The sequence below is a fragment of the Eretmochelys imbricata genome, chromosome 26 (genome assembly GCF_965152235.1).
Source record: "Eretmochelys imbricata isolate rEreImb1 chromosome 26, rEreImb1.hap1, whole genome shotgun sequence".
In the NCBI taxonomy this organism is placed as follows: Eukaryota; Metazoa; Chordata; order Testudines; family Cheloniidae; genus Eretmochelys; species Eretmochelys imbricata.
In genome coordinates, this window is record NC_135597.1 from 12,994,861 (window position 1) to 13,124,354 (window position 129,494).

Sequence of the window (129,494 nt, forward strand, 5' to 3'; positions counted from 1 at the left end):
GCACCAAGGCTGGAATTTTCAGAGGCGCCTCAAGGAGTTAGGACCATAAACATCACCATTACAAAACCCACTCACAAGTGGTACCTTTAGTGGGCAGTCCCAACAACAGACACTAATGAAAGAATGGGCCACTGAGGTTCCACTGAATTATGGTCCGTCCAGGTCAGAGGTTACAAAACAGTGGCTGAGATTTTCAAAAGTGACTAATGATTTTGGATGCCCAGCTTGAAAGGCCTCCAAGGTGCCTGATTTTCAGAAAGTGCTCAGCATCCAGGCCCCATTATGGTGGTTGCAACTGGGTACCCAAAATTACCAGTCACTCTTTGAAAATCTTGGCCAGTGGCTTCGTCTGCATTACATTTGCTAGTCCTGTTTTAACACGTATTATCTAAACCTGATTTCCCAATTGTACTGTAGCCACAGGGCCCACGTTTGTCTCCCCAGCCCCATGTTTAACCCTAGGGTAAGACATGATTAGCAATAGCAGTGTAAACATGCCAAGTGGTGGGGGCAGTGTGGGGTACGTGAGCTTGCACCGATGTGCTTGGATCAACAGGTTATTTTAGTCCTGAATTCCCAATTACACTAGGTCCCTTTATACCATCCTGGATCTATAAAGGGGCTTTAAAGTAGAGGGTAGCTATCTCACCATTTCACATGGCTAGAGCAGGATAAAAAGGCCTTAGTGTCAATGAGAATTAGGTCAGTTTTCCAGCTGGGCTCTCAAGACAGCACCTTTCAGCAACACCAAATTCATTCACTTATTTATTTTTAAATAAGCCAAATGGAGTCAACTTTAAAAAGAATCTCGACTCCTTTAATAAACCAAACCCCAGATACCTTGTCCTTTATCTCTCTGCTATGTCTAGCAAGAGTCCACTCCAGCACTGATAAGGGCCCAAACCCAGCCCTCCCTGCCCGTCTGGTATTTTCGTGTGTTCATAGTCTGGATATTCCACATAGTTCTCTAGCAGATGTGTTTGTGTAAATTCACTCAGAAGGGGAAGGAGGCATTTACCTCTGAATGTATTTGGGGATAGGTTTGTAAAGCTGAGGTGATGAAGAGATTCCTGAGCACTCAGAAGGCAGAGAATTAACAACCCCATAACCCTATTCTGCATCTTCCTTCTCTCCAACCTCTCTGGTGAATTGGAATATCCCTCCTCTCCAGCAGCTTGTCACAATCAATTTAGATTGCAAACCTTTTGGGCACAGGGCCCATGGCCTTGATTCTGATCTTGCTGGCACCAGCGTAAATCAGCAGTAACTCTGTTGAAATCAATCAACGTGGAGACATGTAAAACCAGCGTGAAGGGGAATACAGCCCTATAACTTTAGTCACTATGTAAAGCACAATGCATTCCTGCGTTGCTATGTACAAATGAGAACAAACAATGCATCCGCTGTAGAGACTTTTAAAAAAAAAAAAAAAGGTGTACTGTCTCTTACTACTTACACATAAGCTGATCAAGATAGGGTCATTTAGGATTCTGTCCTTCACCTAACCACAGCACTTGATAATTGGGTTAGGTGCATTAGGTGGGAGTGGAGTGGGGGTGGAGTTTCAAATAATTGCTGGGCCAGTGGTATCGCAAACCCTAGCCTTCCACTCTGAAGAACAGCATAATTTTGTTTGTTTAAACAACGCAGACAGATGCACAATGTAAAACTAATCCAAATATGTATAACTCCCTGTAAAACGGGATACACCCAGTACCTATAAACAGAAGTAGGAAAAAAGAAAGGGGGAAAAAAAAAAAAGCTTATTTCTGTGGGTCAAATTCTGTCTTCATTTACCCAAGGGAAGTCACTGGATCTGTACCAGAATACATGGAGACAGAATTTGGACGTGTGTAACCTATGTCTCAAAATAAGATCACCTCATTTGAGAATTGTTACAGAAGTAAGAAAATTCTGCTCTCTTCCAATGTAAATCCAAAGTGACACCATGGAGTTAGTTGCATGGGTGACACTAGTTGCCACTCCTGACTAAGAAGAGAAGAGAACCCTTAGTAAGAAACCCAGGAGTACCAGGACTGTAAAAATCACTGGGTCTACTTCTCCTCTTACACTGGTGTACCTGATTCAAATGGATTTACATTGGGGTAAGGGAGAGGAGAATCAGGCCTTTTGTTTTATAAAAGTGCCCAACCGTGAGAATTTTACACAGCTTGTGGAGATTTATGATGCAGAAAATCAAATTACCTTAACTCCTATGTCTTTGCACTTGCCAGCTTTTTTCCATCAGAGTGTAAATAATGTCTGACAAGTGATCATTAAAGAGAAAGTCACCTCACATCAGATACCAAACAGTACTCACAAGGCAACAGTCACTACTGACCAGGGCTGGATTCACACTACTACACAGCAGCAAAAACAAAACAAAAAAAAACTTCTCTCACCCATTGCTTCAAGGAATTTGGAACAAACAACCCAGTGAAAACATAACATGGCAAGAAAGAGTATTTATGCACTGGGGCAACTCACAGGTCACGGGATTTTCAAAAGGAGACTAATGGAGTTTGGCTTCCAACTCAACCCAGTTAATCCAATGTAATGGAGTGGACAATCAGGCTCAGAGAGTAGCTAGCAGGAATCAGACCTAGCTAATAGCTCCTCCATGACTTGAATTACGCTGATATAACCACTGGAATCAACCAGTATGGAAAGCCTGGCTCAACATAGCCAGCATACCAAGTTCTGAGCACTGTTTGACCAGACACCAGCTGCGACTGGGCTCCCATAAAAGTTCTGTTTACAGGCCCCACTACTTCAGCCCCATGCATGACAGACCTTAGGATACCACCTGTCCTTCATTATTGATGTATGAACTAAAGCATAAAAGTGTTTGGCATAATTTGAAGCTTCACCCCTCCAGTTCCCTAAAAGTGGTTTGGGTTAGGGGAAAAAAAACAAAAACAAACAAAAAACCAGGCCAGGCTTTGTGAATACAGGATTAAGGGGATTAGACATTCACCTACTGCACATTTACAATGCAACTTTCCAAGTGTTGCCTGATAAAGCAAACTCAATGGTGATGTTCCACCAACACAACAGTCAGGGCTTCCGAATGTGGTGAGACTAAAGGTCTTTCTACATCATCTGTATCACTTGAGGTCATCCCAGTGCAAACACATTGCTGAAGGATTATTCTGTGCTGTTCACAAGTCAGCAAGGGTTGGTCTATTTTCCAAATGATAAATCTATCTCACCATTGCAAGTGGCCACAACAAGGAATGAGTGACCCATGGAGGCTAAAGACCCCACCTCTAGGCAGTGCTAAAGAGGCACTCTGGTGGGCAATGGTGTAGAAGCAGCTTGGCCCACTACAGCAAAACAAGTAGTGAGATGTGCATCTTAGTCAACCTGGTGGCTTTGCAGAGACAATGTGTCTCTGGAAAAACTCTCCTCCTACTCAGAAGAGAATTTCACTTCCTGTTCCTTGCATGATTTGTTTCATCCATTTGGTGTAGAAGCAGCAAATTTCAGTGCAGACCAGGACAATGGAGGTTCTTACATCTTCCTCTGAAGCATCTGGTATCGGCAGCTAGCAGAGACAGGATTCGGGATTGGCTGGACCTTGGATCTGATCCAATCCGGCAATCCTTATGCTCCAAACAATACGCAGATAACAGGCCGAAATTCTCTGCTAGTATAAATTGGCACAGTTTTACTGAAGTCAGTGGAGATGCACTAGTTTACACCAATAAAAAATTGACCCAACATCCTTTATATTTATGTAGCACCTTTTATTCTGAAGGATCCTAAAGTGGTTTAGATCTACAGCTACACAACCATTGAAATGCAATCAACGCTCGGGAGGAGGTGGTAGCTGGTGCACACAGCATGCAGTACAAATGTTGGGGGTAGGACATGTGTTAGTGACAGGGCAATACCTAACTCGTATGAAAAGTGTAATGGGCTCTGTCAGAGCAGAACCCCAGTTTTCAAAGGTTTCCTTTAAACACAGCAAGTTGCACAGATCTCAGTTTATCTTCCTCGGAAAGGTTGAGTTGATTCTGTTTAGATTCCGACCTGCAGTTCCAGGGAGTGAGTATCTGATAGCTGTAATGTCCCCTGACAAAGTGATCACCAGAATTAGCCTGATCAGTACCACAGAGGGTGCAGTAAGTTAGATATAAATACCAAGCAGTCTGTTCACAAAATGGTTAGAGGATGGAGTCAGGATTCCTAGATTCCTATATGCCACTCTGCCACTGACTTGCTGGGGTACCTTCAGCTAGTCATTTCACCTCCCCATGCCTCAGTTTCCTCATCTGTAATACAGGGATGATGATGATGATGATGATGATACCAACTCACAATTGTAGACCACTTTGAGATCCAGGGTTGAAGAGTGCTATGAAAATGCTAAGTATGATAAGAAAGGTTGCTTTCAGAGATTAAGAAATACAGCAAAATGTATGCCCATCTATCCCTAGGAAAGTGCATTTAATCATATTCTATAGAAAGAAGATGACTATGTAACTAGGGAAGAGAAGCAAATCTGTTAGAACAAAAGAACTATTTTGTGTTGAAATTACAAAATGCAAACCTATGTTCTGCTTTCTGATAATAGAAGCGGCACAGCTGAGATCTAAAACCACATGGGAGACGAAAGACAGCTTTCTTGGCAGGTGATTTTTGATCCAGAATTCCTATTACTAAGTAACTGATTAAGAATACACATTAGGAGTAATACTCAGCTATGGTTATTTAAAAGCAAGTCTTGAAAATTGCCCACCCTGGGAACACTGGCTTCTTTGTTTCCCTATTTGCTGCGACCTCCCCATGCATAAAAAAAAACCTTATTTGTTTTACAGCCCTTGCAACTACCTCTGTGCATCCACGCTTTTTATTATTCCTAGCAAATAACCCATTTAGAGCATTTTAAAATAAATCAATCGAATCAGGAGCTTGGAGGTCAGGCGCCATCTAGTGTCCCACTTGAGACCATAACGGGCACTGATGGCCTGATGAGAAGCCAACTGGGAGTCGCAGAGGCCAGCGCTCACTACAGAGGCAAAGGGAAAGAAGATGGATGACTTGTTTAATGAGCTGAGCACCCAGTGTGCTGGGCCCTTCTGAAAATCTAACTCTAAGTGACTGGAGCAAAAATAAATAAATAAAATAAATAAATAAATAAAAAATTTAAAAAAAAAATAATCACACACGTGGCACAGCCAGGAATTGAACCCAGGTCTCCCAGTCTACTTCTTTAGCCACAAGATGATCCTGCCAACAGTCACTAGTCATCCCCAACACCGATTTGCATGACTGATGCAATTCACCACCACACAGCTCCTTTCACTGGAGGACAGCCAAAACATGGACAAGACAGCTGAAAAGTGATATATTTTTAATTTAACACAAGCTAAAAAAATACACAGAATTGTCCTTCAGAATTTAACCTGTCCACCAAATTTACATTATGAAGTGGTTGTTCCTCACCCTGCAGACATCTATAGATATGCATTTATGTTCCCCTTGGAGCACAAAGTGATATCTGGAAAAGTTTGTACAGTTTACTATTTACCTTTAGACTAAACAGGTCTAAAACTAAACTACGTATACAGATTTGCTCGATTTTAGTCCTCCTTAGTCATAGGTTACATTGCAACACTCAGCAGTTCCTAACAGTAACATGTAGGTCTAGAACTTAAAAGTGACCAGACAATCATTTCACAAAATTCCCTCTGATTCACCAATAGGTAAACTCCTGATCCTACCGAAGTCAGCAGAAGTTTTAACACTGACTTCAGCTGGGCCAGGATTTCATGCAATACACAATGGCCCCACAAGAGCTGGATTACAAAGGGCATCTCAGCACACACACAGTTGGAAAGGTCTTTGCTACTGTCTTAACAGTGACATATTTCTCTCTGATATTTCTAAACGGCCTGTCTTAAAACCATTCCTGCTTCTCCTTTGTCTCTTCATGTTTATTGAAGACTTATTGGTCTTATGAGGCTTTATGGTCTTAGAGGGACATGCTGCACCTTCTAACAAATCCATTCAGGTATGTTTCAGCAATGAAAGGTTCTGCTCAGAGGAAAGTGGGAGCTAGATGGACAAAGCCAAATTTGTAAATTGCTGAACTCGTTGCATTTCAGATCAGATTTTCAAAAGGAACTTAAGGGAGGCAGGCAGCCAACTTCCACTGAAATTCATTTTTTTCTTCTCCCCTTCTTAGCTTCTGCAATGTCCAGATAACATCCCAGGGTGGACTGCACTAGTGTCGGCCCATCCAAGGTGCAAGGTTGAGAGGTAAGGTAAGAGCAGTTTGTCAATCAACTATCATTTTGCAAGGTATTTTAAAAACAGGATCAGTTTTGCATATTATATGTATAAATGCCTTTCAGCTGAGGATTTCATAAATGTTGAAGAGGCTAAATGACTTGCATGAAGTAACAGAGCAGGTCAGTGGTATGAGTGGTAACAGAACCCAAGTGGTCCTGACTTCCAGTCCCCTATTCTAAATCATTAGACTTACTTTAAAATGTAAAATATTAAAAACTTTTCAGACAATATATGGTACGCCATTTCTCTTTTCCTTCCGCCCGGGCTCCAGCAGCTATCTGGCTGATGAGATGATACTAGGGTAATTCATCATCATTAGGCCCAAGATGTGGAAAATACACCAAGTAAGTTGCAAACTTAATAAGAAAAACTGGCTTAATATTAAATAAGACTTTGCCTTCTACTGCAATGAGTTGATTAGAAGTGCCGCTAGGTTGGGTCTTATTCTCCACTGACTTGAACATACCACTTGCACTTGTGCTAAATGAATGTGAAATGCTGACACTGATTTGGCAGCATATTACATTCAGTTTGCACAGGTGCAGAGCAGTGGTGAATCAGGACCATTGGTTCCTATAATTCTTTACAACACCCTCATTGTGTGTATTCAGCATGTAATGGAATAGAAGGTTTCTGCAGATCACCTTCATCAATGAAAGGAAAGCAAGTTTGAAATACTTAAGCTGTTGCATAAGTAGAAGGGATTCTTCATAACGTCTAAAATCACTTATTTCCCCCACTGATCATAACACCCTTTGGAATATCAGAAAATTAATTTTCTGAGGTTCTTAATCTTCTTCTTTCCATTGGACCCACATGGGTTTGTTACTATAGGGTTGCTCATGGGTGACTGTACAACTTTTCTCCCTCCCTGGAAAAGTAACATTTGGTTTGGAAGAAAAACACAGAATTCAAGTGTAATTCACTAAAATACCTCAGTTACATTTTTGGCCTTCCAGGTTTGACACACAGGTTTGCTGATTGTTTTGTTTGTTCTTTTAATGGCAAGCAGCATAATCAGGCCCAAGCTGGTCGCAAATAAATAAGAAATCCTGGATTGGTAGTGGAGGGAGATGGCAAAGCTTCAGATCACAGAATCTTTATAAAAGCCTTTACCTGTGCAGGAGAGAGAGCACCTTTTATAAAAGTGAAATTTATCAGACTCCACAAAAAGCATGCAACAAAAACCTAAGTAGTTCTACATTTCATTCAAAACAATCTATTTGCTAAGGAGTTATCACAAGGACTTCAAAGTTAGACTATTTTCTTAGGAATACTGATAGAGCAAAAAGCTTTAGCAGGTCTTAAAATTTATGACCTGGAGGGGGTCAATGAAGAAGATATCACTATTTTCATTGCAGTACTGCTCAAAGTTCACGATCAAGCTCAAGGCCCCGCATTGTGGCAGGCGTTGTACAAACACACATGAAGATTACAAACAAGCATACAATTTTTCATATACATTTTAGAGGACAGGCAGTAACATTGCAGTGTACTCATATTTAATATGTCTGTGAAATGTAACTCGTTTAATAGACTCATACCTACATGAATGCGTTACACACAAAATATTGGTAGAATACAATCCCACCAATGTATTCCCTGGGAAAATACCAGTATTTCCCCTCTAGCAAGCCAGCCACCACATCAATACAACCCTATAAAAGGAAGAATAATACTATCTGCTGTGTTTGCACAGTGCCTCGTGCAATGGATTCCTGGTCCATGACTGTGGCTCCTAGGTACCTATCACAATACAAGTAGTAATAATAAAAATTGACAAACATTATCCTACTTTTAAACAAACAAGCCTCCACTATGGACTTCCTGGCAGAATTCATGGTGTATTTTCACTGATCAGAGAAGTAATATTGTCATCTTCTATTTATTCAGGCTCCTCAAAGATGAGAGGAGCTATAGTTTCAAAATCTATTCAGTGGGATCATTTTTCTCCAGTACTGAAATGCAGTGCCTCTGGGGTGAAACCCGTCAGCTGTTTAACAGCTTACAAAAATGCTATGGTTTAGGGTAGGAAATTGGAAAATCATATCCAATAGCAACTTCAGTGGGGATTTCCACAGATAGCATGTTATTACCTGATACGGCATGTAGCCAAGAGGTGAGAACTATGCCTTTCACGAAGTGTGACATTGAAGATCTCACAGCAATCAGGCCTTTCGTTTTATGTCTTATCTAGAAGTCATCACCTCTAGCAGCACAGCATCTCTTAATACCAAGCCTGGATGCTGGAGATAGCAGCTAACATACACATACAGCACCTGCAGATCTCTTGCCCAATTGCTGACCCCGCCTGACCGATTAGCTTGTGGGATGAAATGGGATCAGAGTATAAGGTGATATTGCGGCAGGGACAGTCCCAGCTGATAGGACAGTACGTAACAGATGGCTATTAGAAGGAGAAAGACTTGCAAAGGAAAAAGAAAATATTCCTCATTCTCACACAACACGTCTAATTCTGCATTTTACATGAATAGCAAAAATGAGCTGGTGTCATCTCTGCTTACTTTCCTCATGAGCTCCTCTTGTTCAGCTGGGTCATCCTCAAAATCATTATTGACATCAAGCACAAGGACTGGAGCATTCCTTAAGTTTTCAAAGTGAACCCTGAAGACAACAACAAGAACTGAACAAAAGGCTTATTAGTGTACCTCTGGGGATAGGTAAGAGACAATATGCCCAGACACAGGACAGATGTGTCACACCACTGCTTCAGCGTAAGTTTATTTTATCATAAGAAGGATGCCTGCTGCATATAGACTTTCACCATCATTAAAAGAAAAACAAAGAAACAAAAACACAAGACTCCTCCAGCTGCAGAGAACAAGTCCCTTCCCCCCTGCCGCATCAAAAGAGATGATTTCCAAGCAAAGGGCTTGATGCTGAGAGATACCTGGAAGCTTCCACTTCCATTGGCATCAGCACCTAAGACGGTAGAGTCCTCTCCTTGCTTCCAAGCAAGATTCCTACACCCTGTTTGGACTCCAAGATTCAATAAATTACCAGCACATTATACAAGCAATACCTAGGGTACGAGTATGGAAAGGAAGGGGTCACCTTAGATTTTCATGAGGTAGATGAGCTTCCTCCCTCTTCTGAGGCCCATCGTGAATTTTGTTATACCCTATTGGTATCTGGGAAGGGAACATGCCTAATAAAGCAGAGGACTGGAAACTCAAACCCTTGGGTTCTATCACTGTTTGGTTGTGATACCTTGGGCAAGTCGCTTCATTTCTGTGAGCTGGATCTTGCTGTGTGGTAGGAAATGTGATGAAATGAGTAGTCAGTAGAGAAGCCCCAGAGGCAGCAGCCCCTTGGCTATCTGACTGTAGTTGAGTTAGAGTGGTCTCTGGAAGGAACTACAGGATTTGGTGTGACAGAGAGAAGCACAAGCAACAAAGAGGAGCCTACTGCTGAAAGAGACGAGCCTGCTGAAATGTCCTTAGAAGATTGTGTTTGGTGTCATTAAGATTGATGGCAGAAAGCTGGCTGGGTAACCTAGGGAGGGTTACCCATAACAGAGGGAACTGACTAAGCAAGGAATGAAGAAGGGTGGTGGACAGCTGGAGGCATCAGGGAGGGGATCTCTAGGGTTGGGAATGGGTACCAGATTATACGGGCAGGAGGGTGGTAGGGAGCTAGGCCGCAAATTAAAACAGGCACCTCTGCACAGCAGAAGATATATTAGTCACCCATTTAAAGAGCCAGGCTTGCATGGCCGAGACTCTGTAAGCCATTGCTATTGTCACTTACTCGGTGGTTTTCTTTACTAGCCAGTTTTCATGCTGAGTGTGAAGCTGCTCCAGATACTTCAGCTGGATCGCCTTCTCCTCAGGCCTCCCCCTTTGGTGCAATCGCTCCAGACATTTCTGAAGGGAGGAAATGACAGCTCCTCCATTAGCATGACCCACTCGTTTACTCCACAAGACTCAATGAGGTCTGCTTTGCAAACTCAACCACATTTGGATGGGGCCAATGGGTATGGGGCACTTCAGATAACAGCAGCAGTTCAAATTCAGCATTAGGCAGCTGGAAAGAGAGATGCAGCCACACAAAGTAGGGATGGCTTCACATGACAGACTAGTTAGAAGTCACAATAACTGTCTAGGGCCAGATGTTTAGTGGGCATGTAAGGACTTGACATTTCATCCACTGGAGTCAGGGGCAAAATTCCATTAACATCATTACGAGCACAACTGAGCCCCATACTTGGAATGTTAACACACACACACACACACACACACACAGTGCTAGAAGGGTAGCAACTTGTGTCAGCGTTGACAGATACAGCTCTGGAAGAAGCTGAATCCAGCCATCCTCAGCTAGAGAAAGAGCCAACACGATGCACCAGGAGGAAGCCCTGAGAGAAGCCATCCATCCATAAAAACAGTCTATATTCTCCCAATCCTCAAAGTACTTTCCCATATACTGAGGCTAAGCCTTTAAAAAACAAGTGCAAGGAATAGCTGTTTGGAACTAAGGCTGCATAGTCAGCACTACATAACAGAAGGAATGGATTTTCCCTCTGGGTTACAGAATAAGTTCTTAGAAGAAAATGACCCTCGCTGGAGAGGCAATGTGATCATAGAATCACAGAAGATTAGGGTTGGAAGAGACCTCAGGAGGTCATCTAGTCCAACCCCCTGCTCAAAGCAGGACCAACACCCACTAAATCATCCCAGCCAAAGCTCTGTCAAGACGGGCCTTAAAAACCTCTAAGGATGGAGATTCCACCACCTCCCTAGGGAACCCATTCCAGTGCTTCACCACCCTCTTAGTGAAATAGTGTTTCCTAATATCCAACCTAGACTTCCCCCACTGCAACTTGAGAACATTGCTTCTTGTTCTGTTGTCTGCCACCACTGAGAACAGCCGAGCTCCATCCTTCTCTGGAACCCCCCTTCAGGTAGTTGAAGGCTGCTATCAAATCCTCCCTCACTCTTTTCTTCTGCAGACTAAATAACCCCAGGTCCCTCAGCCTCTCTTTATAAGTCATGTGCCCCGGCCCCCTAATAATTTTCGTTGTCCAACGCTGGACTTTCTCCAATTTGTCCACATCCCTTCTGTAGTGGGGGGACCAAAACTGGACGCAATACTCCAGGTGTGGCCTCACCAGTGCCAAATAGAGGGGAATAATCACTTCCCTCAATCTGCTGACAATGCTCCTGCTAATACAGTCCAATATGCCATTGGGCTTCTTGGCAACAAGGGCACACCGCTGACTCATATCCAGCTTCTCATCCACTGTAATCCCCAGCTCCTTTTCTGCAGAACTACTGTTTAGCCAGTCGGTCCCCAGCCTGTAACGGTGCATGGGATTCTTCCTTCCTAAGTGCAGAACTCTGCTCTTGTCCTTGTTGAATCTCAGATTTCTTTTGGCCTAATCCTCCAATTTGTCTAGATCACTCTGGACCCTATCCCTACCTTCCAGCGTATCTACCCCTCTCCCCCCAGCTTAGTGTCATCTGCGAATTTGCTGAGAGTGCAATTAATCCCATCATTCAGATCACTAATAAAGATGTTGAACAAAACTGGCCCCAGGACCGACCCCTGGGGCACTCCTCTTGATACCGGCTGCCAACTAGACATCGAGCAGTTGATCATTACCCATTGAGCCTGACAATCAAGCCAGCTTTCTATCCACTTTATAGTCCATTCATCCAATCCATACTTTTTAAACTTGCTGGCAAGAATACTGTGGGAGACCATACCAAAAGCTTTGCTAAAGTCAAGATATATCACGTCCACCACTTTCCCCATATCCACGCAGCCAGCTATCTCATCATAGAAGGCAATCAGATTGGTCAAGCATGACTTGCCCTTGGTGAATCCATGTTGACTGTTCCTGATCACCTTCCTCTCCTCCAAGTGCTTCAAAATGGTTTCCTTGAGGACCTGCTCCGTGATCATGCCTGCTCCATGATTTTGTGAATCCAGTTCACAGACCCCTAGATTAGCACTTAAGAGATTTGGGTTCTATTCCTGATTCTGCTACTGATCTGCTGTGTAAACTCAGCCAAGTAACTGGATTCTTTGTGCCTCAGTTTCCCTCCCACCCTTTGTCTTGTCTGCTTAGTGCAAGTTCTTCAGAAAAGGTACTGTCTCTCACTATGTATACATATAGTGCCTTGCACACTGGGGCCTCAATCTTGGTCTTCCAGGAGCTACCATAATACAACTAGTGACTGACCTCAACTACTCACTGCTTTCCTGCCTTGAGCAGTTGCAAACTGTGTCAAGAACCCTACAGTGAGAACTCAGAGCAGTTAAGGAGGTTCTTTACAGAAGGATGTGCCAGAATTATACTAGGACAGGTAAATAAGTTGGCAATCACAGGAATCCCTAGTGTAGACAAGTCCTTAGGTGTATTGATTTTTACCCTCTTACATTTCTGGAGCCTTTCAGAGACACCCTCCCCCCATTAATTGCTGGGCTATTATCACCATTTTATACATTGGGAACTGAGGCACAGGGATTAATTGATTTGACCCAAATTACACAGTAAGGCTGGGAGTTGAATCCAGACTTCTTGAGTCCCAGTTTGAAAGCAAGGCCAGCCTTCAATGCAGCCACTAGAGATGATTTTAGTTAGTTCCCAGTCATGCTCTCAGTTACCTTTGGAGTTGCCTGGAGATACAGAAAGCCATGCAGAGCAATTCGATCCCCGAACTCTTGTAGGAGGAAGGTGTGCAAGTCCTGGTAAATGGTCCATTCGATCTCAGCGAGGTGGCCAAGCTCAAAGAGATTTTTAGCAAAGATGTACCTAGGGAAAGAAGGACAAAAGAGAACAGCAAGTAAATTAAACCTGCCTAAACAAACTCCCTGCAGTTCTAGAATGACAACGTGCACTTTAAGTGTGGTAGGATCCATAATGCACCAGGCGCTGCACTGAAACGTAGGACAACATGGCCCCTGCTCCAAGAGGTCATCTCGACAGCATAGATTTAACACAGACATTTCAGTACCCAGAGAAGAGAACTGAGCTGGGCTTTTTCAGACAGTGTCACACTAGATAGCAGAACAGTTACTCGAGGGTTTTTCTATTGTTAATTATCTTAGTTCTGGACTAGGTAGTGCAGTTGTAGCTGTGTTGATCCCAGGATATTGGCTGTCAGACCCTGGAGGATGAAGGCATGTTTATCTACAGAACAGGGATGGAGTGGACAGTGGCAGGGGGAGCTTCCCCCTTACTCCACCCTGCCAATGCACCTCAAACTTGACTTGTAGGGACCCATTGTGATAATAGGGCCTATAAATATACCCCTAGTCCTGAGTTTAATTGTAAGAAGAGAGTGAAAGTTCATGTGATGTCCCAATAACCTATAATAACAAATATTGATGGGAAAAGGTACAAAAAGGAGACAGAAAAACTGACACAGTCTAAACAAAAATGGCCTACTGATACAGTTCTCAAGGATTGTTGAAATCATGCTTGTGGGGGAAAAAAAATGGGTGAAGAGTATGTGGAGCTGGACTCGAGTGAACCAAAATTGGTATGTCAGCTATTAGGCCTAATTGGTGGAGAAAATAATGAGGAAATGGGCTATTCCACAAATTACTCCCTTGTTGGGTCCTTACAAATAGAGAATTTTGAGGGTGGGGTGGGGACACTCAAAGAGCCAATGGAGGCTACTGAAGCAAGACTCGCCGTCAGGACTGCCACCACTACCACTTCCTGCGACCTTGGGCCTTTGTGTTTCGAATTCAGCTGGAGCTGACAGAAGTGGTGATGTCATTTGGGTTCCTCCCTCTGGCCTGGTTTGGTCAGAACATCTCTCACCATCACAACCTGGGATGAATTATTACCACCTAAGAGCCTGTAAAGCAAGATTGCTTTTTCTTCTCAACTGATTTTAAAAAAGAGCAGCTTTGGCCTATATCAACCAGCTTTTCTTTCCTCCCAAAAAGAAGAGTTATTGCCGTTTTGGATACCATCTAAGGCTTTGTCTACACTAGCACTTTTGTCAGCAAAACTTTTGTCGGTCTGGAGTGTGTGTGTAACATAAGTTACACGACAAAAGTGCCGGTGTGGACAGCGCTATATGACAGAAAGATGCTCTCCTGCCAACATAGCTACTGCCGCTCATTCAGGGTATGTCTACACTACGGAATAAGGTCGAATTTATAGAAGTTGTTTTTTTAGAAATCGGTTTTATATATTCGAGTGTGTGTGTCCCCACAGAAAATGCTCTAAGTGCATTAAGTGCATTAACTCGGCGGAGCGCTTCCACAGTACCGAGGCTAGAGTCGACTTCCGGAGCGTTGCACTGTGGGTAGCTATCCCACAGTTCCCGCAGTCTCCACTGCCCATTGGAATTCTGGGTTGAGATCCCAATGCCTGATAGGGCTAAAACATTGTCGCGGGTGGTTCTGGGTACATATCGTCAGGCCCCCGTTCCCTCCCTCCCTCCGTGAAAGCAAGGGCAGACAATCGTTTCGCGCCTTTTTTCCTGAGTTACCTGTGCAGACGCCATACCACGGTAAGCATGGAGCCCGCTCAGGTAACCGTCACCCTATGACTCCTGGGTGCTGGCAGACGCGGTACGGCATTGCTACACAGTAGCAGCAACCCCTTGCCTTGTGGTACCAGACGGTACAGTACGACTGGTAGCCGTCATCGTCATGTCCGAGGCGCTCCTGGCCACGTCGGCTGGGAGCGCCTGGGCAGACATGGGCGCAGGGACTAAATTTGGAGTGACCTGACCAGGTCATTCTCTTTAGTCCTGCAGTCAGTCCTATTGAACCGTCTTATGGTGAGCGGGCAGGCGATACGGACTGCTAGCAGTCGTACTGTACCATCTTCTGCCAGGCAGGCAGGAGATGAGGATTGCTAGCAGTCGTATTGTACCATCTTCTGCCAGGCAGGCAGGAGATGAGAATTGCTAGCAGTCGTATTGTACCATCTTCTGCCAGGCAGGCAAGAGATGAGGATGGCTAGCACTCGTACTGTACCATCTTCTGCCGAGCAGCCATGAGATGTGGATGGCATGCAGTCCTTCTGCACCGTCTGCTGCCAGCCAAAGATGTAAAAGATAGATGGAGTGGATCAAAACAAGAAATAGACCAGATTTGTTCTGTATTCATTTGCTTCCCCCCCTCCCCCGTCTAGGGGACTCATTCTTCTAGGTCACACTGCAGTCACTCACAGAGAAGGTGAAGCGAGATAAATCTAGCCATGTATCAATCAGAGGCCAGGCTAACCTCCTTGTTCCAATAAGAACGATAACTTAGGTGCACCATTTCTTATTGGAACCCTCTGTGAAGTCCTGCCTGAAATACTCCTTGATGTAAAGACACCCCCTTTGTTGATTTTAGCTCCCTGAAGCCAACCCTGTAAGCCGTGTCCTCAGTCGCCCCCCGCTGCATCAGAGCAACGGCAAACAATCGGGCATCTGAGAGTGCTGTCCAGAGCAGTCATAATGGAGCACTCTGATGGGGCTAAAACATTGTCGCGGATGGTTCTGGGTACGTATCGTCAGGCCCCCGTTCCCTCCCTCCCTCTGTGAAAGCAAGGTCAGACAATCGTTTCGCGCCTTTTCTCCTGAGTTACCTGTGCAGACGCCATACCACGGTAAGCATGGAGCCCGCTCAGGTAACCGTCACCCTATGTCTCCTGGGTGCTGGCAGACGCGGTACAGCTTTGCTACACAGTAGCAGCAACCCATTGCCTTCTGGCAGCAGACGGTGCAGTATGACTAGTAGTCGTCCTCGTCATGTCCGAGGTGCTCCTGGCCACTTCGGCTGGGAGCGCCTGGGCAGACATGGGCGCAGGGACTAAATTTGGAGTGACTTGACCAGGTCATTCTCTTTAGTCCTGCAGTCAGTCCTATTGAACCGTCTTATGGTGAGCGGGCAGGCAATACGGACTGCTAGCAGTCGTACTGTACCATCTTCTGCCAGGCAGGCAAGAGATGAGGATTGCTAGTAGTCGTATTGTACCATCTTCTGCCAGGCAGGCAAGAGATGAGGATGGCTAGCACTCGTACTGTACCATCTTCTGCCGAGCAGCCATGAGATGTGGATGGCATGCAGTCCTTCTGCACCGTCTGCTGCCAGCCAAAGATGTAAAAGATAGATGGAGTGGGTCAAAACAAGAAATAGACCAGATTTGTTTTGTACTCATTTGCCTCCTCCCCTGTCTAGGGGACTCATTTCTCTAGGTCACACTGCAGTCACTCACAGAGAAGGTGAAGCGAGATAAATCTAGCCATGTATCAATCAGAGGCCAGGCTAACCTCCTTGTTCCAATAAGAACGATAACTTAGGTGCACCATTTCTTACTGGAACCCTCTGTGAAGTCCTGCCTGAAATACTCCTTGATGTAAAGACACCCCCTTTGTTGATTTTAGCTCCCTGAAGCCAACCCAGTAAGCCGTGTCGTCAGTCACCCCTCCCTCTGTCAGAGAAACGGCAGACAATCGTTCCGCGCCTTTTTTCTGTGCGGACGCCATACCAAGGCAAGCATGGAGGCCGCTCAGCTCACTTTGGCAATTAGGAGCACATTAAACACCACACGCATTATCCAGCAGTATATGCAGCACCGGAACCTGGCAAAGCGGTACCGGGCGAGGAGGCGACGTCAGCGCGGTCACGTGAGTGATCAGGACATGGACACAGATTTCTCTGAAAACATGGGCCCTGCCAATGCATGCATCATGGTGCTAATGGGGCAGGTTCATGCTGTGGAATGCCGATTCTGGGCTTGGGAAACAAGCAGACTGGTAGGACCGCATAGTGTTGCGGGTCTGGGACGATTCCCAGTGGCTGCGAAACTTTCGCATGCGTAAGGGCACTTTCATGGAACTTTGTGACTTGCTTTCCCCTGCCCTGAGGCGCACGAATACCAAGATGAGAGCAGCCCTCACAGCTGAGAAGCGAGTGGCGATAGCCCTGTGGAAGCTTGCAACGCCAGACAGCTACCGGTCAGTTGGGAATCAATTTGGAGTGGGCAAATCTACTGTTGGGGCTGCTGTGATGCAAGTAGCCCACGCAATCAAAGATCTGCTGATATCAAGGGTAGTGACCCTGGGAAATGTGCAGGTCATAGTGGATGGCTTTGCTGCAATGGGATTCCCTAACTGTGGTGGGGCTATAGACGGAACCCATATCCCTATCTTGACACCAGAGCACCAAGCCGCCGAGTACATAAACCACAAGGGGTACTTTTCGATAGTGCTGCAAGCTCTGGTGGATCACAAGGGACGTTTCACCAACATCAACGTGGGATGGCCGGGAAAGGTGCATGATGCTCGCATCTTCAGGAACTCTGGTCTGTTTCAAAAGCTGCAGGAAGGGACTTTATTCCCAGACCAGAAAATAACTGTTGGGGATGTTGAAATGCCTATATGTATCCTTGGGGACCCAGCCTACCCCTTAATGCCATGGCTCATGAAGCCGTACACAGGCAGCCTGGACAGTAGTCAGGAGCTGTTCAACTACAGCTGAGCAAGTGCAGAATGGTCGTAGAATGTGCATTTGGACGTTTAAAGGCACGCTGGCGCAGTTTACTGACTCGCTTAGACCTCAGCGAAACCAATATTCCCACTGTTATTACTGCTTGCTGTGTGCTCCACAATATCTGTGAGAGTAAGAGGGAGACTTTTATGGCGGGGTGGGAGGTTGAGGCAAATCGCCTGGCTGCTGGTTACGCGCAGCCAGACACCAGGGCGGTTAGAAGAGCACAGGAGGGCGCGGTACGCATCAGAGAAGCTTTGAAAATCAGTTTCATGACTGGCCAGGCTACGGTGTGAAAGTTCTGTTTGTTTCTCCTTGATGAAACCCCCCGCTCCTTGGTTCACTCTACTTCCCTGTAAGCTAACCACCCGCCCCTCCTCCCTTCAATCACCGCTTGCAGAGGCAATAAAGTCATTGTTGCTTCACATTCATGCATTCTTTATTCATTCATCACACAAATAGGGGGATGACTACCAAGGTAGCCCAGGAGGGGTGGTGGAGGAGGGAAGGAAAATGCCACACAGCACTTTAAGCACAGCACTTTAAAAGTTTACAACTTTAAAATTTATTGAATGACAGCCTTCTTTTTTTTGGGCAATCCTCTGTGGTGGAGTGGCTGGTTGGCCGGAGGCCCCCCCACCGCATTCTTGGGCGTCTGGGTGTGGAGGCTATGGAACTTGGGGAGGAGGGCAGTTGGTTACAGAGGGGCTGCAGTGGCAGTCTGTGCTCCAGCTGCCTTTGCTGCAGCTCAACCATACACTGGAGCATACTGGTTTGGTCCTGCAGCAGCGTCAGCATTGAATCCTGCCTCCTCTCATCACGCTGCCGCCACATTTGAGCTTCAGCCCTGTCTTCAGCCCGCCACTTACTCTCTTCAGCCTGCCACCTCTCCTCCCGGTCATTTTGTGCTTTCCTGCACTCTGACATTATTTGCCTCCACGCATTCGTCTGTGCTCTGTCAGTGTGGGAGGACAGCATGAACTCGGAGAACATTTCATCGCGAGTGCATTTTTTTTTCTTTCTAAGCTTCACTAGCCTCTGGGAAGGAGAAGATCCTGTGATCATTGAAACACATGCAGCTGGTGGAGAAAAAAAAAGGGACAGCGGTATTTAAAAAGACACATTTTATAAAACAGTGGCTACACTCTTTCAGGGTAAACCTTGCTGTTAACATTACATACATAGCACATGTGCTTTCGTTACAAAGTCGCATTTTGCCTCCTCCCACCGCGTGACTACCCCCTCAACCTTCCCCCCTCCCTGTGGCTAACAGCGGGGAACATTTCTGTTTAGCCACAGGCAAACAGCCCAGCAGGAATGGGCTCCTCTGAGTGTCCCCTGAAGAAAAGCACTCTATTTCAACCAGGTGACCATGAATTATATCTCACTCTCCTGAGGATAACACAGAGAGATAAAGAACGGATGTTGTTTGAATGCCAGCAAACATACACTGCAATGCTTTGTTCTACAATGATTCCCGAGTACGTGTTACTGGCCTGGAGTGGTAAAGTGTCCTACCGTGAAGGACGCAATAAGGCTGCCCTCCCCAGAAACCTTTTGCAAAGGCTTTAGGACTACATCTAGGAGAACCGCAAATGCCAGGGCAAAGTAATCCTTTCACATGCTTGCTTTTAAACCATGTATAGTATTTTAAAAGGTACACTCACCAGAGGTCCCTTCTCCGCCTGGTGGGTCCAGGAGGCAGCCTTGGGTGGGTTCGGGGGGTACTGGCTCCAGGTCCAGGGTGAGAAACAGTTCCTGGCTGTCGGGAAAACCGGTTTCTCTGCTTGCTTGCTGTGAGCTATCTACAACCTCCTCCTCATCATCATCTTCTTCGTCCCCAAAACCTGCTTCCGTATTGCCTCCATCTCCATTGAAGGAGTCAAACAACACGGCTGGGGTAGTGGTGGCTGAACCCCCTAAAATGGCATGCAGCTCATCTTAGAAGCGGCATGTTTGGGGCTCTGACCCGGAGCGGCTGTTCGCCTCTCTGGTTTTCTGGTAGGCTTACCTCAGCTCCTTAAGTTTCACGCGGCACTGCTTCGGGTCCCTGTTATGGCCTCTGTCCTTCATGCCCTGGGAGGTTTTGACAAATGCTTTGGCATTTCGAAAACTGGAACGTAGTTCTGATAGCACGGATTCCTCTCCCCATACAGAGATCAGATCCCGTACCTCCCGTTCGGTCCATGCTGGAGCTCTTTTGCGATTCTGGGACTCCATCATGGTCAGCTCTGCTGATGAGCTCTGCATGGTCACCTGCAGCTTGCCACGCTGGCCAAACAGGAAATTGAAATTCAAAAGTTTGCGGCCTTTTCCTGTCTACCTGGCCAGTGCATCTGAGTTGAGAGTGCTGTCCAGAGTGGTCACAATGGAACACTCTGGGATAGCTCCCGGAGGCCAATACCGTCTAATTGCGTCCACAGTACCTCAAATTCAACCCAGCAAGGCCGATTTCAGTGCTAATCCCCTTTTTGGGGATGGAGTAAGGAAATTGATTTTAAGAGCCCTTTAAGTCAAAATAAAGGGCTTCATTGTGTGGACCGGTGCAGGTTTACATTGATTTAACGCTGCTAAATTCGACCTAAAGTCCTAGTGTAGACCAGGGCCAAGAGTGGTTTAATTATGCCGGCAGGAGAGCTCTCTCCTCCCGGCACAGAGCAGTTACACGGAAGACCTTAGAGTGGCGCAGCTGGAGTGATACAGCTGTGCCACTGTAAGGTCTGCAGTGTAGACACAGCCTAAGAGGCTATCAAACAAAGGGCTCTTCCTTTTACACCTCTCTCTAGCAAAGGGAAAGGAAACAAGAAATGTTGTTAAATTAAAGCCTTATTTAATACTTTACATTTCAAATACTTTAACTGTTTTTCCTTCTTTTCTGGATTTTTAATGGTGTTTGCGCCATGGGGCTAAGCAGGCTGAGGTCTCTGTATACCAAACCCCGAACCTTGTTTAAGACTGTTTAGTGTTGGATGGTGACTGGGTTATGTTAATACCTTTGGCCCATATGTTCTCCACTTAAATTAATAGAACAGGCCTTCTCTAGGGTTGGGAAGGGAGTTGTCTCTCATTGGACCATTCAGTCTTTTTACCTGTCTGCTGAGACTGCCAGCGATGAGGAGTTCAGATAGTACCAACCCTGTTGGCTGTGTGGTGTGACGTAAGGCCCTCCGTCCCCACCCCAGCTGCAGCAACTCGTTTCACACAGACCACCAACTGGCATGACATAAGATAGTAACAATTTTTGGTCACTAGTGACCTAAGCGTGATTTGAAACAGTGCCCTAAAGTTGTAAGGCTCAATTAACTCATTACCAATCCCCTCAGACATTTAATTCCAACACATTTAAGTGAAAATAGGTTTCCCAGACTGCGATACGTGATTGGTATCATACATTAACTTTCCCCTTCTAGAAGAGCTTAATCCCCAGAACTGAAAAGGTGTTAACCCCCTCCCTCACTGTCTGCAGGCAAAAGCTGTGGAAATGGGTCTTGGAGCATGGCCTCAAGATTAACAAATTTTGGTTAAAAGAATGAGGAGTTTTGGTTGAGTCTTTGGAGTGGTCCCACTTTAAACCCTCTACTGCAGGACCCTTCGCTGCAATGCTGGCCTCGAATTACAGAGATGCTACTAAAACAGCCAGCTACTTTTTTTTTTTTTTTTAAATAGTGAATTATAATTAGGGGTTATATTTTTCCACACACCATGAATTCCTTCCCTATTTCACAAGTCTCAGCTCAAAGCGTTTGCTTCAAACACAGTTTGTGCTTCTCTTATGTAATGTTCACACTTCCCTCACTTTCAGCAAATGCATAAACATAGTTTATCATCTCACCTCCAATCCACTTCATCAAGGCATCTGGAATAAGTGACCCTTTAGCCAGATTTATTGCCAACATATTCCGAATAGCCTAGAAGGCATTACATCATAGGAGACACCTCTTTGGAAAACAAACACTTCTAGTATACCTCATGCTCCACTTCATACAACTGGGCAGACAGAAAATCTTGTAATTCCCATTTTTCAAGTTAACATCTGTTTAAACACTGCAAGTCCCATTATCTGACAGGAGCTACAAAAATATATCATCAAGCTCCTTCCAAGTACACACATGAAACTTTAATTAAATGAGTGAGGATGGTTCTTTTTGGTCTGCAACATGAATGGCAATTAGCAACTCAAAATACATGTTCAACTAGGTTCTAAAGATTGTTTCTTTGAAATCATATGAATGGAAACGTTTAAATGAATTTTATATAAACCTTTAAATTAACCACTTTAATTAACATTCTTCTGCTGTGCTGGAAAACCAACCACAACAGCATCAAGTTAATGCAAGAGAATCAGGAAATGAAACTGACTACAGCACATCAAACACCACAGATCGGCTTTAACTAGTCCTTGGAACTCAAGAATATTTAGTTTACTGGCCAAGCTTTTCGTTTATCCTTTAGAAATGAACTGCTGAGAATGGTGGCAGTCAGTGAGCTTGCTTCATGTGGAACAAAGTCTGCTTAGCCCTGGTCTACACTAGGAGTTGAGGTCGAATTTAGCAGCATTAAATCGATTTAACCATGGACCCGTCCACACGACGAAGCCCTTTTTTTCGACTTAAAGGGCTCTTAAAATCGATTTCCTTACTCCACCCCCAAAAAGGGGATTAGCACTGAAATCGGCCTTGCTGGGTTGAATTTGAGGTACTGTGGACGCAATTAGACGGTATTGGCCTCCGGGAGCTATCCCAGAGTGTTCCATTGTGACCACTCTGGACAGCACTCTCAACTCAGATGCACTGGCCAGGTAGACAGGAAAAGGCCGCAAACTTTTGAATTTCAATTTCCTGTTTGGCCAGCGTGGCAAGCTGCAGGTGACCATGCAGAGCTCATCAGCAGAGCTGACCATGATGGAGTCCCAGAATCGCAAAAGAGCTCCAGCATGGACCGAACGGGAGGTACGGGATCTGATCTCTGTATGGGGAGAGGAATCCGTGCTATCAGAACTACGTTCCAGTTTTCGAAATGCCAAAGCATTTGTCAAAACCTCCCAGGGCATGAAGGACAGAGGCCATAACAGGGACCCGAAGCAGTGCCGCGTGAAACTTAAGGAGCTGAGGTAAGCCTACCAGAAAACCAGAGAAGCAAACGACCACTTCGGGTCAGAGCCCCAAACATGCCGCTTCTAAGATGAGCTGCATGCCATTTTAGGGGGTTCAGCCACCACTACCCCAGCCGTGTTGTTTGACTCCTTCAATGGAGATGGAGGCAACAAGGAAGCAGGTTTTGGGGATGAGGAAGATGATGATGATGAGGTTGTAGATAGCTCACAGCAAGCAAGCAGAGAAACCGATTTTCCCGACAGCCAGGAACTGTTTCTCACCCTGGACCTGGAGCCAGTACCCCCCGAACCCACCCAAGGCTGCCTCCCGGACCCACCAGGCGGAGAAGGGACCTCTGGTGAGTGTAGCTTTTAAAATACTATACATGGTTTAAAAGCAAGCATGTTTAATGATTAATTTGCCCTGGCATTCGTGGCTCTCCTGGATATACTCCCAAAGCCTTTGAAAAAGGTTTCTGGGGTGGGCAGCCTTATTCCATCCACCATGGTAGGACACTTTACCACTCCAGGCCAGTAGCACATACTCGGGAATCATTGTAGAACAAAGCATTGCAGTGTATGTTTGCTGGCGTTCAAACAACATCCGTCCTTTATCTCTCTGTGTTATCCTCAGGACAGTGATATCATTCATGGGCACCTGGTTGACATAGGGTGCTTTTCTTAAGGGGACATTCAGAGGTGCCCATTCCTGCTGGGCTGTTTGCCTGTGGCTGAACAGAAACGTTCCCTGCTGTTAGCCACAGGGAGGGGGAGGCAAAATGTGACCTTGGAGCGAAAGCACATGTGCTATGTATGTAATGTTAACAGCAAGGTTTTCTGTGAAAGAGCGTACCCATTGTTCTATAAAATTTGTCTTTTTAAATACCACTGTCCCTTTTTTTTCCCTCCACCAGCTGCATGTGTTTCAAGGATCACAGGATCTTTTCCTTCCCAGAGACTAGCGAAGATTAGAAGGCCAAAAAAAACGCACTCGCGCTGAAATGTTCTCTGAGCTCATGCTGTCCTCCCACACTGACAGAGCACAGACGAATGCATGGAGGTAGACAATGTCAGAGTGCAGGAAAGCACAAAATGACCAGGTGGAGAAGTGGCGGGCTGAAGAGAGTAAGTGGCGGGCTGAAGCTGAAAGGTGATGGCAGCGTGATGAGAGGAGGCAGGATTCAATGCTGAGGCTGCTGGAGGATCAAACTAATATGCTCCAGCGTATGGTTGAGCTGCAGAAAAGGCAACAGGAGCACAGATCGCCGCTACAGCCCCTGTGTAACCAACCGCCCTCCTCCCCAAGTTCCATAGCCTCCTCACCCAGATGCCCAAGAACGCGGTGGGGGGGCCTCCGGCCAACCAGCCACTCCACCCCAGAGGACTGCCCAAGCAACAGAAAGCTGGCATTCAATAAGTTTTAAACTTTTAAAGTGCTGTGTGGCCTTGTCCTTCCCTCCTCCACCTCCTCTCCTGGTGCTTCTCTCCTCCACCACCTCTCCTGGGCTACCTTGGTAGTTATCCCCCTATTTGTGTGATGAATGAATAAAGAATGCATGAATGTGAAGCAACAATGACTTTATTGCCTCTGCAAGTGGTGATCAAAGGGAGGAGGGAAGGGTGGTTAGCTTACAGGGAAGTAGAGTGAACCAAGGGGCAGGGGGTTTCATCAAGGAGAAACAAACAGAACTTTCACACCGTAGCCTGGCCAGTCATGAAACTGGTTTTCAAAGCTTCTCTGATGTGCACCGCGCCCTCCTGTGCTCTTCTAACCGCCCTGGTGTCTGGCTATGCGTAACCAGCAGCCAGGCGATTTGCCTCAACCTCCCACCTGGACATAAACGTCTCCCCCTTACTCTCACAGATATTGTGGAGCTCACAGCAAGCAGTAATAACAGTGGGAATATTGGTTTCGCTGAGGTCTAACCGAGTCAGTAAACTGCGCCAGTGCGCTTTTAAACGTCCAAATGCACATTCTACCACCATTCTGCACTTGCTCAGCCTGTAGTTGAACAGCTCCTGACTACTGTCCAGGCTGCCTGTGTACGGCTTCATGAGCCATGGCATTAAGGGGTAGGCTGGGTCCCCAAGGATACATATAGGCATTTCAACATCCCCAACAGTTATTTTCTGGTCTGGGAAGAAAGTCCCTTCCTGCAGCTTTTGAAACAGACCAGAGTTCCTGAAGATGCGAGCGTCATGTACCCTTCCCGGCCATCCCACGTTGATGTTGGTGAAACGGCCCTTGTGATCCACCAATGCTTGCAGCACTATTGAAAAGTACCTCTTGCAGTTTACGTACTCGCCGGCTTGGTGCTCCGGTGCCAAGATAGGGATATGGGTTCCGTCTATCGCCCCACCACAGTTAGGAAATCCCATTACAGCAAAGCCATCCACTACGACCTGCACATTTCTCAGGGTCACTACCCTTGATATCAGCAGATCTTTGACTGTGTTGGCTACTTGCATCACAGCAGCCCCAACAGTAGATTTACCAACTCCAAATTGATTCCCAACTGACCAGTAGCTGTCTGGTGTTGCAAGCTTCCACAGGGCTATCGCCACTCCCTTCTCAACTGTGAGGGCTGCTCTCATCTTGGTATTCTTGTGCCTCAGGCAGGGGAAAGCAAGTCACAAAGTTCCATGAAAGTGCCCTTACGCATGTGAAAGTTTCGCAGCCACTGGGAATTGTCCCAGACCTGCAACACTATGTGGTCCCACCAGTCTGTGCTTGTTTCCCGGGCCCAGAATCGGCGTTCCACCGCACGACTTGCCCCATTAGCACCATGATGCCCACACTGCAAGGGCCCGTGGTTTGAGAGAAGTCTGTGTCCATGTCCTCATCACTCCCGTCACCGCGCTGATGTCGCCTACTCACCTGGTTTCGCTTTGCCAGGTTCTGGTGCTGCATATACTGCTGGATAATGCGTGTGGTGTTTAATGTGCTCCTAATTGCCAAAGTGATCTGAGCGGGCTCCATGCTTGCCGTGGTATGGCGTCTACACAGAAAAAAGGCGTGGAATGATTGTAGGCCGTTGCCCTGAGGGAGGGAGGGGCGACTGACGCCATGGCTTACAGGGTAGGCTTACAGGGAATTAAAATCAACAAAGGGGGTGGCTTTGCGAGAAACTGAATGGCCCCCTCAAGGATAGAACTCAAAACTGGGTTTAGCAGGCCATTGATTTCACAGAGGGAGGGAGGAGAAAATGAATACAAAACAAATCTGGTCTATTTCTTGTTTTGAGCCACTTCATCTATCTTTATACATCTTGCTGGCACCAGACTTTGCAGTACGACCGTTAGCCATCGTCATCTTCTGGGTGCTCGGCAGAAGACAGTGCAGTATGACTACTGGCTATCGTCTTCTGCTAGCTGCAGATTAAAAGACAGCGCACTGCCGGCGGGACTCAAATCGCCATGAGACGAAACAAGGGAAATGACCTGGCTGAGTCACTCCCATGTTTGCCCAGGTGCCCAGTTAAAAGAGCACCCAGGACTACGTCGACGACGGCTACCACTCATACTGCACTGTCTGCTGCCAAAAGGCAATAAACTGCTGCTGTGTAGCAATGCAGTACCACGTCGGCCAGCACCCAGGAGACATAGGGTGACAGTTAGCTGAGCGGGCTCCATGCTTGCTGTGGTATGGGGTCTGCACAGGTAACTCAAGAAAAAAGTCGCAAAACGATTGTCTGCCCTTGCTTTCATGGAGGGAGGGAGGGAACGGGGGCCTGACGATACATACCCAGAACCACCCGCAACAATGTTTTAGCCCCATCAGGCACTGGGATTTCTACCCAGAATTCAAATGGGTGGTAGAGACTGCGGGATAGCTACCCACAGTGCAATGCTCCAGAAGTCGACAGTTGCCTCGGTACTGTGGACACACTCTGCTGACTACATGCACTTAGTGCATTTGTGTGGGGACACACACTACGAGCGTATAAAAATGCTTTCTACAAAACCGACTTCTATAAATTCGACCTAATTTCGTAGTGTAGACATACCCATAGTCACACTGGTAACTACAATGGAGTTACTTCCAATTTACACCAGAGTAAATGAAAGCAGTGTGAACACGTATGAACTGCTCCAATGAAAATCATGTCAAACATTCATAAATATCATGTGCATATTACATAAACCCATGACGTTTGAGGCATCAGCAAGATAATTTTGTTTGACCTTTTCAACCTAAATGAATCAGGCCACCATTTTATTGTTCACCTGAATGATCCTTTAAGGCAGAGTTCCATGTACACCTAAGAGTGAAACTGACCAGGCTACTTTCATTCCCTGAGCTGAGGGAATTGTAAATTGGAAGCAAGAAAAATAATGAAAAACAAATTTGAATCTGAAAATCCAACCACTTCTTGTGTTCCCTCTCTTAGGTATTTATAGGACACCAATTACCACTGAATCGGTTATTAATAACATATGTGATTTTCTTTTTTAAATATCAGTTTCAAGTTTATGTTGACAGTAGGATTTTAGCCCATTCAAGTGCCAGACGGACTGCATTATCATCTCATCACTAGTCCAGAATACACCCTGAATGTGTGTTTGATTTCTGAGAGCCTTGAACACATGCAGATTTGTGCATCAGAGATCTAGAATTCAATCATTAATCCAATGTTTTCTGCTGCTCCCGTAGGTGCCAAGACACATAATCTGGGGCAGTTTATGGAAGGATGATCTTGTTAAGGCACTTGACTAGGACTCAGGAGACCTGAATTCAAGTCCCACCTCTACCGCAATCTTGGGTTCAGTAAAACCGTGGGTTCAGTTCACCAATACCCTGCACTTTGTGCAGTCATTTACACTAGGGCACGGCCAGCATGAAATTCTACCCCTCTGTTCTGATGGCATTTTACATTTATTTTATATTAGTGTAAGTGACAACACAAGGTGCAGAAGAGCAATGAATCTGGCTCTTAGGCTCTGTGCCTCAGTTTCCCCATATGTAAAACAGAGGTAATACTCTCTACATCGCAGAGGTACTATAACGATAAGAAATGTTTGTGATATGCTCCGATACTATAGTGAAAGGGGTCAGAAAAGTGCCTATTTACATAGTTGTAAGATTTCCTGATCAGTTTGTTGATGTTAAATGGGTGTGTGTCAGAAACCCACCTCTAGAAAACAAACAGTATTTATTGTGTAGGCACCAAATATGGACTATTTTTTATTAAAGAGGCATGGTATCTTAAATGGCATTGCCATGTTTCTCTGCACATACTGACTAACAGAAAGCACTGTAGTTTAGCTGGAGCAGTCAGGGGTTTGGAGATTTTTAGCACTGTACCTATCACTGTATACAGATCTCTCAAAAATCTGCACTGGCTCCTGGGTCTTCAACAGCTTCTCTGAAAGGGGCTCCAGCTGGGCCTTAAGTCGACTCATGAAGGAGTATATCTGGAACGTATAGGACCACCGAGAAGGCTCCTGATAGACCATTTGAAGCAGATTACCAAAGTTCTGAGAAGACGAGGCCTGCTAGGGAATGGCAAAAAGGCACATTTAAGAAGAAAGTCTCACTGAAAGAGTTTCTCAGGGTCCCTATGACTAGAGACAGGGTATTCTCAGCATAGAACTGGTGCAAGACTCAGATCTGAACATCAGAAGGGAGAACTATGATCATCTAGTCTGATTTCCTGCATTACATAGGCCAGGGATTCCTGCAGCGGAGAGTATCTTTCTTGGCTAGGTATGTGACGCTATTTGAGCCCAATAACTTGCAGTTGAACTAGAACAATGGTTCTCAACCAGGAGTACACGTACCCCTGGGGGTATGCAGAGGTCTTTCAGGGGGTACATCAACACATCAACTCAGTCTAGTTTTATAACAGGCTACATAGCAAAGACAGTACAAACTAAAATTTCATACAATGACTTGTTTATACTGCTCTATATGCTATACAGTGGAATGTAATACAATAGTTATAAAATGAATCAATTGGAGTATAACTATATGGTAAAAATGAGAAGGTAAGCAATTTTTCAGTAAGAGTGTGCTGTGACACTTTTGTATTTTTAGGTCTGATTTCATAAGCAAGTAGTTTTTAAGTGTGGTAAAACTTGGGGATACACAAGACAAATCAGACTCCTGCCAGGGGTACAGTAGTTTGGAAAAGTTGAGAGCCACTGAACTAGAGCATTTTAGAGATATCCAACCTCAAATTAAAGACGCCAAGTTATGAGGAATTTACCTTGTTAAGCTGTTCCAATGGTTAGCTACCCTCACTGTTAAGGTACAACTTTTTATTTCTAGTTCTAAGTTTTCTACCTTCAACTACAAGCCACTGGATTTTATTCTGCCTTTGATAGCTATACTCACTGAAAAGGGATTTCTAGACCATGATCAAGTCACCTCTTAACCTCCTCCTTGATGAGTTAAATAGATTAAGCTCCTTAAGTCTCTTACTGCATGTTTTCCAGACCTCAGATTATTCCTGTAGCTCTTCTCTGAATCCTCTCATTTTTCCAATATCCTTTTAAAAGTGTTGACACTAGAACTGGACACAGTAGTATGGCAGAGAACTCAGCAATAATCTTTTTTCTCTAACGCACATAGAATCATAGAAGATTAGGGTTGGAAGAGACCTCAGGAGGTCATCTAGTCCAACCCCCTGCTCAAAGTAGGACCAACCCCAAATAAATCATCCCAGCCAGGGCTTTGTCAAGCCAGGCCTTAAAAACCTCTAAGGATGGAGATTCCACCACCTCCCTACGGAACCCATTCCAGTGCTTCACCACCCTCCTAGTGAAATAGTGTTTCCTAATATCCTCTCCCACTGCAACTTAAGACTATTGCTTCTTGTTCTGTCATCTGCCACCACTTTGAACAGTCGAGCTCCATCCTCTTTGGAACCTCGCTTCAGGTAGTTGAAGGCTGCTATCAATCCCCCCTCACTCTTCTCTTCTGCAGACTAAATAGGTCCAGTTCCCTCAGCCTCTCCTCATAAGTCATGGGCCCCAGCCCCCTAATAATTTTCGTTGCCCTCCGCTGAACTCTCTCCAATTTGTCCACATCCTTCCTGTAGTGAGGGGCCCAAAACTGGACACAATACTCCAGATATGACATCACCAGTGTCGAATAGAGGGGAATAATCACTTCCCTCGATCTGCTGGCAATGCTCCTACTAACGTAGCCCAATATGCTGTTAGCCTGCTTGGCAACAAGGGCACATGCTTGACCTTGATCCCAGACAGATGTTTGTCAACCATTTGGGGACAAAAATTATGCTTGCCTTACCCGCCTACCCCAGGGAGTTTATCATTACTCCATGGAGTTTATCATGAAGGAGGAGAGCAGGTCTTGTCCCCTGCTGGGTTGTGGTACTTCATAGAAAATTGCTACTATAGGTTGATTAGACCTATAATGCACATCATTTAAAAAAAAAAACAAAAAAAAAACACATGACAATGAGCTCATGATAAATTAAAGATGTAAGTCCTGTACAAGAAAGCTGATGCAGTCGTAGTCTAGATCATAGGAGTTGGCGTGTTAAACATTTATCTCCCCTTTAAAAACCATGTATCTATTCAAGTATCAAATCATGGAAGAGATTTATGGATGAGGAAAACTATCTTGAATAGAAAAGGAGTACTTGTGGCACCTTAGAGACTAACCAATTTATTTGAGCATGAGCTTTCGTGAGCTACAGCTCACTTCATCGGATGCATACCGTGGAAACTGCAGCAGACTTTATATATACACACAGAGAATATGAAACAATACCTCCTCCCACCCCACTGTCCTGCTGGTAATAGCTTATCTAAAGTGATCATCAGGTTGGGCCATTTCCAGCACAAATCCAGGTTTTCTCACCCTCCACCCCCCCACACAAATTCACTCTCCTGCTGGTGATAGCCCATCCAAAGTGACAACTCTTTACACAATGTGCATGATAATGAAGTTAGGCCATTTCCTGCACAAATCCAGGTTCAGGTGCACAAATCCAGGTGCAGGAAATGGCCCAACTTGATTATCATGCACATTGTGTAAAGGGTTGTCACTTTGGATGGGCTATCACCAGCAGGAGAGTGAATTTGTGTGGGGGGGTGGAGGGTGAGAAAACCTGGATTTGTGCTGGAAATGGCCCAACCTGATGATCACTTTAGATAAGCTATTACCAGCAGGACAGTGGGGTGGGAGAAGGTATTGTTTCATATTCTCTGTGTATATATAAAGTCTGCTGCAGTTTCCACGGTATGCATCCGATGAAGTGAGCTGTAGCTCACGAAAGCTCATGCTCAAATAAATTGGTTAGTCTCTAAGGTGCCACAAGTACTCCTTTTCTTTTTGCGAATACAGACTAACACGGCTGTTACTCTGAAACCTGTCATCTTGAATAGAGACCAGTTAAACCTGATGATGTCACTGAACTCCCTTCTTAACCTTGTCTTACAGGGAAGGGTTGAGGTACAATAGTAGAACAATGAGTGAAGCCTGTCCTGACGCTGCTTGTGATGTACCTACACTGTGGATAAAGAGAGAATTTAGGTCCCCAGGGTTCATAGGCACCACTAAAAATCACACAACAAATTCTGAAAAGCCTAAAGCCAGGTGATGGAAACTCTTGTTACAGCGCCCCCAAACCCCCATTCCATTTATTCATTTTCACACTTACCTCTCTGCTACTGGAAGCTTGAACCTTTTGCCATTTTGCCACAGGTTCTGTAGCCATTTGCCATTCTGGAAAGGTTTTTCCTAGCAGCCTTACTAAAGTAGACTTGCCCACAGCTGCAAATTAAAATACAAGAGCAGTTGTCAAAATCTGGTTAGGAAACCATTATCAGATCCTGCAGGTAAGCTCAATTTAAAAAAAAAAAAGGTTGACTTTCCTAAGCAAAAATAGAGGCAATGAATGATACATGCAGCATTTGCCATGGCTGACCAGACCTATAGTCATCTAGCTCAGTATCCTGCCTCCAATAGTAGCTAAGTTGCCATTGTTTTGACATTTATGAAGTACATATTTTGTTTTAAAAAATACATTAAAAATACCATTTGGTAATCCCCCTCTCCATACCGAAGAAAATCTCTCAAATCAGCACAAAATTAACAGCTTCTCCCACTTCTCCAAGACTGGAGACTCAGTACGAGACCCTATCTTTTTTTTTTTTTTTTAAAACCAAATATATAACAATACATTTACTAGACAAAGATAACATATAAAAGGCACCTAAAGCTTACTAGGACTTTATGAAGTACTAATACTAACAAAAATACACTGGTGGTCTATTCCTATTTGTCTGCCTTAACTTTTAAGGCCACAGTTCTAAAAACACTCATCTCTATGTGTAATGAGTATTTGAAGATTGGGGCCTTAGATCATAAACTCCGAGTCTGGGACTATATTGTATTCTATGTTTGTACTGTGTCTAGCCCAGTATATCCCTGATCTCAGCTGGGGCATCAGGGTATTACCACGATAGAAATTTTAATACACTCTACTGTATGCACTAAAATGTATTACCCTTGCTTTTTAGTGGTTCCACACTAGTTTCCAAAGTTTGGTCACTTGCAATGAATCTTCCATCCAGCAGTGTGAATTGGCAAAGTGCTAGAGTGTTAAATTTAACACTATGAAGCAAAATCATAATCTCATTATTTAAGGAGAGCACCATTAGATTCTGAAAAAAAAGATCACAACTATGGGCTCTTGCTTTCTGTTCTGTACAGTACTGAGCATGCTGTCCAAGCTTCCAAGATAATATTTTGGATCTCAATCCTGCAAACCCCTTCTACAGATCCTTAACTTTAAATCCCACTGAAGTCAATGTGACTACTTACGTGTTTAAAAGTTTGCAATATAAGGGGCACAGAGGGATCTTATGTTACTAACAAGATAGATCCAACACAGAGCTTTAAAGCAAATCTTTTTAGATTTCTAATCTGTTTGCACTCCTCACCGACACCACCATAGCCAGGGACGCAGGCCTAGGGCACTGTCACTGCCCGTTCGCCTTTCTCTCTCTCACACTCCAGCTCAAAGCTCTGATGTTCCTTCAGCGCGTCCTCTCATCACAGCCCCCCCCAGCTCCTCCCTCTCCTCACAGGCCCCCCATCCAGCCCCCCCTCTCCTCACCACACCTGCCAGCCCCATGCCCCCCCCCTCCTCACAGCCCCCCCCCAGCTCCTCCCCACACCCCTCAGCCCCCCACCCAGTTCCCCCCTCTCCTCACCACATCTGCCAACCCCATGCCCCTCTCTCCTCACAGGTCCCCCCCCCCCCAACTCCTCCCTCTCCTCACAGCCACCCCCTCTCCTCACCACACCCCCCAGCCCCACACCCCCCCAGCACCCCCCTCCTCCCCACACCCCTCTCTCCTCACAGCCCCTGCCTCAGCTCCCCTCTCCTCACACCCCCCCACAGCCCCCGCCCCAGCTTCCCCCTCTCCTCATGCCCCCCACAGCCCCACACCCCCCTCTCCTCACACCCCAGCTCCCCCTCACACCCCCCCAGTCCCACAACCCCTCTCCTCACACACACCCCCACCCCAGCTCCCCCCCTGGCCTCACAGCCCACCACTCCTCACAGGCCCCCCCACCCAGCTCCTCCCTCTCCTCACCACACCCCTCAGCCCCCCACCCCTTCTCCTCACCGGCCCCCACCCAGCTCCCCCCTCTCCTCACCACAACCCCCAGCCCCACACCCCCCTCTCACAGCCCCCCCCAGTACCTCCCTCCTCCCATCCCCTGCCTCAGCTCCCCCTCTCCTCACGCCCCCCCAGCCCCACGCCCCCCACTCCTCACAGCCCCCTGCCCAGCTCCCCCCTCTCCTCACCACACCCCTCAGCCCCCCACCCCTTCTCCTCACCGGCCCTCCCATCCAGCTCCCCCCTCTCCTCACCACAACCCCCAGCCCCACACCCCCCTCTCACAGCCCCCCCCAGTACCTCCCTCCTCCCATCCCCTGCCTCAGCTCCCCCTCTCCTCACGCCCCCCCAGCCCCACGCCCCCCACTCCTCACAGCCCCCTGCCCAGCTCCCCCCTCTCCTCACCACACCCCTCAGCCCCCCACCCCTTCTCCTCACCGGCCCTCCCATCCAGCTCCCCCCTCTCCTCACCACAACCCCCAGCCCCACACCCCCCTCTCACAGCCCCCCCCAGTACCTCCCTCCTCCCATCCCCTGCCTCAGCTCCCCCTCTCCTCACGCCCCCCCAGCCCCACGCCCCCCACTCCTCACAGCCCCCTGCCCAGCTCCCCCCTCTCCTCACCACACCCCTCAGCCCCCCACCCCTTCTCCTCACCGGCCCTCCCATCCAGCTCCCCCCTCTCCTCACCACAACCCCCAGCCCCACACCCCCCTCCTCACAGCCCCCCCAGCACCCCGCTCCTCACAGCCCCTGCCTCAGCTCCCCCTCTCCTCACGCCCCCCCAGCCCCACGCCCCCCACTCCTCACAGCCCCCTGCCCAGCTCCCCCCTCTCCTCACCACACCCCTCAGCCCCCACCCCTTCTCCTCACCGGCCCTCCCATCCAGCCCCACGCCCCCCTCACAGGCCCCCCGCCCAGCTCCTCACAGCCCCCCAGTCTCGCGCCCCCTCCCGTACCGATGTTGCCCTCGATGGAGAGCCGCCAGGCGGGCCCCCCGCGCCGGGCCATGCCGAAGCAGCGCGGGAGCCCCGCGGCCGCCACCCGCCGGAGCCGCCGGGGCAACAGCGGCCGCATCGCGCGCGCCCGGCCCAGGCCCGCAACGAGATGCAAATGAGATGCTAATTTATGCGCCTCTCCGGCGGCGCCGCGCGGGGTGGACGTGCGCAGATCGCCGCGTCCACGCGCTGACGCAGGTCGCGTGCTTTAGGGCCTGCCGATGACTGTGGTAATGTGCTGACGTATGCAGCTTGCTGTCGTAGTCACCTGCTGACGTAGCTCAGTGTATGATAATGATGTGCCGAGTGCCAGTATAATGATATGCTGATGTATGCAGATTTTCATAGCAATGATAGGCTGGCATCGATTTGATTATGGTATGCATATCGGTGCCGGTTGCTATGATAATGAGAGGCTGATTTGCGCACATCTGTGAGGAGAGGGCTGGCCCTGTGGATGGGGGGAACGCGGTGGACGCGTTGTTCCTCGACTTCAGCAAACCTTTTGACCCGGTCTCCCACAGTGTTCTTGCCAGCGAGTGAAAGAAGTCTGGGCTGGATGAATGGACTATAAGGTGGGTAGAAAGCTGGCTAGATTGTCGGGCTCAACGGGTAGTGATCAATGGCTCCATGTCTAGTTGGCAGCCGGTGTCAAGCGGAGTGCCCCAAGGGTCGGTCCTGGGGCCGGTTTTGTTCAATATCTTCATAAATGATCTGGAGGATGGTGTGCATTGCACCCTCAGCAAGTTTGCAGATGACACTAAACTGGGAGGAGAGGTAAATACGCTGGAGGGTAGGGATAGGATACAGAGGGCCCTAGACAAATTGGAGGATTGGGCCAAAAAAAATCTGATGAGGTTCAACAAGGACAAGTGCAGAGTCCTGCACTTAGGATGGAAGAATCCAATGCACCGCTACAGACTAGGGACCGAATGGCTAGGCAGCAGTTCTGCAGAAAAGGACCTAGGGGTGACAGTGGACGAGAAGCTGGATATGCGTCAACAGTGTGCCCTTGTTGCCAAGAAGGCCAATGGCATTTTGGGATGTATAAGTAGGGGCATGGCCAGCAGATCGAGGGACGTGATCTTTCCCCTCTATTCGACATTGGTGAGGCCTCATCTGGAGTATTGTGTCCAGTTTTGGGCCCCACACTACAAGAAGGATGTGGAAAAATTGGAAAGCGTCCAGCAGAGGGCAACAAAAATGGTTAGGGGCTGGAGCACATGACTTATGAGGAGAGGCTGAGGGAACTGGGTTTGTTTCGTCTGCAGAAGAGAAGAGTGAGGGGGGATTTGATAGCGGCTTTCAACTACCTGAAAAGGGGTTTCAAAGAGGATGGATCTAGACTGTTCTCTAGCAGACGACAGAACAAGGAGTAATGGTCTCAAGTTGCAGTGGGGGAGGTTTAGGTTGGATATTAGGAAACACTATTTCACTAGGAGGGTGGTGAAGCACTGGAATGTGATTTCCTCAGTAGACAAACCCTTGACACCTTTTCTTAGTTCAGATCTAGACAAATTTACCTAGGCGAGGTGTGTGGATTTTTGACGGCCCAGTCGGCACAGCCGCCAGGGTTCCTTTTTGACCAGGCGTTCTGGTCAAAAACCGAAAACCTGGCAACCAGACCTGAAGAGCTTGTGCACTCTGTTTGGTCAGTGTAATGGAGCAGTTCCCATTTACACGTGCCCAAGAGCTGGCCTAGGAAGTTCAGACAGACCCTGCTTCAATGTTGCTCCCTAGAGCAGAGATTCCCAGCTCTTCCTTTGGTTGGACCACCTCTAGGTTCCAGAGCTGATTGGAACATGGGGGTGGGGGGGACAGAAGGTGTTTCAGTGGAAAATTTCAACAAACATTTTTTGTTGAAATCTTCAGCTGAAAACTGATTTTTTTTGACCAAAAAAAAAAAAAAAAAAAAAATCGCTGAAATCCAAAATGTTTTTAGCTGAAGATTTTCAGGTATTTGGTTTCTCCGAAGAAAAATAAGGACCACAGACACCTTCCACAAAGAGTTTGTTTTGCCAAAAACTCAATTTCCCCATCAGAAAGTTCTGGGGGAAGATTTCCTACCAGCCCTGTTAGGCGTCTCTTCCGTGCTCCAGGCTGTGGACCCTCGACATCAGAGCATGGCACATAGGTAGGGCTCTTCCTTTTCAGTTTTTATTTTATTTAATTTTCCCCAGGAATTTATCAGGGTTTATTACTACAACAAAACAGGTGAAAATTGGTGGAAAAAAAACTATTAATTTTTCTGGGTAAATATTGGGGTTTATTTTGGTGGACGAAAGGACGGCGGGGAAGTATTCAGTGGATGAATGCTTTGATGAATGGAATTTAATGTGGTTTGCTGCAGAACTAAACCAGAACTCAGAATACAAGGCTACCTCTGAATTTAAGAAAACAATCTCTCTCTAATCCCCAAATAAACCTTTTCATTTGAACAAACAGTTTACTGCTGTAGACTGAGCCTATAAATATTTACATTTAATAACTGGGCCACACCATTTGCCACGCATACAGTCAACTTCATCCTTTTCTCCTGGTTTTGTTTTTTAAAAACTTTTGAATCCTTCCTTGTGTTCCGAAACGCACTCCGATACAGATTTTCGTTTTCTTCCCATTTTAGTGGGTCAGATATTTAAACCGTTCCCTGCTAACAGCTTGAAATGTGTCTGGGGTGGGCGTCAGGGTCGTCAGTACGTTCAGATGTGCAGGCATTTCAGGGCTTGCGTGCGTGCCTGTTTGTTTATTGTGTGTATCTTCTAGCCTCGCTTCCACAGGCAGCTTTGCATAGACACACACAGACGAGTGTATTCTCGTAATACATATGGCGCATGCATTGTGTGGTATTTTCCTAATAAAACAAGTTATTTTGTATATATTTGAATGATACAAAAGTAGGATGAAAATTGGGGGGGGGGGGGAGGGGGAAGAATAATCCTTTTTGTAAAACCCGGGCTTGCACAGAGAACTCTCTTGCCTTCCTGTCCTTTTCTCGCTCTCCCCATCACCTCCTTTTGTCCCTGTTTTTTCTGCTCTGCAGGGGGGCAGGAACAGTTTGTATAGTGGGGGTGCTAAGAGCCATTGAACCAAACTGTAAACAGTGTATAAAATGGAAACCACTTCAAGCCAGGGGGTGGGGCAGCACCCCCAACGCCCCCAGTTCCAGCACCTATGCTGCTGTGTATCATGAATATATTTTAAATTCCCTTTTATTTTCATTTCTTTTTTGTTCCCCTTCCCTGGGTCCCTCCGTCCCACCCCCACAGTCCCATCCACTTTTCCTGGTGTCAAACCCTGTTCTCCTCCCCAATCTTCCCGCCATCCCCTTCCCTGGTAGCCCTCCTACATCCTCCTAAGGAAGTTTGTTTCACCTGCTGCTGGTAAGTTTGCTGAGGGAGGGAAAGTTAGGGGTACAATCACTCAGTTTTCCCTCCTCCCACTTTCTTTGGCCCATGACGTCTCCCCCACTCCCAAATTGGGCTCTGTCCTCCTTCCTAGGTGGGCCTACCTCCCAGTTGAGGAATACTGCCCTAGAAGGACCCTTACGAATCCCCGCCACCACCCATGCAAACTTTGATATGGAAATTACACCCTCATCAGAAAGAGGCTGAATGGGAGACATGGGCCGATTCTGAAAGGAGTATTATCATGATAAACAGGTAATTCTTCAAAGGGCTGCACAAACAATGCTACAAGGCAATTGTGCGCAGCTGAACTGGGGCTCTGGCCTGCGCCAAGGATGCTAGATCCTGCAGCTGTTCGCTCATTCTTATTCTCCAATCGCAGCTTTAAAACCCCCCCACCCCCATCATACAAAGAAGATCACCCATTGAACTGCAGGCCCACAGCCTACCGGGAAGGCAGGGAACAAAGCACCACATGCAGGGAAGGCGTGAAAAAAAGTTTTAATGCTTTTTAAAGGGTTAGAAATAATTGCAAAGGGAGAGAAGGAACCAGGAAGCACCCGAGGTCCTGAAGAATGGGTGCTCTGTTCTTAGAAGCACTTCCTGTGGACAATGGAAGGGCCGGCCTCGTCGTATTCTGGTTTGCTGATCCACATCTGCTGGAAGGTGGAGAGAGAGGCCAGGATGGAGCCTCCGATCCAGACGGAGTATTTACGTTCAGGGGGGGCGATGATCTGTCGAAACAATTGCAGACAGGATCCGGTGAAACAAGGTTGCGCACTTCCACAAGCCAGTTATGGTACGGACCCCTAGGCACACAGACTAAGAGCTGGTCTACTCTTAAAAATTAGATTGACCTAGCTACGTCGCTTGGGGCTGTGAAAAATTTCACACCCTGAGCACCATAGTTAGGTTGAACTAACCCACAGTGGAGACGCGGCTAGGTTGCTGGAAGAATTTTTCCGTCAACCTACCCACAGCCTCTCGGAGAGATGGATTAACTACAGTAACAGAAAAACCCCTTCTGTCGGTGTGGGAAGCATCCACACTACCGCAGCACACCTACAACCGGAGCTGTAGTGTAGACATGGCCTTCGACAGACAGGTCTGACCCTGCAAAGTGCCGAGCGCCCTGCATTCCCTTTGAGCTGAGTGCAAGGGGAGGGTCTGACTCAAAGGCCATTGAAATCCATGGGAGTCTTCCCAGTGACTCCACCTGGCTTTGGATCAGGCCCTAACGGCATGCTCCACCTCACAGGATTGAACCCATAAAAACCAAACCAGTTTCGGTTACTGCACGTGCTGACTTGGAATCAGTGGTAGGGAATTTCTTCTCCTTATAAGCTATAGGAGACATTTTTTAAAGTTCCTAAGGGATTTAGGAGCACAGGCTCTTTGGGACAGGGAGTTTTTGTCTATATTTGTACTGCCCCTAGCAAAGTGGGTCTGGTCCATAGAGTTGAAGGCCAGAAGGGACCACCAGGTCATCTAGTCTGACCCTCTGTATATTACAGGCTACCAACACCACCCAGCACCCACACACCAAACCCAATAACCAAGATTAGGCCAAATGACTGGGGCTTCTAGGTGCACTGGTAAGACCATTCATAAATAATAATAAATCCCATTCAAAGTCCCTTCTTTGCTTTATATTAAATCTTCCCCTTTAGTATTAACAAGCAGCTTTCTGGAGTTAGAAACTTTTCGGCCAAACTATGCACTGCTTGGCTCTGCAATACTGAGCACAGTGGAAAGTTTGTGTGAAAAAGAGTCGCAGAACAGTCCTACTTTGTTATTAAAAGGTGACTTCTGCCTAGGTAGTGGAGGGTCATGCTCAGTTGCGTGAGTTAATGGAACAAAGGGGATCAAACTATGGATGTGAAATGCTGGTCATTCGGACGACCTTCTAAATGTGGGAAAACAAAGGCTCTACATGGATATTTTGATTCACTCTCACTGGGAAAAGTTTTACAGCCAAACGTTTTCTGAAGTAACTCTGCGTGATCAGGTTATAGATGGTGCGTGTAGGGCAGGGGTTCTCAAACTTCATTGCACCGCGACCCCCTTCTGACAACAAAAATTACTACACGACCCCAGAAGTGGGGACCGAAGCCTGAGCCTGCCCGAGCCCTACCGCCTTGGGTGGGGCCGGGGGGGACAAAGCCAAAGCACCACGGCCCCATGCGGGGAGCCTGTATCCTGAGCCCGACCATCCAGGGCTGAAACCCTCAGGCTTCGGCTTTGGCGCCAGGCAGCAGGGCCCAGCAAGTTTAATGCCAGCCCTGGCTACCCCATTAAAACGGAGTTGCAACTCACTTTGGGGTCCTGACCCTCAGTTTGAGAACTGCTGGTGTAGGGAGAGAAAAGCATAGCAGCCAAGAACTAAGACGTACTTTAATCTTCATTGTGCTGGGAGCCAAGGCTGTGATTTCCTTTTGCATCCTGTCCGCGATCCCAGGGTACATGGTGGTGCCCCCGGAAAGGACGTTGTTGGCATACAGATCCTTACGAATGTCGATGTCGCACTTCATGATGGAGTTGTAGGTGGTCTCGTGAATTCCAGCAGACTCCATGCCTGTGGGGAAGCAGCATAGGATCAGTGTTGTATTACTACTCACCAGCACCTTTCCTCCTTCCAAGCCTGGTCCGTCTCCCTCTGGAGTCTGTGGGGGTTGCTCCATTGATTGCAATGGGAAGTGCATCAGGCCATACATAACCTTCTTCCCTTATAACCTGAATCTTCATGTGCACCTAGCTAGTGGGGTGGTTGCTTCACACAGGCCTATGAATAGTTACTACCGTGATCAGTACTTTATATAAGTGACAGACTGCCCTAGGGTCAAGCAGCAAATCCAGCCCCTGTACTTAGACTGAGAATTCTTTAGGCACTGTTTTTTGGTTTGGCATTTGTACAGCACCTAGCACCTGGGCACCACAGCAATACAAATAATATATATGCACTGTCTATTGTGGAGCCATGGCTGCATCTTCTATCCCCAGGCTGAGAGGTTCTAATTAAATCCAAAGGCCTCTGCTCTCATGTACACCAGGGAAGCTTTCAGTGACAGCTGCCTTGAACCCACATAACCAAGCAGAGTCTGGCTCTCCTCCTTTTCTCCTATTCATGGCAATTAGAAGAGAAAACAAACCATGATCACCTGAGGAATTGCACCCTCTTAAATTTGCCTCAAGCATTAACAAGAGAGAGTCCCACTGTGGAAAATATGGAATGTAGAAGGGTGGGGGAAGATGTTACTAGTATATCCCCATCCCATCTGTCCCAGTATTTAAACAGACGGAAAAAATAAATAACCCAACCAACCACTAGGAGGGTGGTGAAGCACTGCAATGGGTTACCTAGGGAGATGGTGGAATCTCCTTCCTTAGAGGTTTTTAAGGTCAGGCTTGACAAAGCCCTGGCTGGGATGATTTAGTTGGTGTCGGTCCTGCTTTGAGCAGGGGGTTGGACTAGATGACCTCCTGAGGTCTCTTCCAACCCTGATATTCTATGATTCTATGAACCTACCCTCCCTTTTCCCCTCTCCTGCCATATCAGTTAATATATTTAGAAATGGGCTCTACCCAACCCATCAGATCCAAACAGCCTTACGCTCTGGATCCAGATCTGAAAGTTTCAGAATCTTTACATGAAAAGGGGCTGGAATTGAATGGACCCTCACCAATGAAGGACGGTTGGAAGAGGGTTTCCGGGCAACGGAAACGCTCATTGCCGATGGTGATGACCTGACCGTCAGGCAGCTCGTAGCTCTTCTCTAGGGAGGAGGAAGAGGCAGCTGTGGCCATCTCGTTTTCGAAGTCCAGGGCCACATAGCACAGCTTCTCCTTGATGTCGCGCACGATTTCTCGTTCGGCTGTGGAAGGCAGGAGCAAGCACTGTTAGCCTCACAGCTCAGACACAGTCTCTGTTCCGCTGGGCCGAAGGTGGGGAGCACCAAGCAGCGATGGAGCAGAGCTGTCAGAACTACGGGGCCCATTTTCATTTAACCGTGAGAGCTGATTAACAAGGGGAAACAAGTTACCCAGGGAAGTGGTGGATTCTCTGTCCCTTGGGGTCTGCAAATCAAGCCTAGATGCCTTTCTGGAAGATGCTTTAACCAAACACAAGATACTGGGCTCAATTCAGGGGTAACTGGAGACGACTGAATGGTCTGTGATATACAGAAGGTCAGACTAGATGATCCCTTCTAGCCTTAAACTTTATGAATTTAGTCTGGCCACATCATGAGATGTGACCTCTGCCAGCAGAGAACTGTGTCATCATTAAATATTGTCCCCCATCTATGACCTCCTTTTGCCCCCCCAATCACAAGCCTCACATCACCCTCTAGCGCCTCATTAAATGCCACCCGTGTTGCCTCATGTTGCCTCGTGATCAGAATTTTCCCCACTCCCTCTAGATACCGAGGGCACCTTCTCTCCACAGTGCTCCAAGGGATCCATTGGCTCAAAAAGCTGAGTTTACCCACTTGGTACTCATTAGCCTGTCTCCACACCCCCAGGTCACTGTGCTGAACCCACAGAGACCAGACCAAAAGCTCCCCTTCGTACCAGTGGTGACAAAAGAGTAGCCTCTCTCCGTGAGGATCTTCATGAGGTAGTCAGTAAGATCGCGACCAGCCAGATCAAGACGCATGATCGCATGGGGCAGAGCGTATCCTTCATAGATGGGGACATTGTGAGTGACACCATCCCCGGAGTCCAGAACGATACCTGGAGACAATGGAAAGAGCGGAGTTAAGAGAGGTCTGTGGATCTGCTGGCCCTGCGTCTCTCTTACGTGCAGCAAGCAAAGAGAAACACATGCATCAGTTATTAACATAATAATTCCACTCCTCACAACAAGCTGAGCTCTTCGGGGAGGAAATATGGTCCAGTGGTTGGAGCGCTAGCATAGGACATGGGAAACCCACGTTCAAATCCCTGTTCCACCACAGCCTTCCTGTGTGACCTTGAACAAATCATTCTGTGCCTCAGTTCCCCATCTGTACCATGGGAATAACAGCACTGCCCTGCCTCACAGGGGCATATGAGTATAAATATGTTAAAGTGTGTGAGGCCCCGAGATCTCTACCTCTCTAAATAACTTAGATTGGCAAAGAGAGGGTCATTTGATTTAAAATATTTTTGCCCCCAGCAGGGCTAAATCCTCTGCTCCGGTATGTAAAAGAGGGAGATGGTAGCAGGAAGTTAGAATAACTTTGTGATGCATGGATAGATATCCCTGGCAAGCGTGCCAGCCTGCACACCCAGGGGACGTGTTCAAATGGAAGGGTTTGCCTGCCTCTGCCCTCCCAGCTGGCTAGCACAGACCCTACCGTCACTAAGAAGTTCCAGCCAGGGGCAGCTTAGGCCATACTGTGCTCTTGCCGGGAGGAGCAGCAATGTATGCTGCACTGAGGCCCCCTGGCCTCCTATGAGAACGCTTACTCTGTGCCATCAGGAGATCCGTTGTAGGGGACACAGCTGCCAGCGTCCCTGCTCCATCTCAGAGCTGCTCCCCAAAAGAGCAGGATTTAGGCGGACCAATAGTTTGGGTGTCTACCCAGTAGTGGATTTAAACTGTCCTGAGAAAATGCAGCTCCCATTGAATTCGGGGAGAATTGTGGGTGCCCAGCACTTCTGCAAAATCAAGCCGACAGCACCTACGCGTCATCCGTGGCAGAGGAGGGAAGAGAACTACTCACCAGTAGTACGGCCAGACGCATAGAGGGACAACACAGCTTGGATTGCAACGTACATGGCGGGGACATTAAAGGTTTCAAACATGATCTGAAAAGAATACCCATTCAAATGTTAAGAAACACCTGGGGCGGTTGGGTCCCACAATGCACCCAAAAGCCCAGTGAAAGTAGGTTGAGTTTTCGGTATCCTAACTCTTCAACCGCTATCTGGGCTGGGGCTCGGCTGGGTAAATAGAGAATTACATCATCCACTGCAACAGCAGAACCTCTGGGTTCCTGATCTGCTAGTTATGGATAGTCTCTGCGAGGTGTGGACAGGGGACATCACCCATAGCTAAGAGCAAGATCTAAGGGCATCCCATTCTACAGATGGACCAGCACCTCCCACAGCTCAGCTGTATTTCTCCAGACAACTTCCGAGAGGGGATCGAGTTGGCGTTTGCCATCTAACCAGTTGCGGACCATTTTTATCCACCAATGATATCAGCAAAGGCTGGACATCAGGCAGCTAAAGCAAAGCTCTTCAACTATGTATCTAGCTTCTCAGATCCCAACACACTAAAGATGTTTCGGGGACTCCAGAAGAGCAAGAGTCCCCCCCACCAGTATACAGTCTGGTTAGATTTCCCTCCGGATGGGACAGTACCTACCATGAGACTAATGGAGGGAACGTTCCAGGAAGTTGATGTTTTACCTGGGTCATCTTCTCACGGTTCGCCTTGGGGTTCAGGGGCGCTTCTGTGAGAAGGGTGGGGTGTTCTTCCGGAGCCACTCGTAATTCATTGTAGAAAGAGTGGTGCCAGATCTAGGCCGGAGGACACAAAACGATAATGGTAGCTCAGACTCCGTGCTGAAGGATCAGTTCTTCTGACTGGTTACATGGAGGGAACGGATATGCCCTGTCCACACCAGGGGTTGGCAGCAGTGTAGCTATGCTGTTGACTGGAATCGGGGTAAAGCCACAGCATGGACCAGACTTCAGTCTAGAAACAGGCCTGAGCTGGAAAATCCAGACTCATCCACATTAACCCCTTCAGCCCAGAATTAAACTGCAGCTAGAATGCAGCCACAAGACAGCTGCACGGGAGTGAAGCAAAGAGTCAGATTTTGGGGCCCAGTCCTACCTCCATCCACCCACCCAGATCTGAGATTAAAACTGAGGGCTTGATTTATGATAAAAGGGAACTGAATTTGTACAGCTGGGCTAAAATACAAGCTGGGGTCTGCAGTGGGAAGGAGGGGAAGTGACCATCCATCGGGTGTGTAAGCCACATGGAATGAGAGGGATTGATTAGGATGGTTCAAGGGGGAATAGCTAAGAGAGATAAGAGGACGTTAAGCAAAGGGGAATACTGGCTGTATCTCAGGAAACACTTCCTGAGGCTGTAAAGTCATCTCCCCAATGAATGGGGCAGAAGACTGGACAAAGCCCTGAAAATTAGAGGGGTTTCTGTAGCTGCCATTGTTATATCATCTGTGTAATACACCTGTTAAGTGTGCCATGTCCCCCTCTAATGGCTGGCCCCATGGCGCATAACAGCCTATTACCATCAGCAACTGATGGAGTCATTCCTTTAGCTCAAGCGGGAGAGGCCTGTGGTTTGGAGATAAAGGGTAAAGGATCCAACCCTTGCTGATGACCCATAGTGGAGGCTGTTATGTAAATGCTGTAAAAACAGTCCTGCATTGGCCACAGCTGATGTACAATGTAAAGACTTTGGCGTTGGACCCAACAATAAAAAATTCACCCAGCTGTCACCGCCACAGTCATTGGCAAACACGCTGGGAACCACCAGAGCCAAAAGCGTGAGCTGCTACACCTTGAGCCAAAGAGCCAGCCTCCCTAGCGGGGGCTGTTAAACTCATCCCCTGAGATCAGGCACAGACAGGGGACTTGCAACACCATCTCCAGCGAGTGACGCGAGCACATTTTGAACTTAGGAAAGGAAAATTCAAAGAATCCTTGGCTGGCTCCCTGGTTTTTCTATTTGACTCCCCAGAAGAGTGGGATTCTTAAAGGCAAATGGGTGCAAATGATCAAAACCATTTGAAAAATAACAGTGGAGAAAGTTTGGTGGTTTTTTTGGTTTTTTTGGCCAATTGAGTCCAAAGGAGAACAAGAGCTCCCTGCCCTACCTTCTCCATGTCGTCCCAGTTGGTGATGATGCCATGTTCGATGGGGTACTTGAGAGTAAGGATTCCTCTCTTGCTTTGAGCCTCGTCCCCTACGTAGCTGTCTTTCTGGCCCATACCCACCATCACACCCTAGAAAACAACAAGGGAGATGTTAACAGTCAAGCTCACCTCCATGGGGCAGAAGAAAACTGTCCAGTAGCTCAGATACGCACACTGATCCATACGCCTATTTATCTTACCATCATTGGCAGCAGAAATATTGGGCAAAACCTGAGGTTCTTGCTCAGTTTTCATTCAGTCCGACCTTAGGGCCAAACTAATGGGTTCTAATGAGACTATTCCCAGATGAACATGTGATTCAGCCACTATTTGCACCTGTGGAGTTTATTCCTGCTTGAAACTGGGGTGAGCTGTTCCAGTGCAAATTGCAGCATGGCCTGTCTACACTGATGTCACTGTACCAGTGGCTGAACGTGGGGTAAATTCACGGTGTAGGCAGGCCTCCCTCCGTGGAGCAGCAACAGTATCAGAATCAGGCCCTTAGAAATGGCTTAAGGCCAGATCCTGATCTCCGGTTAGTCCAGAATCTGTGGAGCTGCTTTGGAGTTACTCCAGATTCACAGCAGCACAACCCAGCTGAGAATGAGACCCAATCAATTATCATTTTTATGCCCAAATTCATCAGTTACCTGCCACGGATTTACATCAGGGATACATTTGGCCCTTAGAACACCCCTCTTTTGCAGCAATCTTGTTGCTTGTACACATGGGAATGAAACAACATTAAAAACTTTCCATGGCGTTGGCAGAATGACACAGTGACAGCAAGGTGCAGCAGACTGAACACGGGACTGGGCACTTGGAAGTCCTGAGTCCCAACTTCATCTCTAACACTGGACTCAGGCCTGCTCCCAGTGGGGGTCAATTGGAGTTTTGCTGTTAAGCAAAGAACAGGGTCAGGGCTTACCACTGGTTATGGAGTCTTGGCATTCCCATTTAATCCATACGGGTCTGTCTACACTGCATTGTAAACTCAGATCTGCAGACCCAGGCTTGTGGACTCAGTGTTTCAAAGCCTGCTCTTGAGCGTCCACACTGCATCATAAACCTGGGTTTACAATTGCTGGACTTGGGTCTCACAGCTGTGTTAACGTGTCCGTACTGTGCCAGGCAGAGCTTCTGTTTCAGGTCTGCAGCTTGAACTGCGTTCACACTGCAAAGTGGCAGGGTTGGACCCAAGTCACAGTGGGACTCAGGCTCTGAACGCCCACCCCAGCAGAGTCCTAGGGCACAGAGTCTGAACACCTGCTGACCTGAGCGAGTCGAAAGACAAAGGTGTCCAGCTCCAGTCTGGATCACCCTGATATTGGACATTGGACTATAACCCAATGTCTATAACTATGGGGGGAGGGATAGCTTGGTGGTTTGAGCATTGGCCTTCTAAACCCAGGGTTGTGAGTTCAATCCTTGAGGGGACCATTTAGGGATCTGGGGCAAAAATTGGGGATTGGGCCTGCTTTGAGCAGGGGGTTGGACTAGATGACCTCCTGAGGTCCCTTCTAACCCTGATCTTCTATGAACCTATGGAACTAATTCAGAAAGAACTCTTTGCAACTCTAAAGCTCACCATCTCTACTATGAAACTGACCTAAGAATTTTATTCAAGCCTGTATGTATAATGATCTTTTTACCTATCCTCTCTCTTTTCTTTTTTAATAAATTTTAGTTTAGTTCATAGGAATTGGCTGTAAGCGTGTATTTGGGTAAGATCTGAAATATTCATTGACCTGGTGGGTAATGTGCCCGGTCCTTTGGGATTGGTCGAACTTTTTATATAATGAACAAGATTTTCAGTAATGCTCATCATATTTGACTTGGCTGTCTGGGTGGGAGCCCAAGGTTGGATTGTTTTAAGGGAACTGTATTTTTGGCTTCTGGGTAACCAGTGAGGTACTGTAGGAGCTGTCTGGTTGCTGGCTTGGTGAATCTAATTATTAGAATAACCACCAGGGTGGGGGATTGTCTGCCCCATTCTTTGCAGTTTGCCCTGATTGAGCAATCTCAGTGTGGCCCCCCTGGGACCACAATCACACGTGTGGACACAGGGCCATCCCTAGCTATTCTGGGGCCCTACACAGTGCCCCAGGCCTCCGCACGGAGATGGGGGGGGCTGGCTTGAGGGGCAGAGAGAAACCGCCCCCCAGCATTCACCGGTGGCGTGGCTAGGGCTGGGTCGCTGCACTTCCCACTGCCGGTGGGTGTAGGCCCTGCCCTGCTGCAGTCCTCAGGGGCAGAGGCTTGGGGAAGGCACGGAGTGGGGCTGGGGCTGGGGCGGAGCAGGGAGGGGCAAGAGGCAGGGCTGGGGCAGCACGCAGCTGTGCTGGGCACCAGGAAACGTCGTGCCTCAAATTTCCTGTGTGCTTTGCGTATGGGTAAGGACGGCCCTGTGTGGATGGAAGAGGGGCTTGGGTGTCAGAGCCTGGGCTTAGCGTGCAATATGTCTCTAGCTCCTTTGCTCCCATCTGTAAAATGGGGATAATAATAGGTACCTGCTTCCCAGAGGCATTGTGAAGGTTGGTTAGTTAAATGCCTATGCAGCATTTTGAGGCCAGTGACAGCTAAGTAACAATAAGTAGATTAAACAATCAGAGGCAGCTGCTTTGACTCTGCAAACGCTGGGGGTAAAAGCCCTCTTCCCTCAGAGCCCAGGGCAAGATGCAACGCCGGGCACCAGCAGCTCTATAGATACTCCCATCTCAGAGCTGTAAAGCCCTGACCCAATCCGTGTGCCACGCCCGCCAGCAGGAGCAGCAGGCTGACGGCGGCTGGCCCTCTGCCCAGCGCTTGGGCTGCAGCTTTCTGCGTCAGCCGCAGGCTGGCCAGTTTCGTATTGCTCAAGCAATGTTACAAAGACATGCTGAGGCTACGACTGCCACTGATTGGGCTACCAGGCCAACACAGCCCCCAGGATGTGACTCTGCCTTGCTCATCCTAGAAAACCGCCCTCCCGTTAAAAAGAAAGATCAGAAGGTCCCCGCTCAGTCCCACCCCCCATCTTTAAATTCACGGTAACTCCGCTGACGCCCGTGGCGTTGTATCAGCAGCGGCTTTCAGAGGAGAACCTGGTCCACGATCTTCGTTTCAGGCCACCGAGGATTCACCCAGTTTCACTCCCACTGGGATGGTTTTCTCAGCTAGGACTAAAGCCTGCCCTGGAGGTGATAAAGCAAAGTCCGGCGATCGGCTACACTGAATGCTTCAGAAAGACTGAACGCCCTGTATATCATGAGCAACAGACCCTGGAGCACTCTGACAACGGCAGTCTCAAGTCAGCTTCTGGCTCCAGACAGGAGGAGATCATATACCCAGGGTCTGTCCAGACGTTCCTGTACACCAATAACGCCGAGAAAGACAGTAGCAGGACACAGCCCAGGAATGTCATCTGAGCAGGGGGTGAACAGCAGGTTCTGTGACCGCAGAATGGAGGCCTGCTCTATACTGCCAGGCAGGTGCACAGTACCTTGTTAACGAACAAGAACAGGCTGACTCCCTGCCGTAAAGATTTTATGATCTAAGCCAAGTCAAGAGCAGCAGGGGGAGATCACGAAGGAAGGACTGAGGGTGGGAAAGACTATGTGACCTGTGTTCAGTTGGAAGAGGCTGACATGCACATTTTGAGAGTTAGTTTTACCACATATAAAGTAATTTACAACTAAGATTCCTTAAAGGGCTTGCACTGGGCAGAGCCTTTCCTTCTGCATCCTCCTTGCTTTCATGAACACACGGGCCAAAGGCTCACAGTCCTTGCTCTTCCCCCCAAAATCAGCTCTCGCATGCAACCCCAGCACTCCTACCCCTTTTACATTCTGGGTCCGGACGCTGAGTTATTATCAACCCCAGTGGGATCAGATGACCAATGTACTAACCCTAACCGCACCCCAGGTCCCTTCCCTGCTCCTCAACTGCATCCCCTGGAATATGCAATCCTCCTGAAGCATTTAGAAGCATATAGGACAGGAGACATTTCCATTTTAGTTAAGCTCTGGAACAGGTTCCCTAGGGAGGTTGTGGAATCCCCATCACTGAAGGTTTTTAAGAACAGGTTGGACAAACACCTGCCAGGGATGGTCTAGGTTGACTTCATCCTGTCTCAGCGGGAGGGGCTGGACTAGCTGAATAAATTTGGGTTTAAGAGTGCTTTACAAACATTCATTAAGCCTCACAACACTCCTTAGGAGGCAGGGCAGCACCAGCCCCATTTTAGAGAGGGGTAAATTGAGGCATGGAGCAGTTACAGACATTTTCAGAAGCATCCCACTCATTTTGGAGGCCCAGCTCAAGGCCCTTTAAGCCCGATTTTTTCCAAAGTGCTGACCACCCGCCACTCCAGCCGAAGCCAATGGGAGCTGCGGGTGCTCAGCTCCTCTTCAGATTCCCCCGGGACGTCTCAGATTCAGCCCTCAAGAACTGGGGCACGCAAACATCAGCCATCGCTTATGAAAAATGTTGGCTTCAGCCTCTTGCCCAAAGTCTGCCACAATGCTGGGAACCCTGGGGTCCTGACTCCTCTTAGTCGTATTGCCATCGGAGTCTTAGTCACGAACCCACCCCCGTTGGGCTAATTGCTGTACAAACACGGAATCAAAAGACAGTTCCTGCCCCAATGGGCTTATCAACCTTTACATTAAGATTCCATTTATATAGGTTTAATACATGACTCCGAGATGTTACAACCACATTTTAGGCATGAGCTAGCGATGGTTATCAGCACATCAGCAGAACGTGTTATAGATGGCTATAAGCAACCCACTGACCACTTGGACTCTATAAAAAAATTCATCAGCCACTTATCAAAACACCTATTAATCCTATGTCAAGCCTTGACACATGGAACTGTAATAAAAAAGTTGGCCAACAATTCATCAGATTTTAGGGCCCGATTAGGATGGATTGGCTGGGTCACCAACCAGGCTGGTATTGTCCAAGTCCAACATGTGATGAACATGAAAGAGCGTCTCAACTCAGTCCACCCCAGCCCCAATTATGCAAGTATTTTCCATACAGCATTCCCCTGGATTGAATGGGACTTCCTCATGCCTCTTGGCTCAGGCCGACAGTATTGTCTTAAGGGGGGGGGAGGGTCGACTGCCATTGAGGTACTGCACAAACCTGGTGACGAGGGCGACCCACTATGGATGGGAAGACAGCGCGTGGGGCGTCATCGCCGGCAAAGCCAGCCTTGCACAGCCCGGAGCCATTGTCGCAGACCAAGGCAGTGGTCTCCTCTTCACACATGGCGGAGCTGAGAGATGCTGGAATTCAGAAGCACCTGGAAGAGGCAGAGATGAAGGGGAACGTTAAAAATTACATGCGGCTCTGAATGGCTAGTCAAGGATTGGACCGAACACCACGCTCAGCTCCACCCATCCGACCGCAGAGGAGTCAACAGAGTGCTACAGGGGAGAGCGGAATCGAACCCCACATTTTCAAGGAGTTCAACTGAGAAAGCAAGTTCACAAAAGCTACATAAGCATGCCCTGGAGCCTCAGCTGGTGCGAATCCATGTAGCTCTGCTGAGATCAATGGAGTTACAGAAATTTTCCTCCGCTACGGTTCTGGCCTACTGAATGCAAAGATCCTACGGACCATATAGTTGGTCACATACAGAGGCAGGTGAGATTGAGATGGAGATAAGAGATTCAGATCACTGGGTCTATATTCACTCAGACAGCTCGATCTGTGTCAGTCACTGCAGGCCCCCCTTGGCGTGTAAAACAAAAGATTATTCATCAATCAGAAAATTCAGTCACGAAAAGGCTACACCAGTGGTTAGAACCATCTGGCAAAGGCTCAGCCAAATGAAATGAGCCTTACGCCTCGCCCCAAAAGCTGCAGCAGGTACATTTTCAAGCCAGAAGGGACCATTACGACCCACCTAGCCTGGCCTTCTGCAGAACACAGGCCAGAGAGCCTCACCCAGGGAGTCCTTCATTGAGCCCCTAATTCCGGTTTGGCCTAGAGCCGATCTCCTAGAAAGAGACCCAGTCTTGACTTAAAGAATCCAGCTGATTGAGAATTCACCACACCCAGTGATTAATTACCCTCACATTTAACATTCTTAACTTTATTTCCACTCTGGATCTGATGACCAACCAGAGAAGGAGCGTTCTACAGCCTTCCATTGCAGTCACCCTGCCTCCTGCTCTCAGTAGCTCATGCCGAAGAGCTGTTAGGAGAAGCACCTCAGTTAGACTCAGCTGCTGAGATGGAGTATGGGGAGAGAGGCCTCCTCTAAAGTTGCCAGCTCCAAAACCTTGCAGCCAATGCCTTGGGTTGCACTTGGAAGCAGAGAGGATGCCTGGGCCTTGCCCAGAGCACAGATCTCACAGGCCTGCACTAAACAGGCACCCCCCAAAAGTCACCTTTTAGGGGCAGCTTTGGAAGCCAAGTCAAGAGACCTAGGTTTGAGTCCTTCCTGCAGAGGCTGAGAGCGAATCACAGAAACTAGAAATGAAGGAGACACGGCGAACTGGGGCACCGTGTCCATGTTGTTAAAGGTGGTCTAACAGGTCCTTTTTGGAGACTAGCCTCAATTCTTCTCTCAGCTGCAGCAGCAAAGTCCCATTGAAGGGACTTCAATGGGGTTGCATTGGAGGGAGAGTCAGATTCACCCCGCTCCCTTTAAGGAAGTTCCTTTTGAGAATCTCCCTACGCTGACAGGGCCTGCACTACAGAAGTCAGTGGGAGTTTTGCCACTGACTTACGTGAGCATAGGTTGAGGCTCTTCAAGAGGTGTGGTCCATGACATAACAGATGGACCAAGCTCAATGAGGAGGTGCAAACTCTGCGGCTGACGGCAGCTATGTAGTGAATGGAACGTCAAGGGGGTCCGGCTCTCACAGTTGAAAGCTTGAATGAGAGAACGTCCTTGGTCTGACAGACAAGGCCCACATGAAGGCCGGGAATCAGAGAGATGTTAGAAATGAACCTGCTGAAGGGGGAGTTTTAACATCATGTACCTAGTTGGCAATAGGAAAAAACAAATCAATGGTTCAGAGAGGGATAATCCACCGTGGAGCTGGATATAGGTTTTAAACATCCGCCCAGCTTCGGCGGAGCTTCCTTTGATACAAGACCAGGCATAACTATAAAAAGTCTCCAAGCCTAACTGGCTTTTTACTACAGCCCATTGGTAAAAGTTAACACAGACATAACAACATCACTATTGGCATCAGTATAACCAGAGATGGGCCAAAGGCCCTGTCTGTCCATCATTCAGTGCATGGCCTAGTGGTTTGTATTTTGTTTTAAACTGCATTGCATGCCCATTAGTTTGTACAGCTGCCACCTGGCCAGATGTGCAGTACTGCACACATGGAAGAGAAAAGTCTCCAGCCACAAAGTGCAGGGAGACTCTGGGCTCGTGCTATGAACCTGATAACTCAGTTCAAGTCAGAGGAGTTGCTCTGAAGTTACACAGCAGAATCTGGCCCCTTGTATATAAATAACAAAGCAAGCCATACAACGGCTCATTGTCTTTTAACGAGTTAGTTTCCTCATTTGCCCTGTACTTGATAATGCTGACCCCTTGATGGACAGCCAAAGTGGGGAGATTGGAGATGCCTGGTTTAAATGTACTGCTGTTATGGCCAGGAACCTGTTAGGAGAAAGCAGCTGCACTTTAGAAATACAGGGCTTGAGTCTTCTCTCAAAGCACCCACTTCAGTGCAGTTACCTGTGATGGATGCCAGAGCTCACATCCCAGAGGGATGTAATGGGGGATTCCTGACCAGCTGATAGCATTGCAGAGAAGCCCACCAGGGAAGAGATTGGGGAAGGAGATGACTTGCAGCATTGCAGCATTGCTGGGCAGCCTGGGGGAAATCGTGCTAATGTACATTTCACTGCTTCCCTCAGACCCTTTTAAAATCCCTGGGCCAGATCCTCAGCTCCAATGGAGCAATGTCCATTTACATCAGCTGAGGATTTGCCCACCCACGACTGCTGGAAAACAGTCATTCCAGGAATTACTCAGACCCAGTGGCAGGCTAATTATCCCTCCTGTTTAAGCTTTTGGAGAGTATTTTATAAAAACTGTATAAAGTCCTCTAGCCTGTGGCATGCAGGAGGCCAGTCTAGATGAACTAATGGTTCCTCCTGGCCGTAGAATCTATGAATCAAACCAGACTGAATTCCAGCCAAAGTCCTAGCTCTTTTACTGTCAAAGCTACTGATCCAAACGACTCGTCCTTCCCTAAAGCAGAAGGCTAATCCATCATCCAGATTCCCACAATGCATTAATTTAGTGTATCTAATTTGGGGGCCTGCTTGGTTTTAAAAGAAAAGTGAATAGCAATAATAATGCCATGCTGAGTCTTATCTAGCATTTTTCATCCATCCATCCCAAAGCAATTTACAAAGAAGGTCAGTATCATTTCACAGATGGGGAAACAGAGGCAATCCTGAGTCCCAAACCAGTGCTCCATTCATGAGGCCACACTGCCTCCCCGGTAGTCCTTATTCATAGCCAAGGGTGGCAAAGCGAATAAGCTCTCCAGGGCAGGGGCTGCATCTTTCTCCTAGTGTGATCAATGCCTGGTGGATGCTACAGGACTAGAAGAAATAATCAGTCTTGCAGTCCTTACTCATGCAAATCTCCCACTAAAGTCAGTGAGAGTTTGCTTTGAGCATGATCCCTGATGGAAGAGACCTGCCCATGAAATTAGCATAATATTTGACACCCCAGCATCCAATGGAAAATCTACTGTAAAAAAAGAAGTATGAGGAAGTTAACATGATTGGTCAAAATTAATGCATGCGAGCTCAGATTCTGATCTACCTGTGCCAGTCACAGAGGAGTTACTCCTGAGTCATGCTAGCGTAAGTATAATCAGAATTAGGCCCCCCAGGTCCAGTCAATGCGACGTATACACTTCAGTGCAACTGGTAGCGTATGATATGCCTCTGTAGACATTTATGCATGTTGTGTGGTCTGGAATCACACTACATGTGTGAAATATTTCTGTAGTCAGTCAGATTCTCTTCAATTCCACCGCCTTCGATAGGAAGGATGCTAGATTTATGCTGATGGAACTGAGATCAGAATCTGGTCCAATCCGACTTCAAATAGCTGTAAATCAGGGCAGAATCTGACCCTTTGTCTTTAGTTTAACTGTACATCTCTCTAGAAAAGCCCCTTGGGATAAAAGCAGAAATAAAAACATTGGCAATTCTGTTGCGGGGGGAAAAGGGGAGAGAAATATTTCTCCTTTAAACCTCACATTGGCGCTTAATTCCTCAGCTTCCTGGCAGCATCAGTGGGGTAAACATGATGCCCCCGCTTAACTGCAGCAGTAACATTGATCTATTCCTCCAGCACACTGGAAGACAGAGGGCTAGATGCTGATTTCATTTACAGAGGTGCCAGTCTAGAGTAAGCCTAATAGCTTCTGTGGAAACCAGCATCAGACTCTAGCCTTCATTCCTGAGGTTCACTTCTCCACTTTGAACAGCCCTATAAACTATGGTTTCTCCCTGGAGGATATTGCAATTCCCCTTCAAGACAAATTTCCTGTTATAAGAGACTGCAGAGGCATGAAAGCAGGTATCAGCTCTCTGAGAAACACGGGCAGTTTTCCTTTTATCCAGTTTGCAACAGTCCCTGATGTCCATCATTCTTTATCAGTATGAATCAGAGTCTGAGACAAACCACACTGGGACTCCAGTAAACACAAACATGAGCCTACATCACAGGCTTTCCCAAAAATGGAAATAGTTTTCCCAACTCCTGGTTTGCAGAAGGCCACTCCCAACATTTCGCTTCCTGTCTGGAGACAACGTGGAGGAGCTCCTACAATAAGATGCAGCCCAGAGGAGGGGGAGAGAAAGCTGTCAGCATTTACCAGTGAGCCCTGTCAATTTCAGTTCCCACTGAAGACAACAGAGCATTATTAAGAACAAGTGGCCAATAAGAAACAGGTGAAACTGATCAACTCAAATGATCTGTTGTATGGATAAGATTAATAACCTTCCTTCCCCACAACTGAGAGCCCCGTTCTTCAGCCCCACCCACCAAGTTCTGGTTTTCGTGCGTCACACAAGTCTGTCTCATCAAGGGGGCTCAGCACCTTGCAGGATGGGGCTCTGCAGCCTGTCTTTTCATCTGTTTGTAAGTGCCATGCACGCAGGCTGTAAACAACGCACCATAACAGCAGCCCACTTTGCTGCTGTGTTAACTTTCCTACTGGAAAACCCGAACTGTAACAACATGAGCGTGCAAATCACAGCAGCCCAAAACGTAGATGCAGCCTGGCTTCTCCAGGCATTCTAGGAAAATTGCAGCAGTCAAAGTCTTTCCTGTTTGAAAGCTGCAGAGACTAAAAGATTATGCTGCATCCCAGAGTTTCTCTCTGTCTGTCTTTACATGATGCATATTTAAAAGGATCAAAGAAAGAGACTATGCAGAGGCTTCCCCTTTTGCTGTTACAGCCTCCTCGCCAGTCCCCCCAAAAGGCACACGCTGGGAGCAATTTGCAGGTGCAGTCACAGCCCGTGACTTAAACGATTAAAACAACAATATTCTTGTAGGATTCCCATCTCGCCCCTAGATGGACCTTCTGAACCTTAGCAAGGCTTGTGATAGCAAAGAGAGAATAGATCTTTTGCAGTACTCACCAAGTACACAAGAGTTCCTTTCCTCTGGGACTGCGTTCTGATGTGCCTTTGGTATAAATACCAGTCAGACTATGAAACCTCAGAGGCGGATCCTCCTTAAACAGAGCCCCTAAAAAGGCTAACTGATGGTGTGTTAGCCATATGGCCATATAAGGTGTTTTATTTCATTATACTGACCTCGGACTCATGGTAGAACCAAGCACAGTTAATTATTATAAGAAAAATGTATGCAAGAGTATTTGGGAGGCAACACCCCCTTAGTGAATCTGTTCCTTTTATGCTACACTTTGATAAACAAGTTCGACACAAGTCCTTATAAGCTACATTCAAAAAGGAAGTGGAGTCACCTACAATTCCTGGAGAGAGAAAGATACCAAGAATGGCATTAGGGCCTCGGCCGTCTGGCCTGTGGGTCTCGCTCTCTCTTCAAAATTCAGAGTGAAGGAGGAATGCCGGAGAAGTGGAAGTATTTCATTGAAAGCAATGATTGGAATTTGGTGTGGTCTGCAGCTCTTTGACAGGTCTGGCTATTTATTTGGTTATGTAAAACTAGGGGTGTGAGCCAGCAGTTAAAAACCAATGTGAATCCAGAGTCACTCCAGATTTACAGTGGTGGACAGTGACTTAGGGCCTGATCCTGGAATAAGATTGCAGCACACACATGGAGCTCCACTGATGACACCAAGGCTCTGCCCGCCCTGAGCCTATTGCAGGATCGAGTCTTTATCAGGGTGTAAGTGAACAGAATTTGGCCCACCTGTGTGGTGCAAATCCAGAGCACCTCCACGGACTTCAGAATCGCGCCTCTGGTTTTACACTGGTAGAAAAGAGCTGGATGTGGCCCAGAGTCTGAATTACATACCAGCATGTCAGCACCATTGTCACATTATTCTCCCTTCTATTAGAGCTGTCAACTTAATTCCAGCATTCTGCTATTGCGTCCCACCCATCCTAGACTTATTGCACTAAAGTCACTGGAGTGTCTCCAGCTTTACAGCAGCGGCACACGAGAGCAGAGCAGAGACAGACCCGCCAATCCCGCAGAATGGCCCCGATCCCGCTGCCGTTGACACCAGCAGTAAAGCTCCCCGTCACGTCAGCAGGAGCACGGCCAGTATGGTGGCTGTAGTGGGACAGATGCTCAGCTGGTGTACGCCAGAAGCCCAACTCCAGTGAAGTCATGGGGCTAGGCAGACGTGTACCACCTGGGATCTGTCCTGAGATTTAGCAGGATGTTAAAGAATAAAATACCCCCCCTGCCAGTCAAACAGGCCTAATCCTACGAACTCTCACGCCTTGAGTGTGCCACGCTCAGCACTCGCAACTTCCCTGGGCCTACCTGTGTACTTGCCTAATCCACGAGTACACAGGAGTAGCACATCTAGGCAAAGAACAAGAGAACAAACAGTTACAGGGGAGTTGAACATGCATGTGCAATGAAAAGGCATCAGATTTCAGACCCAGGTCCAGTATATGGGGGTCCCATTGACTTTAATGGCAATTCTGCATCTAAGAGCCTGGAAAAATCACAATAGCACCCAGCTGAGGATCAGGGTCCATTGTGCTCGACACTGTACAAACGTGTAGTAAAAAGACAGTCCCTGCTGGAGAGGTCTTGCAACCTAGGGTCACAGCAGGACACGGCCGATGGATGAAACAGACAAACCCGGGTGCCAATGGTGAATTGGGATTATTAAACAGCATTAGTAACAGATTTAGTTTACTCAAACCAGATGGAAATGACAGCGCTCAGATCCCAGTGCTGGGTCTCCAGGGCAGACACACAAATGTACATCAATAGCAGAGTCCTCCTGGCTGGAAAATTCAGCTTCCCCATCACTCAAATGACAACAGCCCATTAACTGGCATGCTGAACGACGCATTTGGCTTCTCTCTTTTTGCCTCCCCCCAGAGTGGATTTTCTATCATCTATTTATAAAGTGCACACGGGTATGTCTCTTTCTAGCATTATAAAGTGCTCTCCTATAGCCTGTGGGTGACGCCGCCCGCTGAGAGAGACAGCTGGGCAACACTTACATGGGACTCCAAAACAAATGAGAGTCATTTATAAATATGAAGGGATCTCACCTCTGTCACTTTGTAATAGGGGACTGCGGTGAACTGGCTAATACATACCATTGTCTGCTGCTGGACTGATTCAGAATGGCTCAGTTGTGTGACACTGGCCCCATACTGCTAAAAGCTAAGTGGAGAGTCTCCTTTAGCTCACAATGGTAGGAGTCAGTGCTCTTAGAGCACAGAAGATCTAAGGTCCATAGCACGAGCTCCAAATAGATACGAGAGGCTTTCACAAGTCACAGCGATGAAGGTCCCATGCTCTTAAACACTAACTCAACATTTCTTGGAAAGTGGATTTATTATAGTGCCTAGGCAAGGAAATTTACTATTTCAACCCCCTTGCCGCAACTTCTGCTGCACTGGAATGTCTGTTGTCCCGCCGGCTGCCTCTCTGAATAAAAGAACGCTACGGCCCCACACACCATCTCGGATCTGACCATTGCATAGCTCCCAGGGCCCGTTCAGTAGAAGAATGGGGTAGTTCTAAGTACCTCAGAGTACTTCCTGCCATGGTTTCGGCACAAGGTGGGGCCACCTTGCAGTCTTCTGATTTCTCAAGCCCTTGAGCCAAGCCTCCTTGAATCCTGCAACCGCTGGATGCTTTCAGCTGTAGTTCAAGGGCATTGTGACTTGTAGCTCCACCAGACAGACATATAGACAGCTCCGTAGGGGAGGGAATATCTTTTATTGGACCAACTTCTATGGGTGAGAGAGACACGCTTTCAAGCCACCCGGCACCCTTCTTCAGGGCTGGCAAAGGCAGACGCTGGTCCAAGAAAAGGGGTGACCTCCCCCACCTTGTCTCGCTAATATCCTGGGACCGACACGGCCACAAGCTACACTGCATGAAGCTCCAGTGATGGTTAGGTGAGCATCAGGAGCTTCCACAAAGTGTTTGTCCACGCCACCCTTCTGTCACCATCTTCACTTCCTAACGGACTGCTAGTCCATGGTATCTGATGTCCTCCTTCAGGCAACGGCTAATGCTGGATTCCTCAGATGACAGCATGAATCTCCCTTAAATAGAGTTCACTTTGCCAATGCCACAGGAGTCATTTCTCCATGAGCCCAGCTGCTGATCATTAGCATCTGCTGGAGCAGCTGGACTGATAAAGCCTTGGCATTTGGTTGTAGCTGGTGTCATTGAAGATGTGTTTCTTGTTTGCACAGGCCCAAGCTGTGAGATCCTTTTAAACTGAGTGTTTCCCAGGCAAAATCCTATTGATGTCAATGGGAATTTGCCAGAGCAAACACCATCGGCCTGATTCCGAACTCACTTATACCGGGGGATGCCAGGGGCGTTCCACGGCTGCACAACCAGCTCAAGTGAGGGAAGAATCAGCTGTCCAGCCACAAGCGAATGAGGACCACAACAACCAGTGTGTCGTCTCCTCCTGGAACCCAAAGACTTAAATGCCCAGGGTGATTCCCATCTTACCTGCGCTAAGTTTTAGTCTGTGGCCGCAAAAGAGCCAACATCTTGACTTAACAAGACCTGGCTCTTACATCGTCCTCTTCATCAAAGCACTTTATAAAGGGGCTCAGTATCATTACCCCCATCTTACAGATAGGGGAAACTGAGGCACAGGGCAGTGAAGTGACTTGTCCACGGTCAGCAGCCAAGCCGGGAACAGAACCCAGATCTCCTGAGGCCCAGCCCATTGCTCTATCCACTAGGGATGACTGCAGCTTGCAGCAAACAGGAGGGAGGGTGCTCACAGAGACCCCCAGTAAGGAGTGCTGACTGGCAAATCAGTGAATGTGCTTAATCGATCCCCCCCATTACCTGGGAAGCAAGGGGGTGCATCTTGAGGGGAAGAACAGGGGATGGAGCCATCTTGCAAATGACTTTGAATAGTTTTGTCCTGGATGCAAATGACCCCACTAGTAGGTCTGACATCACACCAGCTTCTAGGCCTAGCTGCAAGCATTGGATCACCCACTGGAGAGCTGGGAATCTCCCTTTCCAATCGTATGAAGTTCCCATTTTTAATCCCTGTCGTTCTGAAAGAGATCAGATTTAAAGCCCTCATTGGCCTGGGACCAAACATGGCCCTGGCTTGGGCCGGCCAGCAGTGGAACGGTTTTGGTGGCAGATGGGATGGAATGGGAAAGAAAGCATTTTGGATTCTTTGGAGCTGCTCAGAGATCTGGCAGGTCAGAAGGAGTTCTAGGGGAAGCCGCTTACTTGGTTGAATGTAGACGAGATGGTGCTTTGAGATCCTTGGAAGAAAGGCACCCGTGGAAGGAAAATGTTATTTTCTATTATAAATAGCTCCGTGTCCAGGAAGTGTTGATGGTGGCCATGTAAACGTTGACACTAATTATTCTCTGTCAGAAGAGGATTCAAGTTAATTGCCACAGTCAAAATATTTCCACACAAAGAGAGCTTGCTTTTAAATCACAGGAGCTGCCGCATATGCCCAGTGACGCTAGTTCAGAGGATCTGAAACTAATTGGAACGCAGGGCAGCTGGTGTAATAAATAACACAGCACTCCGACCGACGGGCAACGTAGGGGAACATGCTGCCTTTGTGAAGTACTTAATAAGCTGGCAGCTAGATTCTACGCTATTCATGAAAGTGAAAGGGGAGGCAGTATTGCCTAGTGGATAACGTTATGGCTTGGCAATCAGGAGACCTGGATTCTATTCCTGGTCTACTCAGTGACCTAGGCAAGTCACAGCATCTCTTTGTGCCTCAGTTTCCCCACACGTAAAATGGGGGTTATACAAGAGCTAGGTTATTAATAGGACATAAAAAAAAAGCCAGGCTCAGGGAGCAGCTGGCTCAGGGGATTGGCCCCAGAGCTTGTCATTTCTAGGTTAGTGCTTGAACTCCATCCAAACCACTGGGTGTTCAGTGTCCTGTGTGAAACAAAGGGTGGGGTTTTTTTGCAACAGGGGGAGGGGAAGAGTCTCAATCCAGATCATGGCAGACAAGTGACCCACCACCAAACACTAGCAGAGCTATAATGTGTATGTTGGTAGCACCGAGGTGCCCTGGTCATGGACCAGGCCGCCAGAGTACTAGGCACGGTACAACCACAGAACCGGCCCTGCCCCCAAGAGCTCACAGCCTAGGAGATGCCCCCTTCTGCTGCCAGTCTCAGGAGAAATACCACGGCCTGAACTCCCCGGTCCTCCCCAGAATGGATCCCTCCAAGGTGGAAGGAGGTCTGTGAGCAGAGCCCTGTTATGGGGATGGATAAGAAACTGAGTCTCTAGCGCTGACAAGTTTCAGAGTAGCAGCCGTGTTAGCTCTGTATCCGCAAAAAGAAAAGGAGGACTTGTGGCACCTTAGAGACTAACCAATTTATCTGAGCATAAGATTTTGTGAGCTACAGCTCACTTCATCGGATGCATGCAGTAGAAAATACAGTGGGGAGATTTTATATACACAGAGAACATGAAACAATGGGAACGAGAGTGATCAGGTAAGGTGGGCTATTACCAGCAGAGGCGGGGGGGGGGGGGGGAGGGCGGAAATAACCTTTTGTCGTGATAATCAAGGTGGGCCATTTCCAGCAGTTGACAAGAACGTGTGAGGAGCAGTGGGGGGGGGGGGGAAGGGGGAGAGAAATAAACAAGGGGAAATAGTTTTACTTTGTGTAATGACACATCCACTCCCAGTCTTTATTCAAGCCTAAGTTAATTGTGTCCAGTTTGCAAATTAATTCCAATTCAGCAGTCTCTCGTTGGAGTCTGTTTTTGAAGGTTTTTTGCTGAAGAATTGCCACTTTTAGGTCTGTAATCGAGTGACCAAAGAGATTGAAGTATTCTCTGACTGGTTTTTTAACGTTATAATTCTTGATGTCTGATTTATGTCCATTTATATCTCTATGTAAAAGAATAAATGGACACAAATCAGACTTACCTGATCACTCTTGTTACAGTGTGTATGTTAACACCCATTGTTTCATGTTCTCTGTGTATATAAAATCTCCCCACTGTATTTTCCACTGCATGCATCCGATGAAGTGAGCTGTAGCTCACGAAAGCTTATGCTCAAATAAATTTGTTAGTCTCTAAGGTGCCACAAGTTCTCCTTTTCTTTCAGTGCTGACAATGTGACCCCTTTCCTGAGCACTAAAGGCTCCTACCCACAAGGTGTCGGGTGCCCCCTAAAGATCCTGGGAATCTAGGGGCTGCCACAGTGGGGATTGAATTGGGGACCTCCCGAGCCAGAAGCACACGCTAGGCAACCAAGGCTGCATTGCACAGGGGTCTAACAACACCTATCCTCTAGGGAATCAGTAACACAGGCTCACCAGTGAGCTACACAGCCTCTTCTCCTCGCTGGCATCTAGGGCGCTCAGCATCTGGCAGGATCAGACCCTGGGCGCACATGAACTAAGAAAATCCCCTGAGCAGGAGCAAGTCATAGACTCGTAAAACTGGAAGGGACACTGTCACAACAGATACCTCCCCAGACCTGCTCCCCAGCCCTGCTTCCCCCCCCCCCCGATATGGCACAAAGGAAGCCCTCGAGAGCAGCCAGCTCCCTGCTGCAGCTGGTCATCAAAAGGGACCTGCAAGCCAGGAGAGGCGCCAGTACCTTCCTGTCTATGCAGGCGCGTGGCCTGCCAAGCCAGCCGAGGTTACGGTTGTGACACCTCTCTCCCGATCTCCTTCCTCCCCTTTGCCTTGCAGAGCGCCGAGTACTCCAGCGGCTTGAGGAGCTCTTGGCAAGCTCATAATGAAGCCCCAGGGCCTTCAAGGAGCCGGCATGAGATCCAACCAGATGCGGAGAAATTCCCCGCTGCCTTTTTAAGGGAAATGTGCCTGTTGCACAGGAGAGAGGAGGGACCCTGCTTGAGAGCGCAGCAGGGTGAGAGAGAGAGAAAGATCCCCGGCAGGGCAGGGTGCAGCACGTCCAGGGAGAAAGCAGGAGCTCCCAGCGAGGAAAGGCAGCTGCTGGCACTCAGGAAAACAACATTTGTCTTTGATTAACGAACAGTCCAAGCAGTTTTCAAACACTGACGGTCAAGGGAAGGCAGCTGTGAGCCCTGGTTTACAGATTGGGAAACTGAGGTATGGGAAGGACACGGCCCAACTCCCGCCCCACCCCCAAAAGCAACCACTGATGTCGGACGTTTGGATTTTGGGGAGCCCGGCTTGTGATCCCCTCGGGCCTGATTCTCAAGTGCTGAGCACCAGTGACTCCAGTCAGCGTCGAGGGGAGTGGCAGGTGCTCAGCACCACTGGACATGAGACTCAGGGGCCTGGTGTGGGGCACCCCACGTCTATTGCGGGGTCCAAAAAAATCAGTGGCCTCTTCTGAAAGTTTGGCTCTAAGTGACTTTCCCGAGGGCACAGGGGTGGGAGGGGGGAAATAAACTTCAAAGGCAGGAGAAGCAGGGCTGAGTTTTGGCTCTGAGTGGCACTTGCTGTCTTCTGCCCTACGTTTAGCCCACACCCAGCCCCCTGAGATGTGATCTAGCTAGTGGTGACTGGTCTAGAGCTGGAACGTGCTCAGCCTTGGCTAACGCACTTGCCTTTGGAACTAAAGGTCACAGGTTCAATCCCTGCTGGTCTAGCCAAACCAAATAGCCCAGCTTACACCGTCGTGCAGAGGTGGGCAAACTATGGCCCGCGGGACCGTCCTGCCCTGCCCCTGAGCTCCCGGCCAGGGAGGCTAGCCCTCGTCCCCAGCCCTGCAGCCTCAGCGCGATGCACCGCCAGTGCTCTGGCCCACCGCTCCTGCCAGGCAGCGCGTCGTCGTGGTGGGTTGGGTAAGGGGCAAGAGGTCATGGGGGGGAGTCAGGAGACGGGGGGGTGGGTTGGATGGGGCAGAGGTTTGGGGGGGGCAGTCAGGGGACAGGGAGTCGGGGGGTTGGATAGGGGCTGGGGTCCTGGGGGGTGGTTAGGGGCCGGGGTCCCGGGAGCAGGTGGTCAGGGGACAAGGAGCATTGGATGGGTCAGGGATTCTGAGGGAGGTGGGAAGGGGGAGGGGACAGATGGGGGTCGGGGGCCAGGCTCTTTGGGGAGGCACAACCTTCCCTACCCAGCCCTCCATACAGTTTCGCACCCCGAAGTGGTCCTCGGACCAAAAAGTTCGCCCACCCCTGCCCTAGTGAGTCTGAAAGAATCCTCTCTCGATATCCACTAGCTACTAGAGCCACCCGTTTCCAGCCTGTAGCACCAGTATGGGACTATTTCTTTGCAGCTGCTCCCTGGAGTAGCCCCACCAGTCATCCTGACCTGGGCAGAGCAACTGACAAGTAAAACTCGACTAAAAAAAAAAAAAAATCGGTACCAAGCTCCAAGGAACCTAGTGAGATTCCTGGGATAACCTGCCCATTAGTCCTCTGGGTCTAGCAGATAGGGGCTCTGGCCAAGAAGTCAGGAGACTCAGAGACTTTAAGGCCAGAAGAGACCATCATGACCATCTGTCTGATCTGCACATCACAGGCCACAGAAACTCACCCACCCACACCTGTAACAGACCCCGAACCTGCGTTCTATTGCCAGTGCAGAGTCACTGATGCACGGCGAGGCTTTCAGCAAAACTCTCTGCCTGTGAGCATCTTCTCTGTTCAGACCGTAAGCTCTCTGGGGTAGGGGCTGCCTATCACTATGTACAGCGCCAAGCACAATGGCGCCCTGGCCAGGCACCTGTGGCTGCTGCTGCTGCAATACAAACAACAAACAGCAGCTTTGTTGTTACTGTTGGCAAAGCCCGAGGTGCAGGCTGGGATGTGAGCCCTTTTCTCCACTTTGACTGCATTGAAGGAGCGGCAGAGCTGGCTAGAGCGAGGGCGTAACAGAGCGGAGCAGGGTCTGGGGCTGTGCCAACCGCACGTGGAATGCTAGCCCCGAGGATCATAAAAGGTCCAGCCAACGTTCATTAGAGCCTCATCCACTGCCTGGAAGATCAGTGCTAATTACATCCAGTTCGCCAAGCAGAGAGGTGATCAGCAACCTGCCGATATTTACCCAGTGAGTCAAGAGCAGAACAAGTACCCAGGAGTCCTCGCTCCCAGTCTGCCCACCTCTAACCACAAGAGCCACACATCCCTCCCAGCCTCAGAAACCCAGAGATCTGAGTCTTAGGCTCCCTTTTCCCTCCCCAGAGCTGGAAATAGAACCCAGGAGTCCTGGTTCCCAGCTCTCTGCTGCCCCTACAGAAGAGTTCATTACACTTGTAATTCTCTAGCCCGGTTACATGTCAAAGTATGCCCTAGCTAGCACCAAATTTCTCCCCTGCTCCCTTACTGCGTTGCACACCACACCTCGCCTGCATGCCCAGAGCCACGCCAGAGGCTAAAGCGAGTCCCAAAAGGAGGAGGAATTCAGGGAAGTCGCTTTGCTCCACAAGAGCTAGTCTAAACAGAGAGACGCGCAAACGATCGCATCTCCCCGAGGAGCCCCCGTGCTTGTGTGAATCCCAGCAGCCCATGAGGTCTCCCTGAAAACTGAAGGCTTCCCCCAACCCCAGCTAGGCCCTGCGAGAGACAGACACTGCAAGAGAGTCCTGTCCTGCAATTAAAGGCTGCTTGGAGAAACTGCCGCCCAGTCACTGATGCCAGGTTTACATTGAACAGCATCCAAAGATGAGGTCACAGAGGCAGAGGGTTGCCATATATGACATTACCGGGAGGGAAAAAAGAAAAAGCTTTTAACAGAAGGCAGCAGCTGTGCACATGCGTTGCACAGCTGGACACTGCTCTACACCCAAGGTGGGGGATTTAGGAGTTTTCAATGCTAGTGGAACTGCTTTCCCCCCCTACTTGATTCACAGAGGATGTGAGCCTATTCCAGGCCCAACTAGGGTGCTTTAGCCCAAGCTGTAGCAGCTCATGTGCATAGCTTTGGAGGGCCCCGGTTTGATCCCCGTATGGCATCCAGGGCGCACTCTTTAGGGAAAGCCTGGCATAAAGAGACGCATTGCAGTGAAAGGGCTGGATCGTGCCCAGAAGGGGAGCTGGGTTCAGAGATCAACAGCCAGGTTTTTCCCAAAGAGCTTGGCCACGCTGGGTGCATTTGGGAGTGCTGAGGCATTCTGAAAGCGGCCCATCAGCATCATGGTGGGGGCTGCTCACTTTTGTAAAAAAGAAATCTGGCCCTTACTAAATGGGAGCTAAGCCCTTTTGCAAACCCGGTGCTTGATTGTGGCTGCCGAGACCTTGAAAACCTGCCCTAGGGAGGCTCTTGCTAGGAGAGCATCCAAAACCACCAGAGCCCGTTGTGTAGCCTGCTAGTTTCTCCCGTGGTTAGGCAAGGCTTGATGCCCAGTGGTGCTGAGTGACCAGAACTACTCTCAGATTCAGCGGGGGTCACAGATGCTCAGTACCTCTGAAGAAGTGGGAGTGTGCTAATAAAGTTTGCGGATGATACAAAGCTGGGAGGTATTGCCAATTTAGAGAGAGACCGGGATATCATACAGGAAGATCTGGATGACCTTGTAAACTGGAGTAATAATAATAGGATGAAATTTAATAGTGAGAAGTGTAAGGTCATGCATTTAGGAATTAATAACAAGAATTTTAGTTATAAGCTGGGGAAGCATCAACTAGAAGTAACGGAGGAGGAGAAGGACCTTGGAGTATTGATTGACCACAGGATGACTATGAGCCGCCAATGTGATGTGGCCGTGAAAAAAGCTAATGTGGTCTTGGGATGCGTCAGACGAGGTATTTCCAGTAGAGATAAGGAGGTTTTAGTACCGTTATACAAGGCACTGGTGAGACCTCACCTGGAATACTGTGTGCAGTTCTGGTCTCCCATGTTTAAGAAGGATGAATTCAAACTGGAACAGGTCCAGAGAAGGGCTACTAGGATGATCCAAGGAATGGAAAACCTGTCTTATGAAAGGAGACTCAAGGAGCTTGGCTTGTTTAGCCTAACTAAAAGAAGGTTGAGGGGAGATACGATTGCTCTCTATAAATATATCAGAGGGATAAATACCGGAGAGGGAGAGGAATTATTTAAGCTCAGTTCCAATGTGGACGCAAGAACAAATGGATATAAACTGGTCATTGGGAAGTTTAGACTTGAAATTAGACGAAGGTTTCTAACCATCAGAGGAGTGAAGTTTTGGAACAGCCTTCCAAGGGAAGCAGTGGGGGCAAAAGACCTATCTGGCTTTAAGATTAAACTCGATAGGTTTATGGAGGAGATGGTATGATGGGATAACATGATTTTGGTAATTAATTGATCTTTAAATATTCATGGTAAATAGGCCCAATGGCCTGTGATGGGATTTTAGATTGGGTGGGATCTGAGTGACTACAGAGAATTCTTCCCTGGGTATCTGGCTGGCGAATCTTGCCCATATGCTCAGGTTTCAGCTGATCGCCATATTTGGGGTCAGGAAGGAATTTTCCTCCAGGGCAGATTGGAAGAGGCCCTGGAGGTTTTTCACCTTCCTCTGTAGCATGGGGCACGGGTCACTTGCTGGAGGATTCTCTGCTCCTTGAAGTCTTTAAACCACGATTTGAGGACTTCAATAGCTCAGACATAGGTGAGAAGTTTTCCGCAGGAGTGGGTGGGTGAGATTCTGTGGCCCGCGTTGTGCAGGAGGTCAGACTACATGATCATAATAGTCCCTTCTGACCTTAATATCTATGAATCTATAAGTCCGGTCACTAGTGACCACACCACTGTGTAAACTATCCTAAGGCTGCAACACTGGGGGAAGTTGAAAGGCAGCCCATAGATCTCTGCTAGGGTCACTCGTTCCACTCCCCATTCATTCTCCCCTGTGCTGAGAAGCATTTGTGGGTGGGGGGGTGAAATCTGTGGAAGAGGGGCGTGGCCTTTACCTCTGCAACCCTTGCCTTCCCCAAGGATATCAGGGGGAGGGAAGGCAGGAGTTGGGTTTGATTCACTCACACCTTGAGATCAACATTCCCTCTAATTTTTGACAGGCTGTATGCGCAAAAAATTTCTTCTGTGCAAATTGTTGTGCTTCTGTGCAAATGTTTGTGCGCGCGGCGTTTCGCCGTGTGCGCGGCGTTTAGGATCTGTGTGCACACGCACATGCCCACAGCTTAGAGGGAATAGTCCTCGAGATATGAAATCCCTGAAGGGTTTCTTGCATCCCTCCTCTACCATGAAACAGCTGCTAGACGTACCTGGAGAGAGTCTATAGCCCGATACCAATGTACCACACAATCTAACGTATTCACCCTCACAACATCCCTTTGTTTAGACTCCTTGGGAGACGGACTGTCTTTTTGTTCTGTGCTGGGCCACGCCTCAGGCTCCCAAGTACGTCGGTAATACAAATATTACCCCTACTTAACAGAGGGGGGATTGAGATGCAGAGACTTGTCCAAAGTCCCAGAGGAAGGCTTTCAGAGCAGGCATTCAACCCAGATCTCCTGAGTGCGCTAATCACTAGACCACCAGCTGGGAAGACTCAGGACTTTGAAGCAGTCTGGTAAGTCCTACGGTGCTCCCAGATAGAAGGGGTTCAGAGCTGCAAGTTTCAGGCTGTGATACACACAAGGAAAAGCCTCAGCTGGTTTTGAGGTTCTAAAAAACAGTGCAAGTAAACATCAAAGCCATTAGCCACCTCCTCACCTGGGGCTTAGGCACGGCTTCCACTCGATGCCAAATATGGACCGAACACTCTTGCTTTCCATTGTTAGCTGCTCCTACAGCGGCTACCTTGCCCCAGCAGCAGGATGGTAGCAAAGATCTGACAGCACTTCAAAAAGGCTTGCGGGAAAGTCAAACGAATGCAATGGCTGGTCTACATGCCCATTTGAGTGATGTTGCAAGCCAGATTTAAATGGCTGTAGAGTATCCATGTTCAAATGTGCACCTGGTTACTAAATTAGACTGGGGCAACTTGACCTCCTCTGTAAAATGCTTTGATATCTACTGATGAAAAGTGCTTTAGCAGAGCAAGGCGGTGATGTCATCGTGTGTGTAGACACAATATGAGAACTGGAGCTCAGAGGCTACAGGAGACAGTGTCCCTCTGTGAGGGTTTAGAGCATGCCCTAACAACAGTCTCTGAAGAGACATTATGGATGACAATTTCCTAACTCAAATAAGTGTTGCAGCCAACATGGGGGATCTTGTTTTAACAGATACAGCACAAATAATTACAGAACTAAAAATTAATGGTACTTAGGTACAAGTAATAGTGACATGATCCCATTTATTATGTGAAAGCATAGTAATAAGTAATTAAGACCAGTAATATACATTTCTGGTGCTTTAACAGGGCCAATTTCATAAAGCTGAAAACAATTATGAGCCAAATCAGCTGGGAGGAAGAATTTAATCAGAAAAATGTGAATAATTGGGAAGCATTTAAGAACACCTTACTAGATGCCCCAAAAGCCATAAACCCACAGTTGAGGAAGAAGGCCGTACTAGATAAAAAAACGACCCGGTTTAGAGGGGAAGTGAAGGCAGCTATACAAAAATTAAAAAAGTACACAAGCAAACAGAAGAAAGGGGAAGTTGATAATAATGAATATAAATAAAAAGTTAGGAATTGTAGAAAATTGATAAGGGAAGCAAAGGGACACAAGAAGAAATCTGTAGTCAGCACAGTTAAGGACAATAAGGAGAAGTTTTTAAAATATATTAGGAACTAAAAGAATCTTAACAATGCACCAGTATTGGTCCACTATTAGGTGAAAATGTTATAATTATCAATAATAACGCAGAAAAGGCAGAAGTGTTAAATAAATATTTCTGTTTTGTATTTTGGGGGGGGGGGAAATGACACTCATCATATGATAACACTCTTTCCATTCCACTAGTATCTCAGGAGGATGTTAAAGTTAGATATTTTTAAATCAGCTGGTCCAGATAACTTGCATTGAAGAGTTTTAAAAGAGCGGGCTAAGGAGCTTGCTGGACTGATAATGTTGATTTTCAAAAAAAACTGCAGCACAGGGGAAGTTCCAGAAGACTAATGAAAGAATGTCATGCCAATTTTTAAAAAGAGTAAACGGGATGACCCAGATAATCATAGAAATGTCACCCTGACATCAATCCCAGGCAAGATAATGGAGCACTGATATGGGATTTGATGAATAAAGAATTATAGGAGGATAATGTAATTAATGCCAATCAACATGGGTTTATGGAAAATAGATCCTGTCAAACTAGCTCAATTTTTTTTTAATAAGATTACAAGTTTGGTGGATAAAGGTATTGATGTAACATATTTAGACTTCTGTAAGGCATTTGACTTGGTACTGCATAACATTTTGATTAAAAAACTAGAATTATATAAAATTAACACGGCACACATTAAATGGATTAAAAACTGGCTAACTGATAGGTCTCAAAATGTTACTGTAAATGAGGAATCGTCTTCGAGTGGGTGTGTTTCCTGTGGGGTCCATCAGTGATTGTTTCTTGGCCAGATGCTATTTAACATTTTTATCAATAACCTGGAAGAAAACATTAAATCACCACCAATATAGTTTGGATAGGACACAAAATTTGGGGGAGTAGTAAATAATGAAGAGGACTGATCACTGACGCAGAGCCATCTGGATCACTCGGTAAACTGGACCTAAGCAAACAATGTAGGCCATATTTTCAGGATGGGTGACTTTATCTTGAAAAACTGTGATTGAAAAAGATTTGGGGGTTGTGGTGGATAATCAGCTGAATGTGAGCTCTCTGTGTGGCGCTGTGGCCAAACGAGCCAATGTGATCCTGGGATGCAAAAACATAGGAACCTCGAATAGCAGCAGAGAAGGTATTTCACATCTGTATTTGGCACTGGTGCATCTGCTTCTGGAATACTGTCTCCAGTTCTGGTGCCCACAATTCAAGAAGGATGTTGATAAATTGGAGAAAGTTTCATGAGTATGATTAAAGGATTAGAAAACCTGCCTTATAGTGATAAACTAAATAGATTGAGCTATTTGAGTGTAACAAAGAGAAGGTTAAGGGGCGACAATTACAGTCTATAAGTATCGACATGGGGAGCAAATATTTCATAATGGCCTCTTCAATCTAGCCAAGAAAAGTATAACATGACTCAATGGCTGGAAGCTGAAGCTAGACAAATTCAGACTGGAAATGAGATGTACATTTGAAATGGTGAGAATAATTAACCATTGGAACAATTTACCAAGGCTTGGAGTGGATTCTCTATTACCCACAATTTGTACATTAAGACGGGATGTTTTTCTAAAACCTCTGCACTAGGAATTATTGTGGGGACGTGCTCTGGCTGGTGCTATACAGGAGATCAGACTAGATTATCACAATGGTCCTTCTGATCTTGGAATCTACAAATCCCTGCCCCCAGAAGCTTCCCATCTACAAAGAAACAGGAAGTGTTCTTTTCAGATGGGGGACTAAGCTGGAGAGAGTAAGTGACTTGCCCAAGATCAAGGCCCTGAGACCAGGGCCCCATGTGTGCGAGGTGCTGTAGAGAGATTGTATGTTCCATAGGGCAGGGACTATCTAAAGCAGTGATGCCCAAACTTTCCCTGTTGCACCCTCCCCTTACCAGTCATGGAATCTGTCTGTGTCCCCCCATTACCGCACAGTTGGCTCAGCAGAAGAGCTTGGGGGAGGAGCTGGGGCTAGAGGTAGAGCTGGCCTAGGGTCAGAGAGGGAATGAGGGCAGACCTGGGCTGGGTGCTGCTCCCTCCCTATCCCTACCTGCAGAGACTGGTCTGGGCCCTGGCACGTCTCCCCCTGAACATTCTTCTGTGCCCCCCTAGAGGGGCACGGCCCACAGTTTGGGGACAACTTATCTAAAGAGACAAGAATGACAAAAGGCAGGAGGGGAAACAAGCACAGAAAATGAAGCCACCTGCCCAAGGTGACACAATCCATCAGTGGCAGAACCAGGAATAGAACCTAGGTGTCCCAAGCTCCAGTCTCCCGCCTTCGCCACGAGACCACATTACCAACCAGACAAGCTTTTTTCTTCCAAAAATGTTCTCCTCTTGAAAGAGCTTCTTGTCTGTTAAAGGTTGGCTTTTTTCTTTTTTTAAGCCCACTTAAATCATAACCTTGAATAGCCCTGCCACTGAGACTGGTCAAGTAGCTTAGCCTTCATCCCACTGGGTCCTCAACCACTGGAGTTTTAGCAGAGACAGAGCTGGGATAGCTGAAGGCACAGGGCAGACTGCATCCCTCCCAGAGCAGTTCAGCATCTGAGAATTTCTCAGAGGAACTGGTGGAATTGTATTCCAGAACCTCGAGCTAGCAGGCAGGGAATAGGTTATGCAGGAAGCCGGGATTTCGGTGCATACTAGCAAGGAGGACCACAATTTAGGCGTATCCTTGCCTATTTGAGAGCAACCTTATAAGTCCCTAACAGGAAACAGAGACTAGTCACTGTGTGGGCCCAGGGTAGCAAAGATGTCTACTCTACCAAGTACCATTTAATCCTTAACAGGAGCTTTAACGCCTCCAAGACAGAATCTCTTGTTCAAAAATCCAACTCTGTACACTAAAGCACACGGCCCCGGAGCAGGGCTGTCCTAATAAGGAAACGGTCCACCGACGCAGCCAATCAAGCTCCCAGACTCACCCGCACTTGGCATCCTGCAGCCACTGGAATGGAATCCAGGCAACTGACACAGAGCAGGCCTCCAGCAGGAGGATGCTACGAGGAATCCCAAATATCTCACTGCACGGGAGGCTCCTGAAGTCCGTAACTCGTCATTTTCCAGCTTCTCATCTTCGATGACAGAGCAATAAAGACACCACCTAGTATCGGGGTTAGCTGCAACCAGAAGCACTGATGATGCCTGCTACTGGGTTACAGCAGAGGCAACTGGACAGGGATCAGCTGGGAAGGTGGGCAGATGAAACACGGAGAAATGAGAATGCTTTTTGATTTCAAAGACTACTTGCCCCATGCTAGGATATGGGGCAGCACCTCAATACATGGCCAAGGCAGTAATGTACGGTGGGGGGGGCAGGAATTTAAACTAGCTGTGCATTCTGCGAAATGAAGCCAAATGAAAATTCTCGGGAAGGATGATCTTGTAGTTAACAGACAGCATTTGTGAGACCCGGAAGGCAGTGTGGTTTAGTGGACAGAGCACTGGAGTGGCACTCAAGAGACCTGGGTTTTATTCCTGGCTCTGCCATATGCTGGGTGACATCGGGCAAGTCACGTCCTCTTTCCGTGCCTCACTTTCCCCATCTGTAAAACGGGGAGGATGATACTGACCTGCTTTGTAAACTGTATTGAGATCTAGAGCCAGCTACCCCACAGACTGAGAGATACTTGGATAAATCACTGCCTCCGAGCCTGACCGCTGTCTCACAGTGAGGATAATCCATAAGTATTGGCAAACGGTCACATGATGGTGGGAGCCAAGTATGTACTTAAACTGGTTCTATTAAATATTTAAGCTCCAATCGCATGTATGGACCAGTACAAAACAAACAATCTTTGCCCCAAATGCTCAGGGTTAAAGCTCAGCCCAGATCGGGATGTGTTATGTTTGATGATACAGACAGCAACCATGATACCGTCATTAATTGGGGTGGGGTAGAAGAGCCCTCAAGACCAAGAGTAATGTCTGCCTGAGCACGACTATCCTCTAACACGCTGCATCAACTCTGCCGCTCAAGACGGCAGCTGCCTTGAATGGACCGCGAGAAAATTACAGGGGCAGTCCCCAGAAGCCACAGTCAACACCATCTCGGAGCTACACACGCCACAGGAAGGCCAGGCACAGTCCCAAACGAACAGAGCAGTGCGCTCAAAGCATGTTAAGATGTGCCAAAGGCGCAGTTTACCGTGAAGCTGGGTGACCCTCTACCAGGTCAAAAGTATGAACAACCCCAAGAGTTTAAAAAAAATAAAAAAAATCCCATGTCAAGCCTCCCAAATCACTACCAAAACAAAACTAATTTTTAAGCCAAGGCATTAGGGTTCTCTATTTGCCTTCTGGTTTATGAGCCTTTGGGGTGGACTTGGGTCACATTTTCAAGCTCTTCACCCAAACCTTAAGAACTTAAAAAGACAAAACAAAAAAAAAAAAACCTTGCTAAAAAAAAAAAAAAAAAGAAAGCGGAGATTCTTATATATTCCCCTGAGTCCAGGAGATGGGGCTCCAAGAGACACACCAAATATTGCAAGACTGTTAAAAATCACAAGCACTGCATCAATGTAGTTTGCCTTTCAGGCCCGAGGAAAGCAAGAATTCAGAGCAAAACGTCGGGTGACATGGACCGGGGACACCTCCGCATTTCTATAGGCCACAGGATAAATACAGCCGTTGAGAAAAGTAAGCGAACCCAAACCTGAGGTCAGTTCAAAGCTCTTTTCTTCAGGACTGGCCTTATCCTCACAAAAGGATTCCAAACAAGAGCAAAGCAACTCAGAACATTTAGTGCCAGCCACCAAGGCTTTTCCAGCTTTCAGTGAAGTGGTATGAAAGAGGGCAGCTACTTCCTTGGCCATCTCCCCTCATGGGGCTGCCCCTCCGGGTCTTTCCTCAACCTTCCTCTTCCAAAGACGGAACCAGGAGCATTCCTTTATATAGTCTCCAAGGTAGTCACGTGTTCGGTCAGCGGACCACACCCTCACCTGTCCAGGCTGGAGACTAAACCCCTAGCAACATTCTATGCCCCTTGGAAGGTACATCTATGCTGCAAATCAGCTGCGTTTAACGTGGGTGCGCGATCTAGGGTTAAAATAGCAGCAAAGATGCAACAACTTGGCTTTTAACTCGGGTTAGCAGCCCAAGTTCAACCCCAGGTTGCCCTGTAGGCTTTAACCCAGGCTGCTAACTAGAGTGAAAAGCCAAATTGAGTCACCGTGTCTTCACTGCTGTTGTACCCAGAGTTAAGAACAGGCTCTTTTGCAGTGTAGACACACCCTTGACAGATGTGTTGGCTGCACCCCAGCTTAGAGGGCAGTGCCCTGTTAGAGTCCCGTCCCGCTCTAATGCGGCCATGTAGGAGTGGAAGGAGAGCGTTAACCTAGCACTTAGGGGCAGGGGGAGAGGACAGGTTACAGCAGTTGGGTCTCCAAAACTCAGCCACTATAAGAGGTCAGACCAGAGCACCATAATGGTCCCTTAGTTTACATCTCTCCACAACCAGATTAAGTTTGTCTCAGGTCAGACAGGCATTCAAATCGTTTTCGGGCAGTGAGGGCAGCAGCACTGCAGACTCATCCCAACTGTGGGTGTGTAAACCCGAAAGGAAACCCTCAGGGCTCAGAAAGAAGCAAAGATAGGGCCCCTCCATCCCTGGCTGATCTCCCTTCCCCTCTTCAGTGGTCTTTTCAATACCTCCCCAAAGTTACTTTCCCATGGCAGCAGCTGTGGTGGTAGATGTTGGGGTCAGAGAAGAGATGGGGAGGTACCTATGAGATAACATCTCCCCAGAAGCTGAGCCACACTATGGACTGAAGATTTTGAAGCTGAATTTCAAAGGAGTCATTGTCATCTGACAGACACAGACAAGGTGGTGAAAATTCTCTGCAACACTTAGTATAAAATCCAATCCAAAAGGGAAGGACCAATTCTCCATTCGCTAGGACCCATGGTCTCCACCTTGTAGATGATACATCTTTAATGTCATCCTAGCCATCTTCGGGATGGGGTCAACACTAGGATCGAAGGGTCATATTCTGAACCCCTTACTTCCACTGGATAGTTCCTTACTCCACCAGTTGGTCTACTGAGGTCACCGGGACCACTCATGGAATCTAGGGCTACTAAACAAAGTAAGAGTAATAGAATCAGGCTCTAAACCAGTGGTTCTCAGCCAGTGGTCCGCAGCCCCATGGGTGTCAGCGAGTAAGTTTCAGGGGGTCCGCCAAAATAAACCCGGCTTCAGCCCCAGGCAGCAGGGCTCAGGGAAGGAGCGCCAACTCCATTCTGACTCACCTCAGTGGGCCACCCAGCCTGTGGGTCCGCACCAGCAAGTTTCACACTAAGTAAAACAAAAATAATATTCAGGTTTTTTTTATTTTTGCACCTAGCTTATGCTTTTCTTTTGTACAACACAAATGTGTGTGTGTGTGTGTGTGTGTATCTGTACAACTCTCAGTGTAATATGGCTTTTCATCTGCTGGATACGCAGAAAAACACTTGTTGTGGCACAGGTGGGCCATGGAGGTTTTATAGCATGTGGTGGGGGTGGGGGTGGGGTGGGGGGTCTCAGAAAGAAAAAGGTGGAGAACCCCTGCAAGTCTACACAGGTCCCCAGTAAATGGGATCTGTATGGGGAAGTCCCTGATAGCATTATTTGCTCTGCTCCTTTCTTGTTGCTAGGAATAGTCTATTTCCCATTACAACCTCAAGGTCAGAGCAAGAACTCGGGAGGCAGTAAACCAGGGTCTCTCCTCTAGTGGGATGCCGGGCAAGTCACTCCCCGCCTGTAAAACGGGGATCTCTCCCTCCTTTTGTATCCTGAGATGAAAAGGGTTAAATCAGTGCAAACTATTACTGCTGTACAAATAATGAACAAACCCATCAGAGAGAACATCATTTATCTGTATTAAACTGTACACCAAAGAATTTTGTTTGCCAAATATTGTACAGCAAAACGTGTCAGTAAGGGCACATATTATATTCCAGATGAAAAGCCAACTGTGCATGTGTTGATTAAAGAAGGCGGCTCCAAATGTAGGATGCGGAGATCTCATGTACTACCATCAGCTGCTCCAGACTGAAAGCCTAAAATCTTTCACTCTACGCTGAGCCAAAAGTCTGTCTCGTTAACATTTAACGCTCATTGACAATCTAACACATCACAGAGTTAGAATGTATGAAGAGTATTATACAGTGGGAACAGTTTCTAACACGCGGTTATCTTCAGTTCTTCTCCCGAGACTAACGGACACTGAGACAGACAGAAGAAATGGGGGGGAGGGGAAAAGTCACAGTTTGGCATCTGACGTGAATAACGTATTACACTTGTGTACGACATTCAGTGATTCTACACAACAGGCTTTCGAAAACAGATCATCTCAGGACTTCATGGGAGGGTGAACTTTGGCAAGGAGAGTTAAACTTCCTATGAGTTTGGCTTCCTAGGGGAGAAGTCAAGCAGCAGCAAGGGGTTACAGAGATGAATAGTGGATTCTTCGTGACATGACTTGAATACTAACAGGGAGGCATTTGGATCCCAACTTTGCCAATCTTCAGGGATGCTTGACCCAGAGAATGAGGACCAACCCATTCTGGACCTAGGGCCTGGTGAGAAGTGCAGATCCAGGACTATCTGAATACAGTTAATTCTGGTATGGTTCTAACAATTTCCCCGACCAGTGTGGATAAAGGATCTCCAGGGTACCCTGCCCCAAACACCTGAGAACTGCCCTGCCTCTATTAAAGCGTAGTTCTTCCACGACGCTTTTCATCTGTAGACCTCAATGCACATGACAGAGAAAAGGTCAGTTTAAATCATCCCCATTCTATAGACTGGGCAACAGACCTAGAAAAGGGAAGCCACTAATCCAGGAACAGAACCCTGGTCTCCTGACTCACAGTCCAATGCCCAATCCGCTGGACCTTGCTAAAAAGCCCCACATGAAGTGCCTCTAGCTTGGTTAGACTAGATAACAGTTCCCATTCCCCCGCAGGAATTAATCTATCAAGGGAACTCAGTGTTAGAACCACAACAACACTATTTCACCTCTCTCTCCAGCCGGATATTAACACACCTTAAATGTTCTGTCACATGGGACTGTCCTGAACTGTAGGACTTTCCTACGGCTACACTGTTGGAGTAATCCATAAGAAAGGAACCTCTTCCATCCACACTGAACTATTAAAGAAGCAGAACAAAGACCAGGGTTATTTCCCATTTAGGAGCAGTAATAAAATAAAGGGTCATATTTCTCTCTCCCCACCCATAACATTTTTTTGTCATTTTAAACGTATTTAACCAACTGTTTATGGCAACTGTGCAATTGAAACCAGTTTCCTGTCTAGCATCTATTCCTTCCATTGTGTTCATGCTACCTATGCATTGTAGGGCTGCTCGTTAGAGATGGAACTGTTGGCACCAGTTTCCCCCCCCTCCACTGCTCTAAAGTCAAGTAACTGAACCATTGTTTTTTTGGGGGGAAAGACATTGTGTAAATGAGAATCAGGCCCTGAAGGCTCATTTCATATTGCTCTCAGGACACAGGAGGTCAAAATGCAGGTGAAGATGTCACTTACTTCCACTGTAAAGGGGTCTTTGTGTAAGTGAGTCTAAGACCCGTTGGAGCTTTACAAAGGTCCTGATCGACGGCCCACTGAAGTCAACGGAAAGACTTACGGCTGTTCAGCGGGGTCTGGATCAGATATGAGGGCCAAAAAAAAAGATGGGCTAAATTTGGGGGATCTGAGGTTGGAAAGAGCTTCCTTTCAAAGGCTCTCCAGTCAGCCCAATCGAATTTCCAAGCCTTAGGCTCACAAGTCTTAGGCCATGAGTCTTTCTGGAAGGACTGCAGAATGACTGATTATTAGGGAGTTAATCCTTGTAGCGTTAGCTTTTTCATTTTTTAAGATCCAAATTAATATTCCCTTTTGTCCCTCGGAATCTCAACGTCTCCCGAGACCACAGAGAGGCCTCAGATCTCGTGCGCTCAGAGATTACCAACCTGAAAATCATTACTGAAAATCACGCTGTACTGTGGGAATCCTTTGCTACGGGAGGAAAAGCTTCCCTATGTCTACAAGTTAGCTCTTTTATGGTAAAGAAATAGGTTAAGGCAATGGGCTTATCGAAGATCCATCAGCACCACATCTCCCTCAGCTATCGACACATGAGTGCAGCTCTGAAAGAAAGAGGAGAAATGGGAAGGTTATTTAAATACCTTCATCCCTTACATTCCATTGGCCCTCACTGTGGCCTCTGAGCATCTCTCTATCAGTGGATTTTATTCTTACACCCCCTCCAGTGAGCCCCATTGGTACAAATCGGGAATTAAGACACAGGGTACATTAAGTGACTTGTCCAAGGTCCCACAGGGAGTCTGTGGCTGAACCAGGACCTGAACCCAGGACTCTCCAGTCCAAGTCCAGCGTCCTACCCGTTAAACCATCCCTTTTGCCAGGAATAAGTTATACTTCGCACTTAAAGCATTAGTCATCAGTAGACACTGAAGTATTACAAATCTGAGGAAGCATTAGCCCCTTCATTTTCTAGCTGGAGAACTGAGATACAGACAGGGCGAAGTGACTTGCCCAAGGTCAAACAGCAAGTCATTGGCAGAGCTGGGAGTAGAGCCCAGATGCCCCCAGTCCTATTCTCTGTCCACTGGATCATGACACCTCCATTAGAGGAGGGGCAAGATAATTTTTAGAAACAGGAACAAGCCCTGTGGATAAATTTGCTCCATGAATGAACGTGGCCACCTCACCCTGTTAGCAAGACATTCAAAGTCCCCTCTCACAATGTTCTCAGTAGGAATTTAGCCCCATTCTGCAGGTGGGGATACTGAGGCACAGAGTAGAGAAGCTACTTGACAGAGGTCACAGCATCAGTCAGTGTGTGACAAACAGAACCCAGGAGTCCGGCCCCCCAGCCCTGCATTGATTACCCCAGACAAAGTTCCATGGGGGTGGTCACACATCCCCTTCCTTCCCTGGATTACAGGCCAGCCTTGCGGTATAGCTACGACTTCGGTGATTGATTGAACAAGCTGAATGAGCTGCAGTTCTCACTGTCCCTTCTCTTCAGGTACTTACGGTGAAGAGAGGTGGATCTTTGCTGTGTGGATGAAAGCCCTTCTGCCGACAGGAAGAGATCTCCTCCAGGCCATGGTCTGTCAGCTTGAAGAATCCCGTCCTACAGAGATAAGATGCTTTGAACAACTCGGGCCTTTAAAAAGATCAGCAGAGCAAATCCCTTGGATCAGACCTGTTTTAGTTTCTCATTTTCCTTCTGATGTCGTACTAACAATGAAACCCTCACAGACACCCCCTCCTCATCGCCCCCAACCTTTTAGTAGTCACCAAGGGTACGTCTGCATTGCACTGTAAATGCAGACTCAGCTCTGAACCCAACTTCTTCTCCCATCCCCACACCAACCGCCCTGTCTCTGGTCAGCAAGCACTGGGGACCCGAGTCCTAGGACCCACCCGGGAGGGTGGGTTTGAGCCAGAGTGCTGCTGAGATTCAGGTCCAACCCCTCATTTTGCAGTGTGGATGCAACTCAATCTGCAGACCCAAGTCGGAAGGTTGGCCCAGTGCAGTATGGACGCATTTAGCACGGCTGTAGGACACAGGTCCAGCAACTGTAAGGCCAAGTTTACAATGCAGTGTAGACGCTCAAGCGCAGACTTGGAAACACAGAGTCCACAAGCCTGGGTCCCACAGACCCAGGCTTACAATGCAGTGCACACTTACCCCTAGAGGGCCCAGCTGAAGTTAGGGCTCCATGGTGCCGGGTGCTTCCTGGAGACAGAACCATACCTACCCCAAAGAGCTTACGGTCTACACAGACAAAGGAGAAAGTCTCCACATTTTACAGATGGGGAACAAAGGGCCAGCCAAAGGGGGGCTGGTCAGACAGGGCAGGTGTAGCAGAGCTGGGAACTGAACCTAGATCTCTGGAATCTCATAATGCGCCCTAACCCCAAGCCCCCGCCTCAATTCCACGTTATGATTCTACAACAGTTTCCAACTAGTTCTAGTGAGAGCATGGGATGGGATTTTCAGAAGTGTCTAAGCGACTTTAGAATCACCCTGGTTTCCAGGGGACATGTGCATGTAAGGCCTGCTGTACAAACTCCACACAGCGTTTGTAATTGTGGAACTGTCGGGTTGGGGCCCACGAGATTTGACTGATACAGTTATAGCAGTACCTAGTGTAGATGCAGTTAGACTAATATGAAGGTTCCTATAACTGCATCCACACAGAGGGTTGTGTTATTTTAACTACACCAGGATAACTAAAGCAGCACAACTTGGGTGTATAGACAAGGCCTAAGTTGACAAGACTGTCAGCTCTGTAAGGCAGGGATCATCTTTGTACAGCACCTAGCGCAACGGGATCCTGCGCCACGCCTGCAGCTTTTAGGCGCTACCGTAATACACCTGATAAACAACATTTCTGAAAATCTCATCTGCCCAGGAATGACATGATTGGGAAGCAAACACACTCCCCTACTTACTCCTGGTATTTGGGTGCACACACAATGGCAATGGACTCAGCCAGCATCATCTGATAGGAGCAGTGCGTGTGCAGATCCACGCTGGAGAGAAAAGCTGTTTGCGTAGGGTGAGTCTAAACATGGACACGTAAAAAGGAAAGGAAAGAGTTAAGAAGCCTGGCTCAGAGATCATGGGGTTCGAAACAGCAGCAAGGACTGACAAAGCGGTCACAAAAAGTATAGCTTTTTGATTAACAGAGCAGTAGCATGCTAAACCTTTACCGTACTTGACAGGCCAAACACCCGCCCCAAACGGCCATTTCAAACTAAGATTACCCCCTTGGTTTGATACTAGACTGAGAAAGACGCAGAAAAGGATGTAGGTTGCCGAAGAAGCCCCGTGTAATCTTGCATCTCAAAGCACACTTAAGTACAGTTATAAGCTATATTGTATGCACTCCCACATAGGAGTCCCTTCACACTCTTACGAAATGCAGCACCTTCTGGGGTGGAACACGTTAGCTGTTTAACACAATATAGCCACACCAAACAGGGCAGGAGGTAAGAAGATTCTAGAATCCAGTCAAGACTGCAGGGGATTTTAGGGTGGCACAAAGCAATCAGTCAGTTAGAATTTGCCCAGAACCCTGGATTTAACACCCCAACTCTTATGAAAACGGTCCTGGGGTCTGTCAGGACCTTTGGTTGTGTCTCTCATCCCAGCCTCCTTAACTGTAACATCTAAAATAATGAAGATCAATTGGCATCAGATGGACTTAATGGAGTTAGATCCCTTCATATGAGAACAAATCTCCCACAACCCTTCACCCTCCCCGATGGGAAAAAGCACGGTCTCTTTCTGCAGGTCCCTCGGCTGTCTGAGAGGGGAAGCTAGTGCCTAGGGGGACAACTCGGCCAGTATCCTGCAGTTGCCAGTGTTTGCAAGACAGGTGCCACATTGGAAACAGCGTTCCTCAGCATGAAATGTTTTGCTTGGCGTTTGGCACCACTCCGAAGGCCGAGTCTGGACTGGGAACAAGGCCAGCTCTGGAGGTTGTACAGGAATCTGGAGCTGGCTCACCAGCAGATGGACATCTGGAAGAAGAGCTGAGGAAAGCACTATCCCGGGGAACCGCCCTGGGGGTTAAGCAGAGGCACCTGGCTCAGAGCTGGAGCTTCAGAGGGGGAGTTTAGCATCTGGGACAATGGCTCCGTTGTTGAGGCAAAATACCCGAGACGTCTATGTAGCTCTCAAGTTGCGTAAGCAATACACTTCTCCTCTTGAGCACTCCCAGGGCAGGGGGCTGGGAGAATGGGGTCACAAGACATTCCCTCATCTCCCAGAGCCCCGTACCAAACAGGCCAGCTTTCCTACAGCAAACGCCAGCGCTGCTCTCTGCTCTGATGGGAAACGGCACTTAAGCCCAAACAGAAATTACAGAGCCTTCTGCTTAGGCTTGCAGGGGGAAAGCTTCCACTCAAGATCCTTACGTTCAAGGGGGAAGTATTGATGTTCCCGAGGGGCGGGGGGGGAAGGGAAGGCCCAGAGAATCATAGAATCATAGAATATCAGGGTTGGAAGGGACCCCTGAAGGTCATCTAGTCCAACCCCCTGCTCGAAGCAGGACCAATTCCCAGTTAAATCATCCCAGCCAGGGCTTTGTCAAGCCTGACCTTAAATACCTCTAAGGAAGGAGATTCTACCACCTCCCTAGGTAACGCATTCCAGTGTTTCACCACCCTCTTAGTGAAAAAGTTTTTCCTAATATCCAATCTAAACCTCCCCCACTGCAACTTGAGACCATTACTCCTCGTTCTGTCATCTGCTACCATTGAGAACAGTCTAGAGCCATCCTCTTTGGAACCCCCTTTCAGGTAGTTGAAAGCAGCTATCAAATCCCCCCTCATTCTTCTCTTCTGCAGGCTAAACAATCCCAGCTCCCTCAGCCTCTCCTCATAAGTCATGTGTTCTAGACCCCTAATCATTTTTGTTGCCCTTCGCTGGACTCTCTCCAATTTATCCACATCCTTCTTGTAGTGTGGGGCCCAAAACTGGACACAGTACTCCAGATGAGGCCTCACCAATGTCGAATAGAGGGGAACGATCACGTCCCTCGATCTGCTCGCTATGCCCCTACTTATACATCCCAAAATGCCATTGGCCTTCTTGGCAACAAGGGCACACTGCTGACTCATATCCAGCTTCTCGTCCACTGTCACCCCTAGGTCCTTTTCCGCAGAACTGCTGCCTAGCCATTCGGTCCCTAGTCTGTAGCGGTGCATTGGATTCTTCCATCCTAAGTGCAGCACCCTGCACTTATCCTTATTGAACCTCATCAGATTTCTTTTGGCCCAATCCTCCAATTTGTCTAGGTCCTTCTGTATCCTATCCCTCCCCTCCAGTGTATCTACCACTCCTCCCAGTTTAGTATCGTCCGCAAATTTGCTGAGAGTGCAATCCACACCATCCTCCAGATCATTTATGAAGATATTGAACAAAACCGGCCCCAGGACCGACCCTTGGGGCACTCCACTTGATACCGGCTGCCAACTAGACATGGAGCCATTGATCACTACCCGTTGAGCCCGACAATCTAGCCAGCTTTCTACCCACCTTATAGTGCATTCATCCAGCCCATACTTCCTTAACTTGCTGACAAGAATACTGTGGGAGACCGTGTCAAAAGCTTTGCTAAAGTCAAGAAACAATACATCCACTGCTTTCCCTTCATCCACAGAACCAGTAATCTTATGATAAAAGGCGATTAGATTAGTCAGGCATGACCTTCCCTTGGTGAATCCATGCTGGCTGTTCCTGATCACTTTCCTCTCATGCAAGTGCATCAGGATTGATTCTTTGAGGACCTGCTCCATGATTTTTCCAGGGACTGAGGTGAGGCTGACTGGCCTGTAGTTCCCAGGATCCTCCTTCTTCCCTTTTTTAAAGATTGGCACTACATTAGCCTTTTTCCAGTCATCCGGGACTTCCCCGGTTTGCCACGAGTTTTCAAAGATAATGGCCAATGGCTCTGCAATCACAGCCGCCAATTCCTTCAGCACTCTCGGATGCAACTCGTCCGGCCCCATGGACTTGTGCACGTCCAGCTTTTCTAAATAGTCCCTAACCACCTCTATCTCCACAGAGGGCTGGCCATCTCTTCCCCATTTTGTGATGCCCAGCGCAGCAGTCTGGGAGCTGACCTTGTTAGTGAAGACAGAGGCAAAAAAAGCATTGAGTACATTAGCTTTTTCCACATCCTCTGTCACTAGGTTGCCTCCCTCATTCAGGAAGGGGCCCACACTTTCCTTGGCTTTCTTCTTGTTGCCAACATACCTGAAAAAACCCCTCTTGTTACTCTTGACATCTCTCGCTAGCTGCAGCTCCAGGTGCGATTTGGCCCTCCTGATTTCATTCCTACATGCCCGAGCAATATTTTTATACTCTTCCCTGGTCATATGTCCAACCTTCCACTTCTTGTAAGCTTCTTTTTTATGTTTAAGATCCATAAAGGGAAGGGAACTTGCCCAAGGCATAAAGGGAAGGGAAGGAACTTGCCCAAGATTTTGTTTCTATGCACAGCCTGTTTGGGAAGCTCTGCATACAACGATCATTGCAATATAATGACCTAACAAAGAGGGTGGGGTTGCCAAACCCATAGAGGGTTTGCCAGACTGGATCAGACTACCTAGCCCAGTATCTCACCACCAACAGCAGCCATCACCAGATGCATCAGAAGAAAAAATCCCAGACAGGACACTTTAACTATCCCCTTAAACCGGCTTTCCAGCATATTTGATAGGAGTTTAAGGTCAGGCCTGTGGGCTCAGGGAAGCACTTACATGGATCCATCCCAGAGTGATGAGGCTGTCCTGATCTTGAATCAGGAAGAGTTCCTCCTCGTTCTCTGTGTTGCAATAATCGGGGCCTCCGTGTTGTTTGGGGACAATGACGTGCGTTATCGTGAACTCGTTCCTCAGCTGGAAGATAGCAGGGAGAGGGTGGTTACAAAGAGGATAGTGATCAATTGTTCTCCATGTCCACAGAAGGCAGGACAAGAAGCAATGGGCTTAATCTGCCGCAAGAGAGATTTAGGTTAGATATCAGGAAAAACTGTCCGGGACTTTAAAGAGTCAACAGGGCCATCTTAAGGTCACATGCAATGACAATTTAAAGGCAACGTAGGATCCGACTTTAGAGTCAATGCAGGACATTGCAACAAAGGTTTTATTAGGAGATCAAGAGCCCAAAGGGGAACCTAAGGCAAAGATATTGACATGGCTTTACCCAGAATGTCACCTTACCAGTTTCCCACAGAGGATTCCACATGTCTCCACACCCCGGGCAGTGTTAGCATCAGCTACCTGGAGGAACTTATGGCAGAGCACCTTGGGGATGACGACATGGCGAAGGCCCTCCGTCATTACATCTGTGGGGACAAGAAGGGTAGCTGTGAATACAAGGCAAGATTTGTGGCAACGTGCAAAATTTACTGCAATGTGCCTCAGGAAAGGTCAATACCTAAAGAGGCAGGGGAAATCATTTCAGCCAAACAACTCAGGGCTGAGGTTTGAAAATAAGCAAACAAGGTACACAAATAGCTGCTCTTCGTATTCCTAATGAGTACTTGAAATCACTCTTATATAGCACTTCACATTCATAGATCTCAAAGGGCTTTACAAAGATGGAGCTGGGGAAACAGAGGCACAGAGAAGGGAAGGGGCCTTCCTAAAGACACACAGTTTAGCGATGGAACCAGGAATAGAATCCGCAGGAGTTTGGACTCCCAGTCCAGTGCTCTACCCGTTGGACCATGCTTCCCAAATTATGTGCGTTAATCAAGTAATTGTGCAAGTGGTGTGGCTAACTGCCATATCTCCAGAATCAAGTAGGCTGTCCAACTAAGTCTCGAATTTCTTTAAAATGAGAAAATCACAAAAAAAATGGTCCTGGTTACCCTGCTGTTCTGGTAATATGACCAAAAAGCCAGGATGCAAAACTGACCCGAATCAGAAAGTGAAATGGACCAGCCCGTTTCCCCTCTCTCTAGCCTGGTAAAATACCAAGAGCATTCAGTGGAGAAAGGAAGTTTGATTTAAAAGAAACCATGCTCCATTGCTGTGACCAAAAGGCTGAGTAACACAGAAGGGAACCGCATACTGGGCCCAGCTGTGATCTCACACTAGTGGGACCCCATCGACTTCAGTGAAGTTCCTCCCAGTTTGCACCCATGTGAGTGGTCAAAATCAGGCTCGTTTATGTTCCCCCACCCCATCTTGACAGCATCCCTTTAGAGACCAGAAATGCTTTCAGATGGGTATTGATATTTTTAGGGCACATGTGGAGGGAAAGGACAGAGGGAGACAATCAAACGGCAAATCAGCACGGACTTAGCTCCAAATTTTGATCTCTGATTAGTCACTCCAGTGTGTAAGAAAGAGGAGAATCTAGCCTTTGAACTGAATCTGACTAGGGACTGAATCCTGCAAGGAGCTGAAAATGGGTGGCAAGGCCCTTGAGTACGTGCTTAGCTTTAAGCAGAACAGTCCTACTGAAGAGGGCCAGAGCGCTCAGCAACTTGCAGGTTCAAGGGGAAGGAGCTATTTAAGGATTCTCCAGAGACACTCTCTCAGTCAGCGCAAGCACTCACTGCCCATACAGTTAGGGTGGGAGCCATTCTCCCTGCAGGGACGAGGAGGGATAGAGATAAAGATGAAAAGTTTCTAATACGTTGTGTGTGTGCGTTTTCGCATAGGACACTTGAGACTGACACCGTTTGTGGCATCTCTGTTAGCTTCCAGCCTAGGTTCAGGCACCAGTGTCATGAACAGGAGTTAATTCCAAAAGGTACTAACTGTTTTCCGGGCTCCCCAAAGCTCCAGGCTTCAGAGATCTGTCCACAACAGGCACTTTTGGCAGCGCTGTTCCTACCACTGGGCTTGCAGGTGGAACAGGAGAAGCAGGAAGCTTTGGGGTTAAGTCAGTCGGGGGCTTTTCCACTCCTGGTATCAGGGGTCCTCCCAGAGACTCAGGACCTAGCTCTGGCTTCCCAAATTCCTGCAGGATTCTCAGACGCTCTTTCTCCAGCTCCTTGCGCCGGATCAGCTCCTCGAAGGCATTAAATTGCTCCTGCTCTGCCTGCTGCTGCTTCATCTGGGCTACCCTTTGCCTCTCCTCCTCCAGCTGCTGCTGCAGAGCCAGGTTACGCGCAAACTCCTCCTCCTCCTTCTTCTGGCAATGGGAACATGTAGGGACAACAGACAGGATGTCACTGGGTCTTGTGGTACAAACGGGTTAACTGAGCAGGGAAGAAGCCTAGGCATCGTCAATCCCTTTGACTATCCCTTCCCCAGCCGGAATCCTTTGCAGAATAGCTTCCCTTCTACATGACCAGCCAAAACACATCCACACACAGGAAGGAGCTGCAAACCAGGCAACCAACCAGATCACATGTTAAACAAGTGGAACACCACTGCAGCTTTGGCCCATGGACCCCAACAGGCTCCCACATACTGCTCCAAGCTCGTTCGGACCCCCATTGTCTGGAGCGCGTCTGAACTGAGTGGTTTAGGTCTGAGCATGCGGATCAGACAGACAAGGAGGCCGGGGTGGAGCAGACGGGGTAACAAAAACAGGATGTGTGCAATTCTTAATAGCAGTTGTGTCTTGCCACCTGCCCTCAGCTTGCAGTTTTCGGTCTCCATTGCAGCAGAGGGTAAGTTTGAGGAACGACCTGCAGGAGGAGAAGGTGACTGGCCTTATGGACTCAGACTGGGAGTTTTCCCTCCCTGCGTAAGGGCCAGGCAGGGAGGTAGCACCAAGGGGATTTTGGAAGAAGCAGGCAACCCCTCTATGACAAGGCAGCAGCGACACGCTCAGGAAGTTAGCTCCCAACACTGTGAAATCTGAGCCTGCAATGCTCCATTGCAGAATCCAGCTACCCAGTTTGCAGGTTCGAAGACCCTGGATATCAGTTTCCTTTGCAGCTGCAGGTTTTATTTATGGTGCTGACGTTCCACCTCGCACCATTACTCACCTTTCGCTCACTGTATTCCACATACTCTTTGGTGTATCGCTTTAGCAGCTCCTTCTTCAGCTCCTCGGCTCTGGGGAACGCGACTTCTTTGAGTTTCTGGAGGGAGAGAGAAGAAGTGCGATGTCAGGACAGCAACACCAGATGGGAATCTAGGGTCACCAAGCCCACAGCACCGAGACAAAGTAAACTCAGCTCCATACTTACTGCAGTGACAGGTATTAGGAGAGGTTAAGCCACAAACCGGCAGGGGGCTGGGATACTGACGACTACAGCAGAGAAGCAGGAGTCAGAGAAAGGAGCACTCAACGCAGAGAGAAACAAACAAATGGTGCTGGTGCATCCTCACAGGGCACCAATGGGACACATTGATCACATACAGACGTATCAAGAGCGGAAGGTCCTCATTTCCCACCCCCGCCCCAGCTGCTGGGGGGGAGATGGCGTTCCAGGCTGCCTGGCACCAATGGGCGCTGTGAGAGCCAGCTATGCACTCACGCATTTATCCAGACGTGCACATCTGCGTCCCTGAAGAGCGGCATGAGGTTTGGGGAAAAACAGGCCCACACTTAGAGGGTCTCAGAAAGTCCCGGTGTCCTACTCCTGGGCCATCACGGAGACTTGTTATTTGGGGCCCTATTTTGAGAGGTGCTAAGTGCTCTGAATTCAACAGGGGTTGCAGGCAATGAGCACCTTGGGATAACGGACTCAGCCGCCCCTTCCCCTCCACCCCAAACCTTTGGTGCACCAGTGCTCCAGCTTGGCTGTTCTGAAGCCTGTGTCCCCAACACCCCCAATGCTCACGTGCAGGTTAGGGAGGTGAACATGCAAGCTGGCCTGACATGCCTGTGTGAACGGTGCATTTCACATACTGACGTAAGGGTAGGGACTAATGACTATTGAGGAGATGATGGCAATCCAAGGACCAAAATGCTGGAAGACCTAGGCTGAATACTAGGGAAAGACACTTTCTAACAAGACCTGCCCAACTGTGAATGACGTCCCACGGGAAGGGGTGGAAGCCTCATTACTTCAGAGAGCGAGTAGCAAATAGGACAATACCACAGACAGTGTAGCAATAGGGAACAGGGCTGGAAGCCTGGCCAACAGAGGAGAACGGGAGGAAGAGGTAACTGAACTACCAGGAGGCACCACGGCAGCATTTCCAAACCGGAATTCCAGTTTTTGGCTTTCCTGTATTCAAGTTTTTGACCCAAAAAAAGGACAATTTTTTCCACAGGAACCCTATCCCCATTTTCCTGACCAGCTCCAATAGAGAACAACCCAGCAATGGCAGGATGACAGACCACCCAACACACCAGGCCCTTCTCTCCAACATCTATTACCTCAATGTTTTCTAACAGAAATTATTGAGAGAGAAAGAGATTCTTGGTAAGACCACTGCAAACTGTGACAACTTACCTTCACTGTGTCTTTCTTCTCAGGGAGGACGGCGGTTTTGTAATCGCGATGCTTCGGCAGCTTCTCTATAAACAGCCTGCAAACGCAGAGCAGAAAGATTGCGTTTCCAAACGGCGCCTGCAAGACGCAGGAAGAGATAGAAGACAACAGTTGCTCTGAGCTGGGTTTCTTGCACCGCAGCACAGATGTGCTCTGTGTTCCCACTTGCGGTGCCCAACGCTTACGTCCACTATTATGCTGTACTTGGGCGTTCCTCATCAATAGCAACTTCCAAAGATTAACCTCCTCCCAGGCTCTTTGGGATAGAGACGGTCTTTGCTCCGTATTTGTACAGCACCTGGAACACTTAATTATTTGTAATATCGAAGTACCCAGGAGTTGCAGTCATGGACCAGGACCCCGCTATTCCCGGTGATGTACAAACAAACAAAGTCACTCCACCATAACAATTTCCATTAAATGATGATAATGGATAACAACAACTTCCATTAAAACAAATTCAAACTGGAGTAAAATTAAACAGACCCAGAATACGGCAGACTATTCATGATGGCCCCAAATCAGGGTGATACTTAAGCACAAGAGTTGAAGCATGACAGTTGTGCCCCTGAAGTCAGTGAGGTTACTCACGTACTTCCGAATCTCACTAATTCAGGGCCTGCAAGAGGGAAATGAAACCATTTGCGCAGTAACTGGGGAATCAGCTAATTTCCCCCATTCATATGACTTAAATAAAAGTGAGCATCTGAGTTGAGAACCAGGAAGAGACAGAGGGAATGAACAGAACAGGGACAATTATTGACTGATCCATCCCGTCGTCCAGTCCAAACTTCTAGCAGTCAGAGGCTTAGGGATACCCATAGCATGGGATTGCATCCCTATCTTGGCTAATAGGCATGGATGGACCTATCCTCCATGAACTTATCTAATTCTTTTTTGAACCCAGTTATACTTTTGGCCTTCACGACATCCACAAGCAAGGAGTTCCACAGGTTGACTGTGTGTTGTGTAAAGTACTAGTTTTAAACCTGCTGCCTATTGATTTCATTCAGTGACCCCTGGTTCTTGTGTTATGTGAAGGAGTAAATAAAACCTCCTTATTTACTTTCTCCACACCACTCATGATTTTATAGACCTCAATCATATCCCCCCCCGCAGTCATCTCTTTGCCAAAATGAACAATCCCAGTCATTTTAATTTCTCCTCATGTGGAAGCTTTTCCATCCCCCTAATCATTTCTGTTGCTCTTTTCTGTACCTTTTCCATTTTTTCTCCTTTTTGAGATGGGGCAACCAGAACTGGATGGAGAATTCCAGGGGCGGGCGCACCATGGATTTATATAGCAGCGTTCAATATTTTCTGTCTTATCTTCTCTCCTTTTCCTAACGGTTCCTAACACCGTTTGCATTTTTGACTGCCACTGCACACAGGGCAGAGGTTTTCAGAGAACTATCCATGACGACGCCAAGAGCTCGCTCTTGAGTCGTAATGGCCAATCATTGCGTATGTGTAGTTGGGATTATATTTTCCAGTGTGCATGACTTTGCATTTATCAATATTGAATTTAATCTGCCATTTTGTTACCCAGTCACCCAGGTTTGTGCGATCCCTTTGTAACTCCTCGCAGTCAGCTTTGGCCTGAAACTATGTTGAGTAATTTTGCGTCATTTGCAAACTTTGCCACCTCACCCGCTTTCCTGGGTCATTTATGAATACATTGAACAGCACAGGTCCCAGTCCCCTAAGGCCTTGGGGGACCCTGCTATTTACCTCTCTTCATTGTGGAACCTGATCATTTATTCCTACTCTTTGTTTCCTATCTTTTAACTAGTTACTGGCCCACAAGAGGTCTGTCTCGCTTATCCCAGTGGGATAAGAACACCTACTCATGGGGCATATTAATGCTTACACGGCCCATAGAGAAGCGCTACATAGGAGTTAAAACTGGAGCCAAAAATAGTCAAAGGATCCAGAAGACTACTCATGACAGTCCTGCTCCAGCAAGGTACTTACTCACATGCCTAAACTTCAGGCTAAGCAGCTATAAATGCCAACTCTTATGTACCTGCTACATGGCACTTTCCGCTGTGTAACAATCTCACTGTGTGGCATCCGCTCGAGTGTCTGAACTGGACTTTCAGCCACACTCCCACCTTAACCCACTAGGAGCAACAATGACTGGCAGATACCCCGTGGAGGGAAGAGGGACAGAAAGGACTAAGCAGAAGCCCAAGGAAGAGTGGTACAAGGAAACAATCAGACCATACCTGACCCAGTTAGAATTAGAGCTGGCACAGTGATCACAAAGATGAGCAAAGGGATGGAGTGCAAGCAATGGCTGAGGGAACTATGTTTAAGTTGGAAAAGAGGAGATTAAGGGGGAGATATGAGAGCAGTCTTCAGACACTTGAAAGGTTACCATAGAAAAGATGGAGAAAGGTTGTTCTCTTGCCACACCAGGCAGGACAAGAGGCAATGGGTTCAAACTACAGCAGAGCAGATTTAGATTAAAACTCAGGGAAAACTCCCTAACTGTAAAAATAGTAGGATGATGGAACAGATGCCTAGGGGGGTTGTGGTAACTTCTTCACTGAAGGTTTTCCAAAGGAGGCTAGATAGCCATCTGTCTTGGATGGTTCAGCCGCAACAAAGCCGGCATCTCTGCAGGGGGTTAGACTACCTGACCGTTATGGTCCCTTCTAACCCTATGAGTCTATGATCACGGAGTTTATACTGGAGAGAGCACGTGTGTGCTAAACCTAAGCTGAAAACTGAATTAAAGCTACAGTCCCTTGAGAACAGGCCCAGCTTTCTGGAGCCTAGAATGCTCCTCACCTCTATAGTGAGTGCATACACCATTCTCCAAAGACCAGAGCGAGAATGACCCTATTAAATAGCATGAAAAACATTCCTCATGCCAATTGGTGTTCCCTGCTGGCCTCCTGCTTCCTGCACACAGCTGCAAAGCAGGAGACATGAACCTTTGATCATTGCAAACCACTTTCTAAGCTGGAGAGGAAGAAGAGTCATTCGGATGGGGCAGGGACAGGAGCTGCACATCTGGGGTGTGTGGAGAAGGCTGGGTTTCAGCACATGCTCCAAAGGGGGATTCCCTGAATGAGGAAAAGCCATGTGGCCGAACCCACATGATTAAGGAAGGACTGAAAACGCAGGTACCATGAAATCCATCAGGTCGGAGAACAGAGACATGAAATAAACCCACCCGTGTGTTATAAAAATCTCTGTTTATGCATCCCTTACTCACAGGAGTAACTCCTTACTTATGGGCATAGTTAAAGAGCACGTCTACCCCACAGAAATACCTGTGGCCAGCGAGTCTCACAGCCTGGTTCTACAGACTGAGGCTTGTGCTTCGGTGCTAAAACTAGCTATGTAGATGTTCTGGCGTGGGCTCTGAAACCCAGCCCCCAAGTTCCAGCCACGCAGGAACATCTACACGGCTACTTTCAGTGCCACAGCATGAGCCTGGGTTGCCGAGAGTCGCTGCTGCAGGGGGGTTGGCTTTCTGCTGCGTATGCGTACCTGATGGAGCTACGGGTGTAGGTGGGCAAGTGCTGCGGGATCAGCTTTCAACAACGGCCTTGGCCCAAAAGCGGTTAAGCCACCACTTTGCTCCCAGGCGACCTTTCCAGATGCACAAATCAGGAGCAATAGTTCCAGAAGCAGGGCAGTGGGACACAGAGGGTTCCCCTCCCTCTCACTCCCCAGCGAGAATCCAAGTCAGGCCAACTGGGACTCAAAATCCTTGATCATCTCATGGCTTTTCACTGGCTTGTGTGGAGCTGGTGAGCTCAGTCCATCAGCCAGCCGGTAGGTGCCGCTAGAACATAAGGACGGAAGAATCCCATGCACCGCTACCGACTAGCGACCGAATGGCTCGGCAGCAGTTCTGCAGAAAAGGACCTAGGGGTTACAGTGGATGAGTACCTGGATATGAGCCAACAGTGTGCCCTTGTTGCCAAGAAGGCTAACGGCATTTTGGGCTGTATAAGTAGGGGCACTGCCAGCAGATCAAGGGACGTGATCGTTCCCCTCTATTCAACATTGGTGAGGCATCATCTGGAGTACTGTGTCCAGTTTTGGGCCTCACACTACAAGAAGGATGTGGAAAAACTGGAAAGCGTCCAGCGGAGGGCAACAAAAATTATTAGGGGGCTGGAGCACATGACTTATGAGGAGAAGCTGAGGGAACTGAGATTGTTTAGTCTGCGGAAGAGAAGAGTGAGGGGGGATTTGATAGCTGCTTTCAACTACCTGAAAGGGGGTCCCAAAGAGGATGGATCTAGACTGTTCTCAGTGGTAGTAGATGACAGAACAAGGAGTAATGGTCTCAAGTTGCAGTGGCGGAGGTTTAGGTTGGATATTAGGAAACCTTTTTCACTAGGAGGGTGGTGAAACACTGGAATGTGTTACCCAGGGAGGTGGTGGAATCTCCTTCCTTCGAAGTTTTTAAGGTCAGGCTTGACAAAGCCCTGGCTGGGATGATTTAGTTGGGGAATGGTCCTGCTTTGAGCAGGGGGTTGGACTAGATGACCTCCTGAAATCCCTTCCAAGCCTGATATTCTATGATAAGCCACCCCCCAACTGGCTTCTTGTATTGGCAAGCTCAGCAGAGAGGCCAAGAACTGAATGGACCAAGGAAGAGAGAACTCTGCTTGAGATCAGGGGGCCCAATCAGCCCCATGCCCCAACAGCCAGCTGGGCTGGGAGCACCAGATGCAGCAACAAGGTGGGAGTATGCCCTTATCTGAATCCAACTGAGCAGATCTATGTCCAGGCAAAGCTCCAATGAAGCTAATGCATGGATCCCATTGTAGGATCAGGGCCTTAATGTTCCACGTAACTTGTGGATTCTAACTGCAAGACTCTGTATCAGACACAGACACACAGGGCTGCACTTGTTAGCATTGATTGTCTCCCTCCAGGGGCTGGAGCACATATAAAAGGTTACGAATCAGCCACGGCCTCCAAGCTAACAGATACATCCGGGGGCCCCCAGCATTTCAAATCCCCAGACAGGTCACCCCAAGTTGAGGCTTCTGTGGGGATTGAACCGATGAGCTCTGGAAGTAAAAGCATGAGCCACCACTGCTTAAGCTACAGAACCAGCCTATTAGCATACAGTCAGCAGCAGCCTGTCATCCAGCCACCGGGGGCGGACAAATAAGCCCCACTGCGTTAGCATGAGTTACGCACGGTTAAAAATCGAAGTTAGGACAGTCAAGAGTTAAGGCTCCTACAGCTGAAGCCTGGCTCTGTGCAGAGCCAATCACAAGCCCCCCTTACCCCACCTCAATTCTATTTAAGCTCAGTGTGAGGAGGGACTCCCCCGCACCACGCAAAACCACACCAGGGAGGCAGCTGAATGCTGCAGATCTGTTGAAGGATGTCACAGATCCAGTGCTGCAGGAGATCTCTTTACAGTCCAATGCCTTGGGGAAAGCATGCAAGACAGCAAGTTTACGCACCCCACCCCAATGGCAGTGTGACATGCCCACTAAGGGAACAAAGTAGCCCTGAAAATATTGGATATTTCATGGTCAGGCTGCTTACAGCCCTGATCCCTGGCTATAGCCACAGAGGGCGCAAGACAGGAGTGGAGAGGGGAAGTGGCTTTATGTGCCTGATCCTGAGACTACTCTGTGCTGGGGCAGTCCCCTAACAAGGTAGAAAAATTCCGCTCTAGCTTGTGCCAGTTGCCAAAGGCAGCCAGCGACTTGCTGGGACCCAGGAGGTCAGTCCCCACTACTTTCCCACAAACATGCCCCCAGCTGCAGGAAGAGTCACGAGGGAGGCTGAGGGCAGTTTGGGGCCAGAGATGTACTTGTGTAATTAGAGATATCAAATCCAGCCGATGCATACCACACTGCTGTGCAGCACCTGGCTACAGCACATAGCCACACCACACCCACCCTCCGTTTGTTACGGGACAAACTCTGCTCTCCTAACCAAGCAAATTCAGGGTAAAGCCACTGATGTGACTTTGGAGTTACACTGATGGAACAGGGAAGTCTGGCCCTATAGCTGAAGGGGGGGGGGCAGGGAAGATTCATAGGGTACAAGGCCAGAAGGACGATTATAATCCTTTACTCTGTGCGTTACACCTCGTGATTGTTGCATCAAGCCCATAATACCTGCTTGGGCTAGAACAGATCTTTTCACAGTCTTTCTCTAAACCTTTGAGTGATGGCGAATCCACCCCAACTCGGTACATTGTTCCAATGGTTAATTACTCTCACTGTTCCAAACAAGCACCTTATTGCTAGTCTGAATGCAACTAGCTTCAGCCTCCAACCCGGATGTCGTTCTGCCTTTGTCTGCTGGATTAGATGACAGAGAAGCAAACGCAGAGGGCTAGATTCGGGCCTCCTTTACAGCAACACAAGTCCAGAGTAACTCCACTGAAGTCAATGGAGCCATTTCAGATTAGTGCTGAAGTAGGGGACAGCAATTCTGGCCCAGACAGACCAGAGGAACTAAATAAAATATCCTGCCCAGTAAATCAGATCTAGGTAGAATGAAAGGCTAATTTCAATTCACCAGCATTAGGGACAGCACAGTGCAGGACCCAGGTCTCCCTGCCCAGACCACATAGCTTTCAGGGAAAGGTACATGCCACGTGTATGTCAAGGCTCCTGGAGAGGGAGCTCACCACCATCTGTTACCATTATCATTTGTTTAGCTAAAGGAGGTTTAAGCAGCAGCGTGCGAGGAACGGAGCTGGAAAGATTCCACTTGGTTTTACACTTACCAGCCTCCCACAGAGCCCAGAGCAATGTCCATAAAAGCCCAGGAAGTGGCAGGGGGGAAGAGAGGCTGGAGTCCAAGCTAATCAGAGAAAAATGTATTGAATTTAACAAGGTCAGGTGAGGAAAACTGTACAGATGCCACGGAAAAGCAAGTGCCAGACGGACACTGAATGGCATTGTGGGTAACCATCATACTTTGGGAAGGGGCCCCTCTCTTTTTTTAAGTTCCTGATTAGATTCAGGGAAACTTTCCTCCCCTAAACTCTGAGCACTTTAAGGGGAAAAAAAATAAAATAAATTGAAACTGGGGTTTGCAAATGAGCCTAAGGGAGTGTGATGTTCATTGGGATTCAGGCACCTAACTCCCTTAGGCACCTGTGACAATCCTAACGTTAACGCAGCCTACACAGTTCAACCTTTTACAACTTGAGATCCCAGCCTGACAGAATGCAAAAGCCCAGCTGGGCCTGGCTGGGTTAGCAATTAGATGGGAGATCTCTAAGAAAAAGCCTCAGCTCTGCAGGAGTAGGTGAGGGCAATTCACAGCTAGGTCCCAGACAGTGCTGAGCACCCATGAAGATGGGTGGGAGTTGCTACCGGCCTCTCAGGATCAAGCACTTAACACACGTCCATACTGAACCAGAGTCCTCTGTGCAGCACTAGTGAGGGCACAGCCTTTCAAATAAGCCTCTGACCCGTGGTAAAAATCCCAGGCACTCCAAGAAGGTATTATTCACAGCTTGGTGCTAAGCAGCTGTCAGGTTTCACCCCAGGGGTGGGTGCATTTCAGTGCTGGGTCACCCAACATAGTTACATTTGGAAACCGCCATGGCATGACGCTCTATAGAGATATGATCCTTGCCCCTATGTACAGCATGGCCGCAAGAGAGGAGCTGGTGACATCTGAACGTGGGGACAAGGAAGAGTCTCTCCCTGATAATCCAGAGCAGAGAAGAAGGATCACAATGCCCCAGATTCAAAACCAGGGTTGCAAAGACCATGCTGAGGAGACACTGTTGTACTTCACGCCATATGGCTGCAGTGCAGAGATAAGTCTTTATAGGTCAGAGGCATAATCAAGTCTAACCTGTGACTTTAAAGGGAGCATTTTACATTTTAACCCCGTAACAGGCTGACATTTGTCAGCACGTGCTGAAAGGGAGAAATGGGCTCACTGAGGCAGAGGACTCACGATCCCCACCTCAATATAGGGGAGTTGGGATCTTGCATGCGGGCTGAGCAGTCCTGATGGAGGAACTGGAGCAGCAGGCAAGCCAGGGAGGTTGGCTTGAGCCAAACTTTCTGATTGTTAATTTATTTGCCAACAAAAGCAAACCCCAGGAAGAGGTAAACCGACCGTACGCCATGTGTGGACTGTTTCAGAACTGATTGGGAAAGGCCCCTACTCCCAGACCCTTAGAAAATGCTGCAGTCACCTGGCAGCAGGAGGAGCAAAGGCTGACAGTACCAGCTGACCAGGGGCCTCAGCAGCAGAACATTTAGTGATTGAGTGATGAGGAGAGGGCATTTCCCAGTTTGCCTGGGACAGCAATAAACCCTGGCCCCCACCACAGCTAAGATTGTGCTGGTGCACCAGGGAGAGCTATGCCAGCGGTCATAGAGAAGAGGTAAGTTAAGATCTTGAGTGCTATTCACCTGCAGTCCAACAAAGGAAGCCCCAACATCCAACCCTGTCCCAAAGCCCAGACCACAAAATCTGTTGCTGGTTTCTACTCATTGGCCACTAAATGCCAGGTCAGATGAGAATGCATACCCAAGGAGGATGAGAATGAGAAGAGCATTAAGCTGGACAGGGCAGCAGGAGAGAACTGCTCTAGGGTAAGGGGGTTCTGTCAGAGATAGGAGCCTGGCATTGAGTGAGGAGGAGGAAGCAGCTGGGAGTGGCAAAGAGGAAGAAAGATAAAGCAACCATATACTTGTTCAGTTCTTTAAGGGTTAACTCAAGCTTCCCAGTGGTAGAGAGAATGTTTCTAGCCTGGATGGTTTGGGAGATGTTGGACTTTAAAGCTGACCACTGATCCCTTGGTCTAACCATTCAATGGTAGCAATACTTGGCACCTATGTAGTGCTTTTCATTCATTGTGAAGAGGCAGGTAAGGGTCGTCATCCCCATTTTACAGATGGGGAAACTGAGGCACAGAGCAGGGACATGACTTGCCCCAGGTCACACAGGGAGCAAGCAGCAGAGTCTGGAACAGACCCCAGCTCTCCTGACTCCTAGTCTCTCCTGGATTGTAATGTATGGTGCATAACATCCAAGATAAAACAACAGCCCCAAAGAGCTTAAGGTAAGTTATCCCCATGCAAGGCAAAGGAGCCCTTACGTGATATACTTGTTGTACAGTATGAAGGCGCGCTCAATGTTGCCTTCTTCAGAATAAATCGTCGCCATGCGGATGATTTCGAGCCCAGAGCGGTAATACCGCCGTGGCGGGACATCCTCATTCACCTCCACGGAGCTCCCCATCTGGATCAGCCTCCTAACTCGCTCCTCTGGAAGGAGGCTGACATCTGTGTGGTCAGGCATGAGGGCCAACAGGCTAGGGAGAGAATGAACACAATGCATGGAAATAGACATTATCCTAGTATATTCTCTATATCCAAATTTATCAGGGACATATCCCTACCGGGACATAAGGGAGGTGGGAGTGGCTTTCCTAGGAAAGGGGATATAGTGTGTGGGCTGAGCAGTCCTGAGGGAGGAACCCTAGGAACAGCCAAGCTCTCTTCAGAGCTTCACTTTTCAGATACATGCATTTTTGATTTGGGGGCAGAAATTCATTTGGGATTACCTGAGCCCCAATTACCCAGATTCAAGTTTTTAGGAGAGATCAGACTGAGCCTGAATCCCACCACTGTCAGGGTGTTTTGCAAGACTCCTCTTTAAACAAGCATTTCCCCTTAAACAATCATGTCTCAAGACACTTGAAGATCAGTCACCTACCCCCAGTCACTGTAAGAAACTAAGTTATGGAGTGTCTCCTACAGGTAAGTGACACATTCTCATTCAGTGCTCTGATTCCATGGCAATCGCTGCCACAGAATACATGATACCTAAATAAACGGCAAGAATCTGCAGAATCTCCCTTTATCAACCAGAAAGCACAGTACCCCATCCAACCCACCCTGCTCATGATCCCACCTGGCTCCTGCAAACACCCTCTTCACTCTAGCAATGCCAGATCCCACCCTCTCCTTCCATCCGGGCCCCTTCAAACACATTCCTGAATGACCACCTTCCTCCTTTCTGGTTCCCAATGATAATTTCAGGAGCCTGAGGCAGAACGCACTGCAAAGGGTTCAGGAAGCACTGCAGAATGGAATGCTTTCACACAAGAATCCTTACCTGTGTCACCGCCCAGTTGATGGAGACTGCCCTCTCTGCTTCCTGGCAGATACTAGCCACCTGAACTCCTAAAAACAGACAGTTTCCAAGTATCACCCACTGTGAACTAGCCAGTTTATGGGTTAAACCTTCAGTGAAATCATAGTGCTGGATCTGTAACATCCTGTAAATCCCTCAGCAACGTGACTGCCACCATCACTGCATTATGATTTCTTGCATCCTCCCACTAAACAAGGGGAAAGGTCTTGATCAGAGACAACAGGGACCTGGGGATGTGAAGGGCTACAGGCAAAAGAAGTGTCATTTCCAGCTTTACTTTCATGCAAGAGCCCCTTTTGAAGGCCTCAAATCCTGCAGTTCTTCGTCCTCACTCTGCCAAAACGCCTAGTGAACTCAATGGAAATTTTTCCTAAATAAGGGCTGTAGGATTTGGCCCTTAAACATCTCATACTCTGTTCATCTTATAAACAAGAGAGTGGAATCCCCTTTCAGGATAGAAGGCTGAAGAGAGCTGAGCTCCATCAGGCAAGAACAAGGGAAACGCCTGTTCAGGAGCAGAGTTGAACTCTGTCCAGCGCCTGCAGAACCAGGCGTAGAGTGAAATCATTTCTCCCACATATCTGCCTTGGCGGTCAAATTCCATTCTGCACCTCGCAACCCCCCCGATTATTCAGGGCTTTCATCCCACTTCGCTACAAAGGGAGTTTCAGTTCACTCCCCTGTATAGACGAATACGCCTTTACCGTATGAGGGGGGTTAGGTAGCCTGATCAGACACCACAGGCGGAAGGCACAGGGGAGGGACAGGCTTCGGGACAAGGGCCCACGCGTTGGGGGGCAGAGTCGCCACCTGCCCAGGGTTTCCCAGGGTCACCCCTTTTGTGAGGCCGCCGCCCTGGGAGGTGGGAACGGGTGCCCCGGACACGCGGCCAGGGCGGGGGGGGGGGCTCACCCAGGCTACCCCCGCTTTGTCTTTTGGGGGCCGCTCTCAAACTCGCCCCCGGCCTTGCCCCCAGGGTGGGGGGCCCCCCGGCCCCGGCGAGGCAGCGGTCGGCACGCTGAGGGGGGGCAGGGGTTCGGGGGGTTCAGCGAAGGCCCCGCCCGCCGCAAGTGGGCCGGGCCCATCCCCCGGGCCGGGGGAACGGGCCGAGGGGGTCTCACGCCCCCCACAACCCCAGAGACGGGGCGGGGCCGGGCTCTGCTCAGCGCCCCTCCCCCAGGGCCGGCCCCTCCCCCACCCCGGGGCGCCCCTAGGCCCCCCGCCGCGGACCGGGCCTGACCGGCAGCTCGACGCTCCGCGGGGGCCGCGGCCTCAGGCGGGCGGGGGCGGCCGCGGGTCCTCTCAGCCCCACGGAGGCGGGGCGTGGGGCGCCGCAGCCCAGAGCCAACTCCACTTCCGGGTGGCTGGGCTTCCCTCAGCCTCGGTCTGGGCTACGGGCCACGCCCCTTCTGAAAAAGCTCTATTCCGGCCTAGAGAGGGCGGGCCCACCTCGCTCTCAACAGCCAACCAGACGGCGTCTCCACATCCGGGTCGTCTCAGTGAACCCCCTATATCCGGATTGGGGTCGCTACCTTTTTTCCTCTCGGCAAACTTTATTGGCCGGTCCGGGAACAACGGGGCGGGAGCCGCAGGCGGCCATCTTGGTGGAGGCAGGGGGACAGGAAGTGAAGTCATGCCTGTTATGAGATCTTGTGGGGGGAGGGGAATAGCCTCTTAAAGGGGCCGCAGCCTCTAAGCGGAATAAGGTGGGGGTGTATTAAGGACGTGGAGGGTGTATTAAGGGCTTAGCCCTGCCTCGACAGGGGCTGCCCTCCTTGTGCCCATGGCACCTGCCCACAGCTGCCCCCACTACCTGCCACAACCTCACAGCCCTACAGCTCCAGCTATGGCTCAGGCAGCCGCAGGGGCTGGTGCCAAAGACCTGGGGTTCGATTTCTGCCCCACAGGGCCCCGTACAAGGGCAAGGCCTAAACTGTGTGCCCAAGCCAGGCTCCCCCAGCTGCATGACAAATGTTGAAAGGGGACACCTCAGCACCCTATTCAGTACAAAAAGGACTTCATCCCATATTTCAGCAAAAGATCACCCCCAAGAGACATGCAAATACATGCTTAAGTTGTACCATAAATACCACTGGATGAGGGGCTGAGTAAAAATAATTTGCAGACTGTATTCTTATCCTGTCCCTCCCCCGCATTCTTTCCTTGAAAAGGTGGGCACTTTATGTCACAATGGCTTAAACCTCATGAGCCAAGTGTTTTCCTTGCAAAAAAAATTTTTAATATACCACACTCTCATAACAGTCCCATTTCTCCTGCACAGTAAACTCCAAATGCCAACATCCTGCACAAAAATCATGAGTCCTGAGCTAGCCTTTTAACTCCTTCTATCCAATGATCTTAAAATAATTTTACAAAGATGGGTGAGGGAAATAACCCAATTTTACAGATGAGGAAAATGAAGTACAGGCAAGTTAAGTACAAAGTCAAACAGCACATCAGAAAGAGCCAGGAATAGAAACCACACAGGCTAGGAAAGGTACTGACCTGCTAAACCCAACCACCTCAAAGAAAACACAAGTGCCTTGTCTCCACTTAGGATGTTACATTAAGAACAGCCCTGCATTTATCTTGGTGCAAAGAAATTCCCTTTTTAAGCAGTGAAGACAAAGCTTAAGTGACACTATCTTTCCCATGTTCTCACAGAACTAGGACCATTATGTTAGCCTCCCTTAAAGGGCATGAGCAACTTGCTTTGAACATCCTTGAATGTAGTGCTGGTAAAAAGAGGTGCCAGGCTGAAAGCCCTGGAGATCAGGCTCCTCTGTTTCTCCACAGAGCAGGAATGCAAGTCTCATGGACATAAATGACCATGTGCCTCCACGCTGATCAGCTCTGCAGTAAGGAGGGAGTCTCTACTTCCATCCTTGGCCTCTGCGAGACTGCCACATAGAGTGATATCCATGGTGGTCTGCAGCAGAAACCTGTTTCATGGGTAGTGAATAAGGCGCAATGACCTTGCTGACATTCAATTTCAATCTGGACTGGATCCGAACCACCAACCTTCGGGCTTCCTAGAGCCACCCAGTCCCTCCCCTGTTACATTTAGGAGAATACTAAGGTTAAAAACGCATTTAAAACAATGTAAAATGAAAGTGATTATGCTAGATTTTACTCCTCTTGGACAATGGAAAAATTAGGCTATTAAGTAGATCTGGTCCTAAGTTTTCCAGGGGGGGTTTCCTTTGGCAAAATGCCAATTCATCAAAATTGAAACATTGTGTAGAAACCCACAAATTTAGACAGATCTTGTGATGGAAAACAGGCAACCAGAAATCAGACTTCATAGGGAGCTGGGCAGCAAGCCATAGAATTCTGTGGGAAATCAATAAAGTGGGATTTTTTCAGTCTTTCCTTCCCATGAAGTTTTTTTTAATTTGACCTTTGGGATGAAAGTTCTCAAAAATTTGAGTTTTCTTCATGGACGGAAAGGCTGATCTCTGGCCAGCTCTACTATTCAGTTTCACTGTGGTTACCTTTCCAGGTATTGCCATGCTATGCTTTGGTTATAAACAACTGCAGGGGAAGGCATTTGTTTAAAACACAATTCCCTTAAGAGTTTAAACAATGCACAACATTTCTCATGGGAACCACCTATTCAGTTTGGGTCCATGTTTATCCTGGGTGTCCATTTAGAACTCTATAAGTCATTGTAACATGGATGTCACAATATTTTAATACAGTAAAAAGGTGAGGGTTTGTTATGAAGGTGGTTAGGAAAAATAAAACTTAGAAACAGTCTCAATATTAAAATTAATGATTCCTTCCTTTGTGTTTCCTGACTGGCACTTGGCCAGCAATGGGCACCACAGCAAAGGGATTAGAAGGAATAAAAGACTCATTCTTGAATAAAGCTTCTAGATTAAAAACCCACAGAGTGTACTCCATATAGCGGACTTCCAAGTTCTTCCACCAGATGAGTCCCTCACATCAATTTGTATAGTGATTCCTTTTGGGTCTTCCGGAGGTTTTCATTTTATACATTTCCTGGTGTATATGGTAAGGATTTTGCACTGGAAAGTATGGTCCGTTGTAACCATTATACTGTTTGTTATAAGGTAGGGGAATGGGGTAGTTGACAGGTCCCAAGTTGTAAGGGGGTGTTTGCTGGGCCAGGTTGGCTGTAGGGACATATTCCTTGTAATAAGCAGATCTCCCATGGTTGTAAACTCCGTGGAAATTCCTGACAGGGTACAAGGCTCTGAAAAAGAAATATCAAGATCATTTACCTGGATGGCTGAGCCCTGTTCCTGATATCTCAGCTCTTGAAGCTCCTAAGCCACACCAGAGATAAACTGCACTAGCGAGGCACCAATTGTACTTTGACAGTACTTTAGACACCAATTGTACTTTCCTATAAATCATGCTAAGATTCTCAGTCTCTTAATACTTTGCATTTACATAGCTCCACAGAGGAAAAACGCTAAGATCTTTTACAAACATGAAGCTTTACAGTACCCTAAAGTGGGAGTCAAGTATTACTACTGCCTACCTCTTTTATGCAAGTCAACTGTAGCACAAGAAGTCTTCACAGAAGGTATTTCCCCTGCCTCCAACTCCCTCTAGTTTGTCCTAACAGGAGGAATACCCCTCCTGCCCCCCATATTTTGGCCCAGAAGGAGTAATTAAAGGGTATGAAACATTCCCCTGGCCACTTTTGTTTGATTGTCAACCATACATAATACAGAACTGAACCTTCCAGTGTAACAGATTGAGCTCTTAGAGCATTCTTGTACAGGTATCTCCTTCAACTTACAAAAGCCAACCAGATACGTTTGTAACCCCCAAATCATGAACTATGGAAGAATTAAATTCAGCCCAATAATCTATTACGATTTAGGAAAAGGAAGTTCACCCACAGATCCATGAAGCAAGGATTAGAGAGGGTTACTTAAGAAGTGGGAGGTGCAGATGTGGTATCATGTCGTGACGTGACATGACACTTGACAGGAGGAAGTGCAAATGCCTACATCCCAGGAGTAAAGAGGAAGCCATTTACCTTTGTTCTCTTTTTCCTTGCCAAGAAGGGAAGAGCCTAAGAGCAGGAGAAGAGTTACAGCCTTATTATGAGTGAAAAGCAATTCTGCACAAGAGTCACTGAAGTCCAAATCATAGGGTAGGGCCCTTCTTTGTGCTAAGGTATCTTAGAGTAGTAAAACTATTTCATTACCCCTACATTCATTTATTATGCACCTCCCACAATGTATGTAGGCACAGTGCAAAATTTAACTAATTGCCACAGTAGCAGCCAGATCAATAGGTCTTGTCCATACTATGGTTGAAACAGTCTTAGCAACTGAGTTTAAACTCAGTTCCTAAACAAAGTGAGTTTTGGGACCAAGATTCGAACTTGAGTGCCTGGCTTGCAATCTTGTGTGCCTATTTACCTTTGTCACTTTCACAAATATACCTTTTCCCTTGATCCAATCCACTCTACCAGACCCAAACTAAATACCAACCTGCTGTCTGCCAGGGGGAGCTGTTCTGAATACAGATGATGTCCAGCTACTTGGAAATCCAAATTTGGTGCCATGCTGCTTTGTCCTTTGATCAAATCAAATCCTTGTCCATCTGCAGCATGGTTCCTTAAACAAAAACGTTCCATTAGCACAGCCCAAATTTACAGAATCGCTCAATGAAGTTGCAGGGAAGTTTTTATACTCTTTATGGTCTCAGTTATAATTGCACCTCAAACCACTTCAAGAAGTGGGCATGATCCCCATTTTAGAGATGGGGAAACTGAGGTATTGGGAGGCAGAGTGACTTGCCCAAGGTCACCAGCAGAATGTGGAACAGAGCCCAGATCTCCTGGCTTCCAGTCCTTTTCCCTATCCACTAATCCGTGCTTCTTCATCAGCTAACAGGAGTGAAAAAGCTAAACTCAGGTCCATTAAATAGCGGACATGAGCTAACTAGTCTTCATTCTAGCACCCAGACACAAACATATGTAGAAACAGTGACTTACATTCTGATGGGGCCCTTCTGAAGGTCCTCAATATAGTTCTTCCTCTCTATAGAATGCCCTCGCGACCTGTTGAACACTATGAGGAGGGAAGAGTTAAGTTACAAAACACCATTATACATAAATATTTTACACTAGGCTACTCAGGACAGGGGGCAGATCATGTGTTGGCAAAGCACTGAAGACGCACACCGTATTAGCAGTAATAAAGAACCCTGAGAATGATTTTAACCCCTCGGTTTTGACACTGAGCACACCCCAACTCATTTACAGTAATTCAGTTAAGGTCACATGAGCACAGGTTAAGCATTTCGGTATCAGAAGGTTGGATATCAGGAAGATGTCCTTTAAGGTACAGAAGAGAGATGCAGACTGGAACGAACAGATGCCATTTATAACATCAAGGTGCAACTCCATTTCTACATAAAGTCCCTTTGATGACAGCTCATGGTTGCATGAATGACCCATTGGGCAGAGCAGGTCTTCTCTTGTTTATAAAGAAGAGACACAGAGTTATGAACCGATCAGTCAGCCCCACACCTCATTTGGAACCAGAAGTACGCAATCAGGGAGCAACAGAGACCCACCCACCCCCCAAAAAAGCAAGTACGGTACAGTACTGGGTTAAACGTAAACTACTAAAATAAAGGGAAGGTATAAAAAAAGATTTGACAAGGTAAAGAAACTCTGCTTGTTTCATTTGAATTAACATGATTAAAAGCAGCATTTTTCTTCTGCATAGTAAAGTTTCAAAGCTGTATTAAGTCAATGTTCAGCTGTAAACTTTTGAAAGAAAGAACCACCATAATGTTTTGTTCAGAGTTACGAACAATCTCCATTCTCAAGGTGTTTGTAACTGAGGTTCTACTGCAGGGGTGGGCAAACTACAGCCCGGGGTCCGCATTTGGCCCTTCAGACGTTTTAATCCAGCCCTTAAGTTCCTGCCAGAGACTGGGGTCGGGAGCTTGCCCTGCTCCGTGCGGCTCCCGGAAGCAGCAGCACCATGTCCCCAGTCTGGCTCCTACACGTAGGGGCAGCCAGGGGGCTCCGCACACTGCCTCCGCCCCAAGCGCCACCCCTGCAGCTCTCATTGGCCAGCAAATGGGGCCAATGGGAGCTGCAGGGGCAGCACCTGTGGATGGGGCAGTGCATAGAGCTGCCTGGCCACGCCTCCACGTAGGAGCCAGAGGGGGGACATACCGCTGCTTCCGGGAGCTGCTTGAGGTAAGCAGCACTTGGAGCCTCCACCCCTCACCCCCTCCCACGCCCCAACCCCTTACCCCAGTCCTGAGCCCCGTCCTGTCCTCCGAACCCCTCGATCCCACCCTCCTTCACCCCAGAGCCCGCACCCCCAGCACCCGCACCCCAACCCCCAATGTCATGAGCATTCATGACCCACCACATAGGCGCCGACTTCTACTCATGGCAGTGGGTGCTCGACCCCCTTCTGCCCCCTGCCCCACCCCCATCCCAAACCCTTCCCCAAAGTCCCCACCCCAACCCCTTCCCCTCCCTGCCCCCACTCCAACCCCTTCCCCTTATCCCCACCCTGGCCCCACCTCTTCCCCTGAGTGCACCATGTTCCTGCTCCTCCCCCATCCCTCCTGGAGCTTGCTACACCACCAAAAGGCTGTTTGGCGGCAGCAAGTGCTGGGAGGTAGGCGGAAGAGTGGGGACATGGTGTGCTCAGGAGAGGAGGCAGCGGCGGGGCGGGGAGCTTGGCTGCCGGTGGGTGCAGAGCACCCACTAATTTTTCCCCGTGGGTGCTCCAGCCCCAGAGCACCCATGGAGTCGCTGCCTATGGCCCACCACACAATTTCCATACCCAGATGTGGCCCTCGGGCCAAAAAGTTTGCTACCCCTGTTCTACAGTAAGAGACGCAATGAGATGGATTGGCAATGGAGCAGAATGTTGCTCAATTTCCTTTGCATGCCTACCCATAAGTCACCTGGGTTTCAAATCCAGTGATCCACTGACATCAGTCTGGCTTAAGATAGATTCCAAGGGCACTGTAGCAAAATCAATCCATCACCACAATAAATCTCTTCCTCTTTGCCCTCCCATTTCCTATTATCCATCCACTCTCCCAATCTTACATTTTCCTATAGTGCAAAACTTCTTACAAGTTCTCCCTCTGCGCTCTTCTCCAAGAGCCTAGAACCTTTTGAATGTAAGCTACTAGCCAGTGTTTCGCCCCATAAAAGAAACAGGAAAAACAGTGATCTCCTTATTACTTACATTCTATAGCGACATTTGGTTCCATGCCTTCAACATCAATTAGGTACCTGAATAGAGCAACATAATACATGAGCTCTAATTATGGGAATAACGCTTAAGAATGAAAAGACAAACCTTTATCTCTCTGGATGCTTTTTTTAAGATTATGTATTTACAGGCCATGATGGGCTACAGAAATACTCACAGCTTTTATGGCAGAGGTAAATTTCTGATTGCTATACCAAGGCTCATGCACAAAAAACATATATGCCCTGAGAGCATCCATACATATCTGCTCAGAGAACTTCTAATCCTGCTCTGTTCATGAAATCCAAGATTTTATATGGTCACTAAGCCCTTGACCAGTGCACTTTACATTAGAGTCCAGGATTAGGTATAGTGAGGCAGACATTGGATAAGTAATTTTCCCATCCCTTGTGCTACTAGAGAAATACCCATCTAGCGCAGCTCAGCTACAAGAGTTTAAGGTGACTCACCTACAAACAAGGTAACCAGTTCTGTTTAAGCCATGCGTACAGTGAACTCCAATGAGTTTATCTATGAGACAGGAAATTCAAGTTATGTTTTTTAAGATAGTGTTCATTTTCAGGCAGGTAGTGTGCATCAGAAAGGAGAAGGAAGCAAACCTGATTACATTTGTTAGTCATTCACAGATTACGCCAACGTAAACAAATTAACATCTCTACAACACTGCTTAAAGACAAGCTCGCATTTATGGCTAATTATCACTAATTATTCAACTCTTGCTTATAAAAAAACCAGTCAGGTCACACAATTTCAACACAAATCTTGTTTAGGAGAAAACATGGGCACATTGCACAAGGAACATAAAGACCATATGAGAGCAGCCTTATGGCAGGGTTCTGAGGAGTGTAAACCTGGGTTAATGCTTAACATAAGGCACATACACAGTATCTGTAAGGAAGTGACATTGACACGCATTAGAAATTAAATTAGAGGCAACCTATGCTCACCGTTATCTCTGTTCTCCTGTAAAAACTCTTTCACAGCACATTTAAATTTAAAAATTGTTTCGTTATCTGGTACTTCGTGTCCAACCGTCAAGATCTTGGAGTAGCACAGTGTCTTTGGTAGCTCCTAAAAGAACCAGGGGAATCCAATACATTTTTGTATGAAGCATAAAACCAAACATTCCCATCACTGAAAGGGGTCCACGTGCTTTATAGAAAGGAAATGCTTCTATAGTTTAAAAACTAAACCTGAAAGGGTGCCTGTGAGATTTTAGTCTGGTAAGTGAAATCCTCCGCAATAACTCAGGTAAGTTACAACAGCACCATATTGTCAGTTTTACCATGCATCTCTCAGAAGTGCTTAAATACAATTATGTGTAAGTACATGGAGTAAAATTTGCCTGAAACTATTCTTCCAGCAAACCAAAACTGATGTAAGGGCTCAAATAAAACACACACCATAAAGAGTTCTGAACTAGAGTAGTTTTACACTAGACTATTACGGAGACTTTACACAGCCCATATTTAGTAACAGTGATTCACAAGTGACTACCAAGATGCAAGATCTGATAGCCCACTTAGTCCTCCTAGTGACAACTGTGAGGTACCATCAAAAACACTTTTGACCCACACATTCCTTTGCTATTGTTTCTTGTTTGTCCCAGGTTTCCTTCTCATCTGTCTTTTACAAAACAAAGTGCATGTAGCAGAAGGGCAAGGGGAGTATCTGAAACAACTGTTTCCAGGTAATTAATGTCACCAATAAATAATAGTTTGAACTGGAATTCGGAAGCCTTTGTTTAGCGGTGCTGAGAGAGTGTCCTATGGTAACACATAGTCACTTACAGAGTCCACCATATTCAGAGAAATTTGAAGCCTACTTCATTCACTTGGGCATAGTGAGGATTTTTAGGCCCTGATCCTGCTTTCAGATCCACACAGGCACAATCTTCCCCCCACCCCCATTACTACAGTATCTGAGTCTCAATTTTCAATGGATTAATCCTCCCAATGACACTGTGAGATGGGAAACTGAGGCACAGAGAGGCTAACCGACATGCTCAATGTGCCATAGAATAATCCGTGAGGGAGCAGAAGTACTTGGGCCTAGGATAGTTGTTGCATCCTAACTTACCTCTGGTCCATAATAGCGTGTTGTGTATGTTAGATCAATGATCATGCCAAGTTCTTCTTTCTGTTCTCTAATTTTCTTAAGGAGGTCAAAAGGAGAAAATCTGTCTTTTGGGGCAAGTCTCCATTCAAAACTCTGGCGAGAAATAATATTTAATAGTATATTGTGCACAACTGTGGCACCCTATCCAAGAATCTCAAGGCACTTAAACACCCCAAACAGCTTTGGGAAGGGAGTTCCCATGCACCCCACCAACCCACAGCATAATGGTGTACTCCCTAAAAAGGTAGATGGTGTCAGAATCCAGGTACCAAACAGAAAGAGGCCTCAGGTATATGCAGATACATTAAATACTGAAGCGCCTTGATATTGATCTATTGAAAGCATCTTCTCCCTGACATTAGTGCATTAGACTGCTCAGCTGTGTTCCAAGAATCCCAATGCTCAAATAAATTGGTTAGTCTCTAAGGTGCCACAAGTCCTCCTTTTCTTTTTGCAAATACAGACTAACACGGCTGTTACTCTGAAACCACACACTACAGTGATTGGAGCTCTCTACATCTAGACACAGCTAACAGTAATCTTAACAGGATACACAAATGGCAGAGAAATGCATCTAAAGAGGTGGAGGTTCACCTCTGAATGTTGCTGCTGGTGCCAATCGTATGGCCAACGGTCAGTATTCACAAGCTTAACATCCTAAGCCTTTTTAAATACGCAAGCATGGTAAAGAAATAAATCGATGAAAATCTCAGCATAGCAATTGAGACACTATCAAAAGGAGGCAACAAGGAACTATAAAGCACAGTCATCTAGAGATTTCTGATAAAGGAATAACAGCTACTACTTATACTGATAAAGAGGACAAACACCTTAGTAGCTGGGTACTCCAGGTGAATGAGGTGAGCCAGCAGGAATATCCTTCATGTAATTCACTGGCTATTAATTTGAAAGCATTGGGACTAGTAGAAAGATCAAGGGAGACAGATTGCTGAATCAAATGTACTAGATTACAGTCCAAGACAGTTCTGCATATTTAAAGGAGTGATTAGTCACATGTATCTTTATAGTGGAGAAAGATCTTTCAACATTACTGTCAGAAACAGCTAAATTTAGCACACAGCAAATACGTCATGATCTATTTTTAATTTCCAGATTCCATCTGAAGCGATGAAGGCACAATCTTCTTTGATGCAGATTGCCACATTTATGTCAGGTTGGTTTTTTTTTTTATAAGAAGCTCTCTGATGTCCATCCAAATGTTACATGGAATTCATTTGAATGGGAGTTACCAGGTTAAAATGCTCCATATGTGGAACTCACTATCCCACAATACTTTATAGCAGAAGGATACCAAAAAAAACAGCCCCACTGTGCCTAGACATGCCACATAAAATCACCTATGGCGCAAGTTTTCAGAGCCATGGATGAATACCATCTCTAAACATCTGGACACTCATGCTCAACAAGCTTGGTGAGAAACCTCCATGAGCTGTTACTTAAAGCACAATGGTAGCAATATAAAGCAATATAAACACTGCAGTAGCTTTAACTCTGAGCTTACTTCTCCTGAAGTTTTAAAGGGTAACGGTCCCATCAGGCTTCTATTTTCTATCCCAAAAAGTTATAATCTCCAAGTTTTCCTTTGTGTTTTCATTTAGCATAAATCAAATTTAGGCTGTGTTTACACCAGGACTACTTTACCAGTATGGGAATAACAGTACACCATATGGGCAAAGCACTCCTTGTATGGATACAGTTATACTGACAAAGCTGTGCGTTATGATATCATAAAACTGTCCCACACAAGTGAAAGTATACCCATAGAAGTGTAGTTGGTATAATTGCATCTACACTAGAGGCTTCTGCTGGCCAGCTGTTGGTGATGGAGTGTGAAGAGGTGTGATTCCCTGACAGAATTCTGTGGTGTAGACCTGGTCTGAATTGCCAGCATGTTCAGATAAGTTCCTCTCAAAGAGTGCACACATTGGAATAAAGTTCTCCCCTCAACACATCCAACCCTAACATCTTTGAAAAATCCCTACTCTGAGATCACTAAGTCCATGTTTTCTGTTACAGTTAAAAACTGCAGACCCGAAATGACCCAAAAAGAGGCCAAACTCAAACATCTCTCACTTACCTTTTTTAAAGGAACTTTGAAAGCGATGAACCTAGTACCCGGCATTCTTTGTCCAAGCGGGAGATAGTCGGTCCATCTAGAAGAGAAATGTTATGATTAATGCCACAACCTCCCATAGGTGGAATCTTGGGGAATGTCTACATTGCGAAGCTGTCGACAATACTTTTGTCTTCCATAGGTACTTAAAGCCCCCCCCGGCGAAAGACAAAGGTTTTGCTGATGCAAGTAGCAGTGTGAACCCAGTTTTATCGGCAGGCGCACTCTCCTGCCGACAAAGCTAATGCCACTCGTGGGGCTGAAAGTATTTGGTCGGCAAAAGTGCCAACAAAATACTCACAAAGAGCGATTACGCACGCTGACTTTTCTAAAAGCTGCATGGTGTAGACAAGCCCTTGCCTTTTACATTCGGTCTTCATCCCATGCCTCCCTTTTACTGAGCTCTATTTCCTTCCTGCTGGAAAGGCTTCTTCCAAAAGAATACAGATTTATTACCAAATCCCAATTTCTTTGGGTCAACTAACCCAGATCAGTTAGTGTCACTGATGGAGCCCTTCTCAAGATAATTTAGGCCCAGCTATTGATATTAGTGCTGCAACCCCCTTGCTGTAAATTGCAAAATCAGTTTATTGCCAAGGGAAAAAACTAGAACAGGCCAAGTCACACTTATTTCAACCCCCTGCCCCTCCCCACATTCTATTGGGCACATGTACAAGTAGTTAAATAGTCATCAGAAATGCAAATCACCGGGGAGACGCTAGCCACAGCTCAGACAGCGTTTTGCACTCAGCGCAGGGTTACACGTGATAAACGCGAGAGTAAAACTTATTGGCGTTTTGATTTCATGGCACAGTCTCGCCAGTGATTTCATACAATTCACAGGCAGCCTCCCGAAGGAAACATACGGACAAAGGCTCCCTTACGATGGTGTCCAGCCCTCACGCTGTGGCTGACATGGGGGATGCTCCTGAAGAGCAGGGAAGGGTCCCCCCCACGCAGATAGGGCAAGATCTCAGAAGGCTTCGGCTCAGTGGATTCGGGGAACAGGGGAAAGGGGGATTTCAAGTCCCTGATCTCCCCCGGAAAGCGAGGCGCCAAGTGGCCAGGAGCTGAGAGGGGGCGGGGGCACCAAGAGCTCCCTAGTCGGGGGGGGGGGGGTGGCTGGAGGGAGAAGGCTGCTGTCAGCGCGGCACCATTTCGAAAGAAGCGGGGGGAGGGGCTCCAGGTAACACCCCCACCCACCCGCAGGAGTCCCAGGCCGGAGGCTGAGGCCCAACCGAGCGGGCCCAGGCCGGGGCAGAGGGGACGGGGGAGCGGGTCTCACCTGTCCGGCAGGCGGGTCTTGCCGTTCCCCGACATGGCCCCGGCCCCGGCCCGGCTCCCCCAGCGCGGCCCCGAGCCCGCCCCGCCGCCCAGCGCCGCCCGCCCGATACCCGGTCCGGGGCGCCCCGCCAGAGACGCTCCCAGCTCGCGGCCCCGCGGAAACCAGCCGGTGCTCGACGCTTCCGGTTCCGGTTCCCACGACCTCGCGCAGGGGACGTGGCCCCGCCACGCGCACGGCCGCCCCCGACAGCGCGCCCCGCCCATTCTGACATCACGGCCAGCGCTGCCGCTCCCCACCCGCCTTTTGGGCCCTTTGCCCCGCCCCTTCGGCTAGCCCCGCCCCTTCGGAAAGCCGCGGATTGCGGCACGCGGAGCCTCGACCCCGCCCAGCAGGGGCCGGCCCAGCTCCAGCCCCCACCCCCATTTCGCAATTACCCACAAACCTCCTGGAGGCCAGCCCCAGTGTCCCCTTCTCTGTTACTCACAATCCCCTGGGGCCCAGCCCAAGCGCCTTCTTGTCTGTTACCCAGAATCCTTCAGGCCACACCCCAATGTCCTGTTCTGTGTTACCCACAATGCCCTGGGGCCCAGCCCCAGTGTCCCCTTCTCTGTTACCCGCAATCCCCTGGGGCCCAGCCCAAGCGCCTTCTTGTCTGTTACCCAGAATCCTTCAGGCCACACCCCAATGTCCTGTTCTGTGTTACCCACAATGCCCTGGGGCCCAGCCCGTGTCCCCTTCTCTGTTACCCACAATCCCCTGGGGCCCAGCCCAAGCGCCTTCTTGTCTGTTACCCAGAATCCTTCAGGCCACACCCCAATGTCCTGTTCTGTGTTACCCACAATGCCCTGGGGCCCAGCCCCAATGTCCCCTTCGCTGTTACCCACAATCCCCCTGCGGCCCAGCCCCAATGTACCCCTCTCAGTTACCCACAATCTCTCTGGGGCCCAGCCCTGGCACCCACTTCACTGTTACCCACAATCCCCCAGGGACAAGTCCCAGCATCTTCTTGTCTGTTACCCAGAATCCTCCAGGCAAAGCCCCAATGTCCTGTTCTCTGTTACCCACAGTCCCCTGGGGCCCACCCCCAATGTCCCCTTCTCTGTGACCCACAATCCCTTGACCCAGCCTAGCTAGTCCCAGCACCCTCTTGTCTATTACCCAGAATACTCCAGACCGAGTCCCAATGTCCTGCTCTCTGTTACCCACAATCCCCTGGGACCCAGCCCAACCCCAGCACCCCATTCTCTCTTACCCTGAAGTCCCAGATTCCTATCTAACCAGCAGTACATTCTAAGGGTCTGTCTACTGTACACTGCAGTTAGACACCTGCAGCTGATTCAGGCTGTTCGGGCTGGGTTTAAGAGGCAGTTTAATTGTGGTGTAGACTTTAGGGCGCTGGATCCCTGGCTGTAGGACCCTGCAAAGTGGGAGGGTCCCAGAGGTTGGGCTGCAGCATTTTTTAAAAAGCTGCTATACTGGATGACTGGAGGGTACCAAATGTTGTACCCATCTTTAGAAAAGGCACTAGGGGTGTTGTAAAGTCAATGGGAGTGGAGGGCATTCAGCACGTCTCAGGATCATGACCCCATAGGGTATCTGAGAGTCTAAGGTGGCCAGCTTTGTCTGTCTTTCTGAGGTGTGTTGTAGGCAGGTTGGTCTCAGGATATTAGGGAGACAAGGTGGGTTGGGTAATATCTTTTATTGGACCGACTCTTATTGTTGACAGAGACACACTTCCGAGCTTGTCTCTCTCACCAACAGAAGTTGGTCCAATAAAAGATATTACCTCCCCCACCTTGTCTTTCTGCAGGGAATTGATCATCCAAGAAGCTATGGCCACCTGATCCAGAAGGATCATAGAATCATAGAATATTAGGATTGGAAGAGACCTCAGGAGGTCATCTAGTCCAACCCCCTGCTCAAAGCAGGACCAATGGGGGGAGGGATAGCTCAGTGGTTTGAGCATTGGCCTGCTAAACCCAGGGTTCTAAGTTCAATCCTTGAGGGGGCCATTTAGGGATCTGGGGCAAAAATTGGGGGTTGGACTAGATGACCTCCTGAGGTCCCTTCCAACCCCGATATTCTATGATTCAATCTCCAACTAAATCATCCCAGATAGGGCTTTGTCAAGCCCAGCCTTAAAAACCCCTAAGGATGGAGAGTCCACCACCTCCCTAGGTAACCCATTCCAGCGCTTCACCACCCTCCTAGTGAAAAAGTTTTTCCTAATATCCAACCTAGACCTCCCCCACTGCAACTTGAGACCATTGCTCCTTGTTCCGTCATCTGCCACCACTGAGAACAGCCGAGCTCCATCCTCTTTGGAACCCCGCTTCAGGTAATTGAAGGCTGCTATCAAATCCCCCCTCACTCTTCTCTTCTGCAGACCAAATAACCCCAGTTCCCTTAGCCTTTCCTTGTAAGTCATGTGTCCCGGCCCCCTAATCATTTTCATTGCCTTCCAGGGGACTCGCTCCAATTTGTCCACGTTCCTTCTGCAGTGTGGGGACCAAAACTGGACGCAATACTTCAGGTGTGGCCTCACCAGTGCCGAATAGAGGGGAACAATCACTTCCCTCGATCTGCTGGCAATGCTCCTACTAATACAGCCCAATATGCGTTGACCTTATTGGCAACAAGGGCACACCACTGATTCATATCCAGCTGATATCCAGGTGATTCCTGTACAGTGTTTTCACTCATCCCAAGTATCAAGCAGCATAAACCACTCCTACTCCCAAATGTGCACACACATTCCAGCGCAAAAAAGAGGAATGGTGTGTCCCTCTGCAAGGAGCGATGTCATTTGCTGGAGCCAGACCGGGTGACAACAGCCACCGAATAATGTCCTGTTGAAGGGACAGTGGACAGTTCCATGGCAGTTGGGAAACAGCAGTTGAATTCAAAGGGATAGAGAGGAACAGCAGATTGGGGGGTGGGGGGTGGGGGGAAGGTGCCATTGCCTCAGCCCTAGCCTAGCCCAGCCCACAGCCCTAGCCTCAGGCAGAATCTGGGGGGCAGGAGAAAGCATTCCCATATTGTTTGCCAAATGTGAGAAAAAAAAGAGAGTTGACATCATAGCGGGGGAAAGTCTGGTGAGTGTCCTGGCCTAAAGGAAATGGGGACGAGAGGGTGAAAGAGACAGGGGGATTTCACCCTCTCCCCCATAGAGACAGCTAGAGAGGAGGGATATAGCCAGCAGTGATGGCTTACTGGACAGAATAGGGACTGAGGGATTAGTGCAGAGGGAAAGCAGGGTTGATTTTGGAAAAGAACCCTAATAAACCTGGTGTTTGGGCATGTTGTGACAGACGGGTATAGACAGAGCATTGCAAGTGGGCCGCAGCTTTAAAGCTCATTCCATACCAGGCTGTGTAATACAAAGGACAAGAGCTGCTTCTTGCTCTTCTACTTGCAGAGGGCAAGAGCTTGGCAGTGGGTGAAAATTCAAGAATGCCTCTATGACCTAGCTCCCAACCTGGTGCTGCTGGTGCATTTAATCTGGGCCACTGATTCCTGCCCTGTAGCACGGGACTGTCCAGGGGAAATGGGTGGATTGGACAGAGCACTAACAGGGAGGGGATAAGAAGGTAAAAGTAGTGTGATGTACTGGGTGCCGGAGAGATGGAAGGGAGAGAGACGATGAGACAATGGGGTGGAGAGAGGGGAGACAGCTAGGATGAGGAGAGGAGGGAAGAGACCATATGGGTTTGGAGATCACCAGGAGAGAGGAGAAGACAAGAGAAAGGACAGAGTGCAGGAGAGGCAGAGAAGGAGACAAAGAACCCAGTCCCCCAGGCACCATGCCTCTTGGCACACAGAGAAAAGGGATTTACCTTCCAGGAAAGGCATCAAGGGGTGGCAGGAGATATGGGGAAGCTCAGCTCACCCCAGCCACGGTAAGAAAAGAGATGGAGGCTGGTCCAGACACTTCTGATCTACAGGAGAATTCAATTCTAGGTCCATCTGGTCATTCAATTCTAGGTCATGTGAGCCAAACCAAAATCCCAGATTGCAGCAGCCCTGAATTTTGGGAAGATTAGGGTATGGAGGTGAGCTGTACAGGCCCGATTGTGCTCTCACCCTGGTGTACATCATGAGTAATATATGTACAGCACCTAGCACAATGGGGCTCTGATCTCAGTTGGGTCCTATAGGCATGACTGTAAACCAAATGTTGCTGCTCCAGATTTGCGCTGGGGTAAGTGAGATCAGAATAAGGTCCTCTGCCTTGGTGTTAAAGGGAAACAGAGAAAAGTTTAAGAGCCTCATTGCAAATTCACCTATGGTGAACCCTTCCAGAGGTTAAATGCTCCAGATAACACTGCAGCACTTTATCAATTAAATTACACAGGACAACAATACTTCCATGCAGACTTTAGGCCTGGCTCACGAAATGTCCCTGGTATATATAGATTCCTGGAGTTAAAGGCCAGAAGGGTCTTTAGATCATCGAGTCTGACCTTCTGTACCACACAGCCCAGTTACCCCTGTATTGAGCCTAATCACTTCTGTTTGGCTAATACATCTCTTCCAGAAAGGCATCCAGTCTGGATCTGAAGACATCAGGAGATGGAGAATCCACTACTTCCCTGGGTAATTTATTCCAGTGATTAACCATCCGCACTGTTCAAAAATTGTGCTTTATTTCATCTTTGAATTTGTCTGGCTTCAACTTCCAGCCATTGGGTCTTGTTCTGCCTTTCTCTGCTAAATTAAAGAGCCCCTTACTACCGGCTATTTTCTTCCCATGAAGGTGTTTATACACTGTAAGCAAGTCACCTCTCACTCTTCATCTTGATAAACTCTTTAAGTCTCTCGGTCTCAGGCATTTTCTCCAGCCTTCAGATCATCTCTGATGCTCTTTTCTGCACCCTCTCCAGCTTTTCCATGTCCTTTTAAAGCATGCGGACACCAGATCTGTAGCAGCGTTCCAGTATCCGTCTCCCCAATGCCATATACAGAGGTAAAACCACCTCCCTACGCCTTCTGCCTATTCTCCTGCTTATACATCCAAGGATCGCATCAGCCCTTTTTGCCACAGCATCACACTGAAAGCTCATGTTAAGTTGCTGGTCCATTGTGACTCTTAAATCCTTGTCAGAGTCACTGCTTACCAGGACACACAGCTCCCCCCTCACCCCTCCCCAATTCTGTAGGTGCAGCCTGCCTTCCTTGTGCTTAGATGATAACTTTGCATTTGGCTGTATGCATTAAAATGCATTTTGGTGAATGGGCTCAGCTTACCAAGCGGTACAATCACTCTGTCTGATTTCCCTGCCTTGTTCTCATCATTGTTCACCATTCATCCAGTCATTTGCCAATTTTTTCAGCAGTGATTTTATATTTACTTCCAGATTATTGATGAAAAAGTTGAAAGGGAGAAGGGAGATGAGGTATTAGCCAACGTGTTCAAATTTAGAAGCCTCAAGTTAGGCATCTGAATAGAAGCTGTCCAATGTTCCGATTAGCTGAGAATTCATAGCAGCCCTTGAAATCGCTGGGAGTTCAGTCAGGCTGGCCCGGCGTCTCTCAGTCTGATCATGAGGCTTGCAATATTTTTTAAAGCAATAGAATCTGGTGTGAATACAACAGAATCTCAGCCTTTGTTTGATAAGAAAAGTAAGATTCCAGTCCTCATGGCTACAGTGAAAAGCTTAAAATCATGAAACTGAATGGTTCAAAAGCTGGCTGGCAAATGAAGAAGACTCTCAATTGAAGTCAATGGGAATGGGACCAGGATTTCATTCCGACTTTATTATTTGTTAAATCTCCTGATTTTTAAGCCAGTCCAGTGATTTTTTTGGGGGGGGGGGGGGAAGGGGCCCTGATTCATGGTTTTTGGATGCTTCAGGTTGGCAATACTGCTTGAAATTGATACAATGGGTATGTCTACACTGTAGCTGGGAGGTGTGATTGCCGCCCATGTAGACGTACCTGAGCTAGTTTTGATTTAGCTAAATCAAAGCTAGCTTGGATAACAATAACAGTGAAGCCATGGCAGCATGGAGGGTGGCCGCTCAAATATGGACTCAGGGTCCTGGGTAGGCAGATCTTGATCAAATCTAGCTACACATGCTGCAACCTCGCCTCCTGATTGCAGTGTAGAGGTACCCTCAAAATCAGGGCTGACTTGTGAAAATTTGGGCCTTATCATCGCAACCTCACTTTTCCCAACTGTACATGTGGGATGGTGTCACCCAGTGCCCAGGACAGCTGTGAGGAGTCATTCATTGATGTTTGTATAATGCTATGAGGTTGAGTTATCCCACCTGTGGGGCTTTATCCCATGGCTGGATCATTTTCCATCTTCACTAATTCACTCTTGCCTTCCTGGTGGCAACCCCGTCATCCCTTTCCCCAATAAAACTGCCCCCACGTTATGACCTCAACTTTCATCGTAAGATTCACTGCCCTTCCCCTCACCTCACAGTCTTCAATGACATGTTAGAATCTTCAGGGTTACCGTGGGGCTTACCACTAAACAAATTTGTATCCTCACAATGTAACAGAGCATTCTCTACCGGAAGTGTGCTCTGGTCGACTGTGTGGGGAGTTGGTCCCTCCAAGGAACATTGACATAGATACAGCGCTAGTCATTTCCCCTCAGTCATGGCAGGTAGGGGATAGGTATTGTCCAGAGGGCCAGATTGGGTCCCCATGATTCATAGGTAGAGGGGAGTATTTGTAAGCACAGCTCCCTCATGCCCATGTGGAAGGGTCAAGCTGCTTCCACAGCACCACTCTCCCTTCTCCAAGCTGGAGAGGTCAAGCTAGGCATGGAGCTAGGAAGACCATGTGGGGGAACATGTGACACGCTGGGGGTTCTGGACAAGTGAAAGCAATAGATGGTGGGGGTGAGGAGAAGGGAGCACCTGGGGTACCAAAGATACAGGGATTTGGTTACTTAGAGTTTTCATGTCATCAGCTTACAAAAGGGATGGGTGTGGGGAGTGGGGCTGGTGGAAGGCAGCCAATGCTAGGAACGGGTTGTTGGTCTCAAGCGTAAGAGAGAAAACTTGAAGGGTCTTTGTTTAAAAACGAAGGCACTGACAGTGGTTCCAGCAAACAAACAAAAGGAAGCATTTCTTCACACAACGCACAGTCAACCTGTGGAACTCCCTGCCAGAGGATGTTGTGAAGGCCAAGACTATAACAGGGTTAAAAAAAGAAATAGATTAATTCATGGAGGATAGATCCATCAATGGCTATTAGTCAGGATGGGCAGGGATGGTGTCCCTCAGCTCTGTTTGCCAGAAGCTGGGAATGGGCAACAGGGGATGGATCACTTGATGATTCCCTGTTCTGTGCATTCCCTCTGGGGCACCTGGCATCAGCCACTGTCGGAAGACAGGACACTGAGCTAGATGGACCTTTGGTCTGACCCAGTATGGCCATTCTTATGTTATTAGGTTCTTATGTCCCTGCTCCTAAGTCACCCTGGCATTGTGACAGCAGAGGCAATCTCAATTTCCTGTTTATAATTGTTTTTCTCTCCCCTATTGCGGCACTAGAGATCCACATAGACAACAATAGGGGACCCTTAACTGACTGTGCAGGGAAACTGCAACATGGACACAAAATTCTCTCCTGAGTTATAAAAATCTTGACCAAACCATTTTATGACAGCAGTGGGAGCCCAATTCAGCTCTCAGTTACACCTGTGTAAATCCGCAGTGACTTCACTGACTTTGGTGAGAGAGAGAAGCCCCAGGCTTGTCTGGTGAGTGGATGGATGGGCCAAGCGAGCTGCCTGACCCCTGGTTTGACTAGCAGGTTGGGCTGTAGGTTTGAGGTAGCCACTGCTGGGTCTCCAGTTCTCAAGGCAGAGTCTGGGGTAGTTTTCCAGTCCTTTATCTAAGGCTGGTGGTTGCTTTGGGAGCCTGGGCGATGTCAGGCTCATCTGTTTGTTTTTCTGTGCAGAGAACTACAACGCTCTATCCTCAGAAGACCCAGACCCTGATCAGCTGAGCTTCCCCGAAGTGACGGACAGCCTTTCAATGGGAGGAGGCCTTCAGAACTTCTCCAGGCCATCTGTACCAGCTACCGGCTCAGCTTGGCTCCTACCTTCCGGCTCAAGCCAGCCCATTCAAGCTAACCCAGGAAACACCAATGCTTTTACATATCAGCCTTCAGAAACAGGGCTATGGCCAGAGGTACGGGGCACTAGTGCACAGATACAGATCTCCAGGTCAGCTGCTCCATACCCCACCGTCTATGAATGGGGAGTGAAGGGTCATTCCTATGGGACTGCGGCAATCTCTGCACACTTCCCTGTCACACTCGTAGCCCAGGAAGTGCCCAGCCCTGCTCCCTCTGCACCACCTCAGTTTAACAACGCCGCCAGAGTCAGCCCCATGGGCCACCTGTACGGGTGTATTCAGCCTCCCGCAAATGCCCGCCTCATGCAGCTGCAGCCCCCGACTACGTCAGTGCAGGCTCATCAAAGCCAAGGCCGTGGCCAGCAAGTTCCTTTGCAGGACTGGAGAGGAGCCTACCTTTACAACCGTGACATGAGGGGTCAGGAGTCAGGAGAGATGGGCTCCATTGTGCAAAGAGGCAGGATCATTAAAGTGCCAGCAAACACCCAAAGTGAAATGGTTCTGGTCCTGAAAGCCATCCAGCCAATGGGCACCTGCCCATCCTCTTCAGCCAGTTTGTACTATCCAGTTTCAGCCCAGCCCAGGGATTCCCAGGCCATCGATCCAGGGATCAAAGGTGAGGAAAGGAACATTCAGTTGTCCATTCTGTCTATGTCTCTGTCTTTAGTATATGCACAATGCACATTACTTACAGTTTCTAAGCACAGCAGGTGAGTGGGGTTAAAACCTTCATCTGGGAGATGTAGGGAGAATGGACCATTTGCTGGTGGGACTCATGATGAAGTAATTAAGAGAGGGTCTAAGCTAAAGCATACTGAAGCCAAGGGGAGTCTTTCCGTGGGCTCCAAAAGGCTTTGGATTAGGCCATTAATGAATCCATGGGTTGAGTTTTAGTAATCCAGCTAAGAGGTTCTTCGGGAGTACTTATAAAGGGGGTCCCTGTCTGCTAATATAATGCACTTCCTCATTCTGGGATGATGCCCCCAGCCCCTGTTGCTGGGTGGTGAATCTTTCATACTTCAATTGCTCCATTGTCTTGAGACCTGAACTAAAGGTTGTTGAATTTACTGGGAGATTTTCCATTGACTTCCTTGAGCTTTGGATCAGGTCCTGAGCGATTTGAGGTGAAGACGAAGGATCCATTCACACGGGGCTGGGAACTGTGGTCCCTGAACCATTTTAAAGCCTGGTTTTAAAATGCTTAAGAATAATTCAGGTTGGGAAGATAGCTTGGCTGGACAATGGTATGGGGCCAGACTCTTCCAAAGCTGAGGCTGCCTCAGGCAATTGGACTTGAACATGGTTTCTACATATAGCTTGGCTTTGCTCATGCTATGTTTGAAATGAATCAGCCTCAAATGCCCTGAGCTGACAGTGCATAAAGGGCGTTCATAACGGCAGGAAGAGAAGCCCTTCTACCTCCTGACCAACTAGATAGTTGCTGGCAACAGTGGGGACAGAACTCAGATCCTCCTGCTCCTACAGAGCTCCACTGCTAAAGCAAATTTCTACTAGCTGTTAGCGGTATGGGGGCCTATGACACACATTTCAGCCATTCTGAGCATATCCACCAGAGGGCACTAGCCAGGTCATTGTAATACTGTCATAAATTGAGCCAGGTGAAATTTTTTGGTTGAAAATTTTCAGACAAAAATGCAAAAAATGCAACCAAAATAACTAGTGAATGCATGTCCAATTTGCCAAATTGTTTCAGCTGGGAAAAAAAAATTCAGAGTGAACGACACGTTTCATTTTGATGTTTCCAGATGACATTTCATCACAAAATCGACTTCATTTTTGTATGGAAAAAATGGGTAAAAAAAAAATCAGAAATGAAAAGAATGTTTTTTCCATTGTTTTTGTTTGGCCAATGAAGTGGGGGAAAAACATCCCAAATTCGTACAGCTTTCGTCATCAAGCACTCAGCCGTGATAGCAAAGCTGTAGCAACATTCCAGTTTGCTGATGCACATTCAGTCCTGGGCAACAGATAGCTGGATCTTTATTCTGGACGTTCACGACTTTGTAGAGCCACTCCTTACTGCGCTCGACTCCCGCAGACCATTGATATTGTAACAAGGTACGACGCTGAAACCAAGTACACTGACACAACAATGGGACGATAGGTTGATCCAGCGCTTCAGTGTAACTGAACTTCCATAGTGAGACTTCAGTGGCCCATAAACCTAATGCTGCCCCTCCGCAGAGGGGGAATTTCACCCTTAGTCGCCCTGCCGCACCCAGACACAACATCTTCTGCTTCACGCGTCGCTGACTTTTCCTGATTCTTTCCTTTCAGAGGCGGACCCTTTGTCTGGAACGCTGCATGAGCCCAAGACCTTCTGCCTACAACCAGGCTCAGCTCAGCAGGGAGGCGGAGTGAAAACCATCAGCCCAGAGATGCTTCCTGAGGCCCTGGATGGGTCTCAGATGCCTCAGGGATCACAGGGGCCACCACTGTTCCCCTTAGAAATCCCTGATATTAACCAGCTAATGGCCTGCATTGAGTCTGTTCAGGCAACTAACTCCCTGTCACACAGTGACCGGCCCATTGGTCCCAGGCAGGTGACAGGAAACGATTCCCTCCAAGAGATGCCTCTAGGGAAACACGTTTCTCGGGAGAATGTCGCGGGAAAGAATATCATCAAACCTCCACTCGCCACTGAATCCCAGGACGGAGCCTCGCCTCCCGCACCTGGGAAGGGCAAATCGCCCAGGAAAGCTTCAAAGCAGGCAGAACGCTCGACTCTTCCTGCCACTATGCCCCCAGTGCGGTCTGACAAGCCTTCTGCTGAGCAGGGACCCGGACTCACTGATCCCCAGAAATTAGGAGCAAATCGTTCCGAGATGCCAGCAGCTACTCAACCAGCCCAGCCCTCTGAAGAGGACCAAGCAACGGGCACTAAGAGGCTTGAAGATGAGAAGGAGACAGCATCAGGGGATCATCTCCCTGATGATCTGTGGGAAGGGAATCTGGAGAACCGTCACCCTGCCGAGAACACCACTGACACCAGAACTGTAACTGCCTTAGGGGACGGGCGAGAGATTCCATGCGCTGACTCGAAACAGAGGACAACTGACCTCAAGAGGCAGCCTCCGAGGAAACCAGAAGACGATGCAGATGTTTCAAAGCCTGAAGAGCGGCAGCACAAAAGACTAAGCAGCTCAGGGAATGATAAGGGGAAAAGTACGCCTCAGGGCAGGGGGAAATTAAAACCGGAGGATAAACAACCTGGAAGTCAAGAGGGTGGGAAAATCTTCCAGCCAGAACGAGAGCCTTTTAAAATGCCCCGGAGCCACCTGGGGCTACACATGCTGGAGTCTATCCAGGTTTTCCACCCGTTGGGAAAGAAACTGATTCCACTGGGCCCTGCTCGAGGAGCTCCAGCTCTGCAGTCCAACAAGGCTGAAGGAAGCTCTTCCAGTGCCTGGCCAATGCCACTGCTCGGTCTCAAAAGAGCCCCGGGGCCTCCTGAGGACCCAAAGTCAACCTGTGGTGGTAGGAGGGATGGACAATGGGAAGTCACTGGCAAACTTTATCGTGCCCCAGGAAATACAAGGCCAGTTGCTTTAGCATCACCTAGACGCGTTGCTCTGAAGCAGGGCAGCAGCCGAGCGCCTCCCACCAAGCCCTCCTTTGGGAAGGACGTGCCTCTGCCCCACGAGCGCACTCCTCTCCCTTCTCTCAGCTCCACGCTTACCTGGCGTCCCGGAGGGGGAACCCAGCCCCCTCCTGCCATCCTGAAGAGTCGGCCCCTCCAGGAGCTGGAAGTGTCGCTGCCCATCCCCCCGGAGCAGAGAGCGGAGCGGGATGCGATGAAGAGGCGAGCGCAGAAGGAGAGGGAGCTCGCTGCCCAGTATACAGCCCTGGGGAAGAGACAATTTTTTGTGGAAAGAGAGAGAGACCTGACGATAGCAGAGGAGTTTGGCTACATCTGACCTCTGTATATAGTGCTGCGATTGCCCCTCCTGCTAGCCATACCCCCAGACCCCTCTTCAGTTGTTGCTCACTCTCATCCTGACCTTGAATTCTTTATAGGGAGAGCGGAAGACACGGCCATAGCCATGGAGTTCGGGTGTCTGTAGAGCGCCCCAATCTATTCCGTGAGCTGGAAGCCATTTCTCCGCGGTGTATATTTCTATTTATTCATAGTCCTGTATTAAAATTCTAGGTCATTCTTGTTTCTCTGTCTACAATTGAGTCAGACGGAGATTTCACAGAGGACCTGTTTTCGGACACATTTTAAACACAGGGCTGCCCCCACATAGTTCATGGGCACCTTATGGGTGAAATCCTCCCCTGTGCAAAGTCAGCCCAAGGTCCAGGTTCCACTTAAGTTCTATGGAAGCTCTCAAAACAGAAGTCAAGTGGTGCTTGGGCCACTGTTTAAACATTCAAGGGCCTGATTCTCTTCTCATTTCCACTAGTTTTACACCAACGTAACTATTGACTTAAGTGGGGATACTCCTGATTTACACCAGCATAGGGGAGAGAAGAATCAGACCACAAAGGGTTAAGAAGGTGACCCCCCCCACACACCCACTTAAATCAATACCAAGACCCTGATTGACTCAGATGGTGCAGAAATTCCCCCTGACACTGAGATGAAAGCTCATTTGTGAGTAAGGTTCCAGACCCCACCTTGCCTTGCACCAAACTAAAAACTGACCAAGGGCCTGATTCTGATCTCCCTGACATTGCCTTTATTCTGCAGTTACTCGTGGTTTGCACCAGCGTAAAGGAGAGAGAAATAAGCCCGCTGGAAGAACTCATTGCGGCTGCACTGATATGAAAGCCGAGCGAGATCAGAATCCCGTCCAGTGGGATTCCTGCTGAGTAAAGAGCGCAGGATTGATCCCATAATGCCGCTGTAGGTTCTTTCTTTCTGATTCTTCAACTACAAAGTTGCATGATCATTTGGCATCTAACAGTTGTTATCCAGCCGCTCTATTTAACTGCTGGCCATTTAAAATGTAGCTGTCATGGTTACAGGGCTAGCTGCGCCATTGGCCCCTTTCTTGGTCTCTCTGCTGGTCCATCCGCCTACACGGTAGCTGGGCAGTGCAGATGGGCAGCTCGTGTTGATGTACATGCCTCAGCTGTACCCTAAAAACAGACCAGAGGATGCAGCAGCAGGGGCTCTCACGATTGCACTCACAGGGGGATCAGGCAGTCTGCAGCCTGCTCTGCCCTGTTCTCACTGCTATTTTTAGTGAGCTGGCGAGATCAAAGCAAGGGCAGGTACATCTACATGAGCTGCAGTTGCACCCCAGCTGCAGTGTAGATGTCCCCAGAGCGTGCCCTCCTCAGGTGTCGCTCCCTGGGCCTTCCCCCCACCCATGATTTTCCCTCTCTTAGGTCCTAGGCTACAGGACCCTGTTTATCAACCAGGCTTACCCCATAGGATTTGGATAACTGCAGTTCTTCCCTTCACGGGCTTCTGGCCAGCAGTGAATACAGTGACCAGGCAGCCTTCTTAAAATAAAGGATTGTTTAATCTTAACAGCAGGAAGTAAGCATAGCATAAAAGAAAAGGATTTTTAAAACAACACCACATTTACACGCATGTCTATCTAGACTTCCAGACAGGCCTAACTTACCCCAGGCCCCTGGATCTCAGTCTGTTCCCCTTGGCTCTCTTTGCCCCTGTCCTTGAGGGCTTGTCTTTAGCTCCAGCCAAAGTTCTTTGCTTCTTCAGCTCACACCCTTGGACCTGCTGCCCCAAGTATCCAAAGTGAACAGCTCTTGCATTGTCTCTTGAGGGTTTGCTGGGAAGCGTCTGTCTCATTCTACCTCCCACCCTTCCTGGATGCATTGCCTGACCATCCTGCTATTGAATTCCCTCCATATATGAATATACTAGACATCCCACTAATCCCAGTCAAGGTACAGTAAACCTCTCCTTATGAGAGTCAGATAAATATAGAAAACATTAGTATTCATAAATTATTGCAGGCAGCTCCAAATTTGTCATAGTAGTAACTCATTGGACGCTGACAGAATAAAAGACTTTCCTATCATTAATTATTTTTAATATGAATAAGGTTTCGCACACTTTGTTGCTTACATAGACCGAGCTGTACACCCAGCCAGACCCCTCACGCCCACTGTGGCCAGCACCCTCCCCCAGGGATGAGGTTGGGGTGATAGGTCAGAGTGAGGGCACGGGTACCGGCTCGGGGGCTGGCCAGAGGGGTGTGAGATGCTTCCAGCAGCCTCATTTCCATTAAAATCAGGCCCATAGCATGCCCATTTGGTGCTGCGGGCAAAGGAAGCTCTTAGCACCCAGACTCAAATCCCCAACCCCTAGCCCTAACCTAGCCTAAGCCTGAGATAATTGCCTGACCCCTGTATCCAGAGCCTGTATAATCATAATACTTAGATTAATGGAAATCAGGCCTTCCTGCTTCTCTGATTTTCACCAAATTCAACAGGGTTTTGCCCACTGAGACCAAGCATAGTCCCTGAAATTTCAGAATTGATCAGATGCAGCTTTCAAGTTTTCGAGTTGCAGACAGACAGGCAAACTAAAATGCCACTGAGTTGAGTGTAAGGCCTCGGTTTGCTTGGCCGATTAATTATGATGATCATTTCCTAACTGTATTACTGTAGCTCCTAGAGGCCCCAGCCAAGATTGGTCATTCAGTGGAGTAACTCCAAAACTGGAGTTATTTGGCTTGATTCACCACTGCTTTACTCCAGTTTAACACCATTTTGACTCCATCGGGCCAAATCCTAAGCAGGTGTAAATCAGCACCATTCCCCTGAAGTCAACAGAGCTAACCGGATTTATACTAGCTGAGGATCTGACCTGCAGAAAAAATGATTTTTAAAGAGGATAATTTATATGGTGTCCCCATGGACATGACAGAAAAGCTCCTGTCTTCACTTGTACCTGTTAAAATGAAACCCTTAAGGGAGGGGTGAACAAATGTGAAAGCATCTTCTGGATGCAACATCTGGTGGAATTATTCTGTAGATTGTCAGTGAGATTTCTCAAGTGGACAAGCTTGGCCATATACTGAACGTTGCCCTGATGTGACCATAGAGATGAAGCATGATTGTGGACAGAGTGTCTCAACCCCACTTCCTGTTTGACTCAGTTTCCCTGGGAGATGGACGTTCCCAGTCAATGGCTAGCAAAATCCTGAGTCTCCCCAGGAGGGAGAGGGAGCTTGAGCTGGCTGAGCTGGAAATGCTTCCCAGTGTCCCAAATATTCCAGGGTGTCCCTAGGGGAACCCCCTGCCCAGCTCCCACCAGCCCCTGGAATCCAAATCCCACAGTGTTCAGAGTAACAGCCGTGTTAGTTTGTATTCGCAAAAAGAAAAGGAGTACTTGTGGCACCTTAGAGACTAACCAATTTATTTGAGCATAAGCTTTCGTGAGTAGCTCACGAAAGCTTATGCTCAAATAAATTGGTTAGTCTCTAAGGTGCCACAAGTACTCCTTTTCTTTTTGCAAATCCCACAGTGAGGCTGCTCTGGACATGCCTCCTGCACCAGGCTCTGCCCC

The 129,494-nt window shown here is 48.0% G+C and overlaps 4 protein-coding genes across 23 annotated transcripts; all 4 read right to left on the reverse strand.

Moving 5' to 3' along the window:
* Nucleotides 1-3,728: 3,728 nt before the first annotated feature.
* On the reverse strand, nucleotides 3,729-34,664 carry DGUOK (deoxyguanosine kinase). Of its 9 annotated transcripts, none has more exons than XM_077805828.1 (9): nucleotides 34,427-34,664; nucleotides 32,347-32,433; nucleotides 31,498-31,610; nucleotides 28,170-28,360; nucleotides 12,934-13,081; nucleotides 10,072-10,187; nucleotides 8,826-8,925; nucleotides 7,235-7,416; nucleotides 3,729-4,077 (listed from the first exon to the last, which is right to left on the reverse strand). In XM_077805828.1, the coding sequence occupies exons 1-8, from the start codon at nucleotides 34,542-34,544 to the stop codon at nucleotides 7,390-7,392; spliced, it is 900 nt and encodes a 299-aa protein (XP_077661954.1). In that variant the 5' UTR covers nucleotides 34,545-34,664; the 3' UTR covers nucleotides 3,729-4,077; nucleotides 7,235-7,389. The 9 variants fall into 9 exon arrangements, with proteins under 9 accessions (XP_077661954.1, XP_077661947.1, XP_077661946.1 ...); XM_077805821.1 differs by having other exon boundaries at nucleotides 28,170-28,357; nucleotides 32,347-32,503; nucleotides 34,427-34,521; XM_077805820.1 differs by having other exon boundaries at nucleotides 32,347-32,503; nucleotides 34,427-34,521.
* A 3,701-nt stretch (nucleotides 34,665-38,365) lies between these two features.
* Nucleotides 38,366-78,129, reverse strand: ACTG2 (actin gamma 2, smooth muscle). Of its 6 annotated transcripts, XM_077805973.1 has the most exons (10): nucleotides 78,044-78,129; nucleotides 76,263-76,308; nucleotides 50,877-51,036; nucleotides 45,708-45,836; nucleotides 44,266-44,376; nucleotides 43,575-43,659; nucleotides 42,439-42,600; nucleotides 41,550-41,741; nucleotides 40,263-40,444; nucleotides 38,366-38,603 (listed from the first exon to the last, which is right to left on the reverse strand). In XM_077805973.1, exons 3-10 carry the CDS (start codon nucleotides 51,000-51,002, stop codon nucleotides 38,460-38,462), a joined length of 1,131 nt encoding a protein of 376 aa, XP_077662099.1. In that variant the 5' UTR covers nucleotides 51,003-51,036; nucleotides 76,263-76,308; nucleotides 78,044-78,129; the 3' UTR covers nucleotides 38,366-38,459. The 6 variants fall into 6 exon arrangements, with proteins under 6 accessions (XP_077662099.1, XP_077662101.1, XP_077662100.1 ...); XM_077805975.1 differs by lacking the exon at nucleotides 76,263-76,308 and having other exon boundaries at nucleotides 78,044-78,127; XM_077805974.1 differs by lacking the exons at nucleotides 76,263-76,308; nucleotides 78,044-78,129 and adding an exon at nucleotides 72,938-73,002.
* Nucleotides 76,851-101,681, reverse strand: STAMBP (STAM binding protein). Of its 7 annotated transcripts, none has more exons than XM_077805969.1 (11): nucleotides 101,629-101,681; nucleotides 100,058-100,125; nucleotides 99,036-99,251; nucleotides 89,921-89,996; nucleotides 88,502-88,597; nucleotides 87,321-87,696; nucleotides 85,770-85,894; nucleotides 85,308-85,445; nucleotides 81,489-81,601; nucleotides 80,061-80,160; nucleotides 76,851-79,147 (listed from the first exon to the last, which is right to left on the reverse strand). In XM_077805969.1, the coding sequence occupies exons 3-11, from the start codon at nucleotides 99,236-99,238 to the stop codon at nucleotides 79,091-79,093; spliced, it is 1,284 nt and encodes a 427-aa protein (XP_077662095.1). In that variant the 5' UTR covers nucleotides 99,239-99,251; nucleotides 100,058-100,125; nucleotides 101,629-101,681; the 3' UTR covers nucleotides 76,851-79,090. The 7 variants fall into 7 exon arrangements, with proteins under 7 accessions (XP_077662095.1, XP_077662092.1, XP_077662091.1 ...); XM_077805966.1 differs by having other exon boundaries at nucleotides 101,546-101,662; XM_077805965.1 differs by lacking the exon at nucleotides 101,629-101,681 and adding an exon at nucleotides 101,337-101,474.
* Nucleotides 101,682-102,318: 637 nt separating this feature from the next.
* Nucleotides 102,319-114,028, reverse strand: DUSP11 (dual specificity phosphatase 11). Its single transcript, XM_077805717.1, has 10 exons — nucleotides 113,880-114,028; nucleotides 112,559-112,634; nucleotides 110,422-110,553; nucleotides 109,290-109,413; nucleotides 108,792-108,852; nucleotides 108,316-108,362; nucleotides 106,080-106,155; nucleotides 105,574-105,699; nucleotides 105,114-105,149; nucleotides 102,319-104,315 (listed from the first exon to the last, which is right to left on the reverse strand). Exons 1-10 carry the CDS (start codon nucleotides 113,912-113,914, stop codon nucleotides 104,045-104,047), a joined length of 984 nt encoding a protein of 327 aa, XP_077661843.1. The 5' UTR covers nucleotides 113,915-114,028; the 3' UTR covers nucleotides 102,319-104,044.
* Nucleotides 114,029-129,494: the final 15,466 nt, after the last annotated feature.

Coding starts and splice junctions, on each gene's coding strand:
- STAMBP (XM_077805969.1), bottom strand. CDS start 99,238: ATGCCTGACCACACAGATGTCAGCCTCCTTCCAGAGGAGCGAGTTAGG. Junction 88,598..89,920: donor AGAAGAAAGACACAGTGAAG/GTAAGTTGTCAC, acceptor CTCTCCCTCCAG/AAACTCAAAGAAGTCGCGTT. Junction 80,161..81,488: donor TGTGCACCCAAATACCAGGA/GTAAGTAGGGGA, acceptor TTATCTCTGTAG/GACGGGATTCTTCAAGCTGA.
- DUSP11 (XM_077805717.1), bottom strand. CDS start 113,914: ATGTCGGGGAACGGCAAGACCCGCCTGCCGGACAG. Junction 108,853..109,289: donor ACAGGAGAACAGAGATAACG/GTGAGCATAGGT, acceptor CCTGTCTCATAG/ATAAACTCATTGGAGTTCAC. Junction 108,363..108,791: donor ACTGGTTACCTTGTTTGTAG/GTGAGTCACCTT, acceptor TGCTCTATTCAG/GTACCTAATTGATGTTGAAG.
- ACTG2 (XM_077805973.1), bottom strand. CDS start 51,002: ATGTGTGAAGAGGAGACCACTGCCTTGGTCTGCGACAATGGCTCCGGG. Junction 45,837..50,876: donor TGGGTCGCCCTCGTCACCAG/GTTTGTGCAGTA, acceptor GTTGTTTTCTAG/GGTGTGATGGTGGGTATGGG. Junction 43,660..44,265: donor ACCGTGAGAAGATGACCCAG/GTAAAACATCAA, acceptor TATTCTTTTCAG/ATCATGTTTGAAACCTTTAA.
- DGUOK (XM_077805828.1), bottom strand. CDS start 34,544: ATGCGGCCGCTGTTGCCCCGGCGGCTCCGGCGGGTGGCGGCCGCGGGG. Junction 10,188..12,933: donor ATCTCCAGGCAACTCCAAAG/GTAACTGAGAGC, acceptor TCCTCCCTTCAG/AAATGTCTGGAGCGATTGCA. Junction 7,417..8,825: donor AAGAGGAGCTCATGAGGAAA/GTAAGCAGAGAT, acceptor TCTCCTGCACAG/GTAAAGGCTTTTATAAAGAT.